General features: G+C 38.0%; 1 protein-coding gene across 1 annotated transcript; it reads right to left on the bottom strand.

Moving 5' to 3' along the window:
• Positions 1-82637: 82637 nt before the first annotated feature.
• On the bottom strand, positions 82638-114454 carry FRZB (frizzled related protein). The gene is made up of 6 exons (XM_058712173.1): positions 113284-114454; positions 106017-106061; positions 92242-92307; positions 87729-87933; positions 87277-87340; positions 82638-83898 (listed from the first exon to the last, which is right to left on the bottom strand). The coding sequence occupies exons 1-6, from the start codon at positions 113759-113761 to the stop codon at positions 83782-83784; spliced, it is 975 nt and encodes a 324-aa protein (XP_058568156.1). The 5' UTR covers positions 113762-114454; the 3' UTR covers positions 82638-83781.
• Positions 114455-130872: the final 16418 nt, after the last annotated feature.

Raw genomic sequence — 130872 nt, 5'->3', positions numbered from 1 at the left:
AGTCATGTTAAATAGTGTGTATATATATATACATATATGTATATGTGTGTGTGTGTGTGTGTGTGTGTATATAAACACCATTTTTGTGTGCAGCTGGCCTTGGGTATCACAGCACCATATCTGGCAGGCCAGGGAGTATTCTATCAGGCATCTGTATTTGGAAATTAGATACATTTAAATATGTGACTATAGGAAATTTGGAATTTGTGTTTTTTATATTAATGTGCTTACTTATTCCAATTACTCAAATTTTATTTAAGGTCTTTTATATCGTTTTTACTTAAAGTATATGATTAAGATAAAAAAATGAGATTATTTTTATATGGTAAAAGTTTTCCTTAAATTTTTGCATTTTCTAACAGTATTCAAAGCAGGCATTTTCTTAGGTACAGTTATCAGAATTGCTGTGTTGTTTCCCATGGGACACATTTACATTTATGTAAGTCTTTAATGAGGTAATATTTTTAAGCCATTTTAAGAGAATTTTTGTATAATTAGTCCATAGGTTTACCAATGGTAAATTGGTAAGACATTTACCAGGTAAATGTCTTAAATTAGACTTACTTGGTCCAACCTAACTGTTAAATAGTACAAAGTTTAAATTAACAAAGTGCATTTTAAATTTTCTATAGTGATTCCTATAAGTGATTCTGAAGATGAAAAGGAAATGATCTTTGTAGTAATATGCTACTTCCACATATACTGAAACTTTTTTTTTTATTTTAACGTTTATTTATTTTTGAGACAGAGACAGAGCATGAACAGGGGAGGGTCAGAGAGAGAGAGGGAGACACAGAACCTGAAACAGGCTCCAGGCTCTGAGCTGTCAGCACAGAGCCCGACGCGGAGCTTGAACTCACGGACCGCGAGATCATGACCTGAGCCAGAGTTGGACGTTAACCAACTGAGCCACCCAGGCACCCCATATACTGAAACTTTTAAATACACCCAGATTCCTCTGGTGAATACCTTATTTTCAGTAAGAGTAATGACAGGTCAACCACCACTCTAAATAGAACTGTATTATGATATCTAAAAATGTTAGTAATTCACAACTTGAGTCTCTTTTATATTTAACAGTAGATTTGCACTTAGATTCATATCCTGTCACCCCATCCCCTTGTTAGGAAGGAGTTGGATCCATTTTGTGAAAGGTGATTAACCCAAAGTACAGCTAGAGGCTGATGCCAGACTAGCTGATATGGTATCTTGATCAGTTCATTGCATTGTCTGATCACTTGATCATTCTTTAGTACCTGCTGTCCTCTTCAAAAAAGATCAAAAGACCTATTCAAAAACATCTGTGCTAATGTCTATGAAAAATTTTTCCATGTTAATTACTGATAGAGAACTCTTCATTAAATAACTGCTATTCCAAACATTTTATGTGAGGAGGTAAAATACTAAAATATATGTATCGGTTCCAACAGAAGGTAGTGAGATAGGCTCCTGAATTCACCTTCTCCCATGGACACACTGAACATACAGATATGTACAAAACTATTCCCTCTGAAAGAAATCCAGACACCAGCCAAGTGACTCTTACACATCAGGTAAATGAGAACACACACACACACATACACACACTGGAGTGGGCAAGAGAAGCTATGGCACAATCTCATCATTAACCCCATCCCCTGGTGCAATATCACAACAAGGAGCAAACTTTAAGACTGCCAACCAAGAACACCCAGAAAACTGTCCTTCAGAATTAAAAGTGAGAGTCTTCCAGATAAGCAAAAGCTGAAGGAAGTCATCACCATTAGACAAGCCTTACAAGGAATATTAATGGGACTCAAACTGAAATGAAAAGGCATTAGTCAATACAAAACATGAAAATATAAATCTCACCGGCCAAAGTATATACTTAAAATCACTGTACTCTAATGTGATGCTGGTGGTTCCATCATTTATAAATCTGGTATAAAGTTTGAAAGACAAAGGTCGTAAAACTATAATTGTTCATACTAAAAAGACTTAAATTCGGACATCAAAGGAGTAAAAGGGTAGTTTTTGTAGGAGGGTAAAATTTAATTGTTAGCATCAGACTGATGTATATAAAGATGTTCTATGTAAGACTCATGGTGATCACACAGCAGAACCTGTAATAGATGCACAAAAGTTAACGAGAATAGAATAAAATGAATATCTACACTCACAAGACAGCAAGAGAGCAGGAACAAGAGAACTATAATACAGCCAGAGAACAATTAAGAATGATAGTAAGGCCTTCCCCATCAATAAATATAAATGAATTCTCCATTCAAAATGCATAGAATAGCTGGATGGATTAAAAAAACAACACCCAATGATCTGCTTGCCTACTAGAAACACTACAACTCTAAGGACACACATTAGCTCAGAAGTGAAGAGAAGGAAGAAGTTGTTACCAGTGGAAACCAAAAGCTGATCTGGCTATGCTTATTAGACAAAATATACTTTAAGAGGAAGATTGTAATAAGTGACAAGCTCATTATATAATGATAAAGGGATCAACCCAACAATTACGCACCTAAATTAGGAGCAACTAAATATATAAAGCAAATGTTAAGACTTAAAGGTAGAAATAGCAATAATAGGATATATCTCCCCATTTTCATCAGTAGATAGGTCATCTAGACAGAAAATCAAAAAGAAAACATTAGACCAGATGAACAGACATTTACAGAATTTTCCACCCAAAAGTCACAGAATAGACATTTGCAAATGAACAGGGAACATTTTCCAGTATAGATCATATGTTAGGCTATAAAACAAATATTAATAAATTTAAGAAGTTTTCAATCCTATCAAGTATCTTTTCTGATGGTGTAAAATACAAGGGAAAAAAAACGAGGAAAATGATGTATGTGTGAAGACTAAACATGCTACTGAACTATCAATTGGTCAAACAAAATGCCTGGAGACAAATGAAAATACAACCTACCAAATCTTAGGGGATGCAACAAAAGCAGTTCCAGTGTAAGTTTATAGTGGTCAAAAACCTACATTAAGAAAAAGGAACAATCTGAGAGGGGAAGATGACAACAGAGTAGCAGTCCCCTCAGCTCACCATGTCCCATGAACACAACGACATAGCTATCATATGTCGTTAAACACCCCAGAAACCAATCTGAAGACTGGCTGATAATGCTCCACAACTAAAGGTAGAAAAGAGGCCACATAAAAGAAGGTAGGAAGTGTGGAGATTCAGCTTGGGAGAGAAATGGATTGTGGCTGTTGCAGTAAGGAGGGAGCCAGAGTCCCAGGGAAGGGCAAGAGACTAACAGGGAAAACTAATCCCTATAGCAATTGGCTTGGAATGTGAGAAGGCCTGAATTTCATGAGTTCTTACAACCAATGGGACTTAAGGCCTGGAGTGTTAAAGGTTAGTGTGTTTGGTTCTGGGAAAGCTCGGAGGACATTGGGACTACTTCCTGGAGGAAAGGAAGGACAAACAGCCTATGGACATACAGTGTGGAAACAGCGATCTAATGAGAACATGGGGCACATAATAGGGAGGTTAGTTCATCTTTGACTATGTGGCAAAGAGGCAGCCTTCACAGAGAGACCTCTCCAGGAATAAAGGAGCTGGCAGAGCCATTGCCTTCACTCACCACTCAGCATAAGCACAGGGCTACCTTTGGTAACCAGTGTAGTACCCAGGGAACTTGCTCCCTAACTTGGTTACACCAAGCCCTGTCTCCTGCACCCTAGTGGAACCACCCTTCCCAGTCATACTTGTCTGAGTCCCAGCATGGTGGGGATCTCCCCCAAGAAGGCTGGCCCAAACCCCTGCCAATGCCACACTCCCAACACAAATTTGCCAAGGCCTTGGTTCCAGTGGCAGTGGTGACATTTCCTATTTCACAAATAGACCAGAGCACACCTAGTTAAAATATACCACATTTGGGCCAGGGACCAAACACAACCTACAACAGACAGGCAGAGCCTCTGCAGATGGCTGGCCTGGAGGATAAAGCAGTCAGGACACAACAGCAGAGCACAGACAACACACACTGCAGACATTCCCAGGAGCAGCAGGTCCTGGGGAACAAGGGATACTACAATACAGGGCACTACAGGACCTCTCCTTCATTAGGCCATTACCCTCAAGAAGGGGAGACATAGCTGACTTTCATTACACAGGGAAACAGGCACAGAAACACAAAATGTGAAGACAGAGGAATTTTTCCACATGAAAAAAACAGGACAAGGCTATGACTGAGGATCTAAGTGAATCAGATACAAGTAACGTGCCTGATGGGGAGTGTAAAACTGATTATTATAAGGATACTACCCAGACTTGAGAAAAGAGTGGAGACTCAGTGAGACCATTAACACAGAGACACAAATAACATAGCAGAGATAAAGGGCTCTATAGACAAAATGAGAAACATACTTTGTGGAAAGTGTTAAAGAAGCAGAATGAATCAATAAGCTAGAAGACAAAGTAATGGAAAGTAATCAGGCTGAACCAAAGAGAAAAAAAAAAAGAATTATGCAAAAGAAGAATAGACTTAAGGAACTCAGTGACTCCATCAAATGTAATAGCATTCATATTGTAGGAGTCCCAAAGAAGAAGGAAGAGAAAAGGGGACAATTTATCTAAAGAAATAATAGCTCAAAACTTCCCTAATCTGGGGAAGGAAACAGATATCCAGACCAACAAGCACAGAGAACCCCCAACAAAATCAGCAGAAGCAGATCCATATAGACATATGACTTATATCCATAAGACATATAATGGCAAAATATGGTTATAAAGAAAAAAAATAATAAAGTCAGCAAGACAAGACAGCTGCATACAAAGGAAACCCCATAAAGTTATGAACAGCTGTTTCAGCAGAAATTTTCCAAGCCAGAAAGGAGCGTCATGATATATTCAAAGTGTGGAATGGGAAAAACCTGCAGCCAAGATTATCCAGCAAAGCTATCATTTAAGAATAGAAGGAGAGACAAAGAATTTCCAGACAAACAAAAATTAAAGAAGTTCATGACCACTAAACCAGCCCTGCAAGAAATATAAAAGGGGACTCTTTGAGAGGAAAGAAAAGACCAAAAATCACAGTATGAAGGTAGGATACACAAAAGCAGTAAAAATGAATATAAATTAAAAACTACCACAAGAACCAATAATTCCACTTCTGGGTATTTATCTGAAGGAAACAAAAACACTAACTAGAAAATATATTTGTACCTCCTTTGCAGCATTATTTATAATAACACAAGACATGGAAACAAACGAAGTGTTCACTGATGGATGAATGGGTAAAGAAAATGTAGTGTGTGTGTGTGTGTGTGTGTGTGTGTGTATACTACATTTTATACATATGTATATATGTATATACTACATACATACATATGTATGTATGTATGTATGTATACTACATATATGTAGTATATACATGTATATTTTGTAGATATGTATATATACTACATATATGTAGTATATACATATATGTGTATATACATTATATGTGTGTGTATATATGTGTGTGTATATATATGTATATATATGTCTACATATATGTATATATGTAGATATATATATATATATACACAAAATGGAATATTATTCAACCACAATAAAAGGGGAAATCTTGTCATCCTATTTGATGGGCTAGACCTTGAGGACATTATGCTAAGTAAAATACGTTAGACATAAAAAGACAAATACCTATTAAGGAGGGCATTTACTACGAGCTCTGGGTGTTGTATATAAGTCATGAATCACTGAATTCTACTTGTGAAACCAATACTGCACTGCATGTTAACTAAAATTTAAGTTCAAAAAAATGGGAAAAAAAGGAAAATACCCTATCGTCTCATTATATGTGAAATTAAAAAACAAACTTGGTGACATCATGGCAATGTGAGTCTTTCCTTGTTTTTCTCTCTCCTACGATTTACAACTAATCTGACATCCATAACTGAACAAAAGCACCTATACAAAGCATTCCAGGATATCTAGGAGATCCATCCATCTATGCATCTTACATGGGTGACTTTGGACCTTGGAGGAGGCTTGGGGTGCCTGGGTGGCTCAGATGGTTAAGTGTCTGACTTCATCTCAGGTCATGATCTCACTGTTGGTATGTTCGAGCACCACATCAGGCTCTCTGCTGTCGGTGCAGAGCCCACTTCAGATCTTCTGTCTCCCTCTCTCTCTGCCCCTCTTCCACTTGTGCACACACACTCATGCTCTCTCTCAAAAATAAATAAACATCAAAAAAGAAATAAAGAAAAAGGGAAAACGAACAACGGAGAAACAAAATAACCAAGAGGCAAAAGGCAGTAGCAAATCCTTACATATCAACAACCACCGTAGGTATGATTAGACTGAACTCACCAGTAAAAAAGGCACACAGTGGATAGATGGGTAAAAAAGTAAGACCCAAGTATAGAGTGTCTACAGAAGACTTATTTCAACTCTAAAAACACATGTAGACTCAAAGTGATGGGCTGGAAGGTGATATTCTAAGCAAGCAGAAATAAAACAAATAAATAAACTGTGTTAGCCATAATTTTACTGGACAAAATAGACTTCAAGCCAAAAATGGTAATGAGACAACAGTCATTATGTAATGATAAAGGGATCAATATATCAAAAAGATACAACAATTATAAATATATTTGCTCCCAACACCTGAGCACTGAAATATATTAAGGTAATACTAACAGATCTTAAAGGACAAATAGACAACAATACATTAATAGTAGAGGACTTCAATACCCCACTATCAACAATGGATAGACCTTTTCCAGATAGAAAAGTCAACAAGGAAACATTGGAATGGAATAATGCATGAGAACATTCCATCCAATAGCATCAGAATACAAATTCTTCTCAAGTACACATAAAACATGCTTCAGGATAGATAATATGATAGGACACAAAACAAATCCTAGCAAATGTAAGAAGACTGGAATAATGCCAACTTTCTTTTCTGACCAGGAGTGGTATGAAATTGGAAATCAACAAGAGCAAAGAGAGAAAATCTACAAATATGTGGAAATTAAACAGTGCACTTTTACACAACCCATGGGTCAAAGATGAAATCAAAGAGAAATAAATATTTATCTTGAAAAAAATGAAAATGGAAATACAACATATCAAATTTTGTAAGATGCAGTGAAAGCAGTTCTGAAAAGAGAGTTTATAGCAATAAACACATATATTAAAAAATTAGAACCGAAATAAATGACCTAACTTTACACCTTCAGGAACAACAAAAAAAGAACAAACTAAGGCTAGCAGAAGGAAGGAAATCACAAAGATCAAAGCAGACATAAATGAAATAGAGACCAGAAAAACAAAAGAAAGCATCAATGAAACTAAGACCTGTTTTTTCAAAAAGGTAAACAAATTCCGAGCACCTGGGTGGCTCAGTCAGTTAAGTATCCGACTTCAGCTCAGGTCATGATCTCACAGTTCATGAATTTAAACCCTGCATTGGGCTCTGTGCTGACAGCTTGGAGCCTGGAGCCTCCTTCGGATTCTGTCTCCCTCTCTCTGTCCCTCCCTTGCTCACACTCTGTCTCTCTGTGTCTCTGTGTCTCTCAAAAATAAATAAATGTAAAAAAAAATTTTTTTTAAGATAAACAAATTTGACAAGACTTTAGTTAGATTAAGAAAAAAATAAGTCTCGAGAGAATGGTCAACATGGCAGAGAAGTAGGCGGACCTGAAGTTCCCTTGTCTCTCAAATACAGCACTGTTGAGGCCAGAGGACTTGGAATTCCAAGAGTCTGTGCTGCAGAGTGACAGAGACATCTCCAAGAGCCCACGGGGACAACCTGGCAGGCCATAGGTGCATGACTGCGAACTGGGAGAGATAAAATAGTCAGCATAGGCACGGAGGGCAGAAATTAGAAAGACAAATTAGGAGAGGCAAAAAGAAAAGAGAGGCTGTGGAAGTGTAGGAATGTATTTGGACAAGAGAAAACCCTTGGACCCGGGATCAGAAGAAACGGAGAAAGATCCAGTTTCTAACTGTGGGGCTTTCTCCAGACTGGGGCCGGCTGCCCTGTTCACATGCCTGGGGAGAAGGGGAGCCAGACCCTGGCTTGGTAACTAGCTCAGAGGTACAGCTCGTAGTCAGAAAAAGCAATCCCCTCCTTTGAGTGCTGTGGGAGGAAGGTATATAGCTGGTCCATTGCTGCAGAGATCAAGGAACTAAAAAATAGTCATGACAAATTAAGAAATGTTGTACATGAGGTGCAAAATAAACTAGATGTGGTGACAGTGAGGATGGAAGAGGTAGAGGGGAGAACAAGTGAAATAGAAGATAAAACTATGGAAAATGATGAAGCTGAGAAAAACAGATAAAAAAGTACTACACCATGAGGGGAGAATTAGAGAACTAAGTGAGTCAATGAAACATAATAATATCCGTATCAAAGGAGTTCCAGAAGAAGAAGAAGGAGAGAAAGGGGTAGAAGTTTTACTTGAAAAAATTATAGCTGAGAATTTCCCCAATCTGGGGATGGAAGCAGGCATACAAATCCAGGAGGCACAGAGAACTCCCTTCAGAAGTGACAGGAATAGGCCTTTTCCACGACATATCATAGTGAAACTGGAAAAATACAAAGATAAAGAGAGAATTCTGAAAGCAGCTAGGGATAAACGGGCCTTAACCTACAAGGGTAGACACCTAAGGGTAGTAGCAGACCTGTCCACTGAAGCTTGGCAGGCCAGAAGGGAGTGGCAGGAGATATTCAATGTGATCAATAGGAAAAATATGCAGTCAAGAAACCTTTATCCAGCAAGGCTGTCCTTCAGAATAGAAGGAGAGATAAAGGCTTTCCCAAACAAAAACTGAAGGAGTTCATGACCACCAAACCAGCCCTGCAAGAGATCCTAAGGGGGACCCTGTGAGTGGAATGCTGCAAAGACCAGAAAGTACCAGAGACATTCCACTATCATGAAACCTACAGATAACACAATTACTCTAAACCCATATCTTTCAATAATAATGCTGAATGTAAATGGACTAAATGCTCCAATAAAAAGACATAAGCTATCAGAATGGATAAAAAAACAAAGACCCATCGATCTGCTGTCTACAAGAGACTCATTTTATACCTGAGGACACCTTCAGATTGAAAGTGAGGAGATGGAGATCTGTCATGCTACTGGAAGTCAAAAGAAAGCTGGAGAGTCCATACTTATATCAGGAAAAGTAGATTTTAAACTAAAGATTGTAATAAGAGATGAAGAAGGGCATTATATCATAATTACGGTGTCTATCAATCGAGAAGAGCTAACAATTATAAATGTTTATGCACCCAATTTGAAAGCCCCCAAATATATAAAACAATCACAAACATAAGCAATCTTATTGGTAAGAATGTAGTAATTACAGGGGACTTTAATACTCCACTTACAACAAGGAATAAATCACCTAAGCAGAAATCAATAAAGAAAGAATGGCCCTGAATGATACACTGGACCAGATGGACTGGACGGATATATTCAGAGCTTTTCATCCTAAAGCAGAATATACATTCTTCTCAAATACACATGGAACATTTTCCAAGATAGACCACATACTGGGTCACAAAACAGGCCTCAATAAATATAAAAGAATTGAGATCATACCATGCACATTTTCAGATTACAATGCTATGAAACTTGAAATCAACCACAGGAAAAAGTTTGGAAAACCTCCAAATGCATGGAGGTTGAAGAACATCCTACTAAAGAATGAATGAGTCAACCAGGCAATTAACAAAGAAGTTAAAAAATATATAGAAGCAAATGAAAATGAAAACACGACAGTCCAAACCCTTTGGGATGCAGCAAAGGCAGACCTTAGAGGAAAATACATTGCAATCCAGGCCTATCTCAAGAAAAAAAAAAAAAAAAATCCCAAATACAAAATCTAACAGCACACCTAAAGAAACTAGAAGCAGAACAGCAAAGAAACCCCAAGGCCAGCAGCAGAAGAAAAATAATAAATATTAGAGCAGAAATAAACAATATAGAATCCAAAAAAAAAAAAAACCATAGTAGAACAGATCAGTGAAACTAAGAGCTGTTTTTGAAAAAAACAAACAAAATTGATAAACCCTTTGCCAGACTTCTCAAAAAGAAAAGAGAGGGGCGCCTGGGTGGCGCAGTCGGTTAAGCGTCCGACTTCAGCCAGGTCACGATCTCGCGGTCCGTGAGTTCGAGCCCCGCGTCAGGCTCTGGGCTGATGGCTCGGAGCCTGGAGCCTGTTTCCGATTCTGTGTCTCCCTCTCTCTCTGCCCCTCCCCCGTTCATGCTCTGTCTCTCTCTGTCCAAAAAAATAAAAACGTTGAAAAAAAAAAAAAAAAAAAAAAAAAAGAAAAGAGAGAGGGCACAAATAGATAAAAACATAAATGAAAAAGACATATCACAACCAACACCACAGAAATACAAACAATTATCAGAGAATACTATGAAAAATTAAATGCCAACAAACTGGACAACCTGGAAGAAATGGACAAATTCCCAGACACACACACACACTACCAAAACTCAAACAGGAAGAAATGGAAATTTTGAAGAGACACATAACTAGCAAAGAAATTAAGTCAGTTATCAAAAATCTCTGAACAAATAAGAGTCATAAGCCAGATGGCTTCCCAGGGGAATTCTACCAGACATTTAAAGCAGAGTTAATACCTACCCTTCTCAAGCTGTTCCAAAAAATAGAAACATAATGAAAGCTTCTGGACTCATCCTATGAAGCCAGCATTACCTTGATTCCCAAACCAGACAGAGACCCCACAAGAAAGATGAATTACAGGCCAATATCCCTAATGAACATGGATGCAAAAATTCTCAACAAGATACTAGCAAATCAAATTCAACAACATATTAAAAGAATTATTCACCATGATCAAGTGGGATTCATTCCTCGGCTGCAGGGCTGGGTCAATATTCGCAAATCAATCAATGTGATACATCACATTAATAAAAGAAAGGGTAAGAACCATATGATGCAATAGATGCATCAATAGATGCAGAAAAACATTTGACAAAATACAGCATCTTTCTTAATAATAACCCTCAAGAAAGTCAGGATAGAAGGAACATACCTTAACGTCATAAAAGCCATATATGAGAAGTCCACAGGTAATATCATTCTCAATGGGGAAAAACTGAGAGCTTTCCCCCTGAGACCAGGAACACAACAGGGATGTCCACTTTCACCACTATCGTTTAACATAGTGTTGGAAGTCCTAGCCTCAGCAATCAGACAACAAAATGAAATAAAATGCATCCAAATTGGCAAAGAATAAGTCAAATTTTCAGTTTTCACCGACAACATGATACTCTACATGGAAAACCTGAAAGAGTCCACTAAAAAGCTGCTAGAACTGACTCATGAGTTCAGCAAAGTCACAGGATACAAAATCAATGCACAAAAATCAATGCACATAAATTGGTTGCATTTCTATATACCAATAATGAAGGAACAGAAAGAGAAATCAAGAAATTGACCCCATTTACAATTGCACCAAGAACCATAAAATATGTAGGAATAAGCCTAACCAAAGATGTAAAAGCTCTGTATGCTGAAAACTATACAAAACTTATGAAGAAAATTGAAGAAGACACAAGGAAATGGAAAAACATTCCATGCTCATGGATTGAAAGAACAAATATTGTTAAAATATCAATACTACCCAAAGCAATCTACACATTCAATGCAATCCCAATCAAAATTGCACTGGCACTCTTCTCAAAGCTATAAAAAACAATCCTAAAATTTGTATGGAACCATAAAAGACTCCATATATCCAGATTTATATTGAAAAAGAAAATCAAATCAGGAGGCATCACAATCCAAGATTTTAGCCTCTACTACAAAGCTGTCATCATCAAGACAATATTGTATTGGCACAAACATAGACACATGGACCAATGGAATAGAATAGAATAGAAAACCCAGAATTGGACTCACAAATGTATAGCCAACTAATCTTTGGCAAAGCAGGAAAGAGTATCCAATGGAAAAAAGTCAGTTTCTTTAGCAAATGTTGCTGGGAAAACTGGACAGCAACATGCAGAAGAATGAAACTATACCCTTTCTTACACCATACACAAAAATAAACTCAAAGTGAATGAAAGACCTAAATGTGAGACAGGAAACCATCAAAACCCTAGAGAAGAAAGCAGGCAACAACCTCAGTGACCTCAGCCACAGCAATTTCTTGCTCAACACATCTCCAAAGGCAAGGGAAATAAAAGCAAAAACGAACTATTGGGACCTCATCAAGATAAAAATCTTCTGCACTGCAAAGGAAACAGTCAACAAAACTAAAAGGCAACTGACCAAATGGGAAAAGATATTTGCAAGTGACATATCGGGTAAAGAATTAATAACCAAAATCTATAAAGAACTCACCAAACTCCACATCTGAAAAACAAATAATCCAGTGAAGAAATGGGAAGAAGACATCCAGATAGCCAACAGGCACATGAAAAGATGCTCAACACCACTCATAATCAGGGAAATACAAATCAAAACCACATTGAGATATCACACCAGTCCAAGTTGCTAAAATGAATAACTCAGGAAACAACAGATGCTGGAGAGGATGTGGAGAAATGGGAACCCTCTTTCACTGTTGGTGGGAATGCAAACTGGTGCAGCCACTCTGGAAAACAGTGTGGAGGTTCCTCAACAAATTAAAAACAGAACTACCCTATGAACCAGCAACAGCACTACTAGGAATTTATCCAAAAGATACAGGAGTGCTGATTCATAGGGGCATATGTACCCCAATGTTTATAGTAGCATTTTCAACAATAGCCAAATTATGGAAAGAGTCTAAATGTCCATCAACTGATGAATGGATAAAGAAGATGTAGTTTATATATTCAATGGAATACTACTTGACAATGAGAAAGAATGAAATCCTGCCATTTGCAACCATGTGGATAGAACTGGATGGTATTATGCTAAGTAAAATAAGTCAGTCACAGAGGGATAGATATCTATGTTTTCACTCATATGTGGAAATTGAGAAACTTAGCAGAAGACCATGGGGGAAAGGAAGGAGAAAAATAGTTATAAACAGAGAGGGAGGGAGGCAAACCATAAGAGACTCTAAGTACAGAGGAAACTGAGGGTTGATGGCAGTAGGGTGGGGGGAGGGGAAAATGGGTGATGGGCATTGAGGAGGACACTTGTTGGTATGAGCACTGGGTGTTGTATGTAAGCGATGAACCATGGGAATTTACCTCCAAAACCAAGAGCACACTGTATACACTGTATGTTAGCCAACTTGACAACAAATTATATTAAAAAAATAAAGTAAAATAAAATAAAATAAAGACAAAAAAAGAAAGAATTTGACTCAACTATAATTAGAAATTAAAGAGGAGACATTACAACTGATACAACAGAAATACGTAGGGTCATACAAAACTATTACAAATAATTACATGCCAACAAATGAGATAACCTAGAACTACATACATTTCTAGAAATAAGCAACTTACCAAGACTGAATCCTGAAGAAAAAGAAATTTAGAATAGACCCATGATTAAAGAGGTTAAATCAGTAATCAAAAACCCAACACAGTGGCACTTGCGTGGCTCAGTTGGTTGAGTGTCTGATTCTTGATTTTGGCTCAGGTCATGGGATCCCAGGGTCATGGGATCAAGCCCCACCCACATCGGTCTCTGCTTGAGCATGGAGAATTCTTAAAATTCTCTCTTTTTCTCCCTCTGCCCCTTACCCTTCCTCGCACTCTCTAAAATAAAAAAAAAAATCTATTAAAATTAAAAAAAAATTAAAAACCCAACTCCAGGATCAGTTTCACAAGGGAACTCTACCAAACATTTAAAGATGAATTAACACCAATCCTTCTCAAACTCTTCCAAAATACTGAGTTGGTGAGAACACTCCCAAACTCATTCTATGAAGCCAGCATTAGCCTGATACCAAAACCAGATAAGAACACCACAAGAAAAAAAAAAACAAAAAACGCACTATACTATAGACCACTATTTCCAATGAATATACATGCAAAAATTCTTAACAAAATATTAGTAAACTGAATTCAAGAACACATTAAAAGGAGTATACACCATGACCAAGTGGAATTTATCCCTGAGATGCAAGAATGGTTCAACATACACAAATCAATAAATATAATAGATCACACCAATAAAACAAATGACAAAAATCACATAATCATCTCAATAGACACAGAAAAGGCATTTGACAAAATACAACATTCTGTCATGATAAAAACTCTTAAAAGACTGGGTATACAGAAAATATACGTCAATATAATAAACTCCATATTTGACAAACCCACAGCTACTATTATATTCAATGGAAAAAAATTAAAAACTTTTCCTCTCAGATCCAGAACAAGGTCAGGATTCCCACTCCCACAATTCTATTTACTATAGTCCTGGAAGTTCTAGCTAGAGCAACTAGACAACATAAAGAAATAAAAGGCATCCAAGTTAGAAAGGAAGACATAAAATTATTATTATTTGCTGATGATATGTGTTATATATAGAAAATTCCAAAGAGTAAAAAAACTGCTGAAAAAAAGTAACAATTTCAGTAAAGTTGCAGGATACAAAATCAACATACAGAAATTAATTGCATTCCTTTACACTAATGATGAATCATCTTTAAAAAAAATCCATTTATGATATAAAATACTTATGAATAAATTCAACCCAAGAAGTGAAAGATCTGTACAATGAAAACTACTGGACTTTGCTGAAAAAAATGGAAGACAGCACAACAAATGGAAAGATATCCTATGTTCATGGATTGAAAGGATAAATATTGTTACAATGTCCATACTACCTAAAGCCATCTATAGATCCCATGCAATACTCATCAAAATACCAAATGCATTCTTTACAGAAATAGAAGAAACAATCATAAAATTTGTGTGGAACCACAAAAGATCCCAAATAGTCAAAGCAATCCTGAGAAAAAAAGAACAGAGCCAGAAGAATTCTGCTTCTTGATTTCAAATTATATTACAAAGTCATGGTAACAAAAACAGTATTGTACTGCCACAAAAGAAAACATATAGACCAAAGGAACAGAAAAGAAAGCCCAGAATTAAATTCTGACATATAGAGTCAACTAATATTTGACAAGGTAGCCAGGAGCTCGATGAATAAAGGATAACGTCTTCAACAAGTGGTACTGGGAAAAATGGAGAAACACATGCAGAACGATGAAATTGGACCTCTATCTCACACCACTCATAAAAATTAAATCAAAATGGATCAAAGACTTAGACATAAGATCTGATGCCATAAAACTCAACATAGGGAAGAAGCTCCTCATTCTTGGCCTTAATGATGGTTTTTTTTGGACATGACACCAAAAGCACAAACAACAAAAGCAAAAACCAATAAATGGACTACATCAAACCTACAAGCTTCTGCACAGCAAAAGAAACAACAAAATGAAAAGACAACCTAGAGAATGGCACAAAAATGTTGCAAACCATATATAGGATAAGGGGTTAATATCCAAAATATAAAGAACTCAACTTTTAAAAAATCCAAAAAAATGGGCAGAACTAAGTAGAAATTTTTCCAAAGATGACATCAAAAGGGGCAAGAGACATGTGAAAAGATTCTCAACATCACTAATCACCAAGGAAATGCACAATGAGATATCACCTCACATCTGTTAGAATGACTGTCATCAAGATAAGGGAAAACAGGTGCTGGTAAGGATGTGGTTAATAGGGAACACCTATACACTGTTTCAAGAATATAAATTTGTCCAACCATTATGGAAAACAATAAGGAGATTCTCCGAAAAATTAAATATATATCTACCATATAGTCTAGCAATTTCATATCTGGGTATGTACTGAAGGAAATGAGGATTTCAAAAAGATGTATGCATTCCTCTGTTATTGCAGCATTATTCACAGTAGTCAAGATATGAGGGCAACCTAAGTGCCTGTCGACAGATAAATGGACCAAAACACTGTGGTGTATGTACACAATGGATTATCACTCATTCATGAGAAAGAAGGATATCCTGCCATTTGCAACAACATAGATGGAACTTGAGCACATTATGGCAAGTGAGATAAGTCAGACAGAGAAAGACAAGTAATATGTGATTGTCACTTACATGTGTGTAATCTAAAAAGGTCTTTAAAAAGGAACCTGTAAAAAAGCAGAGTAAACTGGTGGATCAGGTGGTGGGAGGTGGGGGAAGAAGACTGATGCCATTTAAAGGAACAAACTTCTAACAGGTACTAAACAAGGTATAGAGATCTAATGCATAGTAAGGTAAATATAGACAATATTGTACTATAATAATGTAATATATATCATTACACTGGCAGTAATATTACAATATACAAATGTATCAAAGTAACACATTTAAATTTATGCAAATGTCATATATCGAATTGATGCAATTAGGAAAAAAAGAAAATCTTAGATATATAGAACAGATTGGTAGTTGCTAGAGGCAGGGTGCAGGGAAGAGGGGGTTGAAATGGGTGGATGTGGTCAAAAGGTACAAACTTCCAGTTATAAAATAAATAAGTCCTGGTGTTGTAATGTACAGCATGGTGACTGTAGTTAACCATACTGTATTGCATATTTGAAAGTTGCTGAAAGTAAATCTTAAAAGTCCTCATCATAAGAGAAAAAGTTCAACTATGTATGGTGATAGGTGTTAACTGGACTATGATGATCACAACACACATATATCAAATCATTATGATGCACACCTAAAACTGATACAATGTTATATGTCATTATATCTCATTTTTTAATGAGTTCCTGCTGGGTTTTGGAAGATATCAAATCAGTATTCAAAAAACTCAAATCCTTTGTGACCATATTACAAAACAATAAAACTCTGGGCAATAAAAACATGGTTCTGAAGCCAGTTAACCTGCAAAGAGACCCACCTATGCATTGAAGTATTTGTTGCAGGTCTTTGGATAAAGTATTTGGCTCTGACACTATATACGTATTTTATATATATATGTAATATATGTGTATGTGGGTGTGTATGTGTATGTATCAGGAGCCATCACCAATGGAGGCAGTAACACAAGAAAATAAGACAATTTATCCTACATGTGTTAAAATGACTAACTAGTTAATTTACAAAACACCTATGTTCTCTTTCTCTAGTTACCATGAAAATTATAAAGGTAAAGTCTGTACCATCTTTCCGTTGTTTCTGAGTAAATTTAGACTTATGTTAACTAGTCTCCAGCTTACTCTCCTTAGTTCTGTGTTTTAAATATCCTTTACTTTCTATTTTGCTATAGGATTGAAAAACTTTTTAATGATTTATAAACGTGATATGTAAATTTATATAATAAAATGTCCAGGTTTAGAACAGGAACATCTCATGTAGTTTACTAAAAAAAAAAAACTGAGGATATTAATATGTCAACTATACTGTTGTTTTTAAAAATACCTCAGCATTCCCTGCTCATGGATTGGAAGAATAAATATTGTCAAAATGTCAATACTACCCAAAGCTATCTACACATTCAATGCAATCCCAATCAAAATTGCACCAGCATTCTTCTCGAAACTAGAACAAGCAATTCTAAAATTCATATGGAACCACAAAAGGCCCCGAATAGCCAAAGTAATTTTGAAGAAGAAGACCAAAGCAGGAGGCATCACAATCCCAGACTTTAGCCTGTACTACAAAGCTATAATCATCAAGACAGCATGGTATTGGCACAAAAACAGACACATAGACCAATGGAATAGGATAGAAACCCCAGAACTAGACCCACAAACATATGGCCAACTCATCTTTGACAAAGCAGGAAAGAATATCCAATGGAAAAAAGACAGTCTCTTTAACAAATGGTGCTGGGAGAACTGGACAGCAACATGCAGAAGGTTGAAACTAGACCCCTTTCTCACACCATTCACAAAAATAAACTCAAAATGGATAAAGGACCTGAATGTGAGACAGGAAACCATCAAAACCCTAGAGGAGAAAGCGGGAAAAGACCTCTCTGACCTCAGCCGTAGCAATCTCTTACTCGACACATCCCCAAAGGCAAGGGAATTAAAAGCAAAAGTGAATTACTGGGACCTTATGAAGATAAAAAGCGCCTGCACAGCAAAGGAAACAACCAACAAAACTAAAAGGCAACCAACGGAATGGGAAAAGATATTTGCAAATGACATATCGGACAAAGGGCTAGTATCCAAAATCTGTAAAGAGCTCACCAAACTCCACACCCGAAAAACAAATAACCCAGTGAAGAAATGGGCAGAAAACATGAATAGACACTTCTCTAAAGAAGACATCCAGATGGCCAACAGGCACATGAAAAGATGTTCAACGTCGCTCCTTATCAGGGAAATACAAATCAAAACCACACTCAGATATCACCTCACGTCAGTCAGAGTGGCCAAAATGAACAAATCAGGAGACTATAGATGCTGGCGAGGATGTGGAGAAACGGGAACCCTCTTGCACTGTTGGTGGGAATGCAAATTGGTGCAGCTGCTCTGGAAAGCAGTGTGGAGGTTCCTCAGAAAATTAAAAATAGACCTACCCTATGACCCAGTAATAGCACTGCTAGGAATTTACCCAAGGGATACAGGAGTGCTGATGCATAGGGGCACTTGTACCCCAATGTTTATAGCAGCACTCTCAACAATAGCCAAATTATGGAAAGAACCTAAATGTCCATCAACTGATGAATGGATAAAGAAATCGTGGTTTATATACACAATGGAATACTACGTGGCAATGAGAAAGAATGAAATATGGCCTTTTGTAGCAACGTGGATGGAACTGGAGAGTGTGATGCTAAGTGAAATAAGCCATACAGAGAAAGACAGATACCATATGGTTTCACTCTTATGTGGATCCTGAGAAACTTAACAGAAACCCATGGGGGGGGGGGGGGGAAGAAAAAAAAAAAAGAGGTTAGAGTGGGAGAGAGCCAAAGCCTAAGAGACTGTTAAAAACTGAGAACAAACTGAGGGTTGATGGGGGGTGGGAGGGAGGGGAGGGTGGGTGATGGGTATTGAGGAGGGCACCTTTTGGGATGAGCACTGGGTGTTGTATGGAAACCAATTTGACAATAAATTTCATATATTAAAAAAAAAAAAGAAATTGTGGTTTATATACACAATGGAATACTACTTGGCAATGAGAAAGAATGAAATATGGCCTTTTGTGGCAATGTGGATGGAACTGGAGAGTGTTATGCTAAGTGAAATAAATCATACAGAGAAAGACAGATACCATATGTTTTCACTCATATGTGGATCCTGAGAAACTTAACAGAAGACCATGGGGGAGGGGAAGGAAAAAAAAAGTTAGAGAGGGAGGGAGCCAAACCATAAGAGACTCCTAAGGACTGAGAATAAACTGAGGGTTGATGGGGGGTGGGAAGGAGGGGAAAGTGTGTGATGGGCATTGGGGAGGGCACGTGTTGGGATGAGCACTGGGTGTTGTATGGAAACCAATTTGACAATAAATTTCATATTAAAAAAATAAAAAATAAAAAAATAAAGTTAGAAAAAATCTAAATGATAAGAAATTTCTTCCATCTCCCCCCCATCCCATAATTTACAATTATCTTCTCTGAGGATAAGCCAGGGCTTTCTTGTGTCCTCCTCTGTTTTTAGAACTTAACACACAAAGTGTATACTCTAACCACCAGAAGTATTGTACAATATTGTTAAATCTGTTTAAAATTAATTTGTCAGCAATTCAATTGCGTTAAGAATTGTTGGCCAGAGGTTATAAATATTTTAATGCCTAAAAGTTGTAGGTGATTGTCTGTATGTTTAATTCACAACCCTTATAATACTTAGGGAGTATTGCAGTAGATATAATTGACACTTTTTAGAAGTTAGTGCTTTCTATTGTATATTTAAGTTAGCTTTACCTATCAAAAAAGCAATTATTCCTTCAATGGGCATTTTCTCAATTGATTTTTATGACTTCATAATTTTTTTCTCTGTAGAAGTCCATTTGATAAATTTCCCTAAAAGATTTTAGTGAAAAGCAATATCAGGCACCAGCAGATGGCAGTGAAAAATAAGCAGAGACATAGAAGATAATTCATTACTCCTAGAAAATGCTGTTTCTACCTTAGAAGTGAATGAGACTTACACAGCCTAATTTGCCTTTGTTTTTCACTATCAAGATCCTGAATATCAGTCATGTACATTTGACCATAAGAAATTGCAAAGAAACTAACACTGTAATTTGAATCCCAAAATGTATAGTCTAGTATAGCAAACAAACCAAAAATAAGTAAAGGAATGAATGATATGAAAGAAAAAATTCAAGAAGGTCTTACAGGCACATATAGTACTGTAGACAGATAAACATATGGACCTATATTAGGCCTGATTGGATTCCCGGTCACAAAAATGGTGCCTGGATAACTAAGTGTACATGGATTACTTTTAAGAAGCCATAAAACATTTATTAAATTATACTGATAATGCCTCATTTTTTAAATATTCAAAATTCTCCTCAGATATTTTGGTATTTCTACTACTACTATAATTTATGAAACATGAGGCCCACTGTTTGAAAAAAAAGAGCTCTCTGGTCAAAGAAAAGGGTTTCCTACAGTCTAGCCCTGGTTCAACTACTTAGTAACTCTAAGTTTGGACAAACTGCTTACCTCATCTCTCCATATCCTGATAAACTCATATGCTAAATGGCAAAAAAAAAAAAACAACACAAAACACAAAAAACAAAACTAGTTAATCAAGTAGTCATGTAGATAAAATGAGAGAACATGTCTTTTTAAGAAAAACTTATGCAAGCAACAAAAATCAGGAATGTGAGGATTTTGCAGGATAAACGACATAGTTTCTTTTTTGCGCGGCAGTAGAGTGGAGCGGGGTGGGGGAAGGTAGGAAACAGATCACATACACGCAGGAATGGGGAGGGGCAGAGGGACAGGGAGAGAGAGATTCTTAAACAGGTTCCATGCCCAGCACAGAGCCAAACAGGGAGCTCAGTCTCAAGATCAAGAGATCATGACCTGAGCCAAAATGGAGAGTTAGAAGGTTAACCTACTGAGCCACCCAGGAGCCTCGATAAGTTTTCTTAATGGGAAAAAAAAAAAGGTAAGAAAAAAAGGAGGAAAGAGGTGCCTGGGTGGCTCTGGGTGGTTGAATGTCCAACTTTAGCTCAGGTCATGATCTTGTCGTTCTCGAGTTCAAGCCCCGCATCAGGCTCCTGCTGACAGCTCAGAGCCTGGAGCCTGTTTCAGATACTGTGTCTCCTTCTCTCTCTCTCTCTCTCTCTCTCTCTCTCTCTCTCTCTCTCTGTCTCTCTGCCCCTCCTCTGCTTGCACTCTTTCTCACTCTCGAAAATAAACATTAAAGGGGCGCCTGGGTGGCTCAGTCACTTAAGCGTCCGACTTCAGCTCAGGTCATGATCTCGCCGTCGGTGAGTTCCAGCCCCGGGTTGGGCTCTGTGCTGACCGCTCAGAGCCTGGAGCCTGTTTCAGATTCTGTGTCTCCCTCTCTCTCTGACCCTCCCCCATTCATGCTCTGCCTCTCTCTGTCTCAAAAATAAATAAATATTAAAAAAGATTTTTTTTGAAAAAAATAAACATTAAAAAAAAATTTTAAGAAAAAAAGAGGACAGAGTAACTTCTACATTAAAAGAGAAATTAAAGAGAGACACTTTTGAGTCGTATCAGTCAAAGGCAATGTGTGGACTTTATGTGGATTTTGACTTGAAGAAACAGACCACAAAAAATTTATGAAACATTTGAGGATATTTAGAACACTGACAGGATATTTGATATTAACCAAATATTATTTGGGAAGAGGGAATAATGGTGTTCAGGTGTGCCAACAATATTTACAAAATAACAATGTCTGGAATTTGGTTTAAAATAATCCCTGACCAGATTACCTGAGTGGCTCAGTTGGTTGAGCGTCAGACTCTTGATTTTGGATCAGGTCATGATCTCATGGTTTGTGAGTTTGAACCCCATGTCAGGCTCTGCGCTGACAGTGCAAAGCCTGCTTGGGATTCTCTCTCTCTCTCTCTCTCTCTGCCCCTCTCTCACTTGTTCTCTCTCTCTCTCTCTCTCTCTCTCTCTCAAACTAAATAAACAAACTTTAAAATAAAATAAAGTATGAGGCACCTGGGTGGCTCAGTCCGTTAAGCGGTAACTTCGCCTCAGGTCATGATCTCACAGTTCATGAGTTCAAGCCCTGTGTCAGTCAGGCTCTGTGCTGACAGCTCAGAGCCCAGAACCTGCTTCAGATCTCTCTCTGCTCATCCCCTCCTCATGCTCTTTCTCTCAAAAATAAATTTTAAAAAAAATTTATTTTAATTTAAAATAAAATAATCCCTAACTGGGACATTGAAGGGAGGTGATGTAGAGGAGGGAAAAAATTATAATCCAGGGATTGGAGGTGGTTGTTAATACCTCTTGAAACAAGATTCACTGTATCCTAAGTATTGGAGCTGAATAATGGATAAATAGGGGTTGATTATGTAATTCTATTTTTTCTGTTTGAAAGTTTCCATAATAAAGCTTAATGACTAAGGTTAGCTTTTAAAAGGCAAAGTGTTGTCTTTATAACTAAGATGTTATTGAAATTTTATGCAGAACTCCAAATGACAAATTTATAATCATCTGTTTGCCAGGTAAATCAGTGTATTAGGAGAGGTAGGAAAATTACAGAATAAAAATGGAATTGGTTGGCACTAAGTAGGACTACTTTGGAAGAGAGTATGTGCAATTTATTTTCCTTTCATTACTCTCTCCCAATTTGGAACCTGAGAGCCATTTCACTATTTAGAGCCTATGTAATTGGCTCCAGCTATCAGAATGCCTGAAAATTATGATCCTGTTTCCTCCTCAGGTCATAAGACTTAATTTCTTCAACAGAATTAACTAGAGATTTTCCAGTCAACCCACACTAACAAAACTAAAGACTGATTATACACAAAGGTTCACCATCCTCTGCACGGGCAATCTAACTGAATCTGCCTGAAAAGGCAGGGCACACCATGGTCCTAAAGTAACCATTCCTCCTGTTCCCAAGGGCCATTTCTTTGGCTGGCAGCACCTAGCACTTGTCCTTGATGGATATACCACAGCATCCTGGATGGATACCATGGCTTCAAAGAGCCACCATCAGTGGTTGCTCATCTCAGGGATGCTTTGTCCTAATCTAAATTGCTCTTTCCTGTCCTGGATCGATCAATCTCTTTCTCTCTCTGCAGCTCAACACCTTTGTGTTATTATCACAGTACTGCTTCTATATGAAAACTTGTATTTCTAAGAAACAAGGCTTTCCTTTAAACAGCTCTTTAAGAGACTTTTGTGAATTGTACAGATGATTCTGAAGACTTCTGAATAATAATGCTTATTTAAGAAACATGGTACACCACAGGCACTATAGTTACAACAGTACATAGTTATGTAATTAATGACTGAAATGGACTCACATGGATTCTGATCTGTAATATACACCCCTTGCCCCTTTAATTCCTTTCTGTGTTCCAAGGCAGAGCACAGACCTTCCTCTGGCTTTGAATGTGCTTCCATAATCCTTGGAATGTACAGTCTTCTTACCCTCTCCCTGTGTTATTGAGTACAGCCCATTATTCCTCTTGATGTTACCTGAATTCAATCCTCCAGAGAACCTAGGAACAACGTTCAAGATTTCTTTCATATCCCAGTGTGAGGTACAGATGCACCTATACACATTGGGTCCAGAGACATTCTTAGGTAAGCCATAGTGCCCCAAGTTGGAGGCACAAACTCAGTCCTGTAAGTTTAACAGTGATCAAGGAGGAAATTCCTTTGGTTTGAGAGGAGAAAATTGAGAAGGATTCAGACACCTAATGTTTGCTATAATATCGTTTTCAGATTTCACAACAGTCTGTGAATAATTATTTTTAGTTACTATGAAGTTCTCTTCATAGTGCCACTCAAATCAGGAGATGAGAGCTCCAATGGAAATAGTGGGAATGAAAGGGTCAGAATGAGTAGCAGGTCTGCAATAGGGACCAGGGGTTTGGAAGAATTAGTGATAGTGGTAATTTGATAATGTTCACCTGTCTCATTTTGCAATACAAAATATTAAACAGGGGTGGTAGCTGATGCACATGGTAAAGTTCCAGCCAAAAAAGAATTATCTTTAAAAAAATCTTTTTCATTGAAAAAAATATTAGCTGGAATCAGCTAGAGAACATATTCACCTAAACACCAGCCTCAGCCTAACCCCTCAGTATTCCTAGAACTGTGAGTCCTACTTCTAAATCAGACACTTCGTGTCTATATACTTGGCTACATTAGGTATCTCATATAAATGGAATCATACACTATTCGTGCTTTTGTGACTGGCTTATTTCACTTAGCGTGTCTTCAAGATTCATCCATATTGTAGTATGTATCAAAGTTTTTATTTCCTTCTTTCATTTTAGAGAAAGAGAGCAAAGTCAGGGAGAGGGGCAGAGGGAGAGAGCCACTCCACAAGAGCATGGAGCCTGACATAGGGCTTGATCCCATGACTTGAGACAAAAATCAGAGTTGGACACTCAATCAAATGAGCCACCCAGGTGCCCCACAGAGTTTTCTTTCTTTTTTAAGGCTAAATAATATTCAATTATATTTATGTACCTCATTTTGTTTTTCCTTTTATCCATTAAGGGAAACTTGGATTGCTTCTACCTTTTGGCTATTGTCAATAATGCTGCTATAAACATGAGTATACAAATATCTCTGATGCCCTGATTTCAGTTCTTTTGGATATAAACCTAGAATTGGAATTGCTGGATCATATGGTAATTCTATTGTTAGTTTTTTGAGGAATCTCATAATGTTTTCTATGGTAGCTGCCCCATTTTACATTCCCACCCACAGTTCACAAGTATTCCAATTTCTGTAAATCCTCACTTACCCTTGCTATTTTCTGTCTCATACTAGCCCCCCTCATGAATGTGAGGTGATACCCTGTGGTTTTGATTTGTACATTTACAGCTTTTTAATTATCACTTTTTTCATACCAAAATATTTTATGGGAAGTTAGCTAAATTATATTTTCATTCTTGCTTCATAGTATTGTCCCACGTGGATCCCTTTTACATCCTTCACCTCATCCTTGAAATAGAAACTCCATCTTCCTTTATGAAGCCTTTATTGACTTCCTTATTCTATATTGATTTCTAAATTTCTAAAAATATTTCACTCTCTACCACATAGCTTTGTTTTTGTTTATAAGAAAGCATTAGCTTTTATTCAGCCCTGTATTATTCTCCAATTATTCCATATGTTGTCTTCCAAGATAGTTAGGTCTTCAAGAGCAAAAGAAATTTGTTTTATACTTATAACCTTCAAGAGCCACTGAAATACTTTCGGGTACTAAATACTTGGTAGTTTGTTCACTTAATTTGCATGACTTCCTGCATGTGAAATTTGAGAAGTTTGCAATGTAAATACTTTGGCTTTATAGACCTGAATACTTACATGCATTTAAATCTGGTACATAAAATGGCAAAAGTAAAAGCCATTATTTAATGAAGCATATTTTCCCTTCTCTCAGGTTACAACAGTAATAATTATAATTTCCAGCACCAAATATCAAATAACCTTAGTTGTTTAATATATCAGTTACACTGCCTGATAATATGATTTGTTTCTTGACATTGCCTTTATTTTCTATTTTACTTCTTCCAATTAATCATATTCATTTTTCTCCTGTCTCTTTCTACCCTTGTTCATTATTCTAGTATTTAAACTTCTATTCTAGTCTTTAAACTTTATGATTTGTTTTCAAGTAAATATTTTTAACATTCTTTCTTTGGGATAAAGTATAAACTCTATAAATCCACTGGATAAATACCCACACACAGATTTACCTTACATGAAATGAGTTCTGTCAGAAGAGGCCAATTCATCCATGACGGGATCAAGCCATAAAAACTGAATCCAAGTAGTAATTCTCCAATTAAAGAAACTCCACAGCCTAGTTTTCAGTCCTACTGAATCATAATTTTTTGGCGACAAAAGCTGGAATGCTTTGGTGTGAATAAGCCTTAACATAAAAAATCTTCCCCCAACCTCCAGAGTTAGCATTTAAGAGAGAAATGTGTTCAGGTGGCCATTTATACACAGTATTTTTCAATACTATTTTGCCCAAGTTAGTATCTAATGAGTTGCAATCCAGTGAAATTTTATTTTTTTTTTAAATTTTTTTTTCAACATTTTTTATTTATTTATTTATTTTTTTGGGACAGAGAGAGACAGAGCATGAACGGGGGAGGGGCAGAGAGAGAGGGAGACACAGAATCGGAAACAGGCTCCAGGCTCCGAGCCATCAGCCCAGAGCCTGACGCGGGGCTCGAACTCACGGACCGCGAGATCGTGACCTGGCTGAAGTCGGACGCTTAACCGACTGCGCCACCCAGGCGCCCCAGCAATCCAGTGAAATTTTAAAGACACATAAACATCTTGAATGTTCAGCCCAGCTAGAAGCCAATGTGTATGCCGACACTATGTTGGGGTAAACAGATTTGCCCATGATGATTTTATACCTGTTAGCAGAACCAGGTATAAAACTGGTTTTTATTCCAACTTTATTTTATTCCATGTCTTATATTCAAGACACTATTCAAACTGGCCTCTCCAATGAAATTTTTCTCAACAAGTGAAACCTGGCACCAATAATGACTATAGTTGACCCCTGAACAATGAAGGATCCAGGGATACCAACTCCCCCCCCCCCGACCCCAGTCAGAAAAAAAAAAAAAATCAATGAATATGGGGCCTCACAGTTGGGGAATTGAGCCCTGTGTCCAGCTCTATGCTGGGTGTGAAGCCTACTTAATATTCTCTCTCTCTCTCCCCCTGTCCCTCTCCCTCATATTCTTTCTCTCTAAAAAAAAAAAAAAAAAGAAAAAGAAAAAAGAAAAATCTTTGAATAACCTTCGTTTACTAACTTTACTAATAGCCTACTGTTAACCAGAAGCCTTGCTGATAAATAGCCAATTAACACATTTTCTGTTATATGTATTAATATACTGTATTCTTACAATAAATCTAAAGAAAAGAAAATTTTATTTAAAAAATCAAAAGGAAAATATATTTACAGTGCTGTACTTTGTTTACTGAAAACTATACCTTATTTTTCCTCTCATTTCTTTTCTGATTAATAAATCAGCATCCAGGCATACAAATTGTACGCAGTGTTTCAAGACATTCCAATGTAATATATATAAGACAATTTAAAAACAGGAATTTAATCATTATAACTAAGCAATAAGATTTCTAGTTAGAATTTTTAGTATCACGTTTTAATTCATTCCAACATGGGTATAGAACAGATGTTTAAAAGTCAAAAGTGCACTTTAACAGTGAATGTTTAAAGTGTTTTAAATTATATTTTGCATTTGCAAAGTGTAGAAGGCACAAATTTTAAATTTGATATCAGTACTCCTAAACGATATTCTAGAGAATCAGAAAATTAGATTCAAACATTTACCTTGTAAGTTTAGGCCTGTTTATTTGTCTGTTTCCCTGACCTAGACTAGATGAAACTTGAACACCAAGACTGTATCTTGTTCATTTTTTATGACATGGGCTCAGCACTCAATATTTATTTGGAGATTAAATGAATAAAAGAAAAATAGGTGTAGAAGTCCACTTATAAGCAATCTTCACAAATGTACATAAATCATCAATGAACAATTGTTCTTCAAAGTCTGCTATAATCTTTCATAGTTTTCACTATAATTAAATGCACTAACTGAAGTATATTGTTTACTGAACTAACTAAAATTATACTAGTGTGCTTGGTGATCTTTGTAAGGGGCGGGGGGTTAGAGGGTGTGGAACAGGAGAAAAGTTTAAAGTCCAAAAATAACGTAAAGGACCTATTCAATTTTATTTCCTAAAAAACTTTTCATTAGGGCTGTTCTCAACCTTGGTAGAGTTGATTGGTTTCTTTGATAGCTTCCTATTTGGCACTTCAAGTTAATATCTGAAAAAGTCCCATCTAATGGATTGTTTCACCTATCTCATTTCTTGAAAGAACAATTCCTTGCACCCACAGATTGTAGACCAATTGGCTTATAGCAGTCTATTTAAAATGCATCCCAGTTTCTTTCTTGATAAATTGCAGGCCTGTAATTGCAAAGTGAGTAGATGCTAGGTTCAACTCTTCCACTAATGGAACACTGTGATCCTTTTTGTCACCTTTCCTTTGGCCTGCCTGAATAGATGTCATTTATGAGCCAGCTGCATGAGGTCAACATGAACCCATATTGTTCAACAAAAATTCACTGAGCACTTAAATGAGACTAGGCTTTGTTGTATGTATTTCAGGTAGTAAATTAGATTTCTTGACCTCATGAGGATTTGATTCTAGCAGCGAGAGACAGGCAATAAAGTCCTAGCAGAAGGAAATGTTATGGCATATTAGAAGGAGATAGGTTATGGAATAAAGAAAAAAGCAAGACGGGGAAGAGGAATCAAGTGTGCAGGGGCAGCAGCAAGAGAGTATCAGTATTAAACAGGGTAGGCAGGGTAGGTCTCCTGGAGAAAAGGACATCAATGGAGGTGAAAAACATAGCCACAGGGATAGCTGCTGCTGGAAAATATCCAAAGTAAGAATAGCCAAAGAAGAGGTTCCAAAAATGCTTGGCAAGTTCAAGTTCACAGTAGCCTCCCACAGAGTGGAGTGACCTAGTTGGAGAATGATAGGAGTTGAGGAGAAACTGAGAGTAAAAAGGCAGATCACAGAGGGCTCTGCAGGTCATTTTAAACTTTTACTCAAAGTGAAATTGTCAAATTCTAGAACCAAACAGAATATCCTAAAATCTTCTGAAGAAACACACACACACACACACTCACACACACACACACACACAGCTACCTTCAGAAGAACAAGAATCAGAACTCTGGATATGTTGGGAAACTGTGGAAGGAAGCCTTTCAAAAGTTCTGAGAAGAAATTTTGAAATCTAAAATTCCATACATGCTTACCCAGGCACAAATAGCGGCAGACAATGAAGATTTTTTTTTTCTTAGGTGGCTAGTTAACAGTATGCCTCCACTGAATGAAGGCTTAAACAAAGATACATAAAATCCAGTTAACAATGGCTCTAACTCAATAGAGCAATGAAGCACAATCACAGGACAATAACGGAGCAAGAAAGACTAAAAATGATCCAGGTTGGATTGGAGCCAGAAAGACAGGACCTGGGAAAGAAGTCTCAGTAATAAGGAGGAAGTACTGGGGCACATCTATATCTGTAGGCTTGAGAAAAACTTGGGTACATAGGAAATAAATGTGGAATTGAAGAACGCCCTCAGACTCTCCTCTAAATGATGATGCCAGTAAACCTACAGAGTAAAAAAAAATCTAATTCTAGCCTACCACTTGGCTTTTCAGTGGACTGTTTTTTTTTTATAAAGCAAATAAATTTTTCATAAAAATGCAAATACTGTTATTGACTTTCAGCTTAACAATATAAAATATACATTGGCTTGGATAAAGGGAAAGGACTAATGTCCTTACCTTCCAGAGAGAAGGGAGACTTTGTAGTTCAGGGATTGCAAAGTCACATAGCCTAGTAGGTGAAATAAGTGAGGGCCGTTAGTACATGCCCTATCTAAATGGGGCAGCAGTTTCTCAGCTCCAAAATATTATGGGCATGTAGAAACCGAGACCTAGAGATTTCAATTTCCCAAGAAAAGTGAGAGTCTGGATTTTTATGAAAAATGTTTCAAATGTTGTCAACTACTTTAAAATATTACAAAATATTAGGGTGCCTGGGTGGTTCAATCAGTTGGGTATCTGACTTTTGATCTCAGGGTCGTGAGTTCAAGCCCTCTGTTGGGGAGCTCCTCTGCATGGAGCCTACCTAAAAACAAATAAAATTTAAAAAGCATTAAAAAATATTATAAAGGTCAAACAATGCCAGATCCAACCTGGGGTTTCCAGTTTGTGACACTGCTACAGCAGAGAGCAAAAAAAGGTGTTTGAAGGTACATATTTGACCAGTGGAGAAGCTGAGCCAGCACCAGCAGCTTTGGAACACTATAGGGCCATCTGCTGAAATCAAGCTAGGGGATCTGTCTTAAGGCTGCAATGACACTGCAAGCATACTGTTTGTGTCTACTTCAGGAGGAGTCTAGGGGAAATTACAAAAGATAACTTTCCTTTTCCCTCAGCCACAACTAGGTCAGAGAGCAGTGATAAGACTGTAGAAGAAAGGAGGAGGAAGAAAAGAGGTGTTGGGTGTGCTAAGTCCTCACCTATTATAAGAGAAATCAAATGTCAATGTCTAAATTAATGTATTTTAAAGCGCCATAAGCATGCTAAGTATCTGAGGATGAATTACAATAGGGAAGTTAATTAAAAAGTATGTCACAGCAGGGGTACTCAAGTGGCTCAGGTGGTTAGGCATCCACCTCTTGGTTTCCGCTCAGGTCATGATGTCACAACTCATGAGTTCGAACCCCACATTGGGCTCTGCACTGACAGTGTGGAGCCTGCTTGGGATTCTTTCTCTCTCCTCCTCTCTCTGCCCCTCTCTTGCTTGCTCTGTCTCTCTCAAAGTAAATAAACATAAAAAAATGTGTTTCGCAGCATATACCAAAACTACTTTTGCATTTATCTTCTGCCCAGCAACCCTACTGCTAGAAAATCTACACTGAAGATATGCACAAATTTTGTCACTACAGCATTATTTGTAATTTCAAAATACTATAAACAACCTAAATACTCACACATAGGAAACCGAATTTATAAACTATAGTTTATACTCAATAGAGCACTAGTTGGCTGTGAAAAAAATTTGTTTTTTTTAAAAGGAAGATTTATAATAAGCTGATATGGGGTGATTTCTAGGATATACTATAAAGACAACAATGCAAACTTCAAAAGATTATCTGTATTATGTTACCTTTGTCTAAGAAAGACAAGGAATTAAGAATATACATGTTTATTTTTGCAAAAAGAAACACAAGAAGGATAAATGAGAAATTAAGGTAATTGGAGACCTAAATGAGGTATGGTAGAATGGGGTTGAATGGATAGAGGAGACAGTAATCTTCTCCGAGTATACCTTTTTGTACTTTTGAAATCATGTTAATGTTCCACATGTTCAAAAAATAGAATTGTCTAAGATGAAATGAAAACCCTCAAAATTAATACAAATATAAATGAACCCAAATATACTTCAAATAAACTACATAACTGAATTGAAGGAGAAGGGAGAACAAATCCTAGAAACTTTTTTTTTTAAGTTTATTTATTTTGAGGGTGGCGGGAGGGGCAGAGAGATAGAGGGAGAGAAAGAATCCAAAGCAGGCTCCACACTGTCAGCACAGAGCCCAACATGAAGCTCAAACTCACCAACTGTGAGATCATGACCTGAACCAAAACCAAGAGTGGGATACTTAACCAACTGAGTCACCCAGGCACTCCTGTAGGAACTTTAAAAAATTGATTCAACTATACGCCTACAGTCTAGGGGAAATGCAAATAAATCTTGAACTATTTTTAACTGGTTTGTTTTAGATAGTGATATGGATGTAGCCATTCTTAAATAATTCTTTGTATTTGGTAGGAATGAGCAAATGAGTTCACATGTTAATGTTATTGAGAGAGAGACAAGATTCTCACTATGGAAGAAGGGAAGCTAAAATATGGAATGAGTGAAGTCAAGAAAAAAACCCTGTGGGGTTGGATTGGAATTAGGTACATGGGTGGATAGATAGGCAATTGGATAGATTAACTAGATTATCTAGGTTGGTATACTGGAGTTCACTTCTATTGACTCATGAAAGTCAATCGTCCATTTCTTTGCACAGACACATTTAGTGATTTCATAATGGTAGCTTGAAACCACCCACAGTGGGAGTGATTATTCCTTGAAAATTGGCAAATGCTAAAAATCAAGGCTTTCCATCCCTACCTGCCCCTCCCCCACTGGGTAGTTGTTAAACTTTCCAGTTCATTAATAAATGATAGATGAATAGGTTTCCTAGCTCTATCTCCTTAAAAGGCCTAGAAGCAATTACATGCTAGTGGAAATAAGAACATGTACTGTTCAGATCTTAGTTTCTAAATATCATTCTCCACTTAGAAAAATGACTAATTTCAGGGCTGCAACAGGAAAGTTACATGGTAAGCTTAGAACATCTTTCTGTGACAAAGTAAGGAGTGATCAAAAAATGATGGGGGCCAGGCACCTGGGTGGCTCAGTAGGTTAAGCATCCAACTTCAGCCCAGGTCATGATCTCACAGCTAGTGAGTTCAAGCCTCACGTCGGGCTCTGTGCTGACAGCTCAGAGCCCAGAGCCTGCTTCAGATTCTGTGTCTCCCTCTCTCTCTGCCCCCACCCCTGCTTTCTCTCTCTCAAAAAAATTAATGAACAAAAAATTTTTTAAAAAATGATGAGGGCCTTTCTCATAAGGACACATAAGGTAGCTTGAGAGGTCACACCCTGTCCAAATCTGGGGCATCAGTTGGGGCATCAGTATAAGGACAGTAATGAATTTTAACTCACTGAAAACATAAGAAATCCATGAAAGAAAAGGGAGGAGAAAGGGAGGGTGTGCACATGAAAGAGTGAGAGAGAGACATCAGCAGGCTCTTAGAGTAGAATATGAACTAATAAATGTAGAAGGAGTGCTTATAAAATCAACACACACACACACACACACACACACGCACACTTGAGAGAGAGAGAGCAAGTGTGAACAGAGCAAAGGGGCAGGGGACGCGGGGTGGGGAGGGTGTGGGGAGAGAGAATCCTAAGCAGACTCCATGCTCAGCACAGAGCCTGACATAGGGCTCAATCCCACAACCCTAGGATCATGTCCTTAGCCAAAATCAAGAGTCAGATGTTCAACCAACTGAGCCCCCCAGGAGCCCCTAAAACCAATATTTTGCAATGATACTAGTAAAGACTAGTTCAGGAAGTAATCATCAAGTGATACTAAATCCAGGGGGAAATTTGATGAAGAGCAGGACAATTTCCAGGGTCTCAAAGTCTTTCCCCACAGATGCCTTATTAGTTCCAAGGAAGAAAAGAGGAACTATGAAGTGGAAAGAATGGGCCACATATTGATGAGGTGATATTATGAATGTAGAGCAGAGAAATTAAGTACGCCTCCAGATAGGATGCTCTGAGAAGGAAATATTACTTTTATAGTATTCCAGCTGAATACATATAACCTAAATCTAAAAAAAGAAATCAGACAAATTTAGATTGAAGAACATTCAAAAACCTCAGTATCAAGGAAAATATTTGAAAAGACACTTAACCAAAAAGATATATATATATATATATATATATATATATATATATGACAAACACACAAAATTAACTCAATGTAGTTATTAGGGCAATGCTTAAAACCACAATGAGATGAGGAGGGCACCTTTTGGGATGAGCACTGGGTGTTGTATGGAAACCAATTTGACAGTAAATTTCATATATTAAAAAATAAATTAAAAAAAAAAAGAAAAAAAAACCACAATGAGATATTTCTATGCACTTAACTAAAATTAAAGAGACTAACCATTTAGAGGCACCTGGGTGGCTCAGTTGGTTGAATGTCTTGATTTTGGCTCACGTTGTGATCCTAGGGTCATGAGATCAAGTCCCATGTCAGGCTCTGAGTTCAGTATGGAGCCTGCTTAAGATTCTCTCTCTCTCTCTCTCTCTCTCTCTCTCTCTCTCTCTCGCTCACTCCCTCTGCCCCTCCCCCACTCATATTTTCTCTCTCTCTCTCTCTTTCTTAAAAAAAAGGAAATGAAAAGAAAAAGTAATAACCATTTAAGGTTAGCTAGAAGTTGGAGGATCTGGAACACTTCTATAATGCTGTTGGAATGTAAAATATTTCAACAACTTTGGAAAGGTTTGGCAGTTTCTTAAGAAGTCAAACATATACCTACCATGTAATCCACATATTTCCTTGTATGCCTAGAAGGGAAATATGTCCACACAAGACTTGTACATAAATGTTCATAGCTTTATATGTAACTGCAAAAACCTGCAAACAATCCAAATGTCCAACAACAGGAGAATGGGTAAACAATCTATGCTAATATGCAAAGAAGTATTTCTCAACGATAAAAACAAAATATTGATACATGCATAAACATGTATGATTCTCAAAATAATTATGCTGGAAGAAAACAGCATACACTTCATCATTCCATTTATATAAAAGACTAAAAATATAAATAGCAGAAAACTTATCACTGGTTGTACAGAAAATGGGAGACAGTGGATGGCTGGAGGAAGAAATTACAATGGACATATGGAAACTTGTATACATATTTCAAAACTTACCAAATCATACAATTTATGTACAGTTAGTTGTGTGGCAATTTTATCTCAATAAAGTTTTTTAAAGTAATGTAAAAATAAGTGTTAACACTGTGAGAGAGAAAGGCTGAGGAATTATTTCAGAAAAACAGGTTAAGAAGAATAACAAATACAATTTAATCTTGCACTAAAAGAGAACAAATGTTCTAAGGGACATTGCTGGGACAATTGATGAAACTGGAATATAAACTATAAATTAAATAAAATATTGAAGAGTGACTTTTTATGTGGATTGTGGTTATGTAAAAGAATATTCAACTTGCGGTTAGAATGCACATACTACAGTATTTAAGGGTAAAAGGCTACAATCCACAAAACTACACTCAAGTAGTTCAAAAATCAATGTCTATCTTTATCAATTTCCATATTTGTATGTAAAGTGGGAAAATTATCAAGCAAACGTAGCAAAACATGAAAAATTGGTGAATCTGCGTAAAACGTAAAAACAAAAAAAATTCAGTGGCCATGTCTGGTAAGACAAGAAAGGAAAGGACTGGTATAAAGGATTACTTTTTTTTTTGGTTAAGCTTCTTTACACTATTTTACTATTAAAATGCTGATATATTGGGGCGCCTGGGTGGCTCGGTTGGTTAAGTGTCCGACTTCGGCTCAGGTCATGATCTCACGGTCTGTGAGTTCGAGCCCCGCTTCGGGCTCTGTGCTGACAGCTCAGAGCCTGGAGCCTGTTTCGGATTCTCTGTCTCCCTCTCTCTCTCTGCCCCTCCCCTGTTCACGCTCTGTCTCTCTCTGTCTCAAAAATAAATAAACGTTAAAAAAATAAATAAATAAATAAATAAATATGCTGATATATTTATTACTTTGGTTTTATTTTTATTTTTTATTTTATAAATTTAATTTCTGTATGAAGAAGATTCATGCATTGAAAATGTCTTCATTTGGAATCCCTTTATCTTATTGGATTGTCACTTACTTTTAGCCATACTTTTTCTATTTACATTGTTATTGAAATGTGTTATTTAACATACAGTGTAATATTAGTTTCAGATGTGTAATATAGCAATGCAACACTTCCATACAATACCCAGTGTTCATCACCACAAGTATACTCCTTCATTCCCATCACCTATTTCACCCATTCCCCTACTGCTTTCCCCTCTGATAACCATCAGTTTGTTCTCTATAGTTAAGAGTCTGTTCCTGGGTTTTCCTCTTTTTTCCCCTTCTATATTCATTTTTTGTTTGTTTCTTGAATTCTACATATGAATGAATTCATATGGTATTTGTCTTACTGAGTGAATTATTTCTGTTAGCATAATACTCTCTAGCTCCAACCATGTCATTGCAAATGGCAAGATTTCATTCTTTTTTATGGCTGAGTAATATTCCAGTGTGTGTGTGTGTGTGTGTGTGTGTGTGTGTGTGTGTGCAAATCTTCTTTCTCCATTCATCAGTTGATGAACACTTGGGCTCTTTCCATAATTTGGCTATCGTTGATAATGTTACTATAAACATTAGGGTACATGTATCCCTTCAAATTAGTATTTTTTAATCCTTTGGGTATGTACCTAGTAGTGCAATTGCTGGGTCATAGGGTAGTTCTTTTCTTAACTTTTGAAGAACCTCCATACTGTTTTCCAGAGTAACTATACCAGTTTGCATTCCCACCAACAGTGTAAGAGGGTTCACCATTCTCCACATTCTCACTAACATCTGCTGTTTCCTGTGCTAATTTTAGCCATTTTGCTGGTATGAGGTGACATCTTATTATAGTTTTGATTTGCATTTCCCTGATAAATGATGTTGAGCATTTTTTCATGTGCTTTTTTCACCATCTATAGATATTCTTTGGGAAAATGCCTATTCATGTCTTCTATCAATTTTAAATTGGATTATTTTTTTGAGTGTTGAGTTTGATAAGTTCTTTATAGGTTTTGGATACTAACCCTTTATTAAAATATGTTGTTTGCAAATGTCTCCTCCCATTCCATCAGTTTTCTTTTAGTTTTGTTGATTGTGTCCTTCGCTGTGCAAAAGCTTTTTATCCCAGTAGTATATTTTTCCTTTATTTCCTTTGCCTCAAGAGACGTATCTAGTAAGAAGTTGCTACAGCCAATGTTGAAGAAGTTACTGCCTGCGTTCTCCTCTAGGATTTTGAGGATTTCTTGTCTCACATTTAGGTATTTCATCCATTTTGAATTTGTTTTTGTGTATGGTGTAAGAAAGGGGGCCAGTTTCATTCTCTGGCATGTTGCTGTCCAGTTTTCCCAATACCATTTTTTGAAGAGATTTTTCTCATTGGAGATTCTTCCCTGCTTTGTTGAAGATTAATTTACGTATACTCTCAGGTTTGTTACTGGGTTTTCTATTCTGTTCCACTGATCTATTTGTCTATTTTTGTGTCAGTACCATACTTTCTTGATCACTACAACTTTGTAGTATAAATCAAAATCCGTAATTGTGATGCCTCCAGCTTCACTTTTCTTAAGATTGCTTTGACTATTCAGAATCTTTTGTGGTTCCATACAAATTCTTGGATTGTCTGTTCTAGCTCTGTTAAAAATGCTGTTGGTATTTTGATTTGGGTAGTATAGACATTTTAATAATATTTGTTGTTCTGATTTATGAGCATGAAATGTCTTTTTTAATTTCTTTATTAAAATTTTTTAAAATATTTGTTTATATTTGAAGAAGAGAGAGATAGGAGTGTGAGTAGGGGAAGTGCAGAGAGAGAGAGAGAGAGAGAGAGAATCCGAATCAGACTCCAGGCTAGGAGTTGTCAGCACTGAGCTTGATGCAGGGCTCAAATCCACAAGCCATGAGATCATGACCTGAGCTGAAGTCAGATGCTCAACCGACCGAGCCACCCAGGTGCGCCTCTCTTTCCTTTTTTTTACGTCATCTTCAATTTCTTTCATCAGTGCTTTACAGTTTTCAGGGTACATATCTTTCAGTTCTTTGGTTAGGTTTATTCCTAGGTATCTTATAATTGTTGGTACAATTGTAAATGGGATCAATTCCTTGATTTTTCTTCCTGCTACTTCATTATTGGTAAGAAATGCAACAGATTTCTGTATATTGATTTTGCATCCTGTGACTTTACTGAATTCGTGTATCAGTTCATCAGGGATGTTGGTCCATAGGTCTCTCTCTTTTTTTTTTGTTTTTTGTTTTTACTTCTTTTTATTTATTTATTTATTATTTTTTATTTTTTAAAATTTACATCCAAATTAGTTAGCATATAGTGAAACAATGATTTCAGGAGTAGATTCCTTAGTGCCCTTTATCCCCCCTCCCACAACCCCTCCAGCAACCCTCAGTTTGTTCTCCATATTTATGAGTCTCTTCTGTTTTGTTCCCCTGTTTTTATATTATTTTTGTTTCCCTTCCCTTATGTTCATCTGTTTTGTCACTTAAAGTCCTCATATGAGTGGAGTCATATGATTTTTGTCTTTCTCTGACTAGTTTCACTTAGGATAATAGCCTCCAGTTCCAACCGTGTAGTTGCAAATGGCAAGATTTCATTCTTTTTGATTGCCAAGTAATACTCCATTGTATATATATACCACATCTTCTTTATCCATTCATCCATCGAGGGACATTTGGGCTCTTTCCATACTTTGGCTATTGTTGGTAGTTCTGCTATAAACATGGGGTTGCATGTGTCCCTTTGAAACAGCACACCTGTATCCCGTGGATAAATGCCTGGTAGTGCAATTGCTGGGTCATAAGGTAGTTCTATTTTTAGTTTTGTCAGGAACCTCCATACTGTTTTCCAGAGTGGCTGCACCAGCTTGCATTGCCACCAACAATACAAAAGAGATCCTCTTTCTCTGCATCCTCGCCAACATCTGTTGTTGCCTGAGTTGTTAATGTTAGCCATTCTGACAGGTGTGAAGTGGTATCGCATTGTGGTTTTGACTTGTATTTCCCTGATGATGAATGATGTTGAGCATTTTTTCCTGTGTTGGTTGGCCATCTGGATGTCTTCCTTGGAGAAGTGTCTATTCGTGTCTTTCACCCATTTCTTCACCAGATTATTTGGTTTTTGGGTGTTGAGTTTGATAAGTTCTTCACAGATTTTGGATACTAACCCTTTATCTGATATGTCATTTGCAAATATCTTCTCCCATTCTGTTGGTTGCATAGGTCTCTTTTTAAGTGGAGTCTTTGTCTGGCTTTGCTGATAATGCTGTCCTCATAGAATTAATTTGGAAGTTTTCCTTTTCTATTTTTTGGAATAGTTTGAGAACAATAGGTATTAACTCTTCTTTAAATGTTTGGTAGAATTGACCTGTGAAGCCATCTGGTCCTGGACTTTTGTTTGTTGGGAGATTTTTTATTACTAATTCAATTTCTTTGCTGGCTATAAGTCGTTTCAAGTTTTCTATGTTTTCATGTTTCAGTTTTGGTAGTTTATATGCTTTTTGGAATTTACCCATTTCTTCCGGGTTGTCCCATTTATTGGCAAATAGTTTTTCATAATATTGTGTTATAATGGTTACTTCTGCTGTGTTGGTTGTTATTTCTCCTCCCTCAGTTGTGATTTTATTTATTGGGTCCTTTCTCTTTTCTTTTTGATGGGTCTGGCTAAGGGTTAATTTGTTTTATTGATTTTTTCAAAGAACCAGTTCCTGGTTTCATTGATCTGTTCTATTAGTTCTTTTAGTTTCTATATCATTTATTTCTGCTCTAATCTTTATTATTTCCCTTCTTCAACTGGCTTCAGGCTTTGTTCGTTCTTTTTTTAGCTCCTTTAGATGTAAAGTTAGGGTTCGGGTTTTTTTTTTTTTTGAGATTTGTCTTGATTCTTGAGGGAGACCTATATTGCTAGTTATTTCCCTCTTAGGACCACTTTTGCTGCACCCCAAAGGTTTTGGACCATTGTGTTTTTATTTTCATTTGTTTCCATGTATTTTTTTATTTCCTCTTTGATTCCTGGTTGACTCATTCATTCTTTTTTTTTTAACGTTTATTTATTTTTGAGACAGAGAGAGACAGAGCATGAACGGGGGAGAGTCAGAGAGAGAGAGGGAGACACAGAATCTGAAACAGGCTCCAGGCTCTGAGCTGTCAGCACAGAGCCCAACGTGGGGCTTGAACTCACAAACCGTGAGATCATGAACTGAGCCAAAGTCAGATGCTTAACCGACTGAGCCACCCAGGCACCCCATCATTATTTAGTAGCATGTTGTTTAATCTCTTTATTTGTGGTCTTTCCATTTTTTTTTCCTATGGATGACTTCAAGTGTCATAGTGTTATGATCAGAAAATATGCATGGTACAATCTCAATCTTTTTGTACTTGTTAAAGCCTGATTTGTGACCTAGTATGTGATCTGTTCTAGTGAATGTCCCATATGCACTTGAAAAGAATATATATTCTGCTGTCTTAGGATGTAATGTTCTGAATATATCTATTAAGTCCATCTGGTGCAGTGTGTCATTCAAAGCCATTGTTTCCTTGATTTTCTGCTTAGATGATTTGTTCATTACGGTAAGTGTGGTGTTAATAACACAAAAATAGTAGGGGACATTATCAATTAGTTCCTTTATGTTTGTTATTAATTGTTCTATATATTTGGGTGCTTTCATGTTGGGGACATAAATATTCACATTTGTTAGATATTCTTGTTGTATAGTCCCTTTATTAAAAAATAGTGCCCTTCCTCTTCTCTTGGCACTATCTGGTTTAGACACTCTTTTTTTTTCAGTCTTTGGTTTAAAATCTAGTTTGTCTAATGTAAGTATGGCTACTCTGGCTTTCTTTTGACATCAATTTTCTTTTTTTTTTTTTTTTTTTTTTTTAAATCTTTTTCCAACGTTTTTTATTTATTTTTGGGACAGAGAGAGACAGAGCATGAACGGGGGAGGGGCAGAGAGAGAGAGGGAGACACAGAATCGGAAACAGGCTCCAGGCTCCGAGCCATCAGCCCAGAGCCTGACGCGGGGCTCGAACTCACGGACCGCGAGATCGTGACCTGGCTGAAGTCGGACGCTTAACCGACTGCGCCACCCAGGCGCCCCTTGACATCAATTTTCATGATAAATATTTCTCCATCCCTTCACTTGGAATCTTCAGGTGTCTTTAGGTTTAAAATAAGTCTCAGGTAGGCAGCATTAGATGGGCTTTTTTTTTTTAAATTTTTTTTTTCAACGTTTTTTTATTTATTTTTGGGACAGAGAGAGACAGAGCATGAACGGGGGAGGGGCAGAGAGAGAGAGGGAGACACAGAATCGGAAACAGGCTCCAGGCTCCGAGCCATCAGCCCAGAGCCTGACGCGGGGCTCGAACTCACGGACCGCGAGATCGTGACCTGGCTGAAGTCGGACGCTTAACCGACTGCACCACCCAGGCGCCCCTAGATGGGCTTTTTTAAAAATCCATTGACACTTTATGTCTTTTGATTGGAGCATTTAGTCTATTTACACTCAGAGTAATTATTGAAAGTTATGTATTTAGTGCCATTTATTACTTGTTTTGTCATTGTTTCTGGAGATTTTTCTCTGTTCTTTTGTCCCTTTTGGTCTTTCCTTTCTACCCAAAAAGTGCCCTTTAATAATTCTTGCAGGGCTCGTTTAGTGGTCATAAACTCCTTTAGTTTTTGTTTGTCTGGGAAATTCTTTATCTTTCCTTCTATTCTGAATGATAGTCTTACTGGATAGAGTATTCTTGACTGCATATTTTTCCCAGGTAGCACATTGAATATGTGCCACTCCCTTCTTACTTGCCAAGTTTTTGTGGATAGACCTGCAGCTAGCCTTATGGATCTTCCCTCGTAAGTTAGGGACTTCTTTTGTCTTGCTGCTTTTAGTCTGTTTTCTTTATTGCTGTATTTTGCAAATTCAATTACAATGTATCTTGCTCTCGGCCTGCTTTTGTTTGTTTTAATGGGAGGTCTCTGTGCCTCCTGGATTTGGATGTCTATTTCCTTCCCCAGATTAGCAAAATTCTCAGCTAAAGCTTTCTTAGCAAAGTTTTCTTCTCCCAGAAAGAGGAGAGAGAGAAAGAGGCAGAAAACTTGTTTGAAGAAATAATAGCTGAAAACTTCCCTCACCAGAGGAAGAAAACACATTTCCACGTCCAGAAAGCACAGGGAGTACTAAACAAGATGCACCCAAAGAAATCCACACCAAGACATATTATAATTTAAATATCAAAAATTAAAGATAGAGAATTTTGAAAGCCACAAGAGAAAAGCAACTTGTTACATATAAGGGATTTCCCCATATGACTCTCAGCTGATTTTTCAAGAGAAATTTTGCAGGCCAGAAGGCAGTGGCATGATATAGTCAAAGTGCTGAAAGGGAAAACTTACAACCGAGAATACAGTACCTGATGAGGTTATTATTAAGACCTGAAGGAGAGATAAAGAGTTTCCCAGAGAAGCAAAAGCTAAATGAGGTTATCACCACTAAACCAGCTTTACAAAAAAAAAAATAAATAAATAAAATAAAATAAAATAAAAAAAAAGAGTTCTTTAAATGGATAAAAGGTCACAACTAAAAATAAGAAAATACGTGGAAGAGTGGCACCTGGGTGGTTTAGTCAGTTAAGCGTCGGACTCTTGGTTTCAGCTCAGGTGATGATCTCCTGCTTCATGGGTTCAAGCCCCATGTCGAGCTCTGCACTGACAGTGCAGAACCTGCTTTGGATTCTTTCTCTCTCCCTCTTTCTGTGCCTCCCTTGCATGCTCTCTCTCTCTCTCCCTTTCTCTCTAAATAAATAAATATTCTTAAAAAATAAAAAGAAAATATATGAAAGAAAAATCTCAATGGTAAATGCAAACCTACTGAAAAGGTAACAGGTCAACACTTATAAGGGTAGTATAAGGATTAAAAAAGACAAAAGAAGTATAATAAACTTTATATATAATAATTAGTTAAAAGATATAAAATATGACATCAAAAACATAAAATGTGTGTCGGGGGTAAAAAATGTAATGCTTTTAGAATGCATCCAAACTAGAGAGCCACCAACTTAAAATAGACTTCTATACATATAGGTTGTTATATATGAACTTCACAGAAACCACAAACCTGTGGTTTGATACACAAAACCTGTAATAGATACATAAAAAATGAAAAGAATCCAAACATTAAAGAAAGTTACCAAATCACAAGAGAACAAAAGAAGAGAGAAGAGCTATACAAGTTAGAACACAATTAACAAAATGGCAATAAATGCATACCTGTCAATAATTACTTTAAACATAAATAGGCAAAATTCTCCAAACAAAAGACTGAGTGGCTGATGGATGAAAAAAAAAAAAAAAAAAGTCAATGTATATGCTGCCTACAGGAGACTCATTTAAGATCTAAAGACACACATTGACTGAAAGTAAAGGGATAGAAAAAGATAGTCCATGAAAATAGAAGTAAAAAGAAAGCTGGGGTAGTAATATATAATATAAAATCAACTTTAAAACAAAGACTGTAACAAGATAAAGAAGAGAATTACATAATGATAAAGGAATCAATCCAGCAAGAAGATAAAACTTGTAAATATTTATGCACCCACCATAGGACACCTAAATATATAAAGCAAATATTAACAGTTGCAAATGGAGAAATTGACAGCAATACAATAATAGAGAACTTTAACACCCCACTTGCATCAATGGAGAAATTATCCAGGCAGAATATGAATAAGAAAGTATTGGCCTTGAATGGCACATTAGACCAGATGGGCTTAAAAGAAATATACAGAAAATTCCATCTGAAAGCAGCATTTTTCTCAAATGCACATGAAACATTCTCCAAGATAAATCACATGTTGAGGCACAAAACAAGTCTCAATAAATTTAAGAAGATTGAAATCATATCAAGCATCTTTTCTGACCACAACACTATGAAACTAGAAATCAATTTATAAGAAGAAAGCTGGAAAATAAAAAGAAACACATGCAGACTAAACAACATGGAATTAAACAACCAATGGGCCAATGAAGAAATCAAAAAAGGAACAAAAAAAGTACCTTGAGACAAATTAAAATGAAAACAGAATCCTCCAAAATCTATGGGATGCAGTAAAAGCAGTTTAAAGAAGGAAGTTTATAGCAACAGACACCTACATGAAAAGAGAAGAAAAATCTCAAATAATCTAAACTTACACCTGAAGGAACTAGAAAAAGAAGAGAAAAGCACAAAGTTAGTATAAGAAAATAATAAAGGTCAGAGTAGAGGGCACCTGGGTGGCTCAGTTGGTTTGAGGCTGTTTGACTTTGGCTCAGGTCGTGATCTCATAGTTTGTGAGTTCAAGCCCTACACTGGGCCATCTGCTGTCAATGCAGAGCCCACTTCAGATTCTCTGTCCCTCTCTCTCTCTGCCATTCCCCTGCCAATGCTCTCTATCTCAAAAATAAACAAACACTAAAAAAAAAATCAGAGTAGAAATAAAATAGAAATCAAGAAACTAAAATCTCATTCTTTGAAAAGATAAAATTGATAAACCTTTAGCAAGACTCCCCAAGGAAAATAAAGACCCCAAATAAATAAAATCAGATATTAAAGAGGGGAAGTTACAAATGAAACCAGAGAAATGCAAAGGATCATGAAAGACTACTATGAACAATTACATGCCAATGAATTGAACAACCTAGAAAAAAATGTATGAGTTCCCGGTAACATAAAATCTTCCAAGACTGAATCAAGAAGAAATGGAAAATGTGAACAGACTAATCACTAGTAATGAAATTGAATCAATAAGCAAAAAAGTCCCAAGAAACAAAAGTCCAGTACCAGATGGCTCCAGGACCAGATGGCTTCACAGGTCAATTCTACCAAACATTTAAAGAATAATACCTATCCTTGTCAAACTATTTCACAATATTGATAAAGAACTAATGCTTCTGATTCATTCTATGGGGCCAGAATTACCCTGACACCTAAACTAGACAAAAACACTATAGAAAAAGAAAATTTGAGCCCAGTATCCCTTATTAACATAATGTAAAAATCTTCAACAAAATATTAGTAAACCAAATTCAACAATACATTAAAATAATCATAAACCATGATCAAGTGGAATTTATTCCAGAGATGCAAGGATGGTTTAATATCTGGAAATCAATCAGCATGATATACCACATTAACAAAATGAAGGATATAAATCATATGATCATCTCAGTAGATGTAGAAAAAGTATTTGACAAAGTACAACATCCATTCATGATAAAATCTCAATACATTGGGTATACAGTATACCTCAACATAGTAAAGTCCATGAATGACAAACCCATAGTTAACATACTCAACAGTGAAAAGTTGAAAGCTTTGCTCCTAAGATCAGGAACAAGATAAGGATTGTCTTACCATTTTTATTAAACTTAGTATTAGAAGTCCTAGACACACAAATTAGGCAAGTAATAGAAATAAAGGGTATCCAAATTGGAAAAGAAGAAGTAAAGGTGTCACTATTCATGGGGTACCTGCATGGTTCAGTTGGTTAAGCATCTGACTTCAGCTCAGGTCATGATCTCATGGCCCTTGAGTTTGATCCCCATGTCAGGCTCTGTGCTGATAGCTCGGAGCCTGGAGCTCCTTCCGATTCTGTGTTTCCCTCTCTCCCTGCCCCTCTGTCTCTTTCTCTCACAAAAATAAACATTAAAAAAAATTTTTTTAAGTGTCACTATTCACAAATGACATGATACTATATATAAAAAACCTTAAAGCCTCCACCCAAGACTATTAGAATAAGTGAATTCAGTAAAGTTCCAGGATATTAAATCAATATACAGAAATCTATTGCATGTCTACAACCTAATAACAATCTATCAAGAGAAATTCAGAAAATAATCACAATTACAATTGCATCAAAAAGAAGAAAATACCTAGAAATAAATTTAAACCAGGAAGTGAAAGACATGTACTCTGAAAACTATGAGATTGATGAAAAGATACAAATAAATGAAATGCTTTGTCATGGATTGGAAGAATTAATATTGCTAAAATGTCTGTACTACTCAAAGCAATCTACATATTCATTGCAATTCTTATCAAAATACCAATGACGTTTTTCACAAAACTAGAACAAATAATCGTAAAATTTGTATGGAACCACAAAAGACTTTAAAGAGCCAAAGCAACTGAAAGAAGAACAAAGCTAAAGATATCATGCTCCCAGATTTTAAACTATACTACAAAGCAACAGTAATAAAAACAGTATGGTACTGGCACAAAAATAGATACATAAGTCAATGGAACAGAATAGAGAACCCAGAAATAAACCTTTGCTTCTATGGTCAATTAATCTACAACAAAGGAGGCAAGAATATAGAATGGGAAAAAGACAGTCTATTTAATAAACAGTGTTGGAAAAGCTGGACAGCAACATCCAAAAGAATGAAACTGGACCACTTTTTTACACCATACACAAAAATAAACTCAAAATGGATTAAAGATTTAATTATCTGAAACAATAAAATTCCTGAAAGAAAATATATGCAGTAAGCTCTTTGACATTGGTCTTTGCAATATTTTTTTGGATAGGTCTCCTCAGACAAGGATAAAAAAGTAAGATAAGCAAATGAAACTACACCAAACTAAAAACTTTTTGCCCAGTCAAGGAAACCATCAATAAAATCAAAAGGCAACCTACAGAATGGGAAAAGATATTTGCAAATGATGTATCTGATGAGGGGTTAACATCCAAAATATGTAAAGAACTCCTAAAACTCAGCACCAAAAACAAACAAACAAAAACCAAGCAATTCCATTTTTAAAAATGGCAGAGGACCTGAATAGACATTTTTTTCCAAAGATGCACAGATGGCAAATAGGCACATTAAAAGGTGCTCAACATCACTTGTCTTCAAGGAAATGCAAATCAAAACTACAATGAGTTACCACCTCATACCTGTCAGAATGGCTAGTATCACAAAGACAAGAAATAATGAGCACTGGCAAGGATGTGGAGAATAGGAACCCTCCTGCACTGTTGGTGGGAATGTAAACTGGCATAGCCACTGTGGAAAACAGTGTGAGGCTTCCCCTAAAAACAAAAAATAGAAATACCATACAATCCATCAATTCTACTTCTAGGGATTTATCCAAAGAAAATGAAAACACTAATTCAAAAATGTATATGCACCCCCATGTTAATTGCAAGATTATTTACTATAGCCAAGATATGGAAGCAACCTAAATGCCCATCAACAGATGAATAAAGATGTGGTATATGCACACAGCAGAATATTACTCAGCCATAAAAAAAGAGTGCAATCTTGTCACTTTGACAATATGGATGGACCTAGAAGGTATGCTAAGCGGATTAAGTGAGACAGAGAAAGACAAATACCCTATGATTTCACTTATATGTGAAGTCTGAAAAACAAATGAACAAACAAAAACAAAACAGAAACAGAATCATAGATACAGAGAAGTGTATGGTTGCCAGAGGACAGTAGGATGGGGGGTGACAAAATAAGTGGAGAGGAGATGCAGTCTTCCAGCTATGAAATAACTATGACATGGGGATGTAATATACAGCATAAGGAATATAGGGAATATAGTGAGCAATAGTCAATAACATAACAATATTGTAATATGATGATAGTAACCAGACTTGCTGTGGTGACCATCGTATAATACACAAAGATATCAAATCACTATGCTGCACACCTAACACTAACACAATAATGTATGTTAATGGTTCTTCAGTAAAACTTTTTTTCAAGAATTCCAGATTGAAATTCTCTATGAGGAACTTTTTGATCTCCACAAAGTCACTCTGGCTCTAATATTTTGGGGGTGGTCAAGGCCTCAGATTCTATTCCTTTGAATCTGGTCCTGTGCAGACTGGGTGGCCCTTTATTTCAACAGTATTCTTGCATGTCCCCAGCTTTTTCCAAAAAATCTTTTCCTCACCCAACTCCGTTGGCTGGTAAAGCTCCACACTTAACCAGCAGCACAGAAGAGCTGCAGTCAGGTCCTGGTCAGGAAATAACCTCCAACTCACTGCCACTCGAAATTTTACAAAAGTTCAATTGAGAGAAATAATAATTATGGACAGTGGCATGCAGGATCTACGGTCCATTCTTCCCTCTAAATAGTCTAAAATGTTTTCCTAAATTAAGCCAGACCAGCAGAGCTCCACAAACCTGACCACATCTTCTGAAATCCGCACCCCTGTAGAATTGCTTTTTACTGAACTTGGCTTTGGTGTTAGTTATACATTATGACACAGTGAAGGATGTTGTAAGAAACAGCCCTATGAAAATATGACAGCCTTTCTGGAGAATAGTGTCCACTTCATTACATAGTGACTTCTTTGTGAGAATTTGTAAGAGAATTTTCTTCCTGGTCTCCCAACCAGAAATAATTATGCTACCCTTGAGCAACTAGCTTGTTTTTATCTCCTAAACACTGTGAATCATGTAACTGATCATTTTTCCTTCTCGATTTTGTCTGCCAAAAATCTTAGAGGTAAATTTGTGGTTGGTCTCTAGCAGGACTGCAGGATCTTACAATTTCTACTTTGTGTATTATCTTCACTTGCAGCTTCATTGTTAAATCAGGAAAGTATTGTGGAGCCAGAATGGCTGAGTTTGAGCTCCAGAGCTCTACCACTTATTACCTGTATAGTCTCCATCACTTCTGTGTGCCTCAGTTACTTCATCCATAAAATGGAGAGAATAATAGTACCAATCATGTGGGGTTTCCTTTATACTCGTTTCCTCTTTCACCAATTTAAAATTTTTATTGTATGTAAGCCTTTTTAAATGCTTCCTTGAACAAAGCTGGGTGTAAACAAAAGCAGATGAACACAAAATGCCAACATGTATGTAGCAATTAAGAATCAATTACAAGTAATCAATATGAAAGTATTAATTTTTATAAAAATAAACTTACACGGTAAACATAGTATGGATTAGCATCTAAGTAGGCTTGAACCTGGCACGGCAACCTTTTAGAAGCTACTAGAAGTATGATCATGTTCTGATTTGCTCCTAATTACAATTTGTCCTGATGAGTTTCTGTGAGAAAAGATTCACCCTTTCTACCACCTAACTGTTCAAGACTGCCACTGGGAAACTGCATGAAACTCTTAATCAGTACATAAGCCAGTAGGAAAAGGATTTCTTTGCTTTATCCTTGATGAGTGAGGGTCTGGGCCTCTAAAGGAGCATCCCTCTGATTTCTCAGCACCGCTGATGTGCATTACGCAAAGTCTATTTCTCGTCTACTTTTTTCCTCTCACTCTGTCTCTGATGATAGCTATTGGGAACACTAGCCTTGGGCTTTGCCCAGAGATTATCAAAAGGATCCCTTGCTGTGCAAAAATACTTTCTTGAAACTATCAGTTGCTACGAATTAGAGCTTTGTTCCTTTGGCTAACTCACAGCAAGGTTTCTCCTACTATGATGAAAGCAACCCCCAGAAGAGGCCTTATATTAAGTTGTCTCAAGCACCTTGAGGTAACTATTGCATTTTAACTAAAAACAGGTTTTAATAAAAGAAGGGAGTTAATAAATATTTACTCAGCACCCACTTTGGGCTCTGCAGGCATTGGATGCACACTATTTCAGTATTCCTTCATAGAGCATGTTAATGAAGGGAAACAAGGAATAAACAATGTGCCAGATGATAAAGGCAAAAAGAAATCAAAGCTGGAGAAGGGGAGAGAGGGATGAGGCTGTGAGGGATGGAGGGACACTAATTAGGGTAGTTGGGAAGGCCTCACTGATGAGAGAAGAGAGATCACAAGAGGCCTGTGGTGAGGGTTGGATTACAACTAAGGAGAGGAAGGAAGAACCACCCAGAGAGTAGGGGCTCTGGAGTTAACTTTGCTGGTTGCTGAACAGCAACCAAGTTCTGAGTCCTAATCTTGGCTATCAATTCCCCGTCCTGCTTAACCTCATCTTTCAGATGAAGGTAATAATGTTTGTCCTATCTGTACCTCAGAGCTACTGATATTTGAGTTAATGTTTAGAGATTATTTTGAACCCCACAGGCAAGAAACATTAGAAAGCACAAGGTGTAATTACAGGTTTTTTCCACTGTATTTCTCTGTTTCTCTCAGTTCTGTATTATGATGATGATGATGATGATGACAAACAAACACACAGAACTGGTGACCTAACCCTCTCCCTCTCTGTGAGTCAACCTTACAGGTTAGTTTATACATTCTTCATCTATCAAGGACAGTCCTGAGATTGTCCTCTATACTTTTGGTCAAGGTCCACATAAAACTAAGAAGAAAATGTTCTGTAGTTTAAGTTAAACAAACTCTCTCAGTCAGTTACTGCTGGACCCAGTGTGGAAGGGTTAATGCTTACTAGGAGAGTTCCCTTAGAGACTCTGTATTCTCAGAAAAGCAAAAGAACACAGCATGTCACCAAGTCCTTGGTAGGCAAAAGAGCTATGTAAACAACAGCTGTGGCAGCACCTTGTTTAATGTGTCAACTGTTCTAGAGAGCCAGACAGAACCTTACAAGACATAATTTTTTGGGTCTGTGCAATTCAGTTACACTATTTTCAAAGTCCTCAGATTGTATTCTAACTTCTCACTTTCTCTTTTAACAGCACAATGGGATAAAGCTGGAGGAAACAGGATGACAAAAAAATTTTATGAAAATTTTGTTAAGTACTGATATTGACTGGAAACATCAAATGTTCATGAAAATATTTGTAATTCCAGTCTTTAAATACTTATAATGAAATTTAAAGACAACTTTTTTTGATTGAAATTGCCAAACATATACCAAGAGAAAGAAAATAATGTATTGAGTCCTCAGGTACCCATCACACAGCTTTACCAATTTTCAACCCATTACCTGTGTGTTTCATCTATGCCTCAACCCAATTGCCTGTACTTCCTGAATTATTTTAAGCAACCCCCATCACTTCACACTTCATCAGTAAATACAGTCAATTCTCTCTTTTCTGTGTAGTTTTTTTTTTTCTATAAATTCATCACATTGTATTACCTAGTACTGAACTATTCTTCCCAGGGGAACATAGGATTAGGTTCCTGAGAGCCTCAGGTCACATTTTTGACAACTGGTCAATATATGACCTTATTTTAGGTGTATTTTCTCTGTACAGTACATCACAGCTTCCTTGTGCTTCAGAGCACTAGACAGCACCTTAACACTATGTTTGGAGGCCATCTGAAACAGCAAAATAACTAAAAACACTTAAATGTGAAAAACATGGCACTAAATAGACTATGAGGACACTTCTTTATGGTATGAGAACTGAAACAACAAGGCAGTGAACCACCTTGTTCAACGACAGCTGGAAATGTGTGCATCAGACCTCTCTAATTTTGTGCTACTCAGCATATGTCTGGGAGTGACCATGGAACCATGATGAATATTGATATTGGGTTTACAAACCCATTTTAGTGAGTAGGCAAATACATAAATATGAATCCACAAATAATCAATCAACTATATTTTGACATGTATTTCATGTAAGGAGTCCTTTTCATTAATGTAACCACAATACCTTTTTTTTTTTACTTAGCAATTAAAAAAACAGTATTTTTAAAGACATTTGTCATTCATTAATAATATTCATTCAGTAATGACATTCATTCAAAATGATATTTAAAATTTTCGATGACAATTCAATAACATCAGTCATTAACTCTAACATTTATTAAGCACTTAACATGCTTTAATAATGGCTGAGACTTAAATTTGTTAAAGACAAAGTTATGGCAATAATTAAATATTCTATAGGTTGTCTACAAGAAACTCACTTTATTATTCCTCTCCCCTCTTTGAGATAGTGGGGTTTTTTTCCTTTGGATATATAGCCATAAATGGGACTACCGGGTCATAAAGTAGTTTTAATTGTAACTTTGGTAGAAAACTCCATACAGTTTTTCCACAGTGGCTACACTAATTCACATTCTGACCAACACTGCACATCCTTTTCTCTTTTCTTTTTTTTTCTAATTTTTCTTAATGTTTATTTATTTTTTGAGAGACAGAGAGAGACAGAGCGTGAGCAAGGGAGGGGTAGAGAGAGAAAGGGAGTCACAGAATCTGACACAGGCTCCAGGCTCTGAGCTGTCAGCACACAGCCCAATGCAGGGCTCAAACCCACAAACTGAGATCATGACCTGAGCTAAAGTCAGATGCTTACCTGACTGAGCCACCCAGACACCCCCCCTTTTCTCTTTTCTCCACATCCTGAACACTTGTTCTTTTTGGGTTTTTTTGTTTGTTTGTTTTTTCATTTTATTGGGATATAATTGACACACTGCACTATAGAAATTTTAGATATACATCATAATGACTTGACTGGACAAGAAACCCACTTTTTAAAAAAAAAATTTTAATGTTTATTTATTTTTGAGACAGAGAGAGACAGAGCATGAACAGGGGAGGGTCAGATAGAGAGGGAGATACAGAATCTGAAACAGGCTCCAGGCTCTGAGCAGTCAGCACAGAGTCCGACGCGGGGCTCGAACTCACGGACCACGAGATCATGACCTGAGCCGAAGTCCGACGCTTAACCGACTGAGCCACCCCAAGAAACCCACTTTAAAGAGTTTATGTTTAAGTAATCTCTACATTCAACTTGGGGTTCAAACTTACAACCCTGAGATTGAGAGTAATATGCTCTATCGACTGAGCCAGCTAAGTGCACAAGAAACCCACTTTAAAGATAAAATTCTATATAGATTAAAAATAAATTGATGGGGGAAAAAAAGTAAAGCGATGAAGAAAAATATACCATTCTAACACCAAAAGAAAGCAGGAGTCATTTATTAATTTCAGACACAGCAGACTTCAGGCCATGAAAATTATCAGGGATAAAGAGGGACAATACATAATGACAAAGAGGTCAATTCTCTAAGAAAACATAATTTTTCATATGTATGTGCCATAACAACAAAGCATCAAAATACATGCATCAAAACCTGATAGAAATGCAAGGTGAAATAGAGGAGTTTACTATTAGAGATGGAGATTTTAACACTTTGCTGTTAGAAATGGACAGGGGTGCCTGGGTGGCTTAGTTGGTTGACCATCCGACTTTGGCTCAGGTCATGATCTCAGGCCTCGTGAGTTCAAGCCCTGCATTGGACTCTGTGCTAACAGCTCAGAGCCTGGAGCCTGCTTCGGATTCTGTATCTCCTTCTCTTTCTCCTCCTCTCCAGCTCACACTCTGTCTGTCTCTCTCTCTCTCTCAAAAATAAGCATCAAAAATTTTTTTAAAAAGAGAGAAATGGACCCAGCAGAGAGAAAATCACTAATAGTAGAACTAAGCACCATCAATCAACTAAATATAATAAACATTTATAGACTATTTCATCCAATAACAGCAGAATACACCTTCCAAGTTCACATGGAACATTCACCAAGATGGAACATATTAAAGGTCATAAAACACACCTTAACAAATTTAAAGCAATATAAATCACACAATATCTTCTGTCATACCCCCAATGGAATTAAACTAGAAATTAGCCACAGAAAGATAACTGAAAAATCCTGAAATATATGAAAATTAAAGAACACACTTTTAAACAACACATGAGTGAAAGAAGTTATCTCAAGAGGAGTTTTTAAAATATTTTGAACTAAATGAAAATGCAAACACAACTTCATAAAATGTGTGTGATGCAGCAAAAGCAGTGGTTGGAAATTTATAGCATTGAGTGTACACATTAAAAAAGAAGATCTACAAATCAATCATCTAAGCTTCTGCCTTAGGAAACTACAAAAGGAAGAGAAAATTAATTTTAAAGTAATCAGAAGAAACATTAAAAATTCAAGCAGCAATCATTGAACACACAAAATAAAGAAAATTTAAAATTCAAAAGCCAAATATGTTTGAAAATTTAATAAAGTTGATAAGCTTCCAACCTGACTAAAATAAAAAGAAAACCAAAATTAATAATATAAGAAATAAAAGAGGAAACATCACTACAGATCCTATGGAGAGTAAAAGGATAATAAAGAATACTATCAATAACTTTTTGTCCACAAATTTGATAACCTAGAAATGGACCATTCCTTGAAAGACACAATCTACCAAAACTCACACAAGAGGAAATAAACTGCCTAGCCCTGTATCTATTCAAGAAATTGAATCAATAATTAATAATCAATAACCTTGCAACACAGATTACATCAGGCCCAGATAGGTTCACTGGTGAATTCTGCCAAACATGAAAGGAAAAAAAAATTATGCCATTTCTACAATCTCTTTCAGAAGATAGAAGCAGGGAAAACACTTTTCTAACTCATTCTGTGAGGCCAGCATTACCATAATACCAAACCAAAGACATTATAAGAAAACTACAGACCAATCAGGCCCCTGGGTGGCTCAGTTGGTTAAGCATCTGACTTTGGCTCAGGTCATAATCTTGCGGTTTGTGAGTTCAAACCCCATGTTAGGCTCTGTGCTGACAGCTCAGAGCCTGGACCCTACTTTGGAATCTGTGACTCCATCTCTCTCTGCCCCTCCCCCACTCACACTTTGTCTCCTGTCTCTCAAAAAATAAATGTTAAAAAATATTTAAAAGAGAAAACTACACACCAATATTTCTCATGAACATAGATATAAAAATCCTCAGTAGAACATTAATAAATCAAATCCAACAATGTATAAAAAAGAATTATGCACCATAACCCAATATGATTTATCCCAGGTAGGTTAGTTCAACATTCAAAAATCAAGTTAAGGATGAACATTAAAAGTTAAAGAAGTAAATGTGATCCATCACAACAAAGGCTAAAAAAGAAAAATCACAAGATCTTATCAATAGATGCAGGGGAAAAAAAAAGCATCTTAAACAATCCAACACCTATTCATGATAAAAAGTCTTGGTAAGCTAGGAATAGAGGGAAACCTCCTCAACCTCATTTTTAAAATTAGACCAAAAAATTATGGCTAACATTATACTCAACGGTGAGAAACTGAAAGCTTTCCTACTAAGATGAGGAGCAAGGCAAGGATTTCCCCTCTCACTACTGCTTTTCAACCCTGTAATGGAAGCCCTGGTGATGCAATAAGAAAAGGCAATTAAGACATACAGGTTGGGAAGGGAGAAATAAAACCACCTTCGTTTGCAGATGACATGATCATCTATGTAGAAAATCCTAAAAAATCAACAAATAATACCTCCTTATAGAAAGCTCACATAAGCAATTATAGCAAGGTTGCAGAATACTGGGTTACTATTCAAAAGTAAATCACTTTCCATATACCAGCAGTGAACAAGTCGAATTTGAAATAAAACACAATATCATCTATATTAACACTCCTAAAAATGAAATACTTAGGTATAAATCTAACAAAATATACAGAAGATCTATAAGAGGAAAATGACAAAACAAGGAAAAACTATACAACTATAAAACTTTATCCTTTTTTATCTGTCCTCTCTACATGTTGCAACCTCACTTTCACTCTTTTTGATCCTCTTCCACCTTCATTTTCCTCTACATATTATAGCCTCTAGCCATATTCACCTCATCTCAGCTCCTGAAAGACCATACCAATTTCTAGGTGTCTATGCCTTTGCACACACTATTCCAATAAGCTTTCATTAATTCTATTATTAGCTATTTAAAGGACTATAACAATGTTAATACAACCATTTGTAAACTTAGAGAAGAAGAATACAAGTGAAGTATATCAGGGCAATTTGAAGAACTCACTTTCAAAGGCGGGACTACCTTCTTTCCAAAACTGCTTTGTCAAGGTCACTGACAAACTATCCTATGGTCTCCATTTGCTCTCCATTTTCTGCTCTCCATTTGCTTAACCTCTCAGTAGCACTGATGACTCTCTAGTAAAGCAAACTGCTCTCTGGCTTCATTGACCCTACCTTCTCCTGTTCTGCTTCCTCACTGTCCCTGTCTCTAGTCCACCTGCTTCTCTCCTACCAAACCTCTAAACATCAGTGTAACACACGACTCCATCCTCAGTCCTTTTGTCCTCTGCTCTGCCTACATTCACTTGTTGCACAATCTTATACATTCCCAGGACTTCAAATACCATCTATTTGTCAATGGCTCTCTCGTTTAGGTCTCCAGCTCTCACTTCTCTACCAGGCTCCAGATTCATTTATCCAACCGCCTATTTGACATTTCCTTTTGGAGATCTTAAAGGTATTTCAGACTTTACATATTCAAAACAAAACTCTATCTCCCTTCCCCTCGCCCCAAATTCTTATTTCTCCCATGTTCTTTTTATCTCAGCAAAATGGCTTCACAGCTGCTCATGCTAAAAACCAGGAATAATCTTTGATGCCCATGTTCACTTCAGGTTCTATTATCTAATTTGTCAGCACATCTTCTTAATGCTACTTCCCAAATATATCCTGCCTCCTCCTCCCTGGAAGAAAAGGAAATACTGTACTACTAGTTACAATTCTCAGCATCTCTTGCCTGTGTTACTGAACAGCCTCTTAACTGGACATCATGTTTGTACTCTTACCCTTCCACAATTTGTTATTTGTTGAGTAGAAGTAATCTTCATAAAGCATAATCAAATGTCATTCTCTGGCTGAAGAATCCCTGAATGGCAACCCATTTTATGTAGAATAAAATTAAACCTTTTCAGCGATTGAGAACAACTTTGATGCAATCCCTGCCAATTTCTCAACCTCCTCTGGCACTGGCCTCCCTCTTCTACACTACTCTCCAGCCACCCTGGCCTTCTTTCTGTCCTGTGACATCATCCTCAGAATCATCCTCTCAACCTCTGGGCCTTTGCACTGTGTTTCTTCTGCCTAGAATAGTTTGTCTTTCAGGTAGTTATGTAATTGGCTCCTTCTTGTCATTTAAATCTCAGTCTGAGTCTTACCTATAAAAGTCTATTCTTGAAAATCTTGCTGCTCTTCTTTACAAGAACCCAGTCTAGTTTAGGTGATTGTGTGTACAGTGATTCTCTAAAATGAGACAGGAAGCACAGGGGATTTTCTGTTTTTGTTTTTGTTTTCTTTAGAGACAGAGATGGGTTGGGGAAGGGGTAAAGAGGGGAGGAGAGAGAGAATCTTAAGCAGGCTCCATGCTCAGCACAGAGCCTGATGTGGGCTCGATCTCACAACCATGGGATCATGACCATGAATCGAAATCAAGAATCAGAGGCTTGAAACACATGGGCGGCTCAATCAGTTAAGCAGCTGACTTCAGCGTAGGTCATGATCTAGCAATTCACAAGTTCAAGCCCCATGTCAGGCTCTGTGCTGACAGCTCAGAGCCTGGAGCCTGCTTCAGGTTCTGTGTCTCCCTCTCTCTCTCTGCCCCTCTCCCACTTACATGTACTCTCTCTCTCTTTCTCTCTCTCTCAAAAAAAAATAAATAAATATTTTAAATATTTTTAATTAAAAAACAAAGAATCAGAGGCCTAACCAACTGCACCACCCAGGCACCCCAGGAAACACAGTTTTAAAGAAAATGAGTTCAACTTATAACCTGCTGAGTTTGAGACAGGATGCTACCAAGCAGTTAAATAGATGGAACTTGTCTTTAGGAAAGAGGTATGGTTGAATATGTAATTCCCAGTGCATTGTTTGCAGCAGAATGAATGAAAGGTTTGCCTCAGGAAATCAGAAAAGAAATATTATAAAAGGACTAATCATAGAACATCATGAAATGCCACCCATTTTATTGATGAGCATAGAAAAAGTTACCAAAAGGCCCTGGGGGATAAGAAAGAATAAGAAAGCCATTGACAAATGGCGATGCAAAGCAAAGGAGAAAGAAGTTTCCAGAAGAATAAAGTGATAAACTTTTAATTTCATAGCAGAGTTTAAGTGGAACAAAAAGGGTTCATTGCTTTTGAAACTGAGAGGTCATTGATGACTGGAGCATCAAGCCAAGTTGCAACAGATATGAGGTAAGAAGTGAAGCGAGGATCTTCGACTGCTTCTTTATGGAATGTTTGTCTTCTTTGTCAATTAGGCCCCATGATGTCAATTAGCCCAGTCTTTCCAGTAGTATATTCCTGTTTTCTAGAACTCACTACAATGTTAGATACCTCGTCAGCACCCCTACCCTCAACAGTACTTACCTAATGAGTGAATTAAAGGGAGACATTGTGGGAGAAGAGAGAAGGGGGAAAGGAAAGGGGGGCTGTGGAGAAAAAGAGAAATGGAGACAGGAAGGGAAAAAAAAGAGAAAGCAAGACAAGGTAAGATACAGCAGTGAGTAGACAGGATCTAAATAAAGGTTTTCAGTTTGGGAACATCTTGAGTATGGTTATATGTGGAGGCAAAAATAACCCATAGGGAGAGTGTTAAGACACAGGAAAGAGAAAAAGAGAAAGAAAGCTCTGTGAGAGGTTGGGAGGGGGGACCAGGAACTAGTCAAAGGATAAATTTTATATTGATAATCCAACAAAAGTTAAGTCTCAGTGAAACTGGCAGAATGTCACTGATAAGTCATAAATGATCTGTACAGGATAACTTTCAATTATTTAATAATAGTATTATCATTTTCTTATTGGCTTGATAATGCAATTATATGAAATAGCTAATATTAATATCAGAGTTTAAATTCTTGATTAAATCTTTAATAACCCAGTTAGAGTTTGTACTTGTTCCATTAGAATTTTAATTTTTTAGAAAAAAATTTCTTCTTTAGCTATAAAATGCATTACCTATGAAGGTGAGGTAGAAATAGGACCAAGAATAAGGAAAAGAAAATTTAATTTTCACATCAAATAAATGTCTGAATCTAAAAAAAAAAAAAAACAAAACAACTATCATTTTGCTTTGCCAGTATCAGACCGAATAGAGGGCGACAGAAGAAAGAAATAAGGTTTGCTGTTTGTTATTTAAAAAAAAAGTTTCCAGCCTAAGTCTCATCTATTTTAGTCAATGTCCTTTGAGGAATGTAAACTCCCCTCCACTTCCAGAAAAGAAAAAGAAACTAAGTAGTTACTAAACTCTACTGTGGTGTTGTAGTAATGTAGCCAAATTTCTTGTTTACCAAAATTCGACTGTCATAACATTCGTCCGGTATGTTCCTACCTAGAGAACAAGGCTCTACTGATTTCTTTGTGCTCTCTTAAACCTTATTTTGGCCTCACCCCCCTAACCCAAGGAAAGAAATCGGAGTTTTCTCTAATTTGAATCTTAGTTGAAGACAGGCAAAGTGGATAAATTTATTTCATGCGTAACTAGGACACAACATGAGATTCTTCCTCTCTGTTTCATAGGATCCTTGTCAGGGTTGCCCTCTAGAGATCACCATTTTGTAAGAAGACTGTGAGGCTCAGGAAGTCAAAGGAACTTGGTTACATACCACTCAATATCAACAAAATTAGGACTAGATCTCAGGTTTTGTGACTGCTAAACCAGTTCATTTCCTACTAACCATGGAGTGCCAAAAGCATTTGCAAATATTTGTGGATACAAAATTAACTGTGATACAAAGGTAAGGTGAATCCAATCCGATTCTTCTGAAGTAAATTTCAAACTCCACTTCTTTCCCACTCAATGTCACCCTCTTTCACTAATTCAGAAATCAGTGAACCTGTTCATTGATAACCAGAGACCATGTTCCCATTTTGCTTTTGGGTCATTCTATATCATTTATTAATGCTTCCTGTAGTGAGAATGGGCACTACAAACAAAGGGGAAGACTACCTTGGTCTGGTGAATTTGCAGAGTCTTTGAATCTAGATAGAACTTTGAGACAAATGGTCTATTGAGATTTTGTGATTTGTTTTTGTTTCATGTGTAGATTCTTGTCATATGAGCAATTGTGGATGCGTACCATGTGCCACTCCATAAGCATCCGTGCCCCGACCCCAATGACCAAATCACAGCCTCTTCTGCACCCCCTACATTCTCTCAGCCCTCATGTATCTTGTTCCAGCCCTGTGTCAATTCTGACAACTCCCCAGGGATAGCCTGCCTATACTTGGAGCAGTCACCTCCACCTGAGGTACCCTGCCTATATAAGGCCCTCCTGGGCACCTCTTCATTCCCACCCACGCCATACACACACACAACTGAAGTGCAGGGGACTCTCACACCCCAAGATTTCTTTTGACCAAACGGAGATGGAGAGCCATTGGATAAATTTTTCCACATTTTCCTTCATCCCCATTATGGCCCAGAACACAGTTTTGCGTAGACTTAAGCAAATCTCATTCTGCTTAGGCCCCAAAAGCTCGGTCTTTAGAGTCTTTGAAACCCCATTCCTTCTAATTCTTGTTTCTTGGGGAGTTGTCGAAGCTAGCTTGTTGTTGTTCTTCTAGAGAGGAGAATGAGGAAGGAAAAAAGTGTGGGGAATTCAATGCTTATAAAAGTGTGCCTCATAGTTCATCCGAGAGAGGGTGGCACTGATGTTAGGTGACACAATCACAAACCCTCTTGTTCTTATATTTCTGGGCACATTCAGAGAGACAGGGAGACCCCAATACACTTTTTAAAAGTTTCCCTTAAATCCTCTTACATCCATTATAGCTTCCTCTAGTTTTCTCTCCTCAAATTTCTCTGATAAAGCTTCTCTGAAAAAAAAAAAATGTTACAGAGAGGGAAGGAGGCAAACAATAAGAGACTGTTAAATACTGAGAACAAACTGAAGGTTGATGGGGTGCAGAGGAGAGGAGAAAGTGGGTGATGGGCATTGAGGAGGGCACCTGTTAGGATGAGCACTGGGTGTTGTATGGAAACCAATATGGCAATAAATTATATTTAATATAAAAAATAAATAAAATCTCAATCTTAAAAAAGAAAAAAAAAGCTTCTCTGCCCAGGAAGTACTTCTCAAATTCAAACCTTCCCTCTCTTCATTTTTTATAACATTCTCACCCTTTTTTCCCCTTAAACTCCCTTTCCTCCACCTCCTTCCCTGTAGCATTGACTCTATCCCCTTCTCCAAAACTCCATTATGAACAACAGTAGCACTTCTAGATGTTTTCTAGGGCTGAAAATACCTTAGGATATGCAGAATGAATTCAGGATTCATATCAGAGCAGTGGTTTTTTCCAGTGTGATCCCTGAAGCAGCATCAGGAAGCATTGGAACTTGACAGAAAGGAAATTCTCAGAACTCACCCCAGACTTGGTCAGAAACCCTGGGAGGAGAGCCCAGAGATCTGTTTTCCCAAGCTCTTTGGGTGTTTCTGATGAGAGGGAAACTTTGAGGGTATAACAGTAAGCACTGTCACGTGGTTCTCATTGAATCCTCACTGTAGATCAGAATCACCTGGGAAACATTTACGACGTAGAGATTCCTGGGAGACTAACCTAAAAGGCAGATTTAGGTGGGCTCTGACGGGGCCCAGAGTTTGCCCAGAGTAAAATCACCTGATTTTACCATTCGGCCAGGGTGCGACACCACTGCAGTATCCTCAAATAAGAAGTAAATAGGACAAGAATTTTTCTATTGTGGAGGGTTTGGGAGGTGGGGAGGTGTGGGGAGGGAGGATATGGTGCTAGTTTCCTGGTTTAAGTCCAACATGTTTAATACTTTTATAATGTTAACTCCAAAGTAGTCATTCACATGAGCATAGAGCACTACTGCCTGCCCAACTTTTTAAAACTTGTTTCAGTAAAATATATAAATGGTCTTTAGAATCTCTGAGCACATGTGGTAGAACTGCTTAAAGCAAGCAGCGCTGTTCGAGCAGCATGGACACCTAGATGGACGACAGAGCCCTTGTGGTTCACGGAGGGCTGGCTGGGTGCCTTTCCCCTTAACAAATATAGCAGGGCCCTTTTGGTTTGCACCCTGGGCGACTGGCCTCCTCACACCCTCCTCTCTGCCCCCAATGCTTTGGAACACGACTGCAATTCTGCTAATGTCTTCAGACAAAGGCATCATTTTATTCCGTTTTTATTAATAGCAGCAAGTGTTGGAGACTTTGTAGACTGAACCCGGTGGGGAGACAAGTCAGAGACCGTGTGTGGATTTAAGCATTATGCCACCTCATCAGGCCATTTTCCACTTTCTTTTCATAAGGACCAAAATAGACAATGGGAAAAACACCAATTGCAATTTTCCAAATGGAAATGAGGCACTGCTATAGGGGTTCACCAGGAAAGTTTATGTTTAGATAAAATAACACAATCACACAAATCTCTACCTTTTCTGGTATAATTTGCCCTCATTACCACCAGCTGATTGGATTGGGGAGGTTTCTTTTAAGTAATCATATGGCATGTAGTTGGAAGTGGTAGAAAAGATTGACCAACATATTCAAGTTTCAGTGTTTTCATCTTGGTTGCATGAATTACCTTGATTAGAAAATCAATTACAATTAGCCAAAAATCCAGTGTGTTTTCTGGTTACCCCAGGAACATTTACTTACCTACAGTTCAGCAAAAATCACCAAAAGGCATGTGGTATTTATAAGGAACTGGAGTGCCAGCTTGTCTCTATGTCCAACAACAGTAAAATATTTTAAATATTTATTTTGTGGGGCGCCTGGGTGGCTCAGTCGGTTAAGCATCCGACTTCAGCTCAGGTCACGATCTCGCGGTCCGTGAGTTCGAGCCCCACGTCGGGCTCTGGGCTGATGGCTCAGAGCCTGGAGCCTGCTTCTGATTCTGTGTCTCCCTCTCTCTCTGCCCCTCCCCTGTTCATGCTCTGTCTCTCTCTGTCCCAAAAATAAATAAACGTTAAAAAAAAAATTTTTTTTTAATATTTATTTTGTGCTTGCAAGAGGCTGAATGAGCATAAAGGAAATACATGAGACGGGCACTATGGGTATCCTCCAAGGGAAAACACATCTGTTCTTCTGTTCACGATATTCTAAACACTTGCTGGGAATGGATACTCACTGCAAAAACTACCTGCTGAGAATTCCATAAAACCTTGACTCTTGTCTTTGAAGTTATTTGCAAAACTTGGGGAAAACAAAAGTGGAAGGAAACACTGTGGAGGCAACTGGAACGCTGATCCATGTTTGACACATACTGTCATACACCTTTAAAAGTGTCACCAAACTGTCAGTGTTTTTAGACATGTACTAGAGTGCTCACCTTGAACTTTCCCCCACACACTCTTTTGTTTTTTTATTTTTTTTCATTTATTTGTTTTTGAGAGACAGAGAGAGCACAAGTGGGGAGGGGCAGAGAGAGAAGGAGACAGAATCCAAAGCAGGCTCCAGGCTCTGAGCTGTCAGCACACAGCCTGACATGGGGCTCAAACTCACAAACTGTGAGATCATGACCTGAGCCAAAGTCGGACACTTAACCCACTGAGCCACCCAGGCACCCCTCCCCCTCATACTCTTGATGTGCAGAGCCTAAAAGTAGCTGGGCAAGAAGTGGACAAATTTGCACACAGTGATTCCAACCCCTTCTGAGCTGGCAGGTGACCAACCCCTGTCAGAGGACCCAGGAAGTCTTGACTAAAGGCCCAGGGGTAGGAAATCAAACACACACTGTGGTAGTAGAGAGACCAGATGAGGAGCATGGCCACTGCACCCAGCCCAGTCATCAAAGAGAGACAGAGCTTCTAGGCCACGATGGTGGCAGATTCCAGTCCTTGACCTGACCCAGAGAGGTGACCTCTGTGAGGAACCCTCTTGGCTGAAGTAGCACCAAGGTGGTGATCTTTGTTAGACATGTAAAAGCATCTGCAGTCAGACGGTTTGTTCTAGCCATCTTCTGAGGCATGACTGAGGGCCTGTGAACTCTAAGGGAGATGTTTTGTTTGACTTCTTAAAAAGGACCACTTATGCACAGGAAGCTCAAAGACTTGGTGCCCCCTACTCCCCTTTTGAATAATTATTACTAATACAATTCTAGGTGTAAGGAGTGATAAAATAGTAAAAAATAGAATTTAAAATATGGTGGGCTTCAGATGCATAGATACAGACAGATTAGTGGTTAGCACAGGGGATGGGGAGTACAGGTGAAGGGGATTGAGAAGTACAAACTTCTAATTATAGAATAAATACAGCATGGGGATGCAATGTATAGTATGGACAATATAGTCAATAACATTTACTTGACTTTGTAAGGTGATAGATGGTAACTAGACTTCTTGTGATCACTGCTCAATGTATCACTAGATAGAACCCCTGAAACTACTATCATATTACATGTCGATTTCACCTCAGTAAATAAACATAAAAAGAAAAGAACAATGATGGATTTTTAGGAGCCTCTACTGAAGTTGAATGGCACTGTCACCCCTAGAAGATGAAACATGAACTTCAGCCTTAATCCTTAGCCCTTTTCCCAGCCGTCTGTTTATTAGATATATTGAGCCAAAGTAAAAACTGGACTTTTTCTGCTCCAAAATTATATGATCGTTGAATACAACAAAATGATTTTCTGAATTTGGTAGAACTAAAGGGCCAAAAGCAGAACACAGAGGACGCAATGCTGGAGTGAATCCCAAAGGATGTGTGTAAACTAGTCAGGATAACAAAGGGCAGGATTACTTAGACCCAGAGAGGCCATAAAAGATAATATCCTGGGATCTTCATCAGAGAGATGTAAAAATATTTTGTGCCCACAAAAGTATCTTTTAATGCTGACTATATATTGTGTCACAAAAACAAAACCTACAGATTATAGTTTATAAGTTGAAAAATACAAATGTAGACATTCTGAAAATCATAAAAATAGGTAACACTGAACTTTTACTAGTGGCCAGGCAGCACGTTAAATGTTTTCCGTGAGTTGCCTCACTGGATTGTCTAGTGGTCCTGCTAGGTAAATAACGTTATTACTCCCCCACTCTAAATGAGAAAGCTGAAATCTGACAGACTTGATGCTGGATTTATGACTAGCTCCTGAACTCACCCTCGTGACTATGATTATACATCATTACATGGCCTCATCGATATCACTTTCTCCAAAGATAATCAATGTATTAAGATCCCCAAGAATATTTATCACCAAAGCACATAAAATACCAGAATTAACATCTTGAGGATCCTGGGAAGATGGCGGCATAGGAGGACGCTGGGCTCACCGCACGTCCTGCTGATCACTTAGATTCCACCTACACCTGCCTAAATAACCCAGAAAACCGCCAGAAGACTAGCAGAACGGAGTCTCCGGAGCCCAGCACAGAGGAGAGGCCCACGGAAGAGGGTAGAAAGGGCGGAGAGGCGGTGCACACTCCACGGACTGGTGGGAGGGAGCCCGGGTGGAGGGGCAGCCTGCCGGCCAAGCAGAGCCCCCGAGTCTGGCTTACAAAAGCGGAGGGGCCGGACGGAGTGTGTTCTGACAGCAAGTGGGACTTGACATCTGAAAGGTTATAAGCTAACAGCTCTGCTCGGAGAACGGGAGGGCTGGAGGACAACAGGAGGGAGAGTTGTTGAGCCCCAGACAACAGAGTGCAGCTTGGCAGGGAACAAAGGCGCTTGCCAGCGCCATCTCCCTCACCCATCCCCCAGCCAAAATCCCAAAGGGAACCAGTTCCTGCCAGGGAACTTGCTTGCACCACGAAAACACCCAACGTGTACTTCTGCGGATCCATCCCTCCGGCAGGTCTGACTCCCTCCCGGTCCCTCCCAAAGCGGATCTCCAAAGGAAAAGCGAGCTGAGCCTGCCCCTCCCGCCCCTGTGCACCTTGCCGATCCACCCCAGCGAATACGCCAGATCCCCAGCACCACAAGCCTGGCAGTGTGCAAGTAGCCCACACGGGCCACGCCACCCCACAGTGAATCCCACCCCTAGGAGAGGGGAAGAGAAGGCACACACCAGTCTGACTGTGGCCCCAGCGGTGGGCTGGAGGCAGACATCAGGTCTGACTGCGGCCCCGCCCACCAATGCAAGTTATTCAAGACAGCACAGGGGAAGTGCCCTGCAGTCCCGCACCACTCCAGGGACTATCCAAAATGACCAAACGGAAGAATTCCCCTCAGAAAAACGTCCAGGAAATAACAGCTAACAAACTGATCAAAAATGATTTAAACAATATAACAGAAAGTGAATTTAGAATAATAGTCATAAAATTAATCGCTGGTCTTGAAAACAGTATAAAGGACAGCAGAGAATCTCTTGCTAGAGAGATCAAGGGACTAAGGAACAGCCAGGAGGAGCTTAAAAAGTGCTATAAATGAGCTGCAAAATAAAATGGAGACAACTACGGCTCAGATTGAAGAGGCAGAGGAGAGAATAGGTGAACTAGAAGATAAAATCATGGAAAAAGAAGAAGCTGAGAAAAAGAGACATAAAAAAATCCAGGAGTAGGAGGGGAAAATTAGAGAACTAAGTGATGCACTAAAGAGAAATAATCTATGCATAATTGGTATTCCAGAGGAGGAAGAGAGAGGGAAAGGTGCTGAAGGTGTACTTGAAGAAATCATAGCTGAGAACTTCCCAGATCTGGGGAAGGAACAAGGCATTGAAATCCAAGAGGCACAGAGAACTCCCTTCAGACAGAACTTGAATCAATCTTCTGCACGACATATCATAGTGAAACTGGCAAAATACAAGGATAAAGAGAAAATTCTGAAAACAGCTAGAGATAAACGTGCCCTAACATATAAAGGGAGACCTATAAGACTCGTGACTGATCTCTCTACTGAAACTTGGCAGGCCAGAAAGGAATGGCAGGAGATCTTCAATGTAATGAACAGAAAAAAAATATGCAGCCGAGAATCCTTTATCCAGCAAGTCTGTTATTTAGAATAGAAGGAGAGATAAACGTCTTCCCAGAATTAACGTCTTGGCACAAGTTGTAAAAGTGTATATTTGGGCTCTCAGATCTTTTTCACTTTTTTGCTTTTTGGGTTTTTTGTTTGTTTTGGTTCTTTTCTTTTTTTTTTTTTAATGTTTATTTATTTTTGAGAGAGACAGACTGTGAGCGGGGGAGGGGCAGAGAGACAGGGAGACACAGAATCTGAGGCAGGCTCCAGGCTCCGAACTGACAGCACAGAGCCCCGACATGGGACTTGAACTCACCGACTGAGAGATCATGACCTAAGCAAAGTCAGTCGCCCAACCAACTGAGCCACCCAGGCACCCCTTTTTAAAATTTTTTTAATGTTTATGTTTGTTTTGGTTCTTTACAATTTGAGGTACTTTTTAAATTTTTTTATTTACTTTGGAGGGGGCAGGGTAAGGGGTAGAGAGGATCTGAAGCAGGTCCTGTGCTGACAACAGAGAGCCCAATGCAGGGCTTGAACCCACGAACCAAACCGTGAGATCATGACCTGAGCCGAAGTTGGATACTTAACCAACTGAGCCACCCAGGTGGCCCCAATCTGTGGTGCTTTTAATCCTCTATTTTTTCCTCTTCATTTTCCCCAAATCGTATGCAGACTGCCAATTGTACTTTCTGAATCTATATATTGGGCTTAGCAGAAATGGAAACCAGAAAAAAAAAGATGTTTTGATGTTCTAAACTTTTTTTTAACCTCAGATTTTTTTATACAACTATAATCATTATATATACAACTTTGAGTCCTGCTTTATTCACTCAAATTATAAGCATTTATGACATTATTAAACACACAAAAACATTTAGTAGTTGATTCTATTCTCTCAGGTGGGTAAATCATAGGTCTGTAACCAACTCACCATCATCTGACTAAAGCTACATTTGAAGTATAAAGGTTAACCTAAATCTTACTTCAGCTCTAGAGACCTAGGAACTAATCACTGGGTACTGCTCTCAGAGTTGGTACCTAAAAGGCTATTGCAATCAGTGAATTATATAGCATGTCACACTTGATCAATTTTTACCATATTAACAGTAATTACACATTTCTCGAGTTTCAGAGAGAAAGCAAATAATTGACCACAGCTGGCAATATTTTATTTTACATGGAGCACCACAGCTGGAGGAATGCCAGCCTAACCTTGAACTGGGCTTTAATTGACTGCAAACATTTAGGGGCAATGTCTTGTGCTGGCTAACTTCTTTGCTAACTTTCCATTTGGTATCTGAATATTTTCAAAAGTACACAGAGGAATCACATAGCCTTCACTGAGGCCCAAGAAGAACCCAGGAGCCCAACTAGCTTTATTCCAAGAATGCAAAACAATCCTGATCATGTGGGATATATCATAGGCATTTCTAAATGCCTATGGAAATTGGAAACTCATTTGATCCCCTCAGGTTTTACAGCTGCTTCAAATCGGTAAGCAAGGACAGTCATTTCAGAGTAGATGTTTTGAATACCAGTAATTCTTGCCACAAGATTTTTATAAACAAGAATGAAATAAAAAACGAGAAGAGCAAAGAAGAAATAAAAACTTTTCCTACCATGTAGGTTTACAACCTCTTCCTGATAGTCACCATATTTTACTCGAGTTAACTGATTAAACACAAAGTGCTCCATGAGGGAACGTGTGTGTGGTGCAGCTTTATTAATATCATGCTTATCCATTCTGCATTCGTAGCTGCAATAGTTTCGTTATTAGAAAGAAATGTCAAATCCATTCGAGGCTCACAATCCATAGAATTTGAATCAAGCTATTGTATGATTTTGATTTTAATTTTCCTAAATTTCCAGTGATTGGTTTTCACTGGGCACTGTAAGCAAAAGGGGGAAAAAAATGATCATAGGAAATATTTTCTAGGATACATCCTTGATTTACTAAAAATAGAGACAGAAGCAAAGAACCCAGTCTTATGACAGCTGCTTTCTACTCGACAGAACAAAGGATGCTGCTGTCTACAGTAAAGGCACTTACGGTCCACACTTGAAATAACAAAAATAATCCTTAAAAAATTAAAATAATACAGTATGGCATACCTTAACTTAAAACATAATTAGGGATCAATTGGAATCAGCTGATGAAAATATTTTCACTTATAATAAATAGCCATATACATATGTGAATATACACACATACACTTCCCAAACTCTAGCCTGCTATGATGTTGATTTTAAAACGGATAAATCAGCATTTTAGAGCTTGTATATATTTTCACTATTATTATTTACTTTCCATTTTATAATGTACGCTTACGATGTCTATTTGATGAACTATTTGAGTAGTCTTCAAGCTTTTACTTTACGATGTCTATTTGATGAATTCGCGCTTTTACTTTACTTTCAAAATCTTACTTTTCATAAAATGTTGACAGATGCCTTTAAATATGCCTCCAAATTCCATGGGCCCATTTTTTGTGGCCCCTCCTGGATTAAGGTGGATGTCACTTCTGCACACACTGTACCGCCAGGGAAGGGCAAGGGCTTTAAGGGCAAAAGAATCTGTAGGTATTTTATCCCAGAGATTGTTTTAATAACATTTCAAACTGCGATGTCATTTGGGGCTTAAAAAAATGTGTGAATAATTTTAAGAGGTAAAATAGATGTCAAAACCGTAAGCTCTTAGTAACAAGAGAATAACTTCACACAACTTTAAAATCTGGTAACTTAGGTTCATGTTACCACGGCACATCTACTTGCCTCCAAATGCAACCTTTATTTTATGTTACTTTTTTTAAACTCAGCTTGCACACCCGCAGTCCCTTCCCTCCACGGGTGTCAAATGGAGTTGTTGTGTTGGTACAGTGTCTTTTGTACCATCAGGTATGGGAATTTAGTAACCTTTTCACCGCCACAATTAGAAATAACAAAGAGGTATGTATTCACTCAGTTTATAAATTCTTAGCATTAATAGTTGGCCCAGGACTGCTAAAGTTATTAGACTGGTTCATATCTGGTTCATTGTGTTACCGCCTTAGTAAAATAAGCATGCAGCTAGGATTCTCATGCTCAAGGCTAGACACCAGTTTATAGGGCAAAAGGCAACAGGGCAATTTAACTTTTAGTTAAGTGGTTTTCCATTAATTGGGCCACACATTCTTACAAGCACCACTGCACACAGTTTGGTTCTGAGAAGATTTGTAAGATTTTTGTGTGTCTTTCATGCATTCCAACATACAGCTTATACTTAATTTAGCAGATGACAGTTATACAAGACTTTTCTTAATTGCTTTTTATGCATAGTTGGAAGAAATGGCAGGCAGCCTTTAAGTGAAGATTTTGTGGAAATGGTAAGCCGAATGTGCCCCCTTTCCTGTGTTTACTGTTGACAATTCCATGAGCATGCCAAAGCAGCTTCGGGCCATAGAAGGCAGGGTCAACCAAACTGCACGCACAACTACTTTTATCGGTATACGCAACAGAAGGGCGAAATTAGTTGTGATGTATTTGCCTTGTGTACTTACAGCAGAACACGAGGGATGGGAAAGTCTAGCCAGTTTTGCCGAAGTTGAGTTAAATCTTGTAGAAAGTCACACATTTAAGCTATTTTGTTTTCCATTAGTGGCTGATGAAAAGTTATCCATTTTCTCAACTCAGCAAGCTTTCACAAAACAATACTTGGTTGGCAACAGTAAAATAAAGACTTTCTTCCACCTCATATTCATTCAAGGTTTTCTTATTTAAAGGTCATCTTTTTTTTTTTTTTTTAACCAAAGGCAGGCAAACAAAGCTAAGTATCAAACAAGGGTATTTTGTGGGTGACATAGTCAACAACGGTATTTGGGCAGCCACAGCATACTCAATTGCTTAGCTGCTCATCGTAGTTCAAATGCAACTGGTGAGAGACAACCCCAAACGTGTGAATAGCGACACACAGGTAAACTGATGGGACCGGGAGGGCAGAGTGCAAGAAGGTCTTGGGGTGGACTCTGGCTCTGTAAGAGGCAGTTCTGAGGCAATTCCCAGGCACAGGCTCCCTGTCCTGCTGGCACAGTCTTTTCCCTGGAGCCCTTTGGCACCAGTGCCTGTGACAGCTCAGAGCTCACCGTGGCATCTCCAGGAATTGGGCCATGAGATGAGCCACGGCAGGAGGGATGGGTCTGTACGGCAGCCGGTTGGCATGTCCCAGCCAGAAGGAGGAAGGGATGGGTCACTTTGCAGAGTTCAGGCTTGGCACTGTGGACCTCCCGCATGATAACACTTCTTAATGACTTAGATTTGACTGTGGACATCGCTGTTGGCCGAGGACTGCAGAAAGCAGACTTCATAAGTGAACAGCTGTTCTGCCGACTGTTCCACCTGCCCTATTTCATTTACCTACCAAAAATTTTACAAGGAGAAGAATTTGCCATGACATTTTATTCCGGCGCTATCAGCAAGGTCTCTTGAATCATCCCATTATCATCCTAATCTAGTCTTTGCCTCTTTTTCTCTAAAATGTTTTTGTTTTATCATTAATGTAGGCCTTTAGGGCTTAACACTCTAATGTCAAGCAACCGAAAAGTATTCTTTTCAACCCTTAAAGTGCTTATGTTGGCTCATCTGTTTTGCTTATCATTTTCTGCTACCTTCTTCATGCCTATCTTTTTTCCCCTGGATTACATTTTTACTCAAATACTACCAAGCTTCAAAAGAAGTATTTCAGGAATTGTATGTATGAGGGTAGTAGAGGTCAGAAATCCCATAAAGATAAGATACAAAAACTTCTAGGTCACCGACCCTTGTTAAAAACAGAAGAATCTGAAGAAAGCGGTCTGAAATAAGATGGAAACTCATTCATACAAAATCTGCTCATGGAAAATTTCTTATAGCGTCGACTGCTGAGTTGACTCTAGCATTCTTCACATTGCGTAGTTACAGATGTCATTTCCTACAAATCTTACCTTGTAGCCTAATAATCTCCTTCCTGAATTCCAAAGTTATTTCAATGCCTGTGTATTTTTTAAAAGCTGAATGAATGAATGAAATTGTTTAAGAATAATACAACTTTCACTGCATTTGCAAGTACTGATTATGTATACTGATCTATATTCCATAAGGAACAGGTAAAAAATTTTGGAAGGCCAGCATAACAAATTACTTTCCCCTCACAGTACAGTATCTGCTTCTCACACCTTGTTGAAATTGTCTCTAATGTGGCTGACACCATGCACAAATATGGTCTTGTCAGGATCCTAAACCCTCAGATTGTGTCTAATTATAGTTGACACTTAGAACTTTTCAGCCGGATTAGCCAGCACTTCTGTTCCTTGCTTATTTGCAAAAATGTGAATTTAACTCTGGGAAAACATCTCCCAGCTGAAACCTAAAGTCAAGGTCTTAATCCACAGGCAAACACCATGTTTGGCCACATTTCATGTATGTTTTAGAAGCCTGGTCTGTTCATTGATTGGAATGATTCAGTGGTAGTCATATAATTGTTTCTCACAGGCCACTAAGAAATGTAAACTAACTCTGGTAACAAAGTTAAAGTCTGATTTATTAAGACGGCATACATATTTCACATACCTAACTCATTCCTGCACACTCAAATGGGATTAAATAATGCAGAATCACCTTTAACTCTGTAATCCTGCTTTGATATCACCTTCAAAGAGATGTCAACATTGACATATTTACACATATGAAACCATATCCATTATAATACTAATAAATGCCTTTCTAGATACTCCTAATACAACTTTTGTGATTATTGCAACCTTCTGGCAGTACTTTGGCCCAGACTCCAACATCTTTCAACAAGAATCCTGTATTTCCACATATAGTAACTTTTCAACTGAGCATTTCTACTTAATCTTGTTTAGATGCTTTGTCCTGTCTCATTTAAGTAAGTTATGGGATGAAGAACCACTAAAAGGAACAGAAATAGGAATCTTATATAGTTTGGAAATATGTTATTTATCAAATATGTGTTGGTGACTCCTAAATTTGTTATTTTAATTTATTATTTACTTGTTATTTGTTTGTTGTACTCCTGTATTTGTTACTTAAATTTGGTATATAGCTTTCTCCTAAATTCTGGACTATGTAGCTTACCACCTATTCAACATCTTCCTGTTGAGTAATAAGTATTTCAAACTCAATACAGCCAAATCAGAACTTTTATTTCCCCACAACCATCCACCCAATTTTCCCCTTTTCCTAGGCCCTCCTCATCCTAGTAAACCTATCAATGTGGCTCAAGTCAGAAAATTACTTGTTACCTTTGACTCTTGTCTCTTTCCAGCTCCATACATCCAACCCATCAGCTAGTCCTATGGTTCCAAAATCTAATATGTATCTTAAGTCTGTCCACTTCCCTCCATAACCACCCTAATCCAAACCACCATCATCTTTCACCTGGAATATTGCAACAGGCTCCTTTCTCTAATCATGCTCCCAACCTCATACCAATCGTTCTTATAGAATCAGTCATCTTTTAAAAACAAATCTGATCGTGTTATTCTCCTGCTTTGAACATGCTAATGGTTTTGCATATCACATTGCATAAACCCAACTGCATTATATGGCCACCACGACTCTCCATACATGCCCTGCTAACTTCTTCAACCTATTGCCCACCTCTCTCTCCATTCCCCATTCTACTACCTCCACAGGTCCTCCAACGGGCAAGGTAATTTCCAGCTTGAGAATTTTTGAATGACCCTGCAACCCCACTGGACCGCTAGCCCCAAGTCAAGCAAAGCAGGTTCCTTCTTATCCTGTTGGAATCAATTCAAATATTTCTTCCACAGAGAACATTTCCCTAACCACCAACCACTAATTCATATTTTTTGAGCCCTAAAACTTATGCAGTTTGGAAGAATCTATTTATGGAAAGTAATTTTTTTTTAATCTTAAATTTGCAAACTTTACAAAAACACATGATCATGGGATGCCTCAGGACCTTGGGAGAGGCCAGGACATGTGAAGGATGCTGAAGCTTAGTCTTGTTAGCTTCACACTGATTCTACCTTTATGACTACCCTTGTTCAGCAGAAAGTCACCTGCTCCCTGCCACCTCCCTCTCCACCTCCACCTGCACCCCTAATATTATTGCATCTTATTTTTCCTTTTAGCACTTCTCACGATATGTCACTTGCCTTATCTGTATCCGATGGTACAACAGGACAGAGACCATGCCAGAATGCCCACCACCAAACAACATCTGGCACAGTAGCACTCAGTAAAAATTTGCCTTTAAATGAATAAATGACAAAGTGTCCTTTAAAATTAACAGTGCTAGATCAATGTAAAGTACTAGATAAATTTAAATTTGCATGTTATTAAAGAAGGCTTGTTTTCCTTCTCTTTCTTCCCTTATAAGAACTTGTTTACAGCATCGCAAAATTCCTGGTGCAGAGGAAACAATTGTTATGGCCTTTTTATCTGCAACAAGCCTCAGGAATTTTTTTATGAATATAATTGAATATATTGTCAAATTGGTTTACACATACAACACCCAGTGGTCATCCCAGCAAGTGCTCTCCTCAGTGCTCATCACCCATTTTTCACTCTCCCCCACACCCCATCCACCCTTAGTTTGTTCACCGTATTCAATAGTCTCTTGTGGTTTGCCTCCCTCCCTCTCTGTATCTATTTTTTCCCCTTCCCTTCCCTCATGGTCTTCTGTTCATTTTCTCAAGACCCACATATGGATGAAAACATATAACATCTGTCCTTCTCTGACTGGCTTATTTCACTCAGCATAATACCTTCCAGTTCCATCCACATTGCTGAAAATGGCATGATTTCATTCTTTCTCATTGCCAAGTAGTATTCCATTGAATATATAAACCACATCTTCATTATCCATTTATCAGTTGATGGTCATTTAGACTCTTTCAATAATTTGGCTATTGTTGAAAGCACTGCTATAAACATTGGGGTACACGTGCCCCTATGCATTGGCACTCCTGTATCCCTTGGGTAAATTCCTAGTATTGCTATTGCTGGATCATTTTTGATTTTTTGAGGAAACTCCACACTGTTTTTCAGAGAGGCTACACCAGTTTGCATTCCCACCAACAGTGCAAGAGGGTTCCCGTTTCTCCACATCCTCACCAGCATCTATAGTTTCCTGATTTGTTCATTTTAGCCACTCTGACCGGTGTGAGGTGGTATCTCAGTGTGGCTTTGATTTGTATTTCCCCGATGATGAATGACGTTGAGCATCATCTGTCTGTTGGCCCTGGATGTCTTCTTTGGAAAAGTGTCTATTCATGTCTTCTTCCCATTTCTTAACTAGATTATTTGTTTTTCAAATGTGGAGTCTGGCAAGTTATTTATAGACTTTGGATACTAGCCCTTTATCTGATATGCCATTTGCAAATATCTTTTCCCATTCCGTTGGTTGCCTTTTAGTTTTGTTGATTGTTACCTTTGCAGTGCATAAGCTTTTTATCTTGATGAGGTCCCAATAGTTCATTTTTGCTTTCAATTCCTTTGCCTTTGGGGACGTGTCAAGTAAGAAATTACTGTGGCTGCGGTCAAAGAGACTGTTGTCTGCTTTCTCCTCTAGAGTTTTAATGGTTTCCTATCTTACATTTAGGTCTTTTATCCATTGTGAGTTTATTTTTGTGTAGGGTATAAGAAGGTGGTCTAATTTCATCTTTCTGCATGTTGCTGTCCAGTTCTCCCAGCACCATTTGTTAAAGAGACTTTTTTCCATTGGATGCTCTTTCTTACCTTGTCAAAGGTTAGTTGGCCATACATATGTGGGTCCAATTCTGGATTCTCTATTCTATTCCATTGGTCTTTGTGTCTGTTTTTGTGCCAATACCATACTGTCGTGATGATTCCAACTTTGTAGAAATCCTCAGGAATTTTCAAGACCACAACCTAATTTCCAGAGACAAAAAAAAAAGGCAGTTTTCCAAGAGGTTTGGTTACCTGGGTCAAAATCACCATCCTCTGTGTTTTGGAGGAAGATCTCTCCTTCAACATGGCTTCTGACTATTTGACACTAAACAGGGGCCAGGGTATTAGCATTGTCCATGGAGCTCTGGACTTTTTCTAGGCTCAAGCCTATCTTTGCATACAGTTGCGTGCCATTGTCTCATTTATTCACGAGGTTTTTTTAGTCAGCCTGGCCTCATCACACAAGACATTTTCCCACTGTCCAGGCTGTGGCTCTGAGAAAAGGATCAAGTCAAGGGCCTGTGGTTTGTCTCCAAGGAGGGCTAACACCTGAACCCAGGCATATTTGAAGCTATCACATTCCTTCCTGAGTGGAAAGGAGAAGAGTAGGACTTCTAAAGATACCAAGACTTATTATTAAGATAATATCCAATCTAAGTCTAAAATACTTACAGATCTGCCTATTTAAGTGTGAGGTGTTGAACAAGTACTTTTAAAAAAGTATAACCTTTATAATTGTAGCTAAATATTTCATGTAATTTGACATTTTATTGTGCTAAAACCTGCAGTGGAAATTGCCAATAGCAGAAATTATTATTAAATTCTAGAATTATCTTACAAAGAGATGATTTAATGTCTTCCAGAATACTCTTTTTTAATGGGATAGATAGATGATAGATAAACCACTATCTTACACAGATTATATTAGGTTTTACCTGGACAAGATAAGAATTAGTGAGGTTGAGGGGGCGCGTGGGTGGCTCAGTCAGTTAAGCAGCCGACTTCGGCTCAGGTCACGATCTCGCAGTCCGTGAGTTCGAGCCCCACTCTGTGCTGACAGCTCAGAGCCTGGAGCCTGTTTCAGATTCCGTGTCTCCCTCTCTCTGACCCTCCCCTGTTCATGCTCTGTCTCTCCCTGTCTCAAAAATAAATGTTAAAAAAAAATTAAAAAAAAAAAAAGAATTAGGTTGCTCTTAGGTCTAGAATGCCTGAAAATCTTGTCTGCCTTCCACTGAAAACCCCTAAAAGTCCTCAAAAAAGAATAAACTGCACAAACCCAGAAATGAACTCAAGGTTCTTTTATATTTATACGATACATTCCATTTGTTGAATGGCTCAGGATCTATGCCATTTATTTATGACAGGTTCAGCAGTCAGCTGGCTATTTCATGGTTAAATTAACCTGAGCTAGGTTAATTATGCTGGCAATTGAACCTCATTCCTATGCCTTGCAGATTGAACCTAGTATAACTATATTCGCCTCTAAGCTACAGTATTTCAAACACAAACTTCTGGCTGGGAGCAGTTTCAGAATCAATTTACATTCAAATAAAAAGGGACTCCAGTGAGAGGCACATTAAGATGTTTAAGTTATGGGGCATGTGGGATTCATCAGGCAGGGAACGCAGTTGTAAATCAAGCTTCTGGTGAATGGGTTAAGCACACAAGAGGGTTTTAGTACATGCGCAACTCTTCCTAGTATCCTTTTTTTTTTTTAAATATTTTTAAAATAGCAACTGCCAACCATATTTATAGTTTTTCATTATTACAAGCATGCCAGCTTTAAAAATAGAGGCTAATTAGCAGTAGGAACACATTTCAATACACTAAGTTAGAATGAATGGGAGGGGAGGTAAGAGAGGAATGAGACCAGCAGTTTGAGGGACTGTTAAAAGAATTACTCTTTGTTCTTATTTCTTTTGTAGATTCTACCATCTTGTATTATACATGGATTTTCCCTGCTGGATCATCCTAAAGAATGTGCCTTTGCAGGCAAACAACAACAACGAAATATTACTGGGTGGTCAAATGGGCCCTATGAATAACTTCTTAAATGGGGCAACTAATGTCTCCCTTTTCTGGCTTCCTTCAATCCCCTATTCTCTAGGCAACTTCTAGGGCCTCTTTCAGTTCTAGATTGATACTAGGAAATGGTAATTTGATATCTTTCCCAAGCCCTTGCATTTTATTCCTGAAGAGAACAATATTCTACCCAATAGATTACTCTCTAATGGTAAAATTTTAAGGCAAAGTCCTATTTAAGCACAAGCCTCAACTCTCAGTAGTTAAGTCTCTTTGCCACCAAAATTACCTATTTCCATAAGTCCAAAAAACTATAAGATAATTGAAACTAGTTAGTGAGAATTTTATTAGACCCACAAAGGTAGGCAAACTACAGCCCAAAGGCTAAATCTAGCCTACCTCCTGTTTTTTGCAAATAAAGTTTTATTGGAACACCACCATGCTCGTTCATATATGTATTATTATCGGTGCCTGCTTTTAAGCCTCAAGGGCAGAGCTTGCAACAGAGGCTGTATGGCCCACAAAGCCTTAAATATTTACTATGCAACCCTTTACAGAAAGATGTGCCAACTCCTGGATTAGGTTGTTCCCTTTTGCGGCTAGCTCACAGGTTATCTTCTATTTTTCCAGTATGTGCTAGTCCAAACCTTTATGAGTTATCCTTATTTCCCAAGTTTCAGTAAAAGCTGCCTCTGTTTAGAGAGCCCTCAGTGTGCAGCCTGGAATGCAGAGCCTGCACTTTTCAAATATAAACACTTTGTCTCGATATAATTTTAGTACTTCTGGAACTCCCTAGGAAATGAAAAACACCAAGAAGCTCCTCTGACAAAATTCTGCTCATATTGAGAACACATATCTTTGCAAGAGGTCCCTTCTTGCTCACCTAAACAATGAACAATAACCTTTCTGGGGGACCAGAATTTTACCAATACCATTAAGAAAACTGTTGGCTTACTTGTTTTGCTCCTTTACGTGAAATTACCTCTTAGTTACCATGAATAACAGTAAAGTATAAAAACCCAGTTCCAAAGTTGGAAGAATAAGTGAATCAATTTGGAAGTTGACATCTGCATAGAAATAACCAGCATAAAGATGTTATGCTTTTTATAAGTTTACCATCCTTCATATTAAAAAGTGGTTGGAGAAGCACTTGGGTTTTTTTGATTTTCAAAACAAATCATATTTGGAAGAAAACAAATTTTTAAAAATTTTTTTCTAATGTTTATTTATTTTTGAGAGAGAGAGAGAGAGATCGCATGAGTGTGGGAGAGGCAGAGACAGAATCTGAAGCAGGCCCCGCGTTCTGAGCTGTCAGCACAGAGCCCGACTCGGGGCTCGAACCCACAAACAGCAAGATCATGACCTGAGGCAAAGTCATACGCTTAACTGACTGAGACACCCAGGCACCCAAGAAAAAAACAAAATTTTACCAGTGATAATAGTATTTGTAGAATTATTATGTAGTTTTTTCAGAATATTATTTTTTTTTTATGGAATGAGTATTCATCTGGTCTCCTGACCATGCTACTGTCTAAGCACATTTGCTAAGGAAGAGGAAGAAAAGAAAAAAGATTTCAGTCTTCAACCTGAGAATGCAGGAAGGAGATTTTTGTTGGGTTTGTCATCTTAAAGATGACAGAGGGAGAACAGAGCAGGATGTAGGATCTCTTGGAAGCGGCCTTTTCTTCTTTTGACTGGGTAAGCACTCACTAGAGCCCTATTTGAGAACTGTGCACCTTACAGAGAAAATTCCAAAGTAAAAGGTCAAATAATTCTGATATTTATTAAGCCCCTACCATGCTCCAGGCAGTGCTCAACAGGCTCTGCCCAGCTCAACTCACCTGATCTTAAAACTTGGAGAGCAGGCTAAACAGTCAGAAAGTTTCAAAGAAAGAATCTGAACCCAGGTGCCCTAACTCCAAAGATCCTTTCAAGGTGTGATAAGGGGACCATTTTGATGATTGAATGTTTCTAAGGAGGGAGTGTGGAAGCTGTGGTTTCGGGCTGTTGGTATTGGGTACACAGGAGAAGCTAAAGACAAGACTGCCTGAACTAATGATTTGAAAGAAATTCAGATGAGCTTCATGGATATTGACCAGAGGCTTTAAAGAATGTCACTCTCTTCCATTTGCTCCATGCTTGATTTTCTAGCAATTCTGAATAGTTCCTACAGGACTGTATTTGATTTAATGAGCAGAACAATATGAAAAGAAGCAGAATAGGTGAGAAGGAACAAGAGGCAAAGAGATAAATATGCACAGACAGGACAACGCAGCCTTTGTGGGTATATTTCTGAGCTTCGTGGTTCTTTTTAAATTTTTTTTTTTCAACATTTTTTATTTATTTTTGGGACAGAGAGAGACAGAGCATGAACGGGGGAGGGGCAGAGAGAGAGGGAGACACAGAATCGGAAACAGGCTCCAAGCCATCAGCCCAGAGCCTGACGCGGGGCTCGAACTCACGGACCGCGAGATCGTGACCTGGCTGAAGTCGGATGCTTAACCGACTGCGCCACCCAGGCGCCCCTTCGTGGTTCTTTTTAAAGCTTTGATACCTCACTTGGAGTTATAAGCCCCAGGGAAAGAGTTTTTCAGTAGGCATTTTGTTTATATTCATCTATTCTTTTGTCCAGTTAAGTCATAACTATTTACCTCAAATTCTGTTCTTAATACTAGTGCAGGGATCCTATCTCTGAGAAGCCCTGATTCCCCCAGAGTCACCAAAATAATGTAGAGATAAAATTAGAGGGAACGAGATCAACTTGATTAGCGTTATTTGCCATCCAGTATAGACAAGAAATACTTGGTTCTCTGTTTCACAGACTGTTTACCATCCCAAGCTATCCTAAGCTTAAAGTATCACCTTGACCTACCCTTGCTGTTGCCTCAAGTTTTCCTAAGACCCGACCCTGCAATCCCACTCAATCCCATTTCATGATGTTAAGTGTGTGTGGAGGGAGTGCTGGCTGTTTGGAAGGGCAGCCCCAGCACTACCATGCTACTAAGACATGCTGTTCCCCTTCACAGCCTGGAGATTAGTGGGCAGTTCTGTTCTGCATTTCCTTTCACTTCTGATTTAGCCTCCTCAGCCCACACATCCTTCCCTTTCTGGATGGGCACACTTCCTTGAGCATGCCCTTCCCTTCTTCGTAGTTCCTTGACTTCTCAACACCCGCCATTCAAAGTAGAAAGAACAAAGAATGGTTACACTTTACCCAAAGAAACCCCAGCTTTAGGTGTCTTTCAACGTGTTGAATCCCCGTCATAATAAAAATATTTAATGAAAGAAAAGCAAGAGGAATTAGGTCATGTAGAATCATTTTCGTTCTCAGCTGTGGAGGATGCTGGTGGCAGGAGGGATTAAGGGAAGATCTAAGAATGAGAAAAGAGAGTTCTCAGTGGAAAGCAGCCAGCCTGGTTTTATTTGTAGTAACCATCAACCTTCAATTTCAACTTTCTTCCTGACCTTGTTAAGTACTTTCAACGCCATACTTCCCTCCAAATTCAAGGGAAAACGGACACTTAGAGGGAAAATACCTTTTTTTTCCCTCCTGAGAATCATGTAACTTTAGTAATGCCAAAACAAAAGAAACTATTAATGCCAAAATTCACTTACCTGCTCATCCTCTACAAGAATCATTCCATGAAATTTTAATTTTATAGGCAAGGAAAACTGAAGAGCAAAAATGACAGTACTTGGGATCAGATTGGAATTATATTACATATGCTTTCTGGCATTCAGTCGGTAGACCTCAGTTTAAGAAAAAATTTTAGTAGTCCACTCCGTGCCTGACACTATGCTTTTTCATAATGTCAGGATGCGTTGATCTTTCTCAGTATTTGCAATGGTTGAAAACATATAACTTAGGAAATAAAAATAAGAGAGTCTGAGGCCCAGCTCCGCTCCTTACATAACTTGATTTTTTCATCCATAATATAGAAATACCTACTTCACAGACTTCCAAGCGTTATATGAGGTTATACACATGCACGTATTTTGTATAGACCTCTAGCCACTGTTAGATATTATTACCCAGAGAGATAACTATCAAAAGGTACAACTATACCATTTTTTAAGGGAACCATATTCAAAAATTCTATCAGATTTCACTAACAGTATTAGAAATCTCTGCTTTATCTCATTTTTACCATCTTCTTGAATGCTCATACTAAGTAATAAAATTCAGTCTAAATAAATACCAATCTTGAAATACTTACTTGTCATTTTGCTTGCTGAAAAAATAATAGCAAGTAATTTCTTGCAGAAGGCAATAAGTAGTGCTATTTACTCACAGTGATTGTAATTTTTGTATTTGCCTTCTTAATACATAACAGATGTGGAGACCCATGGATCTGTCCCACCCCACCCCCAATGCTCAGTGCAACATATGGCACCGAGTCAGATTACACTCTGTATGTGACACAGTAAAATACTCACATATCTGCATCTTTGCAGACTCCAAGTTTGCTGTTATTTTAATTTTTGCTATTCAGCACGCACCTAACATTTTGTTCCTGTTACTTGGCTGGGGAAATTAAAATCCTGAAGGTGAACAAAAGTTTTCAGAGAAATTTTAAGTGAATTTTATAGATCTCAAGGTCACTGACAAGGATGCATATAGATTAAAATTTTAGTGGCTTTCAAAGTGAGTACCTGTCAGAAAAGCCTGTAGAGAGACACTAATAAGATGCATTTGTATTATGGCAATTGCAGAGTAGAAATGATTTTGCAGTCTGATTAGAAACATGACCACCATAAAAATCATGTTATCTCCCAAGAGGCTTGCACATAATTAATGAAGACATTGCAACTATCAAACTGAATGCCAAAAGTACTTTATTCATGGACCTCATACCATTAGAAACTTTAACTGACAGAGCCTCACACAAACAAAATCAACCATTGCCAGTGCAGATCACTAAAGGGAAGGTGGTAAAGAACACAGCTGAATCCCAAAATCTAGTCCTCTTTTGTTTATAGTTGTATATGTACTGTGCATAAATTGTGTCATTCTACGCAGGAGCTAACTTACGGTCACCACTGCCCCCCGCCCCGAAAAAAAAATACTTCAGGGGCTTGGATACATCTGTGGCTTCGGTTGTACATCAAAATATTTCATCACTTAAAATTCCTCTTACTGTGCTTTGGAATAAGCGATGACATTGTGTGGATTTGAGAAATCAATTCTTTTAAATCTCCCGCAGTCCATTCTTGCCCTTCTTCCCACAGTGAACATGAAAGATGCCTGAGAAACATGGGACAAGGCAGAATTCTACTTTCCACTCTTCAATCCTTGAAGCTCAGTTGGGGCATCAACATCAGGACGAGAGATCCCAAGGTGTAGTTCTTCCCTTGCGGCACTTCACTCCTGCCCTGTGACACCCAAACTTACCTCTTTAAGGCTGTAACAGTAGCATCTAGAACGATATGCACCTGCCCCAGCCATATGAGAATAAAGCGGGTGGCCAAATTATCGATAGCAACCACACAGCAGCTCAAAAGAGCATGCAGTCTTCGTGGAGGCAAGGTTGGAACTCTTTCTTGTGGGATTCCAGAAACTGTAGGGGCTTGGACATCAGCCAGAAGGTTGAGATGGTCACTTACTTTCAAAAGAGAGAATTTAGAGGAATTATTATTTACCATTTGTGGAAATGTTTGTTCTAGACTGAATTTCATTCCCACACGATTGTCCGTGTAGAAGGAAGCACAGCACCATTTTGCTTCATAAATGTTTTATTTTCAGTGTACCATATCTTGGAAATCTGTTCTACTAATATCGAACACATAAATTGAAGGAAATGAGACATCCAAGTGATTGGCACAAGCTATGAAGAACTTGCTAGAGGAAGGAAGGAAAAGCATCAGTTATTCCCCAAGGTCCCTGGGGACACTGCAGCTTGGGTAGCAAGATTGTGCATTTGGTTCAAAAGTCGGCATAACCTCTCTCCTGAGGCGCCTGGGTGGCTCAGTCAATTAAGCAAAGCATTGGACTTCAGCTCAGGTCGTGACCTCACGGTTCATGAGTTTGAGCCCTGTGTTGGGCTCTCTGCTGTCAGGACAGAGCCTGCTTTTGATGCTCTGCCTTCCTCTCTGTCCCTCCCTTGCCTGCGTGCTCTTTCAAAAATAAATAAAAATATTAAAAGAAAAAAGAATAATCTCTCTCCTGACAACCGTAATTCCTTTTATTAGGCATATTTTACTGAGCATTAAACAGCACAAATCCAAATGATCAAGTACAGGCCTGTAATTCAGTCCAGCTTGGGTGTGAGTGCACAAACACATACACACGCTCACGCACACACACACAGGCACAACCTTGCACATTTTACCATGCTGCAAACTACATCATTTTATAGAGCTATGTACCTTTCAAAAATAATACCCTGGTGCACATGCATACATACTTTCTTTTCCTGGTCAACACATCAAGATTTATTTTAAAAGATGCAAAAAAAAACAAAAAACAAAAAACCTTACACCAATGGGCTTATTTAAAGGGAAGCAAACTTAACAGAGGTACGCTGATAACAGCAGATGTCTAGTTACAATTCACTTCCCTAATGCTGATTAATATATTCACAAACAAACCAAATGTATTGTCAAAAGAAAAATGCTACCGTTAACACCCCAACGGCTACTGGTTTCAGTTGTGCTTCTCAATCAGGCAAAATGTTCTTTCCCCAGCTCCTAGCACTATTTATTTTGCTTCCTGCCAATCTTGCAAATAATTTATCTTGTGTGTCGTTTCCTCATAAATGGTTCCTGGTGCTTGATTGCTTTGCCTGTGTGGCATTTGATTTCAAACTGCCATTTTACCTTTATAAACATTCAGAACTTTTAAGCGTGAGGAGAATGCCCAAAAGGCATGTGAAAATGAGGCTGTAATTAGATGAGCAGACTAGGTTTCACAGCATATCTAGCTCTCTGTGTATACCAGAAATCTCTCTTTGCATCCAATATTGCATTCCCAATCTGGGTGCAGAACAGCATATTAACATTTACTCCAGCAAAAAGGCCCTGGTATCAACATGTTTAATTTATTATTATTGCAGAGAATAGTTTTCCCAGGATTAGTGAAACAGAATACATATATTTAAGGAGCTGCACTCAGAACACAATAAAGAAAAAAGAAAGAGGGAAGAGAAAAACAGAAAATGAAAGAGAAAATAGAAGTAATATCAGTTACCACATGATTTTTGTGGTAAAAAATAGAATATGACGTGCAATAGTGCAATTTTCCTTTGCTAGTCCAGCAATGCAAGTCTTAATAGGAAGTCCACTGGTGTTCTTTCTGCACTTCAAGATTTAGTTGCGTGCTTGCCGGGGGTTGGAGCTCTTGCCAGGCTTCTGACTCTGAGTGGAATCACTATGGCTTGAATCGCTTTTATTGAGTCCAAGATGGCGGAGCTTCATATCCCAGCGCTGTGAAATTCAAAACAGAAAATGCTCACGTGCATGTATCACCAGGGTCATCATTTCTATTATTCTAACAACTAAGTAAGACCTCAAAGTCAGAACTCAAAATCCTTTTCCAAAAGTATAAAATTCATATCCCAGGATAACAAAATTGATGCTACGTGAACATAATTCTCTGATCATGAAAAGCACCAAATTGGCCACCTATAATATATCAGTTATGTTTTCATATCAGACCTTAAACTTAAAATTTCCACATCAAATGGCGACAAAAATATCTATCAAAATCTGCAGGTATTTCCGGAACTAACATACACAAGTCTGGCACTACACAGGGGATCACCAATGGAAGATTTACACAGAGAATTTGAAGGGCTATTCTTCATCTTCTTCTTCTACAATACATCAGAACATAGCCTTTTAAAACATATGTGATTTGCAGTGAAAAAAATAGAAATTTGGGGGGCAAATAAGATCTCTTAAAAACATATTTCCAAGTAATATCTACCAAGTGCGACAATCACAACAGATAAGGTCCTGCACTCATTCTGTTTTACAAAGCCGACATTACCAATATTTCTAACGACCACAGTCAAGTTCACTAATATTTCATAGTAACACTACCAATAGTATTTACATGTAATATAATAAAAGGAAGTTATATTATTGGTGTTAAACGTAGTGAATAAGGACCACAGCACTACTTCTCAAATTTCGATGAATACAGAAATCACCTGGAGATATTAATATTGCAGATTCTCATTCGATAGGTCTGGGCTGGGGCCCAAGATCTTCATATGTAGCAAGCTCCCAGGTGATGCCAATGTTGCTGGCCCCAAGACCACACTTTGAGCAGCAAGGAGCTAATGTCAGATGGCCCAAGCCCAAATTCTAACTCTATCAGTTACCGTGCAAAGTTTCTGGAACTTACTAAACCTCATTTTAATCATTAGCACATTGGAATTAATAGAATATACTTATAAGACTGTTCTGAAGATTAACAAATGAAAAATATATGAAGGGCTTAGCATATAATTATCATTTTTCAATTACTGAAAGTAATTCTTCATTTTAGCATACTTTACAATCTTATTGTTTTTCATATTAAAAAACAGTCTGATTCTCAACTGCCCAAGGCAGACCAAATATTTTGATTTGAACAACCTGCTCTAACAGAGACTTAGGTAGACAACCATCTGTATGGCAAAACCAAAAGAAGGTCTTTATCTCATTCTTATTCTATTCACTGAGCAAAAAGAAGAAAAAAAAATCAGCTGAAAAGGGAAAATCCATAAAACTCTTTTTCACATCCTCAAATTGACAGGAAAACTAAACTAAGGATCTCAATAATTCTAGCCAAAAGAGATTTTCCTACCCAAGATATTTAGCCATGAGTATCTGCAATATCAATTAAAAATTGTTGGGATGCCTGGGTGGGTCAGTCAGTTAAATGTCTGACTTCAGCTCAGGTCATGATCTCACGGTTCATGAGTTTGAGCCCCACATCAGGCCCACTGTTGTCTGCACAGAGCCTGCTTCAGATCTTCTGTCCCAGACTCCCCCTGCTTGTGCTCGCTCTCTCAAAACAAATAAATTAATTTAAAAAAATGTTCACATTATTGATTTAATTCTTCCCTTTAGCATGTTTACATCCAGACTGAGATATAAAGAATTTCACAACAATTCTATGAGTCCCCTGTAGAAAGCAATGGAAAATGTTTGCCTAAGAAATAGGATAAACAAGCCATGTGTCCTGGGTCTTTACATGATGGTAATTGTTTTGGTACCAAAAGAGACGCAGCAAGCAAGCCTCGTTACATGCTTTGCAGCAGGGATGTTGAAAGCTCTTCCAACTGGTACAGGAATTTAGGACAAATTCCTGTTCTGAATTAGCAAGCAGAAAACCAAATTAAAAGAACAGTAAGAGATTCCAACTTACTGAAGAAGAGCCACTTTTTAATAAACACCAAAGTAACTGAAAATAGATACAAATGGAGAATTCCCACAAGTCTGAACTTGAAATACATCTCACTTTTTACAAATATACCAGGGAAAAAAAGAACTTACTGAAGGGTAGTTTCTCCCTGCAAAATAATGCCCTTTACATTTTTGTAGGTCACTTCAACTCAAATGTGTCTGCTGTGTCAAGTGCCAGATGTATAAGATAAACTGCTCAGGGGTGTTTAACTTACCCTGTAAATGTTTCCCAAGCCTTCAAACTCACAGAAGTTAGAGGATGTATTATGTTTGGTACAATTCCCACTCTTTCTTTTCCCTCCCTGCCCACAACACACACACACACACCCTTTTCAATTCTTTGCCAATCTGCGCATACATTCCTTTCTTTGGAACAGATTAGCTTAGTATATAGTAAGAAGAAAAGAAATGAAACCTTCTAACCTTCTATAATAAGGTTATATACCATGATTTTTAAAATCTTTTTGTTTATTTATTTGGAGAGAGACAGCATGAGCTGGGGATGGGCACAGAGAGAAAGAATCCCAAGCAGGCTCTGTGCTGTAAGCACAAAGCCCAATGTGGGGCTTAACCTCATGAACCATGAGATCATGACCTGAGCTGAAATCCAGAGTCAGACACTCAACTGACTGAGCCACCCAGGTGCCCCTATTGTGATTTTTTAAATGTATCACTTACAGAATCTAAGAATCAGTGGTTTAAAAACAAAGCTACATTACTGCTCTAAGGACCTAATTTGGTCAGATGTCTTATACACAGATGAACATGGCTGCATTTTGTACAGAAGAACTGGTGTCTACGAATTGGGACAACATTGGTAGTTTCCTACCCATCCTTTGTTCTCCCCTCTTAACTCCCAGAACTGCAATTTATGCCCAGCTAAAAAACTGCATTTGCCATCCTCTCTTGCAGCTAGAGATGGATATGAGACTAAGACCTAAGTAAAAATTGCTAGATGGGGCACTTGGAAACTTCTTTTTATCTCTCTTTTTTTTCTCCCTGAAATGTAGGTGTGATACTGGAGGTGGGAAGCCATCTTGCGACCTCCTGGTGAACATGAGCATGGAAGCAATGCCCTTAAAAATGGCAGAACAGCAAGCTAGAAGGAGCTGGAGCCCTAATGATAATGTGGAGCTACCCAACCAGGACTGGACTGACTATAGCCAGACTTCTCATTGTGAGAAGTTAGGCAACTGTAGTTAAATCTCTGATACACTTATAGAGAATTCACTCCTTAAGTGAAATTGACATTAAAGACAAACTCAGTCGTTAGAATTTGAGATACACACACACACACAGCTCAGGTTTTAATAATTCTCATGCTGTTAAGGGCAGCTATTTTGTTTAAATGACAAATGTCTAGTTTTCTACTTTATGTATCACTTTGAACATAAAATATAGGCTTACCTTAACTTTTTTACCAAGTCGATCCTTCCATTTCTCAGCAATAGAACCTTCCACCAACAGTAATCTGTATTTTTTAAAGAAGCAACCATTTTTGAAAAATTAAAATATATTACTGAAAAATACAAGGAATCGTTGCCAAGAAAGATTTACTGTTTATTCTACAATAGGACAGCCAGATTTTAGAATAGAAATTCTTAATAATTTGTGAGTCATAGACTCCTTTAAGAAGAAATGATGTTATGATCCTTCTCCCCAGAAAAATGCACACCCACAAATTGCACACATATACTTTTCTACCCAGTAAATGATATTGAGGGACCCAAATACAACCTATCGGTAATCCCCTAGGAGTTAGATCCCCAGGTAAGAACTCCAGAGTAAGACGTCTAGAGAAATGAAATAAAGAGATGATAGGTATAGCAATTATTCTGAACCTTTAGGGAATGAATTACCTGGAGCGTTCCTCATCTTCATAGCCCATGATGATATACTCCTCATTAACATTAAGTGGAGGACACAGGCAGCCAGAGCTGGTGTAAAGGTTAACGTTTTCTCTTGGAATGTTTACCAGAGAAGCTTTTAGAATCTCCTTCACCTCAACTACTACAGTCACATCATGGCACTTGGTCTTTACTTCTTTAACTTTAGCCCGAATGACTGGATAAAAGAAAATAAAGTCGATATGGTAATATGATACATGATAGATGCCCCATTCAAAAAAGACAGGTAGACTTCTTTCTAGTCAATTCATATCCACTTCCTGCTCAACGAATGGAGAAGAAAAGTCAATCAGATGTTTGCCTTAGACATTAGTGAATGACACACTACACAACACACCTGCTCCCTTTAATGTTCAGCCCTGATCCCCTTCCAATTTGTATGTACATATATATTTGTGTATACATATATACACATGTATATGTGTGTGGACATGTGTGCATGTACTTCATAGTGAAAAATCCATTTAGATAATCAAAGGTTGAGTGAATCTGATGTGATTTTCCTCCAAAATTTTATTTGGAATGTGTGCATGCATGTAGTTTCGATTGCTACCAACAGAAGTTTATATTAATTTCACTATATGTAAAGACCTAGTACTTGAATATGCTTTGTTTACTTGTCAGTATTCTATCAGATTCATAGATTTTCTAAAGAGTTGGGGTCTTCAGTGCTTTCAAGTCCTGTTCTACAGTGTCCCCCAACTGTTTCCACCATCTTTCCACCTCCTTACCTTAGTGACTCTTTAAATTTTTTTTTTTTTAACGTTTATTTATTTTTGAGACAGAGACAGAGCATGAACGGGGGAGGGTCACAGAGAGAGGGAGACACAGAATCTGAAACAGGCTCCAGGCTCTGAGCTGTCGGCACAGAGCCCAACGCGGGGCTCGAACTCACGGACCGCGAGATTGTGACCTGAGCTGAAGTCGGACGCTTAACCGACCAAGCCACCCGGACGCCCCAGTGACTCTTTAGACATCAGCTCCTTTCTTCATTTCAGAGCAGATTATCTTTTATATTTTCCTGTGAGTATACTACACTTTCTTTTTGAATAAAAACTGCTACCACTTGACTTTGTTTCCTCCATCTGCTTTGAAGTCAGACACTCCAACATTTCTTCCTCTCATGTGGTCCGGACAATGGTCTAATGTGTCAATTGCATTAATCTACCTCTCTCAGTGGAAATGCTGGCACCCACTTTATCTCACAAGAGCCAGCTTCACTCCTCAACATAAAGATGAACTGCCTTAAAAATAACCAATTTCACTGCAAAGTCAAAGTATTTGTCTCAGAATCTAGAAAGCACAGTTCTGTGTCTAATCTGGGTATTCTGTCCTTTGGAAGAGCCAAATTTTTTAGATTCCTCCTTCTGATAAATGAGTTATCCTTTTTTTTTTTTTTTTTTTTTGAAAGAGGAGTTTGAAAAGCCTACAAAGAAGTAAAAACATCAATTAGTAAGAAGCCAATGGCTTTTGACCAGGCTCCCCGGCTGCTCTAGTTTAATATCTAGGGATGTTATATGGAAGAAGACACAATATATCCAAATTAATCCACTTTTTGAAAGCCTCTTAGGAACAGATCTGCAAACCACTTTCATCTGAGTTCCTTCCCATGTATTTTAGGGTCTTTTTGACTACACAGGAATGGAAAAAAGTAATCCATGAAAACATAAAGCTAGCTAATAAACCATTCCCCTCATCAATGCCCCAAGTCTATATGGAAACATTCAATAACATTCCACCAGTACAATATATGTATGATAGAAATTAAATTGCAAATTCTAAAAACTTCAGGACAAAATCTCATTTTTGCTTCTCAGGTATTTCAGTTTCTGGAGAAAAGTATGAGAACTTACAGCAAACAAACATAACTACCCAGCTGTCCCTGCTTGGTGAAACTTGTGAGTTAAGAAATCCCTTATTAGTGTTCTCTCTAGTCTGTATTTTAACAAAAAGTAAGATTGCCCTTTTTTGAAATGTCATTTGGGGGAATCAGATGATAAATTGACAAGCCCAGCTAGCAGGCATTTTTTTGTGTCCTGGTTTATGTAAATATGCTTCATAGCATCCATCAACTCTTAGAGATTAGCAAACTGTGCAAATGTTCTCAAACTAATGATTTATTTACCCAGTGTGTCTACTATTTTCATTAGAAATTTTTAGCACATGTACCCACTCCAAAACAAATATCTCTCTACAAGACTTACTTTATTATTCAAGTAATTTTGTTAAAGCTCAAGAGCTTTTACTGAATTAATCTGAATGAAGCACAGGTCATCTGAATTATCATTTACTCCCGCCCCAACTTTGTTTTCTCATTAGACACAGGCAGATACTTATGACAAAAATCAACAGATTTTAGAAATTAAATTGCATTTTCTTTTCAGCATTCTTCCTTCTATTTAATCATTTGAGTGCCTGCCTTCCCCCAAAGATGTTCCACATTAAGCTGCAGACACATGAAATCCTTCAACTTTGGGCAACCTGGTTATTGTTTGGCCATGAAAAAGAAATGATCTCTCTCCCATTAAATGTGATCTGTATTCCATTTTACGTTATACTATTCCCTCAGCTACTGTGTCAAAAATCTTCTCTTTCCATGACTTGTAACCACTAGTTTTTTAACTTTTAATCAAAACAGCAGCATCAACCATTGAAGCACTAAGAAAGTAAGATAAAGTAAAAATCAATAAGAAAAGTAAAATAAATACCAAGTAAACTAAATTCCCTTGAAATAACATTTTTATTATGATTTTTTTTACTATAACTATACTTAAAAGTCCATAAAACATTTTTCAATCTTGAAAACCTAATCTCCTAAAAATCAAGACCTCCATTTCCCTGTGATTTTTCACATTGGGTTTTAGAAGAATGGATCCTCCAATTAGCAGCCAGCCATTTGACTTCTCAAAAAAACAACCTTTCAACCTTGCAAGCCACCATTGGCTAAGAGAAATTAGATTCCTCTTAAGGTGAGTAGTAAGCAAAAAATAAAAATTTATTCCATTGAAGAAAAACTTGTAAAATTAGTACATTTATTTCAAAGAGATTTATTTACCTGAGAATTTTCTATTTTATACTTTCTAATACATGATATTTTCATAGATATCAAAGATTACTCTTACAGAGTCTTACCAATTCCTCTCCTTCCTACTCCCAACAGTACAGAAATAAATTTGCTATATATGTTCTATGTCCTCTAAAATAAGGCCTGTAAATTTGATAATAAAATTCTCATTTTAATAAAGTTTCCTTTAAAAATGTATTTAAAAAACATTTTAAGGTTTATTCTTGAGAGAGACAGAGACAGAATGTGAGTGGGTTAGGGGCAGAGAGAGAGGGAGACACAGAATCCAAAGCAGGCTCCAGGCTCTGAGCTGTCAGCACAGAGCCCAACGCAGGGCTCGAACCCATGAGCTGTGAGACCATGACCTGAGCCAAAGTTGACGCTCAACCAACTGAGCCACCCAGGTGCCCCTAAAAATGTATTTAATTGTCATGTTTATTCATTGACTCCACATCAACAATCATCTTCAGAGATATAGTCACATGACCTTTATTAATCTTATAGATGCCCAGGAAAAAAATCACAATAAAATGCCTATGGATTACAGCAAATGTTTTTTGTCCCTTGTTGTATCAACTGGAAAACTCCGAGTTGTCTAAATATAAGAGTAATTGATATTTGTGACTCTGAAGCATGCCAGTACCCAAAAGACATTCTAAATAATTTAAGAAAGGACAACTTACATTCAATAATCACTGATAAAATTAGGATAATAATACATCTCATGGGGCAGTTGAGGAAACTATAAAAGATAGTGTATAGAAGTCACTTTGCACAGTACCTGGTACAAAGACAGGAGGCTTTTTCCTCCATTTAAGTCTGTTGGCTACATTTAGATGGGTGGCTCTTAGATTAATATTTTATCAAAATGTCACATTTCTAGGTCAAGCTAGACAACAAAACATTTCCTTAATTGAATACTAACAACTTCTGTGTTACTTTCCAACTCTGTCAATGTGTTCCATGAGACAGACTGATTGGAGACACCAAGTTGTCCTCTGTTAACCATCCATCCCTTATGCATCAAAGTGCTCCTCTGTTCACCCCAGTGAAGCTGAATTGGAAGCAAAACTGAAAACCCATGCAGCCCCAAACATTCAAGCTCAAATCCTCCTCAGCCTCTCAGAGAGCAATCTAGTTTGAAATGCAGCTCTGTGTACTTACTTAATTACATGGTTCTAGATGCCAGCAATGCTGCCCAATATGATTCAAAATCAAGCATTGGTTAAGAATTTTGCCCATCAGACATTTTAATTGTTTGGGACAGGGGACTATGTGCTTAAAAGTTGTCTTTGTTTGGTTTTAAGCCTTATTCTTAAACTGCTCTAATTCTCTCTCTCTCTCTTTCTCTCCCCACCCCCCCCACACACACTACTTTCTTAGCACAGCAGTTATTCTTACCATAGTTGTAATTGTTTCGGAAATAGGTCTTCTGTGTAGCTCTAATAGGCTTACACTTGCAGCGTTCTGAAAAATACAACATTTTAGCTGTCAGCAAAAATTCAACATGAGCTTTCTTTTGTTCATTCACATTTTTGGTAAGGTAGATCCAAATCTGGTGGCGAGGAGGCTCTTAGTAATTCTATGTGTTTGATCTCTTTCTCCTGGAACTACATTCATGTTTATTCTGTTTACCTAGCCTCTTATTTAATGTGAGTATGCTCATAAGCTCCTACTCTTCAACAAACCACCCGAATCCTAAGGAAACCCTGTTCACTACCATGCAAGAAGAGATCATGACCCCTGAATCCCCCCAAAAAGGCATTTAGTGCCTATGGAAGCAGAACCAATGCCTACTGAAAGGCAATTTCTTGCTTATGCTCAGGCAACTGGTTTACCCCTGTGGGGTACCACCTGCATTCATATATGCTTTACACATTACATAGCACTTTTCCAAATACTATTTCCTGCATCTAAAAGCAACTCAATGAGATAAGCATGTATTATTACAACCCAGTGAACTTAGTGAAGTTCTTAAGAGAGGCCATGAGCCCCATCTATAGGCAGAATAACTGCTATTTAACTCAATGATATTTTTATACTCACTGGAAGAAATTTACTAAGTACATAATTTGAAATGAGAAGTCCCATACTTTTCAAATCTGCAACAAAGGGGTGTATATATCTATAAAAATTAGTGTATTTGTTTTCTTTGGGTAAACACCCAGTAATGGAAATGTTGGGTCATCTGGTGTTTCTATTTTTAACTTTTTTCAAGTAAGTGCTACATCCAATGTGAGGCTTGAACTCACATTGAGATCTCACTCCTGAGATCAGGAGTTGCATGCTATCCTGACTGAGCCAGACAGGCACCCTTTTATTTTTAATTTTTTGAGAAGCCCCCATACTATTTTTCACAGTGGCTGTACCAATTTACATTCCTATGAAGAGTTCATGAGGGAGAGATTCTTAAGATGAGACTATTTCTGAAGAAGCAACTGATATAGTCTTTGATTTACAAACTATCCTCACCCATATACAGAAAGGGATTTGTACTTTTTCTATCATTTAAAAATAGGTATTTTTCAAACGTAATGCATGTAGATAAATTATCTACATATTTGGAATTCTTTAGAAATATGCTCATACTCTAATAAAAATTCTTGGCAAAACTATACCAAATATCACTGCATTGAATCTAATATGATTCAATGATGTTGTTACCATATAATTTTGCTTGAAGCATAGACAAATGGATTCCATAACATTCCCAGAGATTTTTAAAAAAATTTTATTATAAAGTGATTTAGAAAGATTTCAAGTAGGTATTTACATAACTATATATACACAACTACATGCACATAGGTAGACCATTTCCTAATAGCTAATAGCGAAGCAGTTACATTCTTGGTGGGACTATATTTGATTCATCTACAGTGCACTTATATCTGCTGGCCTCAGAGGTGGCAATACCATACCATATATGTGACCCTTGCCATGCTTCCAATCCCTTTCACTATAAACAATTATCTACCTAGTTGAAGTAACTAGTAGCTCAATAAAATAATAAAGAGGCATGGAAATTTATATCTACAAGGCTCAAATATGGAAGAACTTCCTTTCACCTATTTATGCTAGCTCAAACCAAACATATTCATACCTAAGTGTATTCATGAAAAATATATCTTAGATCAAAAAATTTGGAGAATTATTCTTCTTCTCAAGTTCAGTTACTCACATCTACATATATATCCTCCAAAGCCCCAAGAACTGGGAAATTACAAAGAAACCATAGAGGGATATACTGCTTGCATTATTATGTTTTTTGCACCTGCCACCCGAAGTAAGATAGCAACAGTTTTTTTTTTTGTTTTGTTTTTAACTATCAACAGTTGATTTCTCAGACTTTTACAGAGGCAGTAATACCATTATCATTTCTTTACTTTAATTTGCTAATAATTTTGCTAGGAGTCTTCCTCTCTCAGCTTCCAACTGCATAAGGTTTTTAAATTTTGGTTTCTACGGTGGTAAAATAAAATCTATTATTTACTGAGCTTTGTACAAAAACCGTTAGATATTGATTAGCTTACATTCCACCACTGAGAAGAAAAGGTTGTAAAGGAACTGCCTTGGTGTTTTTATCCGGGGGGGGGAAAATATATGTAAAAGTTAAAGGAGCTGGCTGCAACAAAGTAAGTGACAAAGAATTCTTCAAATGTGGGTAAGTTTTTATATTAACAATTCACTTGCCTCAATGTCTAGAACTGAATGTAACATCATGAATTGCAGAACAGCACATCATCCTACATCTCACAAGCATCTACGGGCCTCCATCAGGAAACTATCTTTGGCAGCTTTCCCTCAAGTTCTTGCCTGGTTCTCTCAGGCACTCTCTCCTAGCATCAACGATTTCCTACTTCTCTGCTAATGAAACTGACGACTGTTTATTATACTAGTACAAACATGAGTTTATCACTCTCATACAAATATTAGTTTGCAAAATTAACATCCCTAAGCTCCACAGAATCTGGTTTGCAATTCAGAGATGTCTCCCAGGGCACTGCAGTGCCCGAGCCACAAACAGCCTCGTGGTCTCAACAAGAAGGCATCTTATTAACATAGTTCAGGGAGGAAAGTAATCACATCCTTCTTTATTCCAATTTTTATTCATAAAAATAGGCTCACTGAAAACACATAATTATGATAGTATTTTTAAAGAGTCAGATGGTTTTATAAAGTCTAAGGAATTCCAAGTACCTGATACAATTGTGAAATGTGATTCTCAGTGGACCTTCCCTAGTTAATGCAATCTGTTCAAGTTAATGCTTAAGTGTTATACAACTCTCTAACCGTGACCTTTATTTGAAATTGACTACCGTTGGGTCTCATCCAGAGCCATAAGACTGTAACTAACTTTTCTTGCCAGATTCCAAAACCACTATAACCTTTCATGTCCAATGACTTTGGAATACCACTATCTAGGAATTAGTATCTTTCTGCTTTTTCTAGGAAAAGACGTCTTAGGTCTGTGTGCAGGATTTATTGTCAAAAAGTACATGGGGATGAAAGAAAATATAATTCTATTTGCATTGCATTTTCCATTGTAATTCTTTCAAGATTGGCTCATTCTAATCAGTTTAGAATTTAAATGATTTTAATTTGTACCAAATGTATTATATGTTTTAGATCTTGGCATTTGACCCTTGAAGCCCACTTGTCCCCTTCTCTCCATTTTAAGAAACATAGGAGCAAACCACAAATTTTAAAACAAGCATAAAAAATAAATTTTTACTATTTCAAAATCTATATTCTTAACTATAACTTCTTTACAGAGATACAGATCTATATTTTTAAGATGTGTCCATAAGTATGCCCTAAGGTGATTTTTAAACATATCTTTTAGAGATACCAGGAGAATTAAATGAGATAATACACATCAAATACACATTTGACACATCAAATGGTCACATATGTGACCATTCTAATAAGTATTAGAATGCAAGAGAATATGACAACACGATTAAGGGCATATGGATTTGAATCCCAGCTCCATTTCTTCCTAGTGGTATGACCTTGAGAAAGTTACCTCGGGCAAAACCTATTTCTAAATTAATACTGCCTACCTCACAGGGTTATTGTTAAGAATTTAAAGAATAATTCACTTAAGGAATTTGACACAGAGACTATTACTTAGTAATCATTCACCTACTGTTAGCTCTTAGCAATAGTAATATATAAACACACCAAAAAGATCTTAAGATATTTTATGCAAATTCAAGAGCAGCTGATAAAATAAGAGACAATTTTCTAACAAAAAATCATCTACAAGTTGATTTAAAGATAAAGTTTAAAGTTTATACTTAAAAGTTTAAGCTTAAAGATGAAAATGTGCTAAATTTTTCCCTAGAGATAGAAACTTTTATATATATTACATTTGGTTGGGCGGGTTTTAAAAAAAATAGAATTTAGAAATCACACTGGTATTATGCTCACACAAGGATACACTATTCCACAAAAAAAAGAATGAAATGATGCACAGAAATGGATAAATATCAAAAACATTATGCAAAAACAAAAGTAGCCAGTCACAAAAGAGTAGGTACTATATGATTCCATTTACATGGATGTGAAGAACAGACACTCATCTATGGTAATAAAAATAACACCTGTGCTTGCCTCACAGTGAGGTGGGTGACTGGGCACAAGGGAATTCTTAGAGATGATGGAAATATTCTTTATTTTGAGCTGGGGGATAGCTACATAGGTATATACATTTGTCAAAATTCAGTGTGGCATACACTTAATTATGCATTTTACCGTAAGTAAATTATACATCAATGAAGTACCATTAACATAAAAATTCATGAGACCTTCCTTTCATATTTCCATAAACTGAAGTGTGCCATGACTTAGCAGCTGTTCATTACGTTTAAAATAATATTTATTTCCCAATCATATGCATAAGGCAAAGAATATATTAGATTTTATTTTGGATAAGAGCAGTATGTGGAAAATGCAATGCAGTTGATTGGTGAACCTAGGTAATATAATAAGGCTTTAAAAAGCAAAAATAACATTTGCTCGGTTTAGCTTAAAAAAACAAACCTCAAAATTGTAATAAAGGTCCCTATTCATAGTAATTTGTGCTTTATAAAAGGGAACTGTTTAAGATTGAGAGGGCTAACACTGTATTAATAAGAAAAGGAAATTTAGTTTATTCCTTTAGGATTTATGTCTTTGGAAATTTTTAAATAAACTTTCCTTCACAACATTTATGGATCCAAGAGTCATTCAGGATATACAAAATACAGTCCATGCGATTTGCCCATTTTCTCCCATGAGATCTGAAGTGTTATGTTCAGTGAAGTACTATAAAGAGGTCAATTAACAAAAACATAAAGTGGGCTCCATAGTCTTTTAGAACATCATTTACCCCTCCCAAGCACATAGAAAAGAGGTGACAGAAAAGGGAGGTGCAGTCCCTGCTCACCCCCCTCACCCCATGTCCTGGGCAAGCAGTATGCCTGGTACAAGGAGGTGGCCATTACATTTCTTTTTTTTTTTTTTTTTTTTTTAAGTGTATTTGTTTATTTTGAAAGAGTGGGGAGGGGCAGAGAGAGAGAGCACAGAGCCCGACGTGGAGCTCAGTCTCACAAACCAAGAGATCATGACCTGAGCCAAAATCAAGAGACAGACTCTTAACCGACTGAGCCACCCAGGCACCCCTGGCCATTACATTTCTAATGAACGGTGGGGTGGATGAACCAATAAACTGACTATGAAGTTTCAATGCTGGGGACCTGGGAAAACAATGGTGCCACATACTAAAAAAGTTACAAGAAGGAAATCTGTAATAAAAAGATAGCTTTAATTATTAACTAGGTTGTAATTGAAGTACAAATAGGCGACCTAGGTAGAAGTGTTTACTGAAGGAGAAATATGGTGCTGTACCTGTGACAGGGATAAGAACTGGAGTCACAAGAATGATAATTAAGCCTAGTTGCTGGATATACTCCAAAGGGAAGAAACCGTTATAAGGAGAGAGCAGTAGAGGCCAAGCACAAAGTCTCAGGGAATCCCCATGGCTAGGGGACAGGGGAAGAACTAGCATGACTTGGGTAACAGTTCAAGGAGGAGAATGCTTAGGAATAAAAATGGGTCAAAATGTCAAATACCGCGAAATAACAACAAAAAAAAGGCATATACTTGTAAGGAACTATAGAATTGCAAATATTCTTTTTATCTATCCTAATTTTTTTTTCAATGAATGGCAGAAGTTGCTCCAAGTTAATTCAGCTGCTATAGTCAGTAAACATTTGCACCAAAGCAAAAAACTAAATTCCCCAAATTAGGAGGAAGTCAAGGGGAGGAAAGAAGTTTGGAGAAAGAGAGAGAATGAATCTCTACCATCCCCGTCAGGCACAGGCCATCCCACAAAGAGGGCGCCCCCTCTGGGGCAGGCCTGGCAGGTGCAGGCAGTCAGAAATCTCTAGTTACTCAGCAGCAGCCACTCAAACTTAAGAGTTTCTCTGAAGCACCTCAGAAATAGGGGCAAAGAGACATTAGTCAACCTGTGTAGGGTACCCAGCTTACAATAGGGGATACCGCTAATGTTTCCCTAATTCAAAAATACGTCACACGGGAACTCCAAGGTCAATACAGTCTGACTTTATAATCAGAAACAAACCAGAGAAGTAACTGGGTTATGCTCATGTAATTCATTAGTGTCAGAATTTACCAAATATATCTGCTCTCTGGAAAAATTTTTGTTTTTCAAAAATAAAAACTCATAAGGTGCGCCTGGGTGGCTCAGTCGGTTAAGCATCTGACTCTTGATTTCAGCTCAGGTCATGACCTCACAGTCATGACAGCCAGCCCAGCTTCGGGCTCCACACTGAGCATGAAGCCTCCTGGGGATTCTCTCCCTCCCTCTTCCTCTGCCCCTCCCCTGCTCACATGCAAGCTCACTCTCTCTTAAAAAAAGAAAAAAAAAAAAAAACACTTCAAAAAAAAAACTCACAAATTGGTCACCACCACAAAGTAGAACACTGGGAGAATTCTTTTTCAGAATCATTTTAATAATAAAAAAAGATCTTTTCATTGTATCATTTGAATACCTGCCTCAATTTTCTGGTTGATTTGACAGACCAAATGACTCGGTGGAATAAAACTAAAATTGTTTTTCCCCATATGCCATGTTATGGGAAATAGACATGATGTTCTCCTTATTAGGACAGTGGGTTTACAATAGTAGAGCACACTCACACACTGGAAGCGGTTCAGACAAAGTCATTATCTCAAGTAAAAAAAAAAAAAATTGTTACGCTTCCAGGCAAAGGATAAATTAACTAGAGTGAAAGAATTTCTTTTCTAAATTCCAGGCAGAAACAGCTTGACACTTTTGAAAGCTGGGTTATGTGGGTTACAATGTTTTTGTATCTTCTCTATATTCTCCTTTACCAACCTCAGCAGCTACATTTTTCCAAAGCATAAAATTTTGACCATGAATAATTTGTATTTTCCTTATAGAACATGTGAATAGGTCAGTGCATCTTTCCACAAGCAGAATAAGCTTGGTTTTGCTTGTTTGTTTTCATCATTCCCATTATACCAGGAAACAGGAAAACATTTATAAAAGAGGAACAGTACACACGAAGCCCAGGAATACTACATTCATTCTAGGTCATTTTTTTTTTTTTACACATTGACCTATTTTTGTATATTATTTATAGTGTTGATGTCATATCTTTCATTTACACACTAAGTGCTATATTATTATAACCATAACTTCTGCACAGACTGATAGCACATGTATGCACTTGACTAAAACTTTTGACTTACCCGTTGTACTATACAAATAAGCTTTGTGGTTTGTTTTGATCAAATTCAACAGTAGACGTGATCATTAAAACAGAAACATTGCTGGGCATCAATAATTTCCAGCTGATTTTATGACACTGCAAAACATTCTCAATTGTATCAAGAAGGTAATGAAATAATTCTAAATAAATCATTTTCATTCACTTACGTTTTTTAAAAGTTGTTTGTTGGGCACATTTGGCAGACATTGCCTCTGGTCAGACACTTGTCACTTTGACAAGATTCAATGGAAATCAACAGTGAAAACTATCGCAATCTAATGAAAACTGATGTTTCAAAGTTATTTACGACTCAGTAAAATAAATGCTCCACTTCCACATATAAGACACCTTACAAAGCAGGACACACAGACCCAAATCAGTGCAAACTACTAGAGGAAAGTGAAATCGAAAAGGTATTTATAACTAATTGCAGTTAAAATGTTCTTGTAAGAGCAAATGTAGCATTAGTCACAGAAACAAAAACTAGAAACAACCCAAATATCCAGGAACATTAGGATAAAGTGTGGTATATTCATATGATAGAATTCTACACAGCAACGAAAATTCAGAAGTACTGGTATGCACAGCATAATAAGTAGCAAAGAAAGCCATACACTATACACACACACACACACACACACATATATGTATATATATGTGTGTATATATATATATATATATATATATTCATAAAAGATCAAAATTAGACAAAATTAATGTATGGTATTGGAATTTCTGCTAGCAGTTACCTTGGGAAAGAAAGGTGGAAGTAATAATTTGGAAGAGGCACAAGGAGACTTCTGGAATGCTGCTAATAGTATAAATCTTGATCTGTGTGATGGTTTCACAACAGTGTTTACTTTATTACAAGTCACTGAGCTGCATGCTTATGATTTGTGTTTTTGAACATATAGCATACTTCATTTGAAAGCTTATTTTATGATGAGATGAAGTAACTAGATTCTATCATGTTTTTCCCACTGAACACAGCTACAGAATGCATGAAGCAACTACTTAAGGATTCTGAAAAGTAAATAATAGAAAGATTGGGGAAGAAGACTGATATTCTCAAACTGTTCATCAACTTCCCCTGCTCTAGTATCCTCCAGCCTAGTTGCAACACAGCCCATAGCCTATAAGTGGGCATGATACAGATGGAGTTCTTTAGGAGAATCCTTCTACTTCTGACTCAAGAAGTGGGAAAAGGGTCTTCTACTACTCCATTCTCTGGTGTCCAATCATTCAAGCAATCCTGGGGCAGTGCTGACACAGCTGCACCAAGGGAGGCCCTCAGGAGTCTAAACTGGTGACGTTGGAGAACCTTCCTTTCTCATTGGACGTGTAATGTCAAGAGATTGCGGCAAAGCCCCATCGCTTTGTCCTCCACCATCTGGCCTCAGATGTGGAGTCAGTCACAGGAAGTACATCACAGAGTGGGATAAATAAAGCTCCAGATTTCTGGCCAAAGGACCAAAGAGGAGCCCCAAAGGAACTAAAAAGTGCTGAGAAGACCACAGACAGAAAGGAACTTAGAAAAAATTCCATGAAATTGTTTATGAGCTGGTAGATTCACCTCTGGGTATGTATGAATCTGACACTGACCAGTATACTGTAGACTTTGAAAACTAAACTGTGGGATAGGTCATTGCCCTGATCTCACACTGGCCCCTGGGTAGGATGCACATGGGATAGATCTGAAAGGCACTTCAAAGACTGACAGTGGAACAGATACTGAAATCACAACCTACAGAAGACAAGTCAGAATTTGCTGCTTAAACCCAATGTGCTAAAATAAAAACATCAACATTCTCGGGGCACCTGGGTGGCTCAGTCAGCTGTGTCCAATTCTCATTTCAACTCAGGTCATGATCTCACAGTTTGTGGGATCAGGCCCACTTTGGGCTCTGCGCTGACAGTGTAGAGCCTAAGATTCTCCCTGCCCCTCCGCTGACTGTTCTCTCAAAAAATAAACAAACATTAAAAAAATATATATCAACATTCTCTATAGAACTTTAAATGAGAACCAAAGTCTTAGAACATAAATAATCAAAATGACCAGGATGCAATTAAAAAATTACTCTGCATATGAAGAACCAGAAAAATCTCAATTTGTATGGAAAAACAATCAGGTGACACAAATGTTAAAATTATCCAACAATAATCTCAAGGCAGTTCTTACAAAAATTCTCCAAAAAGTAATAGTGAACACCCTTGAAATGAATGGAAGGATAGAAAGTCTCAACAAAGAAATACAAGATATAATGAAGAACCAAGTGGAAATTTTGAACTTTGAAAATTGCAGGAACTGGAATAAAAAATTCACTAGATGGGCTCAGTAGAAGAATAGTGATGATCAAGTCACCAAACTTGAAGACAGACCAGGAGAAATTATAAAGATTGAGAGGGAAATGAGCAGATCTTTGGGGACCTGTGGGACAATAACAAAAGCTCTAAGATTCACATCATCATAGATTTGGAAATAGAAGAGAATGTGCTGTAAAAATAAATCTTGGAAGAAATAGTTGCTGAAACCTTCCCAAATTTGACAAAAGGCAAAAATTTATAGACTCAAGAAACTCCATTAACCCTAAACAGGTTAAAACCAAAGAAATCAATACCCAGGCATAGCACAATCCAACTGCTAAAAACTAAACACCAAGAAAAAAGCCTTGAAAGCAACCAGAGAAAACTGACACATTATATACAGGGTAACAATGATTTGAATGACTACCAATTTCCCTTGAGAAACACAGAAGTAAGTGGAATAACTTTTTTAAACACTGAATGAACTGCCAACCCGGAATTCTATATCCAATGAAAATACCCTTCAGGAATGAAGGTGAAATCTAGACATTTTCAGATAAAGCAAAACTGAGAGAATTTATTGCCACCAGAACTGCTTTAAAAGAAATGTTGAAGGAAGTTCTTCAGGTAGAAGGAATACTGGAAATCAGGAAAAAACAATAGAAATAGAAACATCTATGTAAACACAGTAGGCTATTCTCTTTTTTTTTTTTTTTTGAGAGAGAGAGAGAGAACAAGGACATGAGTGGGGGGCAGAGGGGGAGAGAGAGAGAGAGAGAGAGAGAGAGAGAGAGAGAGAGAGAGAGAGAGAGAGAGAGAGAGAGAGAATCTTAAGCAGGCTCCACACCCAGTGTGGAGCTCAACACAGGGCTTGATCCCATGACACTGGGATCAATCATGACCTGAGCCGAAATCCAGAGCTGGACGCTCAACCAACTGAGCCACCTAGGCACCCCTATTCTCCCCCTGAGTTGTTTAAAACATTTTTAATGGCTTAAAGAAAAAATACAACTACATATACTGTCATTATATATATATATTCACAAGATAAACGTATAACACAGAGAGATACATACACATGTGTGCATGAGGAAGAGAGATTCAAATAATCCAACATGAATCAGGATATAGAACACAGGAATGAAAAAGAGAGGGAACAAACAGAAACAAATAATAAAATGGTAGATCTAAATAAAAACATAACAATAACCACATTAGATGTAAATATCTCAATGCACCAATCAAAAGACAAAGATTGGTTAAAAGAACAAAAAAACCAATTCCAACAAAAAAATGACCCAATTATACTAGATCTACAAGAAATTTGTTTAGAACATAATAATGTAGGTATGTTAAAAGTAAAAGGGTAAAGATACACCTTGTAAATACTGATAAAAAGAAAAATTGAAGTAGCTATATTAATATCAAAGAAAATAGATTTTAAAGCAGAGAAAACTACCAGAGATAAAGAGCGACATTACATTATGAAGGGTCAATTCTCCAATAAGACATAAAAACACTAATTGTGGGGGCGGTTGGGTGGCTAAGTCAATTGAGTGTCCAACTCTTTTAAAAAAAATTTTTTTAACGTTTATTCATTTTTGAGACAGAGAGAGACAGAGCATGAATGGGGGAAGGTCAGAGAGAGAGGGAGACACAAAATATGAAATAGGCTCCAGGCTCTGAGCTCTCAGCACAGAGCCTGATGTGGGGCTCGAACTCACGGACCGCGAGATCATGACCTGAGCCAAAGTCAGAAGCCCAACCAACTGAGCCACCCAGGAGCCCCAAGTGTTCAACTCTTGATTTCAGCACAAGTCATGACCTCCTGGTTCATGAGTTCGAGCTCCATGTCTGCATTGTCAGTGCAGAGCCTGCTTGGGAATATCTCTCTCCCTTTCTCTCTGTCCTTCGCCTGCTCTCTCTCTCTTGTTCTCTCTCAAAATAAACAAAAATTACAAAAATACTGTGAATGCACCAAATAACAGTTTCAGAATACCTGTACATGAAAAAAACAGAACTGAAAGAGAAATAGAAACATCTACGATATTTGGAGACTTATTCATCTCACAATGATCAATAGATCTAGTAGACAGAAAACAGGCAAGACTATAAAAGTACTAAACAACAGTATTAACTAATCTAATTGACATTTAAAGAACATTCCTCCCAACAATTGCAGAATATATATATATATATATATATATATATATATATTTTTTTTTCCCCCAAGTGTAAACAAAGCATTCACCAAATCATATCCTGGGTCATAGAATAAACCCTAACAAATTTAAAAGAATCAAAATTATACAAGGTGTATTCTCTATAGTAGAATTAGAATAACATAAAGCAAAGAGAAAAATCTCCAAACAGCAGCAAATTTAACAGCACAATCCTAAATAATTCATAAGTCAAATTTGTAGTCTCAAGGGAAATTATAAACTATTTTAAAGTAAAGAATATTAAAATAAAACCTATCAAACTTTGTGAGATGCAAATAAAGCCATTCTTAGCATCAAATTACTATACTAGACAAGAATAAAGGTCTCAACTCATAACCTAAGCTTCTACCTTACGGGAAAAACAGACAGCAAAGTAAATCTTAAGCAAAGGAAGGAAATACTGAAGAGCAGAAATCAATAAAGTTGCAAATAAATAGAGAAAAATCAATGAAACCAAAAGACGGTTCTTTATATTCAGAATATATCACTTCTGTAATAGGTATGTGCTATCACTACACACCTATTAAAACGGCTAAGATTTAAAAAATAAAAAACTGAAAAAACCACATTCCAGAGAGGATGCACAGCAAGGGGAACACTTACACACCACTAGTGCAAAATCGAACAGCCATTTTTGGAAACAGTTCGGCAGCTTTTTTTTTTACAAAGTTAAACATACCCTTACTACCTAACCCCAGTAAGTTTATTCCCAGATATTTACCCTAGAGAAATGAAAACTTATGTTTATACAAAAACTTGTACACAAATGTTTATAGTAGGTCTACCCATGACTTACAAAAACTTGAAACAGCTCAATTATCCTTCAAGGCACGAATGGATAAACAAATGGTAATAGACTCAAGTAATAAAATATTTGGGAATTAAAATGAATCAACGATTGCTACATGCAGTAACAACTTGGATGAATCTCAAAGGCATTATAAGTGAAATAAGCGAATCTCAAAGGCATTATAAGTGAAATAAGCCAATCTCAAAAGGTTACATACTCTACCATTCCATTTATATGATCATCTCAAAACTACAAAGCTATAGTGGAGAATAGATCAGTGATCACCAGTGGTTAAGGGTGGGAGAAGCTTGTAATTATAAAGAGATAGTATGAGGAAGTTTCTTTTGAGGTGATACAACTGTTCTGTGTCTCGACTGTGGTAGTGTTTACACAAGTCTATATATGCATTAAAATTCATAGAACTCATAAAATCCACACAATTTTTAGTGGCCAAAAGGTCAATTTTATTATATGTTCATTTTTAAAATAAAATATAAATAATTAAGTTTACTTTTTAAATGTTTTACTTTTATTTATTTATTTTTGAAAGAGAGAGAGTGAGAGCACTCATGGGCAAGTGGGGAGGAGCAGAGAGAGGAAGGGAGAAAATTCCAAGTAGGCTCCACGCTGTAAGTGCAGAGCCCAATGTAGGGCTCAATCTCACAAACTGTGAGCTGAAATCAAGAGCTGGATGGACATTTAACCAACTGAGCCACCCAGGTCCCCACATTTACTGTTAAAACTTAGGGTACAGGGTGGTGCCTGGGTGGTTCAGTCGGTTAAGTGTCCAACTTCAGCTGAGGTCATGATCTCACAATTCATGAGTTCAAGCCCCACATCAGGCTCTCTGCTGTCAGCACAGAGCCCGCTTCAGATCTTCTATCCCCCTCTCTCCCTCTCTCTCTGCCCCTCCCCCACTCTTTTCCTCCCTCTCAAAAATAATAAATATTAAAAACAAAAACATAGTGTACTGATGTCCCCAGATAAGACTTGAGTATCTAGGTTACAAAGACTAATTTTGACTACAAATGAAAACTAGGAAGATAGTGATGTACTCACCACTGGCCCCTCTACAGTTTCCATTACTAGAATCCATAGGAAAATCTGAAAGTGATAAAATAAAGAATCATAATTTACTCATTATTATTTTGAGAATTCCCATATAAAAATCTAATTCAGTCATCAATTTAATTAAATCTAATTCAGTCATGTCTCAAGGAAGTGGATTCTTATTAGTGCCATGAGCTTGGCACGCTATTACTTATAGGTCAAATAAGGACAAGATCTATTTTGTGTGACTGAAAGAGGATATGCTCTTTTGAGTTCTCCTCAATTGTGCATAAAATTTCAGGATTTAGTAAGTTTTTGAGTCTCACGCAATTTCTGACACCATGAAGTCCATGCACATATTAGGCATTCACCCAACACTTGGGTCTTGATGACTAAAAGAAGCCAACACATCTCTTCAACAAATAGATGTATCACACATTACTAGCGTATATTTAAATTCTTGGTGCCTGAAGAAAACATTCAGAAAACATTCTCATGCCCTTTGTTACCTGTAAACAGTTGTTCAGCAGAAAGAAAGCATACCATGCAGGGACCAGTGCAATTAATAGATGTGGTAATAATTGGAAATTGTCAAGGACTCTTTTCATGATCCCATAATCCAAGAAAATGGTAACGATGAATGATAAATAGTAATTATATAAAGTTCTTCGGTGTTCTAGTTAGGAAAGCAGCCTCTAGGGGAGCCAGGGTGGCTCAGTCAGTTAAGGCCTGACTCTTGATTTAGGCTCAGGTCATGATCTCAGTTTGTGAGTTTGAGCCCTGTGTCAGGCTTTGCACTGACAGTGCAGAGCCTGCTTGGGATTCTCTCTCTGTCTCTCTCTGTCCCTCCCAACCCACCTCTCAAAAATAAATAAATATTTTTAAAAAAGGAAAAAGAATAAAAAAGCTGCCTCTAGTGAATAAGAGTGCCTCAGCAAAACACCCTGTGAGACTTGCTGAACTTAGCTATCCATTCTTATTGCTACTTCAACTCAGTACTTTTATATAAGTTTTAGATTTGTATTAATATGTTATGTTAAATAACTTCAATATCTGTTTATCCTAACAGAAAATAACATTCTTCTTCTGTCCTTTTTCTTCATAGGATATATCATGAATAAATTTTAAAAGGAGTGGTTAATACCATGTTAGGACAATAGTACTCAAAATTACTATTAATCAATTACATTCTCAGGCTTAGTAATCATCATCTGGTATTTAAAAAGCTCTGTACAAGGAAAGACAGTAACCATCAAATAGGCAGGCAACAAATACTTGATTCTAAAACATTAGGTTTGACTTAGTCATATACTATTAATTTAATGACTTATTCTATGCAAAGACTTTACTCATGATAAATGTATCCAAGTGTTAAAGTAACATGCCAATCAATGGTTTTATTTCTGAATAATTCCAATAATCATAATACATATATGACCTATACCAAAATGATCTTTCTGTAAATGAAGAAATTATATTAAACCACATGTAAAATAATTGTTTAGTGTCGAAATGTTGAAATAAAAATGAAAAAAATCTCTTGGAAAAAAAACAACCCTTTGATATAGTTGAATCTAGGAAAGTGGTTTTACTACTCTCATTCTTACAGAAAAATGTTTCTTCATTTTTAAAAGTGCTTAGAAGTCAATTGGTAGAATTATAAGAGAAAAAAGTTATCTGGTCATAAATAATCCAAAAAAAATGTTTTCATAAAGTTAAACTTAGGAATTCCAACAATATCATCCTAAGTTAAAATAGCAGGCATTATTAGGTTGTATGCCCCCAAGAATTTCTAGTAGGGGTCATAGAAGTTTCCAGAAGAAGAGTCCTAAAGGAGCTGGGGAGGGTTGGGTGGGGGGTGCGTTCCACATAGAAAATCACGTGTGTAAGAAATATGGAAAGAAATTGCAGTACTCACCAAGGGACCTGCAAGTCTTCCAGTGTGGCTAAAATAGAGAAAGTTGTGAGCAGAGAGAAATGAAGCTAGAGAGGTAGGAAGGGATGAAGTCACAAAGGCTAGAGACAGACACCAAAGGATTTTAAGCAACAGATTGACATTTCAGAAAGATCACCCTGTTGGAATATGGAGGGACAATACTGGAAGTAAGCAAGCCGATTATTACCCCATGGCCATAATTCATGTGACACATGTGGAGACCCAAACGAAGAGAGCAGCATCAGAGAAGGAGGGAAGGAAACTGGATTCAGAGTAGATCCATAACACTTAATACCCATTAAATGTGGGGGGGGGGGGGCGGGGGGCGGTAAAGAATAGGGTAGAATCAAGGATGACTCCCAGGCCTGGAGCATGGGTATGCTGGTGCCTCGTAACCATATAAAAAAAATACTCAAAAAGAATAGGCAAATGAGGAGAAGGAAAGGAGGAGTTCACTTTGTGGCATGATGAAATTGAAGGGCTCGGGATTAGATGTGAGAATCTGGAATGTACTCTTATCTCAAAAGTGTAGTGAAGTAGTTATCTCTTATCTTTTGGAATCCCTGTCCAGAGCTGTCTTTTATTCTCTTAAGCTATATATAAGTGAGCTTTCGAAATACAATGGACAAAACTTGATCCATTAACTGCAATCTGACAGTCAAAAGACACAGATTCTCTCAAAAGTTATGAATCACCTCTTTCTTAAGACAGCAAGTGTATTGGAGAATGATTTCTGGTTTGAATCTTCTCTCAATAGCTTTATGACCTTGCACAAGTCACTTATATGCCTCAGCTTCCTTTTCTTCAAAATGGGAATAATAGTACCCACCAGGTAGTTATTACAGTAAATTGAAATGCATAACACACTTAAAACAGCAGATGAAACATGCTAGTGTTATTAGTTCTTATTCTGGTTGCTAACAATCCATGAGAGGACATATCCTTTCCTCGATCACATTGTTATTAAACACTTACATTGTGCTTTGCCATTCATCGATCACTTCACATGAATAGTTCTCTTATTCTTCTCTATTCACAATGTCCATCTTGAATGACTTGCTCAAGGTGTAACATTAATGGCAAAGGTGGAATACCAACTAAGGGTCTAGAGCTCTAAAACTGTGCAATTGCAGAAATATAACCAATTCTTAATTATTCAAAACTGTATGTCTCTTCTTTCTATACACCTAGCAGAGAGAGAAAGGCCAAATAGAACTTAAGTCAGTTTTACTATTTATAGCAACAACTATTTGGAAGTCTGGTAGGAATGAAATTTTAAAAAATGAATCATTAAGATTTGGGGGCTACATAAGATTTTATTACCACAGATAATTAGGTCAGCTGTGATGAAATACCGTAACTCTCTGAGATAGTCTCTTCCCTACCCCACCCAGAATGCCTTTCAGTATTTTATGTAATGAAGCATCTTTAGGGGTGCCTGGGTGGCTCAGGCGGTTAAGCGTCTGAATCTTGGTTTCATCTCAGGTCACAATCTCACAGTTTGTGAGTTCAAGCCCCATGTCAGGCTCCGCAGCTGGCAGCATGGAGCCTGCCTGGGACTCTTTCTCTCTTTCTCTCTCTGCCCCTTCCCTGCTCATGCTGTCTCTCTCTAAATAAAAAAATTTTTAAAAATCTTTAAAACTGTGTTCTCTCCAGTCTTAATCTAAAATTTCCATTTCTTCTTTCCATTCCATTTTCCTCCTATCACACTAAATAATTTTTCCTTCTCGGTATTTGGCCCCTCAAATATTTGTAGAGCAGGGCTGAAGAAAAGGCTGCCTGTTTCTCAGAGAGCAGAGATATGACTAAACAGCAGTACATGCATGTGAAAGCTGGCATGGTCCAGGCAGCAAGAGAGGGCCTGGCGAAATGTGTTGAGCCAGAACTGAGGTGACGAGCTAACACTACCGCAGAAACCAGCAATGACTGAGGATTGATTATAAAACCCTTGGCATGGTGAACCATGGGTACTGAATAAATAGCTGGGAAATATCATACATAAGTTTTCTTAAATTCTTGATCTCTACACATCCAAGATCAACTATTTATAATTAACAGACATCCATCAGACTCATTCTCTCTTCCTGTTGCTCCCAAAGGGATTTGTTCTTGATCCCGAGGTCCAGGTTAATTTGTGTAAAATGAAATATTAAGCTTGTGTGTTCAGAAGTAAGATCTGCTTGTCCAGGTGGGTCCCCGTGTGGAGCTTGTTTTCCAGAGCTGAAGTGATAAAAATTCTAGGCTGTACCTGCATTGACCAGCCTACCGTTTCAAAAAAGAAAACATTTTGATACCACAATGATACCCATGGCGAAAAGCAATAGCAGCAGCACCCATCTGTTAGGGACGATGTCCCAGGTACCATGATCTTTAACTTCATCTTCACCATGCCTGTGGGATGTAGGCAGTGCTGTTGCCATGATACAGATCACAAAACTTTAAACCAGAGAGGTTATATAATTTCCCTGCAATAACACTTGATAGGAAGCAGAGTCCAGATTCAACACCTGGCCTGCCGGGCTCCTACCCACACTCTTTACTCGCCATACAATACTGAAGACAAGACTAGAGGTCTTAACTGGCAGAAATGAATCCTCCGATAAAGCAGTTGTGCATGAAGCCACAACTCCATAGTAAATATACAATGTGGAAAAAGAATACATTTAATGTGAATTTGTTGGTAAGGGTCAGGATAGGATCTTTTTCTTTTCTTTTTTTTTTTTTTTAACATATGCTGGCCCCTAGTATTTCGAAAGCAAAAAGTAGTTTGAAGCACTGCCCCATTTCAACACGTAAATGGGCCTAAACTTGCTTGTGGAATCCTACTGTGCCAGGAGGGAAGAGACCCATGTGAAAATGGTAGGACTTGCAAATCCTCTTGGCATTGAAGGAATGTGAAGGGTGGCCTCTTTTATTCAGGGAGACCTCATTTTTGTATTCGGCTGGATTCTAGTCATAAAACATAAGTGATTCTGTTTATACCTAGAGGAAGAAAAAAAAGCTGCTTCACGGACTATCCTATCCCACTGAACCAAGCAGTATATTGCATCGTAAATTAAACTGGCCACATATGGTAGTTACTAAGTAATTCCAGGTGTCCAACAGTTTGACCCAGGATAGGGAATGAAATTCTCAGCAAGCTGGCCTTGGAAGCCAGGGGACCCTTCGGGTTAGAATCCACCTCTCCATTCCCCATCCCCACCTCCCCTTAAGCTCCCACCTGCCGCCAGGGCCAAGGACTCACACTGAAGGTTGTGGTAAAGGGAGGGAAAAGGGAGACCATCACAAAAATATGGTTCCTACTGCCGCCTACCCCTACCTATTTTTCCAGCAAGGATGCTGTCAACAAAGCAGCTATTATGGCCTTTGAAAGCAGCTCAGAAATCATGTCCCACTTAGTGACAAATTGTTTCCATGCATGTCCTATTTGAGAGCTTCAATGAGGCAGTTGTTCTGCATTTGGTCCCCAACGATAGGTAATTCAGGGACACTTAAGGAAGCTGCTTCCCATCCATATTGACCACAGCATTTGAAAGCTGTTCATCTTGCCAAACCTCTCTCATTTGAGGTCCATCTCAAAGAGAGGTTTCAGAGCAAGTCTTTTCCTTTAACGGGAGGAAAGCATTTCAGAGTGAACCATAGCCACCTCATTCCAGGTCATTGGCCTGAGCAAAGCACCAGTATTTAACAGATTCTAAGTGTCTGGCAAACCAGGGCAGCAACTGACCAAGCTCTTCCAGAAGCTGCACGGACTGTGACTCAATAGTGTTCTTTGAGCCCAAAGATTAAGAAGAAATACATTTCTTTCTGCTTACATTATACAGCCAGTTATTCGTTCTTGATTAAAACCAAGACGACTTAATAGGTGTATTCAAAGAGTGATTAAGTGAGGGGACCATGGAAAAGCTTCTGGAATCTTTCTGTTCAGTTTTGGTTTTACAGCTATTTGTACTCTCTGCCTCTCCACTCATTTTATGGTAAGCATGTCAATGTGCACAGAAAACAATTTTTCCAAATCAATTCTCTGACAGCCAAGAACTGTTACCTAGAGATGGACTATGGGCATGAGCTTAGGCTGAGCAGGTCAAGTGGCAGGAGGAAAAATTTGACGCCCAGGAAATGAACAGAGGAGGCAATCGAGTCAGCACATTTAATAACAGAGTTCATCTGGGGAAGGTATGAAAGAGAACAGACCATAACAAATATGAAATTCTATGAAGGGTGAAATTTGAGTTGAGGGGTAATTGGTAGGAGTGCTATTAAGTGAGAATTAAATGAACCATAATGAACCAGGTTTAGCTGGGGTCTTCAGAGTTATGACTGTCCTAATTAGACCAAATACTAGTGAGAAAACAACTTGTGGTTGATTCCATTAAATGCAGAACTACAGTCAAGCTTTACAGTAGGGAAAGATGAAAATGAATGTGTGGTTGGTGCACACACAGCACAAAGGGCATGAAATATGGTATTAAAGGCATATTTGCAGGGCATAACAAACAGTAGGGCAAGGGGTGAGATTAAAAGTAACATTACGTGAGCATATGATGATAGCACACCTTAAATATAACTCCTTTCATCCATATGTCATTTACAAAAGGACTTGAAGGCATGTGGGAATGTGAAAAGAGCCCAGCAATTCACTTCGCCAGCTCTGTGGCTGGGAGCAAGTCACAGAAGCTAATTAGCAGTGCATAGCAATGTTTCACAGCTGTTTCAGTCTGGAATGGAAGAACAATTTATCTCATTGAAAGGACGAAGAAATTTAAGGTGAAGGTAATTGCTCAAATTGGACTTTGAGCAAACACATATCACTAACATCTGTGGGTTGGAGTAAGAGTACTGAAATTATCTAGGCATTTTTAATGATTAGAAGAAAATGGTGCTTCAGTTTTTCTGTTTTCACCATACAATCTTGACAAGCAGCTACAACAGGAAAAATAGGGAAAATGCGTGATTGAGAATGCAAGAGAATCCGGCAAGAAAGTTCAGTGACTGTAAACAAATTAAGAAAGTAAAAAAAGAGCATCACTATGCAAGATGTGGTTACTTAGACATGTAAAGCATGGAAAGCGCAGGGTCACTGTTGAGCACGAGTGTGACGGGGAGTGGAATGAACTGCAAGTTTTAGAAAGACAGATAGCCTATCGGAATGGAGTGCATCAGTCTGGAAGAGAGAAGAAAGAAGTGGTGCTCCAGAGAGGAGTGATGAAGAGAAGCGACCCCAAGGGGGGGGAAAAAAAAAAAAAAGGCAGAATTAGAGAGTAAAAGGCGAGTAACAAAAACTCCGAGAAGTGGGGTAGCTAAAGGTCGGGACGGAGGCTGGGCCAGAGCCGGACTCACCCGCTCCGTCCGCGGTAACGATGGCCTCGGGAGAGATGCACACGCCACGGTCATAAACAGGCAGCTCCTCGCAGGCCAGACTCTCGGGCCACGAGTGGCGGTACTTGATGAGGATGGGCTCGCAGCCCTGCCGGGCCCGCTCGCACACAGACTTGCAGGGCTTGATGGGCTCGTGCTGGAAGTCAATGGTGCAGATGGGCGCATACATGGCACAGAGGAAGAAGAGCAGATCCGGGCTGCACTGGGTGCCTAGCAGACCTTCGAACTGCTCAATGGCCAGGATGGCGTTAGCCTGGGTGCTGTGGTGCAGGTGGTTGGGCATCTTGGTCATGTTCCAGGGCAGGGACTTGCACAGGGGGATGCGCACGGGCTCGCAGGCTGCAGCTCGTGCTCCGGGCACCCAGAGCAGACAGAGCGCAGCCAGGGCGAGCAGCCCGGCCCGCAGCAGCAGCATCCCTCCTGGACCGCCGCAGACCATGATCCCTGCAGGACGGGGCAGGGTTCAGCAGTGCCGAGGACGCCGACAGGCCCGCTTCGCGGTCCCCTCTTCCCCCCTGGAAGTGGACACAATGATCTGGGAGCTTCTCCTCCCCCGACGATCTCAGTTTCTTTCCTTGGATCAAATTCCCCCAATGGGGTCCCACGAGCTCCGCCGGCCTCCGGCCGCCGCCGCCCCCCGGCCGCCGCCGCCCCTGCTTCTCTGGCTGTTCTTTCCCGACGTCTAAGCCTTCTGGGGCAGCAGCATCTATTTATTCCTCGCTCCCTCTGGCAGAAGCGTCAGATTCGCAGATGAATCAGATTAGAGGAAAACAAGAGGAAGCGAGGGAGAAATAAAATCAAAAGTAGAATTCAGCTGAGGCAGTTGGAGCTCTGGACTGTCACGTCCCCTGGATTATGAAAAGGTGCTAACAGAAGCATGAAATTCTCCAACGGGGGAAGGAGGGGCTGGGGCGGGGGAGGGGAAACCAGAGGGAAAAGACTCCTAATGGGGGAGGAGGGTGCTGTAAGAGTTTCAGTTCTTGTAGGCTGAGCAAAAAGATCCAGGTCTTGGTGGGAGTTGACGCTGCTGCAGCAGCGACCGCCGCAGGCAGGAAGGACCAGCCGGAGGAGCCTCTGCGCGAGAGGTCTGTGCCTCGGACCCGCTGCGCTCCACTTTCCCACCTCCGGGCCAGAGAGGCAGCCCCGCCCCCACCCCCCACCGCCAACCCCTCGGTGCAGTCCCAGCCCTCCAATGCCAGCTCCTCTTCCTGGGATGGGAGCGGGGGTGGGGGTGGGGGGAAAGACAAGGTCTGCCGGTTGGAGGCAGAGGGGAGGGAAGCCTCGAGAAGCAGCCAGGATGCCGTAACGCAACACAGCGCTGACTTGAGACGTGCACCTCTTTCCCATCTCCACGCTGGCTCCAAAGAAAAGCCCCCAGACCCTCGCTGAAAGTCCACCCCAATCCCTGACGGAGGAGTACCAAGTTCCCCACTTGGGAGCCCACCCAAGCACCCTCACTCCCTGGAGATAGCTCTTCAGGCAAACTACCGCTTTACCTCTGCGCATCACCAGCTCTGCGCAAAGTCAGACTTCAGGAGGAAGGACTTCAGCAGTGTCACTTTAAATGTCCAAGTCACAGAAAACACAGCCCCCTGCATGCAGTGGTGAAGGTTTATCAACCCAGAGTTCAGGACTACAGAAGTCTGCATTATGAATAACAAAGTGGTGGGCGGGGGAGGGGGGGGGCAGCCTTTCATAAAAAGGAAAGAAATCTGTACGTAATACAAGTAGGCCACCAGAAGCAAGAAACAGGTTTTTAAAAAAGCATTTTTTTCTTTGCCCTGCAGAATTAGAACTTTGGAGTTTTGCTTCTTAAGGTGAAGAGTGAAAAACTACCTGCTTTGAAGTATCTGGTTTTTGTTTTGTTTTGTTTTCTGATTTTACTCACTAAAATAAAATGGCATTTATTATTCAACTCTTGTCACCAAGGATTTCACCTAACACTTGAAAGAAATGTGTAGGAAAATTACACCACACAGGTAATAATAATCATGATGATGATAACAATAAAACCCTTCCCATCCAAATTAGCTCAATCTAGAGAAGAAAATAGAAACCAGATCCCCTCCTGGTCTTCTCTGTCACTAATGAGCCACATCTTTTCCTTCCTCTCCTCCTCTGCCTTCTCAGGGCATATTGTAAATGGAATGACCTATTGAGGCCCTGCACCCTGCCCTTTAACCCAGCAAAAGGATTGTAGAATGTCAGAAAACACAGCTTTCGTTGAGAAGAGAAAGAAACCTTAAAACAAAACAGGAAGTCACCTTTGCCCTGCATCATTGAAATATTTCACTGCTTTAATCCAGCCATTTCTCAGAGTCAACAAGAAGCAGAAAAATGATGCCCCCGCTTTAGAGCACACAGGGAGTTGTGGGTGTCCATTCCCCATCATTGACCTGATGGCACTTACAAAACATCAGTGCTCACTTGAGTTTATGAAATTTTATCTCTAAAATGACCATAAAGAGCAGTTTGTGACTATAGTAAATTTCTTCAGAAGCAAGTTTGTTCCACTTAGGAGAAAACACAACAGATGGTAGATAGGGAGTCATTTAGTACAAACTTTGCCTGGTCTACAATTATTTCATGTAATGTAAGAAAACAAAGCCAAAATTGTATAAATGAATTAGATGAAAGATGATATAGCAAGTAAAATTTGGGGGGAAAAAACAAATTTGAAACAGTCAATATTAGAACATTTGGGGGAATCCATATTTTGAAATGTAGGTGGAATTTTCAATAAATTAGAAGAAGGAAGTGAACCATAGATGCAACAAATTGTTTGCTATATGTGTTTCCCTGTTTGCCATAAGTCTTTCAGTATAAGAGGAAACAAGCTAATTGTTTTTATGGTTCCACAACTGTCTGAAATAAAAGCTTACTTTCCTTCCCCTTCACAGAAGTTAATTATCCACTTTGTCTAACATGTCCCCTCACAATTTTAGTCTCTAATCCAAACTTGTCTTTATCAACACCCAAAATAAATTTCACTGTCTCCCACATGTCTTTTTGAATACACTGCCTGGTTTTGTTCATTTTTCTAGTTAGTTCCTCTTGAACTTTGTTCATTTGTGCAAATTATTCTTTAGCACCTGTCAATTTATTGCTTTAAAATATTTTTCTTTTGTTATTTCATCTGGGTGTGCCCTGCCTTCCTAAATAGTATGTATGATTTTCTTCAAGGAGAGAATTCATCCTCTATGTCTTTTGAAATAAGCATTTGAGAAATGTGAGCTGATGGAATTTGGGATGCAATATTTTAAATATTAAAACATAAATGCTAAAAACATATAATAAATAAATGCCTTAAAGAGAAATAAAATACAGGGGCGCCTGGGTGGCTCAGTTGGTTAAGCGTCCAACTTTGGCTTAGGTCATGATCTCACGGGTTCGTGAGTCTGAGCCCCACGTTGGGCTCTCTGCTGACAGTTCAGAGCCTGGAGCCTGCTTCAGATTCTGTGTCTCCCTCTCCCTGCCCCTCCCCACCCATGCTCTGTCTCTGTCTATCTCTCAAAAATAAACAAAATGTAAAAAAAAATTAAGAAAAGAGAAATAAAATACAGTTTGAATAAATAGAGTGAAGTCTGAAAACCAAGCTATGTGATCATGAAGGAAACACAAATTAGATAAGGAATACAGTCTCCAGTAGTAGATGAGCCATGCCCCTAAAAGTGAGTGCCTTCCAAAAGGCCCACATTTACAGAAAATTAAGGGAAGGTTGAAACCTGATTCCTCAGAGGAAATGGGTCATAGGTAATTTGTTTCTCTTACGTTATGTTTCTCTTATGTTATTTTAAGGTTTTATTTAACAAGCATTGAACTGACCCTGATCCATTAGGACCCAGATCCTAATGTAAAAGTGCACCAGGGCTGTGTGATAGCCGCCTGTTTTAGATATCTCTCCACATCTGTTGAAAAGGCATTAAGGTAAATAATCTGCAGGGAACACATAAGTGGCTGTAGAATTGAAGCTTTTAAAGGAAATTTTGATGGGCAGAGCAACAGGGATCTTTTAAAACTCACTCTCTAGAACTAAGGATGAAAATCACAGATTTTTACAGTGGGTTTTATGTTTGAGAAAGTTATGAAGGTGGCAAATGCAAACTATTAGTGTGCCAATAGCCTACTGAAAAATATCTTACGAACTCTAGATTTCAGGACCTTGAAAGGCTCCCCAACACACATCTCAGGACTTTTAAGGGGGTGAGGGCAGTTCAGAGTAACCATGTGGCACGTGACTCTCTGAGAGGCAGCATAGCACCCATCTCCAGCACCTATTTGGGACTGTGAGACAATTCTGGGCTCAACAGCTGCTTGGAAGTACCCCCAGACCTAGGCATGGCCAGTCTTCTTAGAATGCATGATGGCATTGGCATTTCGTCTAACTTCCTGACAAGGGTTCCAGTGGTGATTTCAAGGAAAGATCTTCCTGTATAGAATTGTTGAATCATTATATTGTACACCTGAAACTGATATAACATTGTATGTTAACTATACTGGCATTAAAATTGTTTTAAATAAAAATAAATATGGACAGGGAAAAAAAAGAAATAAAAGATCTTTCACTGTGAAATAGCCTTCTTTCCAAAATTTAAATCTGACCAATTTCAAAAAAAAAAAAAAAAGAATTTGTGATGTATTTTGTCAACAATTTAAGTATTAATATGCTTTTTCATCTGGTAAATACACTTTAAACTTACCCCAGGTTTGTGCTTGTAAGACAATCTACATCTGTCCTTTAAGAAAATGTGGTTACATTGTTTTGTTTTGTTTTGTGTTTTTGACATCACACACAAGCAGGGGAGAGGGGAAGAGGGAGAGACAGACAGAGAGAATCTTAAGCAGGCTCCACGCTCAACGTGGGCTCAATCCCACAACCCTGGGATCATGACCTGAGCTGAAATCAAGAGTCAACCACTCAACTGACTCAGCCACCCAGGCACCCAAAAAAACGTGCTTACGTTTCTTCAAGCAGGGCTGATGTGTGCAATAATTAACAACTAGTACAGCATGGGCATCCATCAGTCAGAATGACTGAGGCCAGTCCCATTCTGTACCAACTGGGGATCAGCCCTAGGTACCCAGGGAGCAAGAGAACTAATGTTTATTGACTGCCTACTACCTGTGAGGCATATAAACCATACGATACTTACAAGAGGTATTAATTCCAAAGATGAAGAAACTGAGGCTCAGAGGAAAGAAGGACTTACCCAAAGTTTTCACAGCTAGATAAGGGCCAGTCAGAGATGGGACTTGAATCCATGCTCCTTCCCCAACTCCAACAATCACACTTTTTCCTAAGCAGAAAGGATTTGGGAATGGGAAAGACCACGGCTTTCTGTGGACCTAGGTCTTGCCTGAACCCTGTCCACACTGCTTATCAGACACTGACTATGCCCGCCACCCAGGAATAGAATGCAAATCCTTGTGCTTCGAATGGGGAGACCTTCCTGCTTCATGGCCTCATTCAAGCTGTTCTGAAAACACAGATTGTGTGGGCCTCATCCAGAATTTCTGGTATGGTGGGTCCTCTGGGGGTAGGGCCTGAGAATTTGCATTTCTCATATGTTCCCATGTAATGCTGATACTGCTGTCCAGGGACAACACTTTGAGAATCACTCTTTTGAACTAGATATGAAGCCTTGATTTGCCTTAGTAAACTTTGCATGCTATAAAGCTTTCATTTTTATGGAAACCAAGTTGACAATAAACTTCATATATTGAAAACAAAAACTTTCATTTTTTAATCTCCTGCCTATCTTTTCTTACAAGGAACTTAGAAACATGATTTCAATAAAGCAGCCTAATATCTAAATTATACTCTGAAGGGAGGCCAGGGAGGAAGACAGGACTAGATTTGTCTACTAGTTACTCAAAGGTCAACCTCAGAGCCCCAGTGAGAGTTGACAATACTATCAGCTACTCTCGGACCCTAATGTACTTTCCTAAAGGAAAATAGCAACACTCCACCCCCACTGCTACAAAAGAACAATAGATCCACTTCAAAGAAGTTCCAGAAGCAACCATAGTATCTTAGTAATGGAATGAACCTCAGCAACTTAGCCTACCCACCTGTTCCTCCTCCCCTAACCTCCTAGGTTTCCCTATCTTATTTTGGGGAAAAAAAAAAAAAAAAAAAAAAAAACCCTCAGAAAAATAACTTAGGTAAAGCCATGAAGTCAGTTAATGGCAGTTAACGGGCTCAGTTCAATATTCTTTCCATTTACACCATCCTTCTCTGTTGGAAGTGTGTTTTCCTTACATTTGGAAACACCAACGCCTGTATACAATATGTATGACAATTAAACATAATGGTATTCAGCTTTCACAATCCCTTAAAATCATCCAAACCTCCCAAACAACCCAAATGGAGTTGGGGTCCAGAAGGGGAGGTAAGGGACACATCCAAGAGGACCTCAGACTATAGTGCTTCCCCTGTCTAATGTCAGTTGAAACCCAGATGAACCTGAATTTCTTTCAAATCTCCCTTTGACAAGATTTAATTACAGATGATTTCTAGAATACCCTTTTACCATCTTACTCTAGAATAGACCTGCATGTTTTGCTACGTCTTTCATCGTATATATTTAAAATCTTTATTTACTCCTCAGTTCCCCCTCTGATGGTGATAGAAGGGAAGTCAAGTGGCACAGAGGTCATTCCAACATGGGCTTTTGGCTTGAGTTATGACTGAATAACTGAGCAACTGACTGTGACCATCAAGGCCAAGTTAGAAAATGGCCTTAAAATAATCCCCACAATATTTGAAATCCTGCAAAACAGTAAGAAGCAATAACCTGGCCAGTTCACAGTCATCTGAGATTTGTTAAATGTGAGTCATATACCTCATGTTTAACCTGGAAGATGAATCACTCTCCTCCATGCATATATAAATAATGAGAACATGAATCTGCCAAATTAGCAAATATATCAATTACTAGACCCAATGAATTTTTTTAAAGTCTAAAATTGTTTCTTCAGGTTTGAAGGATAAATGTCCATCAGAATATCAGAAATTGCTATTGAAAGATTTCTAGGGTCAAAATGAGATATTTCAAAATAATTTAGCCATTGGAAAAGGCCTAAATCTTGACATGGATCCTTCTAGTATTAACAAAACCTTTCTTGAGACTACGCTTATTATCTCTATATCACCAATCAACTAATTTACCCCATGTGAGAATCCTGGCCCACTGACCTTGCTAACCCAAGAACATTAATCATCTTGTTCAGTCTTTCCCCCATGATCCTTCCTCTTTTTTTTTTTTTTATTGCTTATTTATTTATTTTGAGAGAGAGAGAGAGAGCATGAGCAGGGGAAGGGCAGAGAGAAAGGGAGAGAGAGAATACCAAGCAGACTCCATGCCGTCAGCACAGAGCCTGACACGGGGCTCAATCCCATGTACCATGAGATCATGACCTGAGTGAGAATCAAGAGTCGGACACTCAATCGACTGAGCCACCCAGGCGCACCCCCATGATCCTTTCTAATTGATGCCCTGACCCTCAAGATGCCCCTCATCTACTTTACTCTTCCCATCACTGGCTAATAACTCTACCTCTAACACTCTTTCACCCTTTCCATTTTTCCTTCATAAAGAACTGGATCATGAGGAGGCAAATGCAGATGTTATTTTATTCTTCCTCTGTATCTTGTTTTGTTATTATCTGTCTGAAATTTGTCCCTGGGAAATCTATTTTTCCTCACTCAAACTTGGGCTCCTTTTTTCATGTATTTATTCACTAAGTTGGAAGCAGAAAAAGCTGGAATTTCATCAGACCAGAGGTTTGAATCTTGTAGACTATATCATAATAACAAACACTTATACAGCATCTGTTATGATTCACGATATGCCAGGCACAATTAAAGCATCTAACTCATTCAATCATCATAACAGCTCTATAACACAGGAACATTGTTACTCCCATTTTATGAATGAGGAAGCTGAGCCACAGAGGGAATCATTTCCCCAAGAACTTACGACTTCATCAGAGATCATAGCAGGATTCCGATTCAGACAATCCGGCTGCAAAGCCTGAACATTTCCACTTAGCACTGCATCGCTCTACGTGAGAAGTTGCTCCTTCCCTAGAGGCAGCACCCACGAGGAGCGGTTTGGTATGCTTTTATTTCATATAAATACTCTACCTACTAAACTGCATGACATTCCTCAGGTATCTATTTTTAATAACAGTTGTGTTAAGATATAATTTATATAAAATATAAAAGCTTTACTCTTTTAAAGCCTACAATCCAGTGGTTCTTAGCTCATTCACAGAGTTACGTAACACCATGAATCCATAAAAGGAACCATACCCATTAGCAGTCACTTCTCATTTCCCCTTAATCCCTTCAGCCCTAGATAACAACTAATCTACATTCTGTATTTATAGATTTGCCTATTTTAGACATATATATGCACGTCCATAGGAATGGAATCATGCAATATGAGTTTTTTGGGACTGGCTTCTTCCACCTCCTATAATGTTCTTAGGTTCATCTATGTTGTAGCCAAAAGGGGGAAAAAAATCCAAATATCCATCAGCTGATGGGCATCTGTTTTGTTTTTTTTTTACACTTTTGAGCTATTATGAATAATGCTGTTGTAATATTTGTGTACACATTTTTGTGTGGATCTATGTTTTCATTTCTATTGGGTATATACTCAGGAGTGAACTAAATTGCTGGATCATAAATAACTTTATGTTTAACTTTTTGAGGAACCGCCAAACTCTTTTCTAAGTCACTATACCATTTTGCATTCCTACCAGCAATGTAAAAGGTTCCAATTTCCCCACATCTTTGTCAACACTTACTATAAATGTCTGTCTTTTTTATTATCACAATCCTCATGAGTGTGAAATGACATGTCATTGTGATTTCGATGTGTATTTTCTTAACGACTATTCATAGTAAGCATCTTTTCAAGTGCTTATTTGCTATTTATATATCATCTCTGGGGAAATCTCAATTCAGATTCTTTGCATTTTTTAATTGGGTTGTTTGTCCTTGATGATTTTGCTTGTTTTGTTTTGTTTTGAGTTGTAGGAGTTCTTTATATAGTCTAGACACAAGTCCCTTATCAGATAGATGATTTACAAATATCTTTTCTCATTCTATGGTTTGTCTTTTCATTTGCTTAACAGTTCTCTTTGAAGCACAAAAGTTTCAATATTGATGAAGTTCAATTTTTTTTCTTTTGCCCCTTGTGCTTTCTATTGTTATATATATCTAAGAAGGCTTTGAGTAACCCAAAATCACAAAGGTTTAATCTTCTGCTTTCTTCTAAAAATTTTATAGTTTTTGCTGTTGTGCTTAGAGCTATGATCCATTTTGAGCTAGTTTTTGTGCAGTGTGAGGAAGAGGTCCAACTCCATTCTTTTGCATGTGCCTATCTAGTTGTCTCAGCACAATTTGCAGAAAAGATTATTCCTTCCCCATTTCATTGTCTTGACATCTCTATCAAAAATCAAGTGAACATAAATGTAAAGGATCATTCTGGATTCTCAATTCTATTCTACTGATTCTCTTGATATCCTGTTCATTCTGATGATAATTAGTGAAGACCTTAACACCAAGATTGGTTTTATTTAGGAAACATTGTGTAAAGCCTGTCTTCTTTGAGCAATCTCTCAGAAATAATAAGGCAAGACAGGAAGATTATAATTTTCAAATCCCACCCTGAGTGTATGACTGATATGTTATTAATTGAACACAATGGCAAATAATGTTTTGAACCCAAAGGAAAAGCATCTGGTTATACCCACTACTTATTATAACATTATGATGTAGGATAGTCTCTGGAATAATTCTAGGAGAGAATTATACCTTCTATCTCTAAATAAAAACTTGTTTTTACTTATATCCTTATAAGAAATAAGATTCTAAGGCTATATAGAAAATATTTAAGAACTATAGTTAATAATAAGTAATGTGTTATTTTGATTCTCAGTATTTGCTATCAATCTGATCATGTACATTGTTAAAGTGACAGAGAAGTGAGAGCCTCTCCAATTCCTTGCTTGACCTGATGAGGTTTAGGATTTGATAGGATTTTGCACACAGGTCTTCTGGGAAACCACTCCCTTCCCCCTAGGTACGTGTTCTATAACAGGCAACGTGGTACTTGGGAAAGTTTCCCAGAGAGAGAATCAGGGAAAGATCTTACATAGAGTTAACATCACTCAATTATTCCATCTGAGGTGAAAAGGGAGATAGGGACAAAAAATTAGCCATCTCTTGGTCCTGCCAAAAATAAAAGCCTGGCAAAGTTACGAAAACAACAACACACATGAAGATCAGTTAAGGCCATCCAGGTATTTCCTAAGTACAGAATTTCTGTAAATCTACCTCCTTTTCTGATGGAAGCTCAGATTTTGACTTTTCACTAGTAACTGCCAAACAAAAACATTTTGAATTTTTTAAATATTTTGCAACAGTAAAAAATAGCATCCCTTTTCTTAGATTTCCTTTCTCACCAAATTCGAAACTAAAGTGTTTTTAACTTGTGAGCATAATATAATCTGCTTTGAATGAAAACAGTTTATAGTTCTTCAAGAGGGCCTTGGAGGCAAGTGTCCATTGACATCCATTTATACTGTTATAAACAATATAAATGTTTTCATGTTTTTTTATTGCAGTAATGATGATGGTGATTAACACAATGACAACATAGCTATTAAGGTCTAAAAATCTGTGCCCAGTTGAACCAAACTGGACAGGATTCAGAAGAAACATGAAATGTTTCTTTTTTTTGAGGCGGGGGGGGGGGGGGAGGGAAAGTGATGGAATATAATCTCTGGAAAAACCTTAAAGAATATTGCTATCCTGGAGGAGATAATTCATCCATTCATTTATTGAACACTTGTTGGCCTTCTAAGTTCCAGATAGTTTTAGGTGGAATAAATAGCACAATAAACAAAGCAAAGTCAGGACCGTAATAAAACTCGCATTCTGATAAAATTTTTCTCTACAAAATGGAAAGAACTATAAATGGTCAGCCCTGTATCTTAACTGAGGGAAGACTAAGTTACAACAGTATGTTATGGCAAGAGAGTTATACGAGATCTAAAGAATGTTTTGGGTAGAAGTTGGTAAAGTCCTGAAATTGTTCTCTTAAAAATTAAGTTACTGTTGAAAGAATACCTTTCTCCTCCAAGAGTTTAGATGACTCCACCTTGCAAACCAAGCCACAAATTTCATTCTTTTCTTCAGACAGGTCCTACACTTCACGTGGAAGACAAAGGCCCTGGGAGGCGAGGTTTAGAAAGACTGGGCAGATAGAAAATGATCAATTTGTCATTTTTGATAATGCATACAAACAGCTTTTGAAAAACTGCTTACATTTCACTGACACATATTTTCATGTTGGTGTTTGTGTTTATTTAGTCACTTTGCATATAATAATACTCTAAGTGTGTACATTATTTGTCCTGCAGGTGACATTTAATGCTTCATTTTACCAAATTATAGGTCCATATTTTCTATTTCTTTTTCTTTCCCCACATCATCCATGGACATGTTTTTCTTTGCAGGAAATTGCATTTTCTCATCTAGATGTAAAAAAATGTTAACAGAAGTATCTGTAAGACCCTAATTGCCCGGTTTGCACAGGCCACAAGGAACTCTCTGTCACTCAGCACTGCATCAATAACTCAGTGTGCTGCCTAGTGTTACAAATATCATTTCTAGTGAAGGATTAGGTGGGGAACTTAGCAGCGCTTTACATCTGCTATGTATTTTGGCTTAGAACTTGTTTTTCTTTGAAGAATGTGGTCAACAACCGGCTATGGTTTTCCCTGAAGTATTTAAGAAGAATCAAACAGAAAACTGTAAAATTGTAACATTCAATTCATAGTTAGATTATAACAAAGGAACCAAGGCAACCAAGAAACTATTTTACATCAAACAGAATTCAAGCAGATTTAGAAAAGAAAAAATTACCCAAACAGCCAATCAATTGCTTCTATCTAGCTATTGCTACTAGGAAAACAAATTTCTAGGTTCTGTATATAAATAAACTCATTCTATAGTTTTAGCAAATGTAATGTTCCTTAAGCATTCACACAGTCCATGTTTTCAACCAATGGTACAAAGAGAATTTTTCTTTCTTGAATATAGATCATTACGATTTGTGTCATTTCATATATAGATCTCAAAATAGGTAAAATACATGTTCCCATTTTCACATCTTAAATGGGTATACTGTTAATGTTATATCTCCAAGACTGTGATACATAATTGAACTAAGTTATGAGGGTAAAATGCAGAAAAAAATGTTTGTTGGCTAACCATGATCAATACAGTGTGAAACTACCCCCTTCATCCCAGGAAGGGAAGGAGAGCAAAGGAAAGAGCAAAGGAACAGGTTGGTAGGAGGCTGGGGACAAACTTAATGCTAGTAGGGAAACAAGAAGATATTTTGTCAGAGAGGAGGAGATGTCCACTTGTGTCCCCAGGATGGAAAATCATGGGAGGAACCTGAGCAGAGGAGCCATTCTCCTGACCTATGAATTTGAGCAAAGGGTGCTTCAGGCTTTTCCCTTCTCCTGGGAAGCTCTTCCACTCTTCTCCAGGTGGCCCCAGGGGGCTCAGCCACTGGAGGGAAAGCCTGAGGGGGTCCAGCATTCCTGTGACTGGGTATTTAATTCTTATTAATCCTGGAGTCAAAAATTAGCAAGCCCTGTTAGCCATACACCTAAAGCCACATTCCCCTATCAACTGTGTTAGTAATAACATTCATTAGTTTCTCTGCTGTAACTTATTTTCCAACTGGATTCCTAATTTGAAGTGATAAGGGAGGGGTTCGTTTATTGGACTCCTTCAAGATTTACTTGAAGTCTAATTTCACTCCATTGGCCTCAGGGACAACTTTATGCCACTGGAATCTAGTTCCCCTATAATATGGACAGTAATGGGACCTCTGTGTGGTGCCTCAGTGATATACCACCAAAAAGGACACAACTCCGAAGAGATGTTTTGATGCCAAAGTAGTACTTTTATTAATATTAGTGTTTTTTAAATAATATTATAATTGATTTATAAATAGGATTACAAAGAATAAATAAGTCACAGATGATATACTGTTTACCAATCTTTCAATTCTTACCATTTTCATTTTTCTCTTGTTTGCCATGACCGTCCCACCAATTTTTCTCTCATATTGCCTGTTCTTTGCCCATCTATAAACAAAAATGCCCTGGAGATTAAGCATTACATAAATATAAGATGGAACAGATGGTGTGCTAAATAACCACCCACCACGCCCCCCCCCCCGCCCCCCAGAAAACCTAGGACTGAAGGTGCTTTTAGCATATTGTATGTTTCCATAAGGCTAAAATTGTGTTGTACCTTTTTAAGGTATGAGTGCTATTCAGTAACCTGATATGTACTGTAGCTAAAGCCATTAAATAATATACGTTTCTTGGGGCGCCTGGGTGGCTCAGTCGATTAAGCGTCCGACTTCGGCTCAGGTCAGGATCTCGCGGTCCGTGAGTTCGAGCCCCGCGTCGGGCTCTGGGCCGACGGCTCGGAGCCTGGAGCCTGCTTCCGATTCTGTCTCCCTCTCTCTCTGCCCCTCCCCCGTTCATGCTCTGTCTCTCTCTGTCTCAAAAATAAACGTTAAAAAAAAAAAAAAAAAACATTTAATATATGTTTCTGAGGCAACATCTATGAAAACCATGAAGCTTCTGTGTGAATCTGCTTATCATCTACCATGTAGCCTACCAGGTTTATCATGTGCTGTCACCAAGATTCTCCTGTTTGTTTTATTTGCAACTCTTCATTGATAAAAGTAATGAATTCTGAGTATGTTCACAGGAGCCTGTGAGCCAAGACTCGAGTCAGGGCATAAATATGTTCTCACATGATGGAATGGTTACAAAATATGGATGCCTTAGGGCTAAAAATTCTTGTACACTTCCATTATTAACTAGTTTATAAATTGTTCATAAAAATTTACATCTGTTGAACCTCAACCGATCTGTACCAATTTATTTTCTTTTTTTTTTTTTTTTAAAGAATTTCCACACATAGGTATCTATTTACTGGATAACAATAGTATGTTATTCCGAAAGGTGTGGCGATCAATGCTAAGGCATTTTAAAATCCTTTATTGTTTGGAAGGATTATTTGATTGCCTAATTATTAACATTAGATTGTATTAGGTTAAATTTGTCCTTCAAAGTATCTAAGGTAACCACTACAAGTGTAACTTTCAAACTAATAAAGAGGGAAATACAGAGGAACAGAGAAGAAAAATGAAATTAGGGGCGCCTGGGTGGCTCAGTCGGTTAAGCAGCCGACTTCGGCTCAGGTCATGATCTTGCGGTCCATGAGTTCGAGCCCCGCGTCGGACTCTGTGCTGACAGCTCAGAGCCTGGAGCCTGTTTCAGATTCTGTGTCTCCCTCTCTCTGACCCTCCCCCGTTCATGCTCTGTCTCTCTCTGTCTCAAAAAAAAATAAACATTAAAAAAAAAAAAGAAAAATGAAATTAAAAACTTCAAAATGTATCTGTGTACTCAAGAGCAGACATGGCCTAGAAATTATTTACATTTGCAAATATTCCATAGAATGATGCATAACTTCACCTGTGACCTTCAAACGCTACTCCCTCACCAAACCAAAGGTTCAGTCTCTCTCTCTCTCTCTGTCTCTCTCTCTCTACCTCTTCATCCCTCTCCCTTTCTCTCCCCTTTCTCTCCCTTCCTTCCTCTCCTTCTCCCCTCCTCTATCTCCTTCTCTCACTATACATACACACATATACTTATATCTACATACTCAATTGTATTTTTAGATCAATGTTATTTTAAGCACTTAGAAAACAGAAACTATTTACCCATCCTTACGTTTGAATCTATATATTAACAAACAAATTTGACCAAATAAAAACAAAAAACCAGATTGAATACAATAGAATTTTGACTTACTGGTTGTTGGGGCTTTTTAACCCTATTTTTAATTATAAGAAAACTCAATTATATTTATGTAACTTAAATCACTCTACTGGATCAGAAGTGCATATTAATTGTTTTATTGATAACAATAATTTAGGGAAGAAAGAGGAGAAAAAACAGATCATTAAGACATGCAGAGAAACCATTTAAGGTTCAGAATCAGCTTGCAGGAGCAGGGAGAGGGAAGAACCTTCTGAGCGAGTTTCATCAGAGATTTATCAACACATCTTTCTCTCTTTCCAACTCTGATTAGATTGCCCTGATTTGACAAATGAGGTACCATAAAGTTAGGATTAGATTCAGTGTCTCATTATTAGGGCCTCTAGGAAAGCCATGATAGTCTACACTTGTGATAATGCCATCAACTATAGCCAAGATCTGCCGATGGCCTGTATCTGTGCAGCACAGCTTGATAAGAAGACAGGAGGCTTTGAAATTGGATTAAACATGAGCAAAACACAACTCTTTAGAAAGGCGTTCCATTCTATTCTAAAGAGGATTTTTAATGTTTAATTTAAGCTCTTCCAATTTATGAATATCCACCAACAAATTTTAAATCCATTTGATTTAAAATAAACTAAGTAGAAAAGCTTTAGACTTAGACTTTCCATTACAGTTTGATTAGTACACCAGTCTAAAACAGAAGACTCTAGGAGCATATGGGTGGCTCAGTCATTAAAGCATCTAACTTCGGCTCAGGTCATGATCTCATGGTTCGTGAGCTAGAGGCCCACCTGAGATGAGCTCATGCCCTGCTTCAGGTAAAATGTGAGCCCTGCTTTGGGTGAGCCCTGCTTCTCTCTCTCTGCCTCTTGTTCACTTGGCCCTCTCTCTCTCGACCTCAAAAAAAAAAAAAAAAAAAAAAAGATAAAACATTTTAAAATAAACAATAAAAATAAAATAGACTCTATAATAACTCACATTAAATATTTTCAGAAACCCATAAAATGTTACATTGACTTGAAAATTCTCGCAGGTTGCCATTTTGTTTCAAGATGGCATACTGAATCACAAATTTAACTTATTGTGTGCATTTAATGCTCTTTGGCAGCCACACACTAGGCAGTTTTTTTCAGACAAACATAAAATATCAAATGGCTAAGCTTAAACAAAACCTTACTGCTACCAATTAAAGATTCCTTAGTGTAATGTTTTGAAAATGTTCCAAAGTTCCCAATTTCTTAAAAAAAAGTTTTGCCAAGGTCAGTGTTGCTGCATTTGCCCAGTCCTAAATGGTAACTATAGCCCTGTTAAGAAAGCAAAACACCAAAACAAATTTTAGATGAACTATACCAAACGTTCTAGTGCTCATTTTTTCCCTTTAGACTTGGTTGGGCAGCAAAAACATAAAATGAACATTGAAATTTATTAAAACAGGCACAGTGTTTATCTTTTTTTATTATGGCAATTAAGGCACTTAAAATACATTCTGAGGTTCAACATGGTCTTTCCAAAAGAATGCATTCAGAGAAAATCTGATGTTGTTAATAATGAAATAAAAATCCTTTGACTAGAAGTCTTGAAATGACCTATCCTACCAAATGCCACATGCCTCCTTCCTGCTTAGTGAAAACCATCACTTGTTATTGGAATAAAATTATAAAACTCAATAACTTTAGCACTAGGTTTTTCTGTAGGCTGTTAACCTTCATGGTGAGCACATGGTGATTGAAAGAAAAAGAACAGTTTGGCTTTTTTAACAAAATGCTTGGTCATTACTTTCTCCTTTGAGGCACACAGGTGCAAAATTAAACTGAACCCACTGTTTGAGGTTATGAAGAGTGCATGTGATGGGGTACATACTCTAATGATTGTTTTCTACCAAAAATATTCCAACTATAACATAGTGTGCTGTGAGCATGGTCAGGAACTGCCACAGAAGGCCAAAATTACTTTCCACCCATTTTCTGTTCTCAGCACAATGTCTTCTATACATGTTCAATGAATGTAGATTGTGGGAGCAGAGAGTGAATGAAAAAATGAACAAAAGAATACATGTCATTTTCATTTAGTATAGCAACTTTACTATGTTGTTTAAAAATGTTTTGATACAAAAAGATCATGTTTTAAAATTTTTTCACATCACATTTTCCTATGAAGTTAAATCTAACACTTGTGGGAGGTGAAGGGAACAAAGAAAGCATTCCTTGGAAGTCACCCCTGTGCCCTTCATGTCCTGAGATTTAGGAAGGACCAGAAGGTCGGAGGGGCTGCTCAACCTCCATCTCCAGTATGGGAAGGTACCCAGAACTCTGATGTCCAGGCTTCCCCAAGCCCATGCCTCTTTAAACCAGTGTAAATGGTGAGAGCTGAGACTTACGCTTTGAAGTTTTAGTCAAAACCCTTTAGAGACTTGGCCCACAATGGCCAGACCCTGACATTCTCCCACTGCTTGGGGCATGCTCCCCTCCCCAACCACCACCACCCCAAAGCTCCCTTGGTCCTGGTCTTTCATGCCCCTTACATAGACCTTACCCACTCCTCTTTCCAAATCAACACAGAGTTGTCTTTCAATATATACTCTCTGCTCCAGGAAGGCTGTTGTATAAGCATGGCCTTCATGAACTCTTCCCAAACCCTGGAAGCATGCATGAC

This window comes from Neofelis nebulosa, chromosome 2, assembly GCF_028018385.1.
Source record: "Neofelis nebulosa isolate mNeoNeb1 chromosome 2, mNeoNeb1.pri, whole genome shotgun sequence".
Taxonomy (NCBI): Eukaryota; Metazoa; Chordata; class Mammalia; order Carnivora; family Felidae; genus Neofelis; species Neofelis nebulosa.
The sequence above is the reverse complement of the archived record's forward strand: the minus strand, read 5'-3'. Positions and strand labels throughout refer to the sequence as shown.

Excerpts from the sequence above, each read along its gene's own strand:
- FRZB (XM_058712173.1), bottom strand. The coding sequence starts at position 113,761 with ATGGTCTGCGGCGGTCCAGGAGGGATGCTGCTGCTGCGGGCCGGGCTG. Across the intron at positions 92,308-106,016 it reads AAACTGTAGAGGGGCCAGTG|AACGCTGCAAGTGTAAGCCT; the intron begins GTGAGTACATCA and ends TGTATTTTTCAG. Across the intron at positions 87,341-87,728 it reads GAAGATGAGGAACGCTCCAG|ATTACTGTTGGTGGAAGGTT; the intron begins GTAATTCATTCC and ends TAAAAAATACAG.